This window comes from Pteropus medius, unplaced genomic scaffold (assembly GCF_902729225.1).
Source record: "Pteropus medius unplaced genomic scaffold, Ma_sr-lr_union100, whole genome shotgun sequence".
NCBI classification, from domain to species: domain Eukaryota; kingdom Metazoa; phylum Chordata; class Mammalia; order Chiroptera; family Pteropodidae; genus Pteropus; species Pteropus medius.
The window spans coordinates 19,832,614-19,975,825 of NW_024351730.1; the positions used below are offsets into that span (position 1 = coordinate 19,832,614).

Consider the following 143,212-nt stretch of genomic DNA (forward strand, 5'->3'; position numbering starts at 1 on the left):
CAAAAGAGAACACAACACATTTATCTTAAAAAAGCTGTCCTTCCAATTGTTTCCTATTTCAGTAAAAGCCATCAGTATCCAAATAAACATATAACTAATATTGCAGAGTAGAGATTGGATTAAACATGGCAGTGTGAGAGATGTTCCTAGATCTCTTCCCTTGAAACAACAATAAGCTGGTCACTTAAAACTCAACAAAAAACACCCAAACTGCATACCAGCACATCTGAGCATAGGATCTGCACATAAGAACTACCACAGGTCAGAACCCCAGCTGTTAGTGGGTGGACTGGGAGAAACACAGAAGCTGTCTCTCGCAGCCAGAGCTCCCTGTGGGAGGAGGAGGAGAGAAGAAAGAGTGGTGAGTTCCCTGAACAGCCCTGCCTAAGAGTGCTGTGAGCTCCATGTGGACGGCAGCAGGGCCCAATGATCAGGGTAGAAGGCAGAGAAACAGGATGGGGACAGCAGAGAAACAACTGTTGATTTTTACCAGCCGCAGTTACAAAACCAAGGCTGAGCCACAGCCTCCAACCCCCAACCCAGAGGACTCCTCCCGCTGTACCCTCTGAGACGGAACTCCGTGGAGCCCCATGGGAATCTGAGTAAATGCTACCAAAACTGTCACTAACACTGACAGGAACTACACTGAGGGTAGAGATCATGATTAAACATCTATAAAGGAAAAAAAAAAAAGACATTATTAAGACTTTATATAGAGCAGAGAGCCAAGAGGCTTAGATGCCATCTACTGGAAACCAAAAGAAAAACCCCTTATTTGCAACAGGCTAGGGACCATTATATAATAAATCTTTCTGGGAAAAAAAAAGCAGAGCACACTTCCATTAATGCCCAGGTGGAGAAATAGTCCATTAAACACCATGAACAACCAAGGTGACAGGCATCTCAGAAAGAAAGAGAAAAATCATTAGAAAATAAGCTTACAGACATAGAAATATGTGACTTAAATGACAGAGAATTCGGGATGGTACTTCTGAAAAAACTCAGTGAGATCCGAAACAAATCATATCAACAATTTCGGAAATGAAAAAAACAACTAGATGAGCAGAATGAGTTCTTTAGCAAGGAGATTGAAACCCTCAAAAAAGAACCAAATAGACCTTCTGGAGATAAAGAACACACTGCAAGAGTTGAAAAATGAAATAACAAGCTTGGGAAATAGAATCGACCAAATGGAGGAAAGTATCAGTGATGTCAAAGACAGTAATTCAGAAATAAATCAGAAGCAAGAAGAGAGAAACTAAAGAATGAAAAAATGAAAGAGAAATACAAGAACTGGCTGATACCATCAGGAAAGGAAACATAAGAATATTGAGAATTCTCGAAGGTGAAGAAAAGGAGCAGGGATTAGAAAGCATTTTCAGACATAGTTGAGAACTTCACAAATCTAAGGAATGAGTTGGAACTTGGAATTCAAGGAGTCAATAGAACATCAATTATTTCAGGCCTTCAGCAAGACACATCATATTAACATTATCAAAAATCAATGACAAAGACAGAATTCTCAGGGCAGCAAGGGAAAAGAAGATAAAAACTATAAAGAAAAACTCATTAGATTATTGTCAGACTTCTCAGCACAAACCCTATAAGACAGAAAGGAGTGGAATCAAATATTCAAACTATTAAATGAAAGGAACTACCAGCCAAAAATAATGTATCCAGCTAAGTTCTCCTTAGATATGAAGGAGAAATAACAACCTTTCCAGACATACAAAAATTGAGGGAATTCTCCACTACAAGGTCTTCACTACAGGAAATACTGAAAGAGGTCAGCTCACCTAAAACAAAATGAAAAAAAAAAAAAAAGCATAATTATAAGTAAGTTGACTAGCAGGCTGATAAAAGCAGAGGAGTGCAATCTTTACAATGCAAAGGGCATTATAAACTTACAATAAGAAGAGATTTGCTATAGCAAGATAGTAATGAACGTTCAGCATACATAGGGACAAATTGAGACAACAATGACTGAAAAAGAGAGGATTCAAAGATCCATATTCACAAAGGGGAATGGATATAAGGCACATGCAGAAGAAAATGGACAACTGTATATACACAACTATTCTTTTCATATTGTAATGGTAACGACAGGCCAAAGATTTAGAACCAAAGTATATAACATAAAACAAGAAGGACCAGAGGGAAAACCCACAAACGCCAACCAAAATAAAGAAAACAGAAACACGAGGACAAGGAAGCAATGGAAACATGAAACTACCAGAAAGCTAAAGATAAAATGGCTATAAGAAGATCTCATATTTCAATAATCACCCTAAATATAAAAGAACTCACCAATAAAAAAGCACAGAGTTGCAGATTGGGTCAAAAAACAAACCCCAACCATATGCTGCCTCCAGAAGACACATCTCAGTTCCAAAGACAAATATAGACTCAAAGTGAAAGAGTGGAAAATAATATTTCAAACAAATGGCATTCAGAGAAAAGTGGAGTAGCAGTACTAATATTGGACAAAATAGACTTCAAAATCAAAAAGGTAAAGAAAGATATTGAGGGACACTTCATAATGATAAAGGGAATCATGCACCAAGAAGACATAAAACTTATTAATATCTATGCTACCAATCATGGAGCCCCAAAATATGTAAAGCAATTACTAACAGAACTAAAGGGAGAAACAGACCAAAACACTATTGTAGTAGGGGACCTAATATCCCACTGTCAGATATGGACAGATCATCTAAACAGAAAATCAATAAGGAAATAACATCCTTAAATGATACATTAGGACAACTGGACATAATTGACATTTACAGAGCCTTCCATCCCCAAACAGCTGCTTATACATTCTTCTCTAGTGCACATGGAACATTCTCAAGGATTGACCACATACTGGGACACAGAGATAGCCACAACAAATATAAGAGGGTCGAAATCATACCAACCATATTCTCTGATCAAACTCTGAAACTAGAAATCAACTGCAAAAAGAAATCGGGAAGAACCACAAATACATGGAGATTAAACAACATGCTACTGAAGAATAACTGGGTCAGAGAAGAAATAAAAAGAGAGATTAAGAGATACATAGAAACGAATGATAATAATAGTACAACATATCACAACTTTTGGGACATGGCAAATTTGGTCATAAGAGGAAAATTCATATCATTACAGGCCTACATCTAAAAACAAGAATGAGCCCAAATAAACAATCCAATGCTTCATCTTAAAAAACTAGAAAAGGAAGAGCAAAGAAGCCTAAAGTCAGCAGAAGGAAAGAAATAATCAAAATTAGAGCATAAATAAATAAAATTGAAAACAAACAAAAAAAAAAACAATAGAAAAAATAAATGCAAAAAAGAGCTGGTTCGTTGAGAAGGTCAATAAAATTGACCACCTCCTGGCTAGACTCATTAAAGAAAAAAGAGGAAGGACACAAATAAACAAAATCAGGGATGAAAGAGGGGAAATTACAACAGACACTGTAGAAATACAAAGGATCATACAAGAATACTATGAAAAAGTATATAACACCAAATTTAATAACCTCGAAGAAATGGACCAATATTTAGAAAAATACAATCTTCCTAGACTGAATCAAGAACTGGAAAATCTAAATAGACCTATCAGCGGTATGGAAATTGAAACAATGATCAAAAACCTACCAAAAAGTAAAAGTCCAGGACCAGATGGCTTCACCAGTGAATTCTACCAAACATTCAAAGAAGATTTAATACCTATTCTCCTCAAACTCTTCCAAAAAATTGAAGAGGAGGCAATACTTCCCAACTCATTTTATGAGCTCAATATTACCTTGATACCAAAACCTAGTAAAGATATAACACACACACAAAAACTACAGACCACTCTTTCTCATGAACACAGATGCAAAAATTCTAAATAAGATACTAGCGAACCAAATACAGAAACATATTAAAAAGATTATACATCACGATCGAGTGGGCTTCATTCCAGAGGCACAGGGATGGTTCAACATACACAAAGTGATTAACGTGATATACCATATAAACAAATGAAAAATAAAAATCATATGATCATATCAGTTGATGTAGAAAAAGCCTTCGACAAGACACAGCATTCATTTATAATCAAAACACTCAACAAAGGAAAGTACCTCAACATAATAAAGGCCATTCATGATAAACCCTCAGCCAACTTTATACTTAATGGCGAAAAACTAAAAAACTTTCTTGTAAGGTCAGGAACGAGATAAGGCTGTCTGCTGTTGCCACTGTTATTTAATATAACATTGAAGGGCCTAGTGAGTGCAATCAAGAGAAGGATATAAAAGACATCCAAATAAGAAACGAAGAAGTCAAACTGTTACTATTTGCAGATGACATGATTCTCTATATAGAAAACCCTAAAGACTCCACAAGAACACTACTAGAAACAATAAGCAAATAAAGTACAGTCTCCGGATGCAAAATCAACATTCAAATCCATAGCGTTCCTATACTCTAATAACGAAGTGTCAGAAAAAGAAGTGGAAAAAATAATTCCTTCTGCAATTGCAACAGATTGAATAAAATACCTAGGAATAAATTTAACGAAGTATGGGAAGGACCTATACAATGAAAACTACAAGATTCTATTAAAAGAAATCAAAGAAGATACAAAGAAATGGAAAGATATATTGTGTTCTTGGACTGGCAGAATCAACGTAGTTAAAATGACCTTATTACCTAAAGCATTATACAGATTTAATGTAATCCCCATCAAAATCCCATTGGCATTTTTTAAAGAAATAGAATAAAAAATCATCAGATTCGTATGGAAGCACAAAAGACCTGAATTGCCAAAGCTATCCTGAGAAAAAAGAACGAGGCTGGAGGTAGTACTCTGCCCAACTTCAAATAAAGCTACAAAATGTCATAATCAAAATGGCATGATGTTGTCAGCAAAAAAGACACACAGACTGGTGGAACAGAATCAAGAGTCCAAATGTAAACTCATATTTATAAGGGCAAATAACTTTTGACAAAAGAGCCAAAAACATACAGTGGAGAAAGGAAAACCTCTTCAATAAATGGTGCTGAGAAAACTGGAAAGCCACCTGAAAAAGAATGAAGTTAGACTGTTGTCTATCACCATACGCCAAAATTAACTCTAAATGGAATAAGGACCTGAATATAAGATCTAAAACAATAAAATGTATAAAAGAAAACAGAGGAATAAAACTCAAGGACCTTGGATTTAAAGAGGATTTTATGAATTTGACCTCAAAGGCAAGGGAAGTAAAAGTAAAAATAAATAAATGGGACTACATCAAACTAAAAAGCTTCTGCTCAGCAAAAGAAATTGTCAACAAGGTAAAGAGACAACCATCCGAATGGGAAAATATATTTGCAAGCAACACCTCCAATAAGGGGCTAATATCCAAAGTATACAAAGAACTCATACGACTCAATAACAACAACAAAAAAATGATCTAATCAAAAAATGGGCAGAGGATCTGAACAGACATTTCTCCCCAGAGGACATACAAATAGCCAACAAATATATGAAAAGATGCTCAACCACGCTAGCTATTAGGGAAGTGCAAATCAAAACCACAATGAGATACCATCTCACACCTGTTAGAATGGCTGTAATCAACAAGACAAGTAATAACAAATGCTGGAGAGGATGTGGAGAAATAGAAACTCTCATAAACTGCTGGTGTGACTGTAAATTGGTACAGCAACTATGGAAAACAATATGGAGCTTCCTCGAAAAACCAAGAATTGATCTACTATATGATTCGATTATCCTCCTATTGAATATTTACCCCAAAGAATTGAAAACTCATATACATAAAGATATTTGCACACCATTGTTCATAGCAGCATTATTCACAGTGGTCAGGACATGGAAGCAACCAAAGTGCTGTATGATAGATAATTGGCTAAAGAAGCTGTGGTACATATATACAATGGAATATTACTCAGCCATAAGAAGAGATGAAATACTGCCGTTTGTGACAACATGGACGGACCTCAAGATAATCATACTAAGCGAAATAAGCCAGACAGAAAAAGTTGAAAATAACATGATATCACTTATATGCGGGATATAAACCTAAATGCAACAAAGGAACAGGACAAACAAACAGAGACTCATGGACATGGACTATAGACTAGTGGTTACCAGAAGGTAGAGTGTAGGGGAGGAGAGGGGAAGTAGACGGGGTAAAGAGGGTCAAATATAGGGGGGTAGAGGGTGGGTGAAGTGGGTAAAGGGGATCAAATATATGGTAGCTGAAGGAAAGTGGATTTTGAGTGGTAAGCATACAATAGAATATACACAGATGTCAAATTATAATGTATGCCTGAAGATTATATAATTGTATTAACCAATGTTACCCCAATAAACTTAATTTAAAAAAATAAATTCCTTGGAGGGAAGCCCAAAAAAGGGTTTTCAAGTAGGCTTTAAAATTTTTCAGTGTGCTAGTTTACAGCCAATAAATTATTAATAAATTAATCTAACTTTCTGTTAGGTATTTAGGATATTTTTCTCATACTTATTCTTTCTTATATTCTTAGGGCTAAAAAGGAATTTTAAAAAATGGGATAAATATAGTAATGTGTTTAAAAGGCTACAAAACAGTTAAACTATTGTTATAATCACAGTAACATTTATAAGACAGTGATTCTCTGCCTTCCCACAAGAGTGTGACACTAATGCATGTCTTTAATTTAAGCTTCGGCATAGAAGTAAAATATAAATTTCTCTGCAAAGTAAAATTCTTTTGTAGATTGCTCACAGTTGTGCAAGTGGAGCACTGTAAAATCTGGGATTGGGGTCTTTCACATCATACTTTATGTGAATGTCACCCTCTACTGATGTGTCACGCATTCCTTTGTAACTACTTGTGGTCGCCCTGCAATCACTGATTTTTCTCAGTTTAAGGCTAATAAAATTACCAGGGGAAAGACGATGCCATAAGTAAAAGTAGCCTGTTATTTTTTAGCTTCATCAATGTTAATAAAATATCTCTGAAGTCTCAGGAATTGGTGTTTTACTATTTTGATTTATTTTCCTAAGCAGATAATAATTGAATACAAAGAAATACATATATAGTATAAACACACTGATGCACACACACAAACACATATATGCACACATTAAAACTTACATACCTACCTGTTTGATTTGGATTCTTGATCTGACTGCCTTTCATTTCTTTTTTTTCTGTGTATTCAGTAACCGGCATAATTTTTTTTTCATCAGAGATATAAGCCGTGATTTGTACGCATGTTGCCAAAATGTCTATATTGATAATTGAGTTTGAAACAGAATGATCTTACCCTCTTTAAAACATGTCTGAGTTGTTTTTGTGAAATTGTATGCGTGTGTGAACGCAGGAGTGAGAAGATAAACATAAAAGCATGGCAGGATATTCATTACCTAGTGAGCCATGGAATATGCATGTCTCTTACTGTACATTTATTTAGATATTGGTCCATTATTTCATGCAATAACCCTCTAGAGCTTCTCTGCAGGTATATCTTGGCTTGTAAGAAAAGCATATTCAGAGTCCTGAAATGAAATTTTAAATTTAAATATGCATCTTACCCTACAGAGAAATCAAGAACTCTCCTGGGAACACCATTTAACCTGCAACTTTCTACAGAAAGTATTCCTGTTTACCTACAACCCAAGCAAATGAATATCTGTTTCCTCACTTCCTATTGATAAAGATAGTTAAATATTATTCTATGTTTACCCATTATTCTCTTTTACTTCTCAATATCATTTCCTTCCAATATTTCTCGCAATCCACCTTAATTTTTCGATAACTTTGGAATGTGTTATACAATTTACTTTTTACTCCCATCTCCAGAAAAAAAAACCTGCATCATGGTCACACACACACATAATTAACATTTGGGTATCTCAGTTCTGTGACTTCTAGTTTATGTTGATGACTCTCAATCTATTTCTAATGGTCACTGTTTAGACAGAAACCTTATATTATCCAGATGATTTTTAGAAATCTCCACATGAAAATTCCTTTGGCCCCTTAAAGTGAATTTGAAATTGAACTCATAATTGTCATCTCAAAAGTTTTTCCACTAATTGTTTCTTATTTCAGTAAAGGTAACTGCTATCTAAGAAGCCGTATGTGATTCTGTGTCTTCTGACAACACTTAACCTCTTCTTACCGAATCCTATGGAGTCTAACTGAGAGTTCTCATGAAAGCCCCTTTCACCTTCAGTCATAGTAAATGTCCTTATTCATAACTCCATCATGCATCTTAGGATGACTACAGCAGTCTCCTTAGTAACTTCTAAGGCTCTAGTTTCCTGTCCCTTCAATTTAGTACCCATACCACAGACACACTAAAATGTTTTAAATATACTGTTAAAGCACTTCATTCTTCATCTTAAAAATTAAAGTCCCCCAAACAGTAATATCACTTATGAGACACCTATGACTTAGAAAACTGATTTGGAGTAGCACACTGAAGATATCCAGTGGCCCATGTCTATAATGCAGGCTGTAAACTTTAAAGGAAAATCAGATTTTTTATCATAAGATACAAAAATCCTTCACTATAAGAGACTTACCTTAGATAATAGTTGGGCAGGTTTATAATGCAATCCTCCTACAAACTGAAAATTAAGTATGTATGGACGAGGAAATTCAAATCCCAATATGTACGCATTAGCCAAATTTCTGCTTTCCTCATAGTCTCACATAATGTAGTGGGTCTTCTTAAAGAACATAAAGTTGGGTAGAGGTCATTAACATATACGTTTGCATGAGAAAAGATGTACCACTAATTTCCTGATGTGCTATTAGTAAAAAATATATATGTATGGTCTTCTAGACTACTTATTATGTTTAGATATTAAAAGAAGGGAATTACAAGTAATAAGGAAGAAAGAATGGAGGAAGGAAAAGGAAAAAGGGTGGAAGGGGGAAGCAAGAAGGGAGATAAGAAAGAGAGAGGGAGAGAATATTTGGGTGATGAAAGAACAGTAATGTGTAAGATAAAACTACTTTTAATAAAATAAATTCTACAACATCAAATAGAAATGAATAAAAATAAATTCACAAAAACAATTTCAATAAAAAATTTAACCACAACTCCAAGTGCCGATGAATTTAATACTCATTGTTTCCTTTCAATAAATTGGCACATGATAAATTAGCCCTATCATATCAGCCCCAAATGACCTCTTAATAGTTTTCTAATTTCCGGTCAGGAATGTTTATCTGCCTTCCAGCTTGTTATAGTTTCTGATTCACTAATATTGTTGAAAAACCTTACCAATATCAATTTATCTTATTTTCCCAAGTCAAATCTAATCCCTTCAATTTTTTTTGCCATTATTTTATTAGTAGAAAGTCTCTGAATAATTCATATTCAGTGCAACCCACTTTAAAAAGTGAAGTATACATTCTGCATTACCAATATCACATACTTATTTTAGTGTTACCTTTAAATGATGTGTTTCTAAAGGACAGATTCTAAGTATTAATTTAGGAGATTTGTGGAGAAGAATGAATGTTGGCAAATGACCAAGTCAACCATTTTTTTACACACAGAAAACATGTTTTGTATCTAAGTAAAGAAACACTCAGACACGATTCTCCTTTATTAAGGATCTAATCAAAATTGGTGATCATATATAACCCAGATTAGAAAGCTTCTTTTTAGTCATTATTTTGTAATTTTTGAGTATATGTCTGAGGTTATCTATCCAAGTGATAATGAAGAAGCATTCCACAAAGACCCTCAGGTTCAAATTGCCAGAGATTGGATGAAAACACCTACCTCACAGTTTCCACGTCAATATGTTTATGTCCTTCAAATATCTTGTTCCATTTGTGTAACATCCTGCCTTGATTACCAACTCCCTAGGTGAAATTATTGTGCATAACCATTTAGACCACATTTTCAGAAAGACCTAGCTTAAAGTATTCACTAAATTTCTATATTTGAAGTGGTGATGCATAATTAAAAATTCAAAGCAAATCAAAAGTGGAGAGAATGACATTGAGCAAATTACTCAAAAGTAGGTAAATAATTTCATTCAATAAGACATTTTAAATGCCATACTGAGAAATTATGAAACAAAAATATGGAATTAAAATTTACCACCCACAGTAAAGTATGATGTAAATAAAATATAATTAATAAATTGGCTGAATTCTTAGAGGTAGCCTGAATTTATTAAGGCAAAATGCCTTAATGTAGGTGAGATAGGTGGAAATTTCAGTAAGAGACAATTACCAATTTCTCAAAAGTGAGACAATTAACCAATTTCTTGGTTAATACCTAGCAACAAAATTTTTAGACTCTCTATGTGATTAATTTCTTTCCAAAGGGATGAGAGAAAACTAATATGTATAATTTTTGATTCACTGTTTAAAAATTAACACTTTTCAACCAATATATATTTATTTATTTATAATTAAACAAAAATGTATATTTTTAGAGCTATTTTTGGATCACAGCAAAATTGCGGAGAAGGGTGAGATATTTTCCACATGGCCTTGTTTGGCAATTATGCATAAAGGTGCTATAAACATCCACATGCAAGTTTTTGTGCAGACATAACCTTTCAATCCCTTTATGGAAATAGATATCAAGGAGCACAAAACTAGCCTCAACAAATTTAAGAAGACGGAAATCATACCAAGCATATTCTCCAACCATTCTCAATATTTTGAAACTGGAGATAAACTGCAAAATGAAAGTTGATAAATCCACAAATATATAAAGATTAAACAGCAAAGTGCTAAAGAATGACTGGGTCAATGGAAAAATAAAAGGAGAGATCAAGAGATACATAGAGACAAATGATAATAAAAATGCAACATGTCAAACTTTGGAAATAAAACAAAAGCAGCAATGAGAATATTTCATATAATCACAGGCTTATCTCAAGAAATAAGAGAGATCCCAAAAAAGCGACCTATCATTACATCTTAAAAAAAAAAACTAGAAAAAGAAGAACAAATTAAGCCCAAAGTCAGAACAAGGAAAAAAAATAATCAAAATTAGAGCAGAATTAAATGAAATTGAGAACAAAAAGACAATAGGAAAAATTAATGCCACAAAGAGCTGGTTCTTTAAAAAGATCAATAAAATTGACACTCCCTTGCTAGACTCACTAAGGAAAAAAGAGAAAGGACATGAATAAATAAAAACAGAAATTAAAGAGAAGTTATGACAAATGCCACTGAAATACAAGGTATCATACAAGAATATTAGAAAAAATAATATGTCACCTAATTCAATAACCTGGAAGAAATGAACAAGTCTTAAAAATATACAATCTTCCTAGACTGAATCAAAAGAACTGGAAAATCTAAAGAGACTGATCAACAATAAGGATATTGAAACAATCATCAAAAGCCTCTCAAAAAATAAAAGTCCAGAAACAGATGGTTTCATTAGTGAATTCTACAAACATTTAATGATGACTTCATACCTATTCTTCTCAAAGTCTTCTGAAAAATTGAAGAAGTAGTTAGCAATACTTCCTAACTCATTTTATTGGGCCAACATTACTCTGATACCAAAATCTGGTAAAGAGAACACATAAAAGGGAAACTACAGACCATACCCCTGATGAATCCAGATGCACATATCTTAAACGAAATACTAGCAAATCAAATACGACAATACGTTAAAGGATTATACATCGTAATCATAAGGGGGTCATTCCAGGAGCACATATGCAAATCGATTAATGTGATACACCATATAAACAAAATAAAGAATAAGATAATATAATCGTATCAATAGATGCAGAAAAAGCATTTGACAAGAAACAGCATCCATTTATGATTAAAACGCTTAATAAAATGAGTATAGAAGAAAAGTACATCAATGTAATCAAGGCCATATATGACAAACCTTCAGCTAATATCATTTTTAAAGGTGAAAATTGAAAACCTTCCCTCTAAGATCAGGAAGAAGACAAAGCTCTCTGCTATCACCACTCTTATTCAACATAGTGTTGGAAGTCCTATCTAGAGCAATGATACAAGAGAAAGAAATAACAGGCATCCAAATATGGAATGAAAAAGTCAAATAGTCACTTTTTGCATATGACATAATTCTCTATATAGAAAACCCTAAAGACTCACCCCCCAAAAAAACAAACCTATGAGAAACAATAAACAAATACAGTAAAGTTTCAAGATACAAAATCAACATGCAAAAATTCATCATGTTTCGATACACTAATAATGAATCGTTAGGAAAAAATGAGAAAAAAACATAATTTCATTTCAATAGCAACAAAAAGAATAAAATACCTAGGAATAAATCTAATGAAGCATGTGAAGGACCTATACACTGAAAACTATAAGACATTATTAAAAGAAATTGAAGAAGACACAAAGAAATGAAAAACTACTCCATGTTCCTGGGTTGGAAGAATCAACATATTTAAAATGACCTTATTACTCAAAGCAGTATACAGATTGAATGCAATTTCCTTCAAAATTCCAGTACATTTTTTTAAAAGAAATAGAACAAAAACTAATCAAATATATATGGAAACACAAAAGACCCTGAAAAGCCAAAGCAATCCTGATAAAAAAGACCAAGGCTGTAAATATCACTCTGCTTGACTTCAAGTTATACTACAAAGTGACAATAATCAAAACAGCATGCACGGTATTGGCAGAAAAACAGGCATGTAGACCAATAAAACGAAAGTGAGAATCCAGAAATAAACCCCATATACATGGACAAATAATTTTTGACAGAGGAGCCGAAAACATAAAGTGGGGAAAGAAAGTCTTCTTTAATGAATGGTGCTGAGAAAATTGGAAAGCCACATGCAAAGAAATAAAACTAGACTGCTATCTGTCACCATATACCAAAATTAATTCAAAATGGATCAAAAATCTAGATATAAGAACTGAAACAATAAATTGCATAAAAGAATACATAGGTACTAAACTCATGGACCTTGGATTTAGAGATGATTTTATGAATTTGACCCCAAAGGCAAAAGAAGTAAAAGCTAAAATAAATAAATGGGACTATGTCAAATTAAAAAGCTTCTACACAGCAAAATATGCCATCTATAAGACAAAGAGGCACCCGTCTGAATGGGAGAAGATATTTTCAAACAATGCCTTCGATAAGGACCTAACATCCAAAATATAGTAAAAACTCATACAATTTAACAATAAAATAAACAAACAATCCAATTAAAAAATGATCAGAGGACCTGGCCAGACACTTCTCTTAAGAAGGCATACAAATGGCCGACATATGAAAAGATGCTCAACTTGACTAGCTATTAGGGAAATGCAAATCAAAACTACAATGAGATATCATCTCGCACCTTTTAGAATGACTATTACCAATAGCACAAGTAATAACAAGTGTTGGAGAGGCTGTGGGGAAAAATAAAAACTCTTATATACTGACAGTGGGAATGTAAATTGGTGCACTCACTATGGAAAACAGTATGGAGTTTCCTCAAACAATTAAAAATAGAGTTATATAACCCAGCAATCCTTCTTCTGGGGAATTTCAAAAAATTTGAAAACTCATTTGTAAAGATATATACATCTGGGTGTTCAGAGCAGCATTATTTATGGTGGCCAAGACGTAGAAACGACTGAGGTGCCCTTCGATAGATAATTAAGTAAATAAGATGTGGTACATACATATAATGAAATCTCGGCCATAGGGAATATGCTCAGTATCATTGCAATAACTACATATGGTGTCAGTACTAGGATAATTGGGGTGATTTCTTCATAAATTATATAAATGTCTATTTACTATATTGTACCCCTGAATCCTATAAAAAATAATATTGAATGTCAAATGTAATTTAAAAAAAAGAAATGACATGTGGAAGCTACCACATTGGAAGAAACCAACACCATATTACAGTTCTACCAGGATAGTAAAACCTTCTTTACCTTCTAATTCCTCTTCCTCCAGGGCTCCAAACAGAGCTTAGTAAATGAGAAAGAGCTGGAGACTGGAGAGAGAAAAACAGGAAGTGACAGTGTCAGCATTTCACTCCACTACACACACTAAGGCATTTGAGTTGAAGGCTGGCTTGACCCAGAGGCGTGGAGAAGGTCTCAAGTAGAATTGAAAATATGGGAACATGGCATTTTATTTGCAACTCATTTAGTAAACTCATCTCTTATTTTTGAGCACTGTAAACAATGCTGCCTCATGCACTTTTAAAATAATGAATAGGCACAAAGTAACATTTTAAATGCACTTGTGAAAAATAATAGTGGTACCATAAAGAATAATGTATCCATCATCTACTTAGCATTAATTACATTGAATTCCTTTTGTTTTCCTGGCCTCCCTGAGATAAGTACTATTTGGATTTTGGTTTATCATTAAATTGTTTTTAATCTATCATTTTATCACATATGTTTGCATCCTGAAAAACATATTGTGTAGTTTGAAAGTTTATGTACTTTACATGAGTGGAATCTTCATATATATATTAAAAAAAGAGAGAAAAAAATGAAAAAATAAAGATTTTGTAGAAAATGTTTGTGGCATTCTAGGAGTTTGTTTTAAATATGTTAAGATAGAAAATGATATTTTTAATTGACAATTTTTAAATATGGTGGAAGAACCCATTTAAGTAGGTCTAGTAAATAATATGGCAAATCTTATGGAGCAAGATGACTAATAATTTGGAGAAACATAAAAATGCAGGTCTTGTAATAAGGTTCATTGCATGCTAGCATATGAATAAGACACATACATCACATGCTAATAAGAGGAATATATCAAATACTATACAAAGGTATAGTGTTTCAGAGTCCCAGAAGATGCTGTCACTATAATGTGAAAAAAATTAGACAAAGCTTCAGGTTGGAGGGGGCATTTCAGCTGAGCCCAGAAGCAAAGAGTGACAGAAGAAGAGTTCTGATGGTAAATGGAAGAAAAGGAGAAAAAGAATGACTGTTTGGAAATCACGGTCATTAGAGTATGCAGTTATCAGTTCAGTATGTATGGAGTAGAGGCTAACACATAACTGCAGAAAAGGAAAATATCAGTTAAAATAGGACATTACAGAGAACCTTGAATGTTATACTCTGAGTTTAGTTTTAATGTCCATAAAAAGATATCTACTCAAATTTTCAAATCAGGTTGAGAATATGATCATATGTATCCTCTAAAAAACAATTCTGGCATCTAAATAGGATTTGAGTTGTAGAGAAAAAATTTCTAAGGTGTAAGAAAATTGATAGAAATAGAGCCTTTTCAAAATGGGGTTGGGGCCACCATCCCAGAGGAAAGCCTTGCAAGTCTTGCTCATTGAATCCTTGGAATATTCGAACCAAGCAAACTATTCTTTGCACTGAGCCAAACTGACATTGTCTTATAAACAACTGATTTTAAAGCTATAGGAAAGCAGACTGCCTGACCACAAGGACTGATGCTTATGGACATTCTTAATCAGTAACCAGCACATATAGCTAGAGTAATTTAGCTTGTTAGCACCAATTGAAATTCCTTTTTTCTATTCCTGTAATTATTTCTCTTCTCTTTCTCAGTAAACCTCCTTTCATTCACTCCATAATTGGGACATAGTTTGGATTTCTGCTGGAATCTGTGCCCTCAGATTTTTTTTATCTCAAATAAATGTTTGTTGCCTCTTACACCACATACACACATATATAATAAGTTATAAATATTATAATGCACACATATGTTATAAATATGATATATAATATTATGTAGAGATATGTTCAACATATATAAGCTTTTTCATGTGTTGGCCCCAGGCATGGTTTTCTCCAAGTCCCTGGAAGGACTCCTTTTGGGTAATGAGTGGATCCTTGGGCAGATGGCACTAATTCTGGACCAGCGTTGAGTGGGGTAGAACCGAGTCACAGATCTGCTTTAAGGTCCAAACAGAAATAGATTCAAGGGCTCCAGGCCTTCTTCTAGGGGCGTGATAGGCATCTCCTTGCTGAATCCCTGGGCAGGCAGGATAGACAGCTTCTGGACCATGACTAGGAGGGATTGGATCAGAATCGAAGGGCTGCTTCAGGACCTGCAGTCATACTGAGGTAATTGGACCTACCGCCAGGTATACACATAGGCATGTCTCCCGCTGAATTCTTGGGCTGGCAGGGGTGCTCCCAGACCACTGCTGAGAGGGACTGGAGCTATGTTATAGGGCTGCTTCTGGATGTACAATAGGGATCAAGGTCGGCATGCCTGGTACCCAAGACAAAGGCAGGTGTGGCCCCTCCCAGGCCCCTTGGTGAATAACACTAGTGGCAGGATGAAGCCCTGTCAGGGCTCTAGTCACATCTACAGGATGACGGGGTCTGAAGCAAAGATCATGGTTGGTCAGCCTGGGTGAGGGCCTGCCTTTTTAAAATGGGCCCCCTCAGTCTTGGGCTCCATTTGCGTTTCACAATCTCTTACATAGATCCCAAAGCTTCCACAGAAGCACTTTTGTCCATGGATGGCAGCCAAATTATTGTTGCTGCGGGTGGGTATGTGTGAGGGGCTTCCGATTCTGCTCTCTTGCCTATGTCATTGGCCTAACTTGAGCATTTGATAACTATAAAATTTGAACCAAGTCTCTAAGATAGATCATTCTTTAACATAACAAACAAAAGTCCATTCTATTCTATATTTAGCAAACTGTATCTTCAGCATCATGTTCAGATTCTAAATGCTACAGTCAAGAACTATGTTTAAAAACAGAATTCTTTATAGAACAGAATTTCTTGCAGCAATAATAGCTAGAGTGAGAATTTATCTCAGATGAAAAATATGGGTGAAGCTATAGGAGATTTTATCATGAAGTAAATAAGTGTTGGTGATTGAAGCTTGAAGTTTATCTATCATGATGTTATAGAATGCATTTAGAAAAAAGCTGCCCAACAGCATAGGTGTATTTTTTTCTCAAACAATTCTTGAGATATTTGTGGTTTGAATAAAGTAGATTAATCTTTAAGTATACGATGGCAATAGTAGTTACTGGGTAGGAAAAAATGGTTTGAAAATGGGACTCTGCTTAAGACCTAACAGGGCAGACAATGTTGTTGTTGCTTTCTTTTTCTTCTCAAGAGCAAAATTATCACCACAATATAAATCAATTCTTTTCTCTGCACTTTAATAAATGGAAAATACTTAGGATTCATAAATGACCAACAGTGTGAAACTAATTAAAAGGTGGTATTGATATAATGTAACATATATTTATGTTACTATAATTACTTCAAACATTTAAGTATAGACATTCTGGCATTATTAGTATAAAAGTACATATGTATTTTGTGTAGCCAGTGTCTGTGTGTGAATATGTGTGTGTTTCCTCTCATTTACATCTTAGCTGTAGTTACCTAATACACAGCATGTGCTAATTAGATTACATTCCAGAGGAAGCTCCTAAAGTCACTTTAATTTTTCATTTGAAAAGATCTTGTTCTAACTAAACCCGGGCTCAACCCAAGCACGGGAAGCTCATAATCGAGTTATGATAAATATATTACGTGCTTCAACCTTTCATCCAGTTAATGTTTAATGGCACCGAACTTCAGACAGCCTGCCAACAGCAATGTTTGAAATTGGATATAGCTGCTCTGATATAAAAAAATCAACAAAATTGAGCAACATAGCTCAAACTACCAGAAGCTTCCTAAAAGCAACATTTGAGGGATAAGAATTTAAGTGCTTAAAATTAAACACGAAGCGGTTATATTTAATCGTGTCTAAAAAATAGTCCATCATCATGTTTTGCCAGTTCAAATACGATGGTTTGAGTTCTTTTCTTTACATTTATTAAATGTTCATTTGAGCAGAATATTTTCTACCACTGTTGTATTTACTTAATACTGGGATGATGGTAGATGTGTATTTTGTGGAATCACATGCTAATCTACTACTGATGTATGTGCACGCGCGCGCGCGCGCGCGCGTGTGTGTGTGTGTGTGTGTGTGTGTGACTGGTTTCTTTCATTTAGTACAATGTCCTAACAGTTCTTCTAAGTCATGGCAAGTGACAGAATTTCCTTCTTTTTTAGGGCAGAATGACATCTTTCATGTGTACACATCCCATTTTCTTTATCTATTCATCTTGTTCATGAACATTTGACTTACTTTCTCCTCTTGGCTATTGTAAATAATGCTTCAGTGAATGTGGGCATGGAAATATCTCTTCAACATCCTGATTTCAGTTCCTTTGTATATATACTCATAAGTAGAATTGCCAGATCACATTGAAATCCTATTTTCAATTTTTTGGGAGAAGCTCTATTCAGTTTTTCATAGAAGCTACACCATTTTACATTCTCGTCGACAATGCACTAGGGTTCCTTTTTTTCCACATACTTGTCAACACTTGTTGTTTTATATTTTTTAGCTAGTGGCGCAATGTGCACATGGTCCAAAGGTTTGCTTATACTTTAGTAGTCTGGAATTTAGAATCTTTTCTTCTCATGGAAACAACTTGTCATGTAAATATTTGCTCAAGTGATAAGATACCAAAATTTTAATATGTAAACACTGAAAGATTGTGGAACATAGTGTAGCTGCAGATTTAGATAAATGATTAAATAAAATCATTAAATAATACACCATAAAAATATTTTTAGAAAAGATTATATTTGAAATTTATACAGAAGTAAGCTGTAAACAATGTAGAAGACATTTGATGTTCAGATATATAACCTAAGTCTTTCCTATGTAATTTTTTTCTATACTGATATGCTGATTGAAGGCCCCAATTAGCATGTTCCAAGGACATTTCAGTCTACTAATGTCATCTAAAAAGTGTAATGATAATATCAACCATGTGGAATTACTGAGAATTACAACTTAGTATACAAAAATCATGCAACATGATTGTTGGTAAATTGCAGTGTGTATGAAATGATAGATATTATTAAATCACTAACACAGTATTAGTAGCATATTTGTTTATAATAAAATAGAAAAAGACATAATAATGTTGAAACTTGATGATGTTATTTTCTTTTGCAAAAATCAGAAATGGGAACATGAAAATAAATTTTAAAGAGAAGTTGGCCACTCATGAATAAGGTTGTTCAAGGTGGATAAAATATATACAATGGAACATGAGGGGAAAGTAGGGAGCAAGACAGTCTTAATATAGGCCCCTTACTTCCACTTTATCACAGGAAGCTGTTTCTAGAAAGAGATATTAAATAAAACTCATTTCTCCGCTGGCTAAAAGAAGGCATGGTTGGGCTAGAGAAGATTAACAAAATAGGGCCTGGTGAATGTGGAAATAGAATGTGCCTAAATTCACTTGCATCAGTTAATAACATAGAAACAAGGAGTGTCGCTCTTTTGATTAGTATTAATACTTTGGAACTATACATTTATAAAAGATTTATTTATTTATTTATTTATTTACTTACTTACTTATTTACTTACTTACTTATTTACTTACTTACTTACTTAACACAAACTTAGTTAAACCTATTAGTAGGTTTTAAAGACACAGAAATTTGTTATTTAATTTAGACAATAATAGAACGGCTGATGCTTAATTGGCTAAACCATTCCCCAAATTTATCTGTAAGCTATGGTTCAAAAATAAAATAATAACTATGTTCTTTGCTCGTCTAGACCTTAATCAATGTTTTTCACACTCTTTTGCACATGGGAATCACCTAGGAGTCTCTTAAAAATATTAAATTTTGAGACACAAAAAACTCATTTTGTATAATTATCTACTATCTGTCTGTCCATCCATCCATCCATTCATCCATCCATCCATCTATCCATCCATTATCTATCTATCTCTCTCTCTCTCTATCTATCTATCTATCTATCTATCTATCTAATAATCATCTATCTCATCTGCCTATCATTTTAGACATGTAAATCCTTCTGCTTTCCCTACTGATAACATGTGAAAACAATAATCTATCATTAAAAAGCCTCTCTCTCACTCTTCCCTTTTCTCTTCACCATGATTTTTAGAACTCTGTGCTGGGAACTTGAGGCTAGGAGCTTCCTACAGGAAAGAGAACCAACATAGGCAGGCTCCTGGTGATAGAGGAGGTGGTGAGGACAGAACATACCACAAGGTCTTTTGGATTCTAATTTCAGCTGATTCCAAAATGCAATAACCAGATTAAAGGGAAAGAAGAAGCTACTGAGCAAGAGGTAGCCAGCCTCAGAGACCAAAGGGAGCTCCAGAGTGTATGCAGTCTGAGCCTCAGGGATGGCTGCCCACCTCTCACAGTACCTTAGTAAACCATTGCATTTTAATTACAGAGAACAGCCTGTGCTTAGAGCAAACATAAACAGTGGAGTTGAAATACACATCAATATGAATAACTTAAAAATTTTTTAAACAGTTAGTAAATTTATTTGGATTTTTAGGCACATACACGCACTAGAAAAAATACTTGTATTTTCTCTTTATTCAGTTATTTTTAAATTGGAGGTAATTTGTATATGTACCATATTAAAATGTATAAAAATTTCAAGATTTTCAGCAATCTAATTGATGTTAGTTACCAGCTTAATATATCAAATACTAAAATTAAAATTTCAAGTGGATATGTCACTAAGATTATGAGTAAACAAACTGAAAAGTTTAATATATTTGTTAAGCTAATGTAAAATTGATGAAAATATGAATATTTAAAGTAGAAATTTCCATTGACAAATATTTAATATGCCATATTGTTGGTCAAGGAGGTCTTCCAATATCTTAAATCCTTATAATGAAAGTAATTATTTGATGAATTTACATTTCTAGAAGATAGGGACTAGAAAACAATATAATGATCTTACTTTTAGAGTAAATATATATTTATTTTCTTTAGTAAATATATATAGTAAATTATATCTTTGATTATAACCAGTGATTAGAGATGAGTAATTTTTAAATATAATGAATTAATTATTTAAATTTATGTTTATGCAGTGTACTATTAACAAAATGTTTCATAAAATTAGCAAAATAATTTTTCTATATTTCTTATGGTTACTTCTAAAATAATCTGTTTGCCTTTAATGTACTGTTGACATTTTCTCTCCTTGAGAAAGGACTGATTCCCTTCATTGTTTGAAGACAGTAGCAGCTAGAAGCCTTACAAGAAATATTGGTAGCCTGAAAGAAGAAACATAGGCCAGGATTATCTAGAGGAGCTCTATGAAAATATACTAACCTTTCTTAGAGTATGGCCCTATCACTCATATCAATTCATGCTCTAATCCCAGTAATTCTGAGCATGTAGAAGGGCTCATTTTTATTGTAAAGGGAAATCATTGTTTCTGATGACAAACTAATCTCCTAGAATATTTGCCTGCTTCGTATGGTCTCTTGCAACCTGTGAATTTTGCTCCTCTGAGTTCCTTACAATTATTGAATTTAGCCAATATTTTGTGCAGGAATCAGCATACCACTTAAGGTTAGAAAATGAAAACAATAATATCATTAATGGAACATTTTAGTTGTGGTGCCCTGTATCAGAAGAGTGAAAAGAAGAGGGTAAAAACACATGGGACTTCTAAATTTCTGTCTTTCATGCAACGCTGGATCTACCTATATAATTTGTGGAAAGAGCTCTGCACTTTACCTATTTCCAATCTAGATTTATTAGTAACCTTACTGAACATTTCAGATGTTATTGTGAGAAGCCATGTGAACAATTGTGGAAGTAGGCTACTAGTGAGTATAGCACGGAAGACTGTACATCCTTTCTGAAAATATTTTTTCATACTATTTCAAAGTACTGGATTCTATATAAAGATTGTATTAAAAAGCATATTATTCATTGAAAGAAAGAAAATTCTTTGATCAACTGATTCTTTCTTCTTAATAGAAGAATAAAAGAATCTTTTTGGTAATCATTCTTATTTGAAACTAAGAGGAACATGTATATCTTTAAGACAGAATGAAAAGATTAGAGCTACTGTACACTGTGGACTCTCTGAAGGGTTGGATTCCAAAGAGTCCATTTTCATTTCCTTCAAGACCTCCTAGTTTTAAATTGGAGGTAATTTAGGAGATACAAGAGTTGATATGACTCCTGTACCTGAAATAAATCCATTAAATGTAATGGAAAGCATATTGAGAAAGTTGGACATTGGATTTTTTATGATCAAATTGCTCAACGGCCACAGCTGCAAAGTCACGCACTCCCTCTCACTAGTCAGAGATGGGAGAAGGGATCAGGGGTCATATCTCTGCTTCTTGTGTAACATGTGCTACTTATTCGCCAAATGAGCAACTCCAAAGCAAGCTAAAAAGACTTCCACTTTATAGTCTTTGGTGTAGTGGTAGTTGTCATTGCGTGGCTCGTGTAAGTACTTTATTTGATTTTCCAATGGCTAAGCTGTAGGAAGCAGGTAGTTACAATCTAAAGAAAAACAAACAAAATCTCAATATGGATTGCAGTTAGAAAGATGGGAAAAAAAGGTGTGATGAGTTTTAAAAATGAGTTTTTGGCTAAAGTTCTCAGGATTATCCTGAGGAGACATGGGATTGCACTGACACTTTAGTAGACCAATGGGAAAATATAGAATTATGAGAGAAGGATTGCCTTTCTGTACTTTGATATGTCACTTGATACTCATACTTGGAATTATAAAACTGTTTATTAAGGCTTTTCCTCATATACTGTGAGCAGTGATCACTACTAAAACTAGCTTCTCCCATCACCAGTGAGGATGGCTTAATGTGGAGGATGAGCAGTGTGACAATAGATGAAGAAGGAATATGGAATCGTTTACTGGATACTTTCCTAGTAAAACAAGAGGGGTGGTTTCTGCCAAGAGCAGGGAAAAAACATAGAGTTCACCAAGGACTCTGGAAATTTTTAAAGTGCTGCTGGTTGGAATTCGATAGAAGATACGATGAACAAACTGATTTCAGCTTAGGTAAAACATAGCCTGACTTTGAAAACATTTTAATCTACATAAAACTTGAATGAATAACGAAAGGGAAAAAAAACTTTATATTCTTTTTTTGCAAGGAATTGAACTATTTGCTTCCTTAAATGTTATAAACTTCCCTATAAATGTAACTATTTTCTTTCTTCTCCCCATTTACATGAATAAAGTATGCTATCCTTTACCCCTGTTAATACCAAACAACCTGAGGCCCTCAATTTTTTGTTATCCTTCTTCTCTTCTATATCTTTAACTTCTCTTCTTTATTGGCCCTTTTACAGTCAGAAGTATACATTCATAAATAAGGTATATATAATGAAATTTTTAACAATATTTACTCTGAGCTCTGTCTGTTTATGGTAAAATTCTCCAACTACTAGCCAGTCATATGACATTGAGAAAATTATTTAATCTATTTGTACTTCAGTTTCCTTATCTGTTAAACATGTATATTAAGACAAAAAGTAACAAATAGCAAATGTAACAAAACAAAACACCCCTCATAGGTATGAACAACAGAATGGTGACTACCAGAGGGAAAAAAGGTAGGGAGAGGGTGAAATGGTAAAAGGGGTAAAATATGTGGTAATAAATGGATTTTACCAATATTTGGAAACTAAACTTTTGGTGGTGAGCATGTAATAGAGGTCACATATATCAAATTATTATGTTGTACACCTGGAATTTTTATAATGTTATTAACCGATGTTACTTCAATAAAAAAATTAAAATATTAAATAAATCCTTGAAAAATCCTAATAGAAGAACCTTAGAATTTTGGAACAAAGCCACACCGTATTTCCCTGACTAGTCTTCTGCATTTGAGAGACAGTTTCTGTGTTTTTATTGAGCTCAGGTAGACATTGAATGAATGAGATGAAGATCACGAGGGCACCACTTAATACTTTGATGTCGAATAATAATAAGGCAGTGTAAAGGTATAACAAACCAATGAAAACAGATCTTCATGGTAATTCTGAATGAACAAAGTTTTAGATCATATCACCAATTAAAGAACCCTGAGCAGAGGAGGCACTGCCAAGGACAAAGGACAAATGTAATGTTATGGAAAAAATGTTAAATTATCATCTTCAGGCTGTTGAGTAGCTCTAGGAGTTGAGACTATAAAGGCTGTGCAAAAGTACTGTGGCTGATATTCTCTGCTGTGTTAGAGATGAGAGTTTCCTCATCTGAACAACTATAAGAATGACTGCTTAGGAAGTCCATTCTCGCTCTTTTCCATCCCAACATTTGCTCCAGGGACTCTGGCTAGTGCCATTTGTATCACCTAAGAGTTATACCAGCTGGGTTTAAAGGGGTTCAGGCCTATAGATAATCAGAGCAGGAGGAAAGAAATCAGGTGATATCTTTCCTGCTTCTTCTCTGTTTTGGCCTCACTTCCCTGGTAGTAACTGTTGATCTATGACCCTGTGTCAGCAATGTAACTAGTTTTTCTGGGGTTTAATAATAATATTTCTCCTTGTTCTTTCCACACTGAGATTGATAATTTCTTCTGGGCACTAATCATTTCTTATTTATTCCCTTGGCTTTGCCAAAATTTCTGGGAGTAGTCGCATTCTAATGTCTCTACAATTGAATTATCTTGAGTAAACACAGTTTCCTATTGGGACAATAATCAATGCGCAGATCTTAATTTCTCTTAACATAGGATTCCATCCAGACCCATGGCAGAATATATCAAAGCTATATATTATGGAAATCCAATTTCATATTTCTAGAATAGAATGCCTCTCTAAATTCCAGACTTGATCTATCTGCTTGGACTTCTAATAAGCATAAAAGTTAGTGCATAGCAAAAAGCTCTTTTTATATCTTCTGTGGCAGACTATTAATTTGTTGGCAAGAAAAGAAGATAGTAGAAGGCCAAATCAAGTCTAATTTTAACTGAATTCAAAAGGGGAGGAATATGAACAGCAGCTACTGAGGGACAGCAAATGTTCTATGCCAGAATGGCCAGTCTCAGAGTCCACGGAGGATGCCTGAGTGTACGCAGGGCATAGCCTCAGGGATGGCAGGCCACCTCTTACTGGATCTTAGTCATTTGTTGCATTCTATTTGCAGAGAACAGACTTACCTTAAAGCAAATATAAATAGCTTTCTAGGATACAATAAAACTGTAAAAGTCAAGACATGTAAGTATTAAGTACTTAAAAAATTTTTTTAACATTATATAAATAATTCTCAGTATTTGAAAATTTTTGCAGCAATCTATTGGCACTTTTAGTCACCTGGCATTCAAGAGGTAATACTTATATTTTTTCATTACAGTTATTTTAAATTGGAAAGTAGTTTATAAATATATCATAGTAAGATGTATATGAATTTCAAAATATTTAGTAAGTCCATGGAGTTCATTTTTCTTTCCTTAATATATCAAAAATGGAAAATAAAACATTAAGTAGATATGTTATTAACATGATGAGAGGGCAAACTTAGTGAAATGTTTAATATGTGTTAAAGCAATGTGTAACTGATTAAAATATGAATATTGATCTTACATTAGAGTACTTTGTTGATAAATATTTAATATACCACATCTTGGTGAAGCAGGTCTTCTACTAGCTTGTATTCTTTAATAATTAACTGATGAATTTACATTTGTAGAACATGGAGACTGGAAAAAATTGCAAAGATTTTACATTCCAAGTATATGTCTTTTCTGTAGGAAATTTCTTCATTATATAAATTTATTATTTAAATTATGAATACTAGTGATGTTTAAATATAATGAATTGACATTTAACTTTAAGGTTATCGATTGTGCTGGTCTTTAAAAATCTAATTAAAATTAGTTAAATAGTTTTGCAGTTATTCTTTAATTTATTTCTTATGAAATAACATGTTTACCTTTAAAACATTACTGACATCCTCATTTGTTGAAAAACAAAGTTATTTCATTGTTTTAGGGAAATGCTCAGAACTGTCCCTTGTACATTAAAGTCACACAAGAAATATTTGATTAAAGACAGAAACAAGCCATCATTGTTTGGTAAAATTTGTTATGGACTGAATTGTGTCCTTAACCTCTCAAATTTATATGTTGAAGCCTTAACTCCCCAATGTGACTATATTTGGAGACAAGCCCTTTAACAAGGTATTTAAGATTAAATCAGATTATGAAAGTAGGAATCTAATCCCACAGGATTTGTGTCCTTGTAAGAAAAAGAAGAGACATAAGTATCCTTTCATACCATGGGAGCACAGAGGAAAGGCCACGAGAAGACAAAGGGCAAAGGTGGCCATCTGCAAAACAGAAAGGGAGGTCTCATAAGAAACCAATCCTGCTGACATCTTGATCTTGAACTACTAGGCTCCATAATTGCAAAAAAGTAAATTTTTGTTGTTTATGCCATCGAGTTTGTGGTATCTTACTGCGATGCCTGAGTAGACTAAAGCAGCTCAATGGAAATTTTGTAAGCCTTCCAAAGCAGAATATCTCATCATCATTATTTTCAATTTTGGTCTAATCCCAGTAACTTTGGGCAAGTAGAGAGACTTAATACTTTTATTAAAAGAGAAAATCATATTTTTCATAACAAAACTAATTTTCGAAGTTATTTTCCTGTTTCATATAATCTGTTGCAATTTATGAACTGTACTATTCTGAGCTCTCTATATCCATGGAATTCAGCTCATAATTTGTTCTCTCCAGCAATTGCCACGTCACTTAAGGATACACAACGAAAATAGTGATATCATGAATAGAACTTTCAGAGTTCTAAACGTTCTTGTGTCAGAAAGTGGGTAAAGAGGAACATCTGAGACTAGAAAAAGGAAGAATGGGACATGCTTATTAGTTAATGGCCTTGTGAATTCTTGGCTTTCTCTTTAGACTGAAGTTGAGAGATGGTAAATTTGAAACAGGAAAGAGGTACTGTGTTCTCATTTAACTCTTTGTGGCTAGAATGGATAGGATTATCCACTCAGGCATCAGCCAAACTTGGACGAATCTATTTCCTCTTTTCCTTCTTTCCTGTTTTACCAAATTTTTGATAAGAAAATAAACAACATTTGGTGACCAAGAATACAGCAGATGCCACACAGGCCATCAGAAATCCAATCACATCCAAAGAGTGGTACTGAATCCAGGTGAGGTCATGAATGGCTGGCCTCAGGTGCTTGGCTCCTTTGTGGCGCATGACAAACTCAATCCAGAAGACAGCTCGATCCAGAGGCTTTATAGGTTGATCATGGTGAATCTTTGATAACTTCATCACATTCTCTTTATAACTAGAAGGCAAATACAAAGAAAGAAAATAAAATTTTGTTTTTGTAAGTTATGTGATAATGTTATAAAATCAATCAAAGGACCATAGAAATTGTTATATGGACTCTGCTCTTGTATAGAATTTTAACGGATATAGTGGGAAGATTGAAAAAAAAATGTATTCTCAACATAATGTGGTTAATTGTGGACATAGGAAAACAGAATAAACCAGTTGTTAATTGGAGCCTAATTTTTCCAAGAAGTAAGTGTGGCATTGTATGAACTATAATTTCCCAGAGATTTCCAAGAATAAGTTGGTGAATGACTCAATATTGTGGGAAAAAAACACATTAAAAGGTTCATAGGCATGATCTCTAACATTTTCTTTTATGGTACACAATACAATCAATGATAATTCTTCAGAAAGCAGTAGTACTTACGAAGGATCGTTTATGACTGTTCTCAAAGCTCTGAGCAAATCTGCACTGGTCATTGTGTTCATATTCACCTCCATAGCTGCTCCTTTGGTCTTCATGTGAGCAATGTTATCATGCTGATCACCAAATATGGAAACTCCCACCACAGGAACCCCATGATAAATAGCTTCATATATCCCATTCATTCCACCATGAGTGAGAAAAGCTTTGGTTTTGGGATGACCTAGTTTGGGGATAGAATGAGAAGCAGATAACAATTTCATTATAACACGTTAGCGGAATTTCAGAGACAGAAGGGGAAGATCTATGGGATAAGTCATGAAAGAAGGCAATATGTTCTACAGAAGCTGAGTACATGGGACATTGCTACCACAGAAAATTGCTATCCCAGGAAAAGGAGGCGTTAATTCCCTCTGGGTTGACTAAAACTCCTCTGAATCATAGCAAGTGTGAATCTATAAAATTAATGGTCAAATCTTTATAACTTTTAAAATTGGAGATAAAATGAGAAATATTTATAATTGTTAAATATTTGTTGATATTGTTATGTTAATGTTAGCTGTTAAAGGATGAAATAACTTGTACATCAACAACTATATAGCTTTTCTTCTTCACAATCTTACCAAGAAGATCATTCTGGGGTATCCAATCATAGAGCCGAGTATTGGCTCCTAATGTGGCTGGTTTCTTTCCTTTGTATCTCCATAAAACCTGTGGAAGACAGTGTGTATATTTCACAAGTACAACCACAGGATAATGACATTTTCAGGTTGTAGAGTTATTTATAAATTATTCATCTACTCTACTCTAGGTGATAGTTGAAAAGGGAGTATATGGGTATATTTTGTAAACACTGAAAGAAATAGTGGAACTGTTTACAATCACCTCTTTTAAAGACCTTGTTGTAGTTACCTATTAAGTATATTATTTTTTTTTTCTATTATCATTTAAAAGCTTCTGGGAGTGAGATTGTAAGTGAAGAATTAAGAAATAAAGTGGTACTAGTCTATTCAATCAGAATGCAGAAGTTAAAAATTTTATGGCCACAATTACTTCTGTATAAATTTATGTCCCTGGCCATCATAGTTTTATCTTCAAATTAGTGTTTCCAAAAACATACTGCTTTAGATTTTACCTACTTTTTTTTTTTTGTATGATTAGTTATCTTTTCATCTTCCTTTTATTCCTACCTACTTTTTTCCTCTCCAAACTTTTTTCTTTTTTTTTTAAAGTAGAATGAGATTATATGTTTACTTTTATTCCATTGTATAGAATTTTATTCCATTATATAGAATTTCTATATAATTTTATGGAATTTAACCAAATATAAAAATAAAAAGAGCTCTTAGATATTTCACAAATAGCAATATATAAAGAATGGAAATCTAGAATCATAGTGATAACATTAAAATTAATTGAATATTATAAATTAGAACATGCAGATTGATATAATATTAATATTTCCATGGCCTTTTAATTCTAGAAAACTCTAATTAAAAAGACTAAGTGAATCTAGGCTTCTACTTCCATGCTCAACTGTAATGAATCAAGTCCCAGTAAAATCAAAGATTTGAAGGATGTCCTTGAGCATGTTTCATCTTTGTCATTTTCGTTCTCCCTTTTCCTGGTCCTTAGAGTGATTATACTTTAGAACTATTTTGAGAGTAGTCAGAATAGGGCATAAGATTTCAAATACTAAAAAGTGAGCCACAGACTTAATGTTTTCATCTCTATCTCATTAAAAACAAATGATTCCTAAAAGCTGTGTTTCCACAGTAACAGCAAATCTCAGTAGGCAAGGCTCAAATGTGCCTAAACTCACTATTGTAATGTTTTAAAATTTTTGACTTACTGATAGTACCTTATATGTTACCTGTAAAATGAGATTTAACTTTTACCTGGAAAGATACCATCAGCCACACTCTGTCTCCAATTGGTAAACAGCTGCCCAGAAGGGTCAAAGGTTATACTAACCTTCTGTGGAATCTGGGCAAAGGCTGAGGCAAATAAATTGGCTTTATCTTCCGTGAGATTTTGGATCATTGAACCCAGAGAAAACACCACAACACCGTCTTCACCTGAGCTCTGGACAAATTCTTCTATTTTCTGTAGAGAAAAAATTCTTTGTATTACAGAGGTTCAGCATCATAGAGAATAAAATAAAGTTCATTTACACTTCTGACAAGAAGATTCAAGGGAATTGTCAGAGGCATGGTTAGACTATTTTTATCTTTGGCACCTAGAACCACCCAGTCTCCTTAGGAGGAAGTATGTGTTTCAAAACTGTGCCTTAAAAACTTAATCATTGATCAATGAATAGCCATGGAATGAGTTTTAATTTTATTAAAAATTGGGTGGTTTGCAAATTCATAAAAATATTCTTCAAAAGAAAGCCCCCAAATGGGTCTAAATTAGACATCTGATAATTGGCCATCTATAAGTCTTCTTTAGAAAAATGTCTGTTTAGGTCCTCTGCTCATTTCTTAATTGGATTTTTAAAAAATTATTGATTTGTGTGAGTTATTTATGTATTTTGGATATTAGCCCCTTATCAGAGGTTTTGTTTAAACATCTCTTATTCGGTTGGTTGCCTTTTTGTTCTGTTGATTGTTTCTTCTGCTGTGCAAAAGCTTTTTAGTTTGATGTGGTTTCATTCATTTATTTTTACTTTTGCTTCCCTTGCTTTTTAGGTCAAGTTCACTAAAACCCAGCTGAGACCAAGGTCTATAAGTTTAGTGCCTCTGTTTTCTTCTATGTATTTTATTGTTTCAGGTATTACATTCAAATTTTAAAACTGTTTTGAATTAGTATTTATATATGGTACAAGTTACTAGTCTAGTTTTATTCATTTTTATGCGGCTGTCCAATTTATTTCAACACCATTTAAGAGACTTTCCTTTTCTCTATTGTATAATCTTGACTCTGTGTTAAATTAGTTGCCCATATATGTGTAGGTTTAATTATGGACTCTTACTTCTGTTCTGTGTGTCTGTTTTTCTGCCAGTACAAAGCTGTTTGATGACTGTAGTTTTGTAGTATAGTTTCAAGGTAGGGGGTATGTACCTCAAGCTATGTTCTTTTCTGCTCAGGATTACTTTGGTTATTTGGGGGTATTTTCTGGTTTCATACAAATTTTGGAATTTTTTGTTCTATTTCTGTGAAAAATGCCATTGAAATTGTGATAGAAATTGTATTGAATCTATATATTTCTTTAGGTAATATGGACATTTTAACAGTGTTACTCCTTCCAATCAATGAACATGATATATCTTTTCATTTCCTTTTGTCTTGTTCAATTTCTCTCAACAATGTTTTGTAGTTTCCAGTGTAAAGTTTCTTCACCACCTATGTTAATTATTCCTAAATATTTTATTTCTTTTGTTGAGATTGTACATGGGATTGTTTTCTTCATTTCCCTTTAAGATATTTTGCTGTTAGTATATACAAATGCAACAGATTTTGGTATGTTGATTTTATATCCTGCAATTTTACCTCATTTGTTTATTGTTTCTAATAGTTTTTGGATGGAGTCTTTAGGGTGTTCTATATACAGAATCATGTCATCTGCAAGTGGAGATAATTTTACTTATTCATTTCCAATTTGGATGCCTTTTATTTTTTTTTTTCTTGTCTGATTGCTCTGGCTAGGATTTCCAGTACTACATTGAATAACTGGCGAGAGTAACCATCCTTGTTCCTGATCCTGATCTTCGAGAAAAAGCTTGAGTTTTTCACTGTTGAGTATGATACTAGCTGAGGCTTTTCATATATGGCCTTTATTATAATGAGGTATTCTATACTATTTTATTGTTTTTATCACAAAAGAATGTTATATCTTGTCACAAGCTTTTTCTGCATCTATTGAGATAATCGTATGATTTTTATCTTTTATTTTGTTAATGTGGTATATTATATGATTGATTTGTGTATGCTCAGTTATCTTTGCATCCCTCCTGGAATGAGCTCTTCTTGATTGTGATGTATGGTCCTTTTAATGTTTTGTTGTATTACATTTTCTACTATATTGTTTAAGATTTTTGTATCTATGTTCATTAAAGAGATTGGCCTATAATTTTCTTCTTTTTCTTCTTCTACTTTTTTTCTTTGCTTTTTTCTTTTTCTTTTTTTTTTTTTTTTTTTTTTGTGATGTCTTGGCCTGGTGTTGGTGTCAGGGTAATTTGGGTCTCAAAATGAGTTCAGAAGCATTCCCCTCTCTTTGATTTTTTGTTAGAGGTTCAGAAGAATTTAGAATTTACCAGTGAATCCATCTGGTCCTGGGCCTTGCTCTATCGAGAGGTTTTTGATTACTGTTTTAATTTCTTTACTAGTGATGAATCTTTTTAGGTTTTACAATTCATTATAATTCAGTCTAGTAAGGTTGTATGCTTTAAAAAATTGTCCTGGACATGGTTTCTTAGTGTAGCAGTTGGTATGTCTGCTTTACACGCAAAGGGTCCTGGGTTCACACCCCAGTGGAGCCACAGTCCATGGTCTACAGCCATGCCACCCTTAACAAGCCTGATGTCTGATCTTGGAAGCTAATCAGGGTCAGGCCTGGTTAGTACTTGGATGGGAGACTGCCTAGGAAGACCAGGTGCTGTATGCATAAATAATCATAAAATAAAAATAAAAATTAAAAAAAGGTCCATTTTCTAGGTTATCCAATTTTGCAGCATAGAGTCTTTTATCTTATTGCATAATCCTTTGTGTTTCTGTGGTGTCCTAGTAACTTCTTTTTCATTTCTGATTTTATTTATTTGCGTTTCTTTCTTTTTCCTTAGTGAGTCTATTTAGAGGTTTGTCAATTTTGTTTATCTTTTCAAAGACCAAGCTCTTCTTTTCTTTAACTTTTTAAAATTACTTTTTTATTCTCTATTTCATTTATTTCCACTCTTTTATTATTTTCACTCTTCTACTGACTTTGAATTTCATTTGTTCTTTTTCTCATTTTTAAGGTAGAATTTTAGGTTATTTGGTCCTTTTCTTGTTTCTTGAGGTAGGCCTATATTGATGTAAACTTCTCCCTTAGTACCATTTGCTACATCTCCCAAATTTTGGTATAGAAATTTCATTTCTATTGATTTCTATGTATCTTTTGATCCCTTTTTAAATTTCTTTTTTTTGACCCAGTAGTTGTTTAGTAGTGTGTTGTTCAATCTTCACATATTTGTGGCTTTTCCAGATTTTTTTTTTGTAGTTTCATACGACTGTAGTCAAAATTATGCTTGCTATGATTTCAATCCTCTTTAATTCATTGAGACTAATTTCGTATTTCAACATGTGGTTTATCACTGAGAATGTTTCTAGAATACTTGAAAAAAATGCATATCTGTTGTTTGGAATGGGAGTTTTATAAACACCAATTAAGTGCATTTGATCTAATGTTTCATTTAAGGCTATTTTCATTTAAGGATATTTTCTTATTGAGTTTCTGTCTGGATGATCTATCCATTTCTGTAACTGGCATATTCAAGTCCTCTACTGTAATTGTATTTTTGTCAATTTCTGGCTCTAGGTCTTATAATAATTGCCTATTTTGATGCTCCCAAGTTTGGTACATATAAATGGATAAGTATTATGTCTTCTTGATAAATAGTTTCCTTAATCATTATAAAATATCCATTTTTGTCTCTTGTTACCTTTTTTGTCTTGAAATCTGTTTTGTGTGATATAAGTATGGCTACACCTGCTTTTCTCTGGATACAATTAAGTATCCTCTTCCACCACTTAATTTTGAGCCTATGTTTGTCTTTGGAGCTGAGATGTGTCTCCTGAAGGCAATATATAGTTGGGTTTCAATTTTAAATCTATCCTGCTACTGCGTGCATTTTGATTAGTGAGTTCAGTCCATTTACATTTAGAATGATTATTGATAGATTAGGATTTACTAAAACCCTTTTATTTTTATTTGTTTATTTATTTTCTTCATGAGCCATAGCTAATGGGAATGATTTGCTTCCAGAGAGCTGTGGAGAAGACTTTGTGCCACCTAAATAAAAAATTTCTGAGAGGCTGGGTGATCCAGAAGTTGGAGCATTCACATATTTGAAAGAAATGAAATACGAGTTTGGCTCACATTTGTGGTAGAGAATATTTTATTTCTACATCAGTTCTTTTAGAAAATACATGTTTGAAGTTTCTGTTTAAATTAATCTACTTTAATCTACTAATGTGTGTGTGTGTGTGTGTGTGTGTGTGTGTGTGTGTGTGTGTGTTGTTACCTTTTAGAAATATATTCTGCTGGAGATAGGTAAAAATTAATATTTTAATTCTTTGTATCATAAAATTAGTATATCGTCATAGCAATTAGCATTTTATTCAACTTTGTCAACCCAAAAATTACAGACATAAATATACAGCTGTAGTGTCATGTTTAAATGAAGTACAAAATATATACACATTATTGTTGTAAACCATGTAAATTTTTTGTTTTATTTTTTAATTAATTTTTTATTCCCATCTCCCTACCCTCTTCAGCTTTGGCAACATTAGATTCTTGTAGGAGCACTGGTCCCTGGTGCCAATAAGGTTGAGGACTGCTGTCATATAGTGTTTGTCGTTCTCTGTCTGACTTATTTCACTTTGCATAATACTATCCACGTTGTCATCAATGGCAAGATTTCAATTTTTTATTCCTGAATAATATTCCATTATATATATATAATCATCTTCTTTATCCATTCATCTATTGATGGACATCTAGGTTGCTTCCATTTTTCTATTACTGGTAATGCTGCAATGATTACAAAGGTTCAGATACCTTTTCAAATTAGTGCTTTTGTTTCCTTCAGATAGATACCCAAAAGTAGATTGCAGGTTTGTATGGAAGCTCTATTTTAATTTTTTGAAGAATCTCCACACTGTTTTCCATAGTGGCTTCGCTAATTTATAGTTCCACCAACAGTATATGAAGAGTCTTGTTTCTCCACATCCTCACCAGCACTTGTTGTTTGTTGAATTTTTGATGATAGCCATTCTGACAGGTGTTCAGCGACATCTCATTGTGGTTTAATTTTCATTTTCCTGATGATTAGTGATGTTGAGCATATTTTCATATGTCTATTGGGCATCCGTATGTCCTCTTTGGAGAAATGTCTATTCAGTTCTTCTGCCCATTTTTTGATTGGATTGTTTGTTTGGTATTGAGTTATATGAGTTCTTTATATAAATTATGGATATTAGTATTTTATCAGATGTATCATTGGCAAATATCTTTCTCATTCAATAGGTTGTCTTTTTGTCTTGTTGATGGTTTCCTTTGTTGTGTAAAAATATTTTTTGTTTTCTGGTTGCTCTGTATGTTCATTGCTCTTTTTTTTCTCCTTTGCATTTCTGTTATTTTAGTCTGCTAGTTTTCTATTTTTATCTTCTGTTTCTTATTTTTATTAAGATTTGTATTGCAGCTCTGGATTTTTGTTTTGTGGATACCATTAGGTTTGTGTAAAATGTCTCATAGATTCAATAGTCCTTTTTCTTCTGCTTGCATCTTATCTTCATTCACCGGTACATATTCAGTCCTATTCCTCTTCCCTTTCAATATTTTTATTGTTACAAATTATCGCCTTTTACTTAGTGTGTTTATTACTGCATGAAAGGAGTTGTAATTATTATTATTAATGCTTTCCACCCCTTTAACCTTTGTTATAATTGTTCACTATTTAATTCTTAAGTAAATTTGTGTTACTGCTTCTGTCTGTCATTTTATTCAGTTTGTATACTTTTGTCTTTTTGTTTTCAGTAGAATACTTACTTTCAACATGCCTTTCAATGCAGATCTTGTGGTAGTAAATTCTTTAACTTTCGTTTATCTGAGAAAACCTTTATTTCTCTATCATATCTGAAGGATAACTTTGCTGGATATGTTATTTTTGGCTAGTGGGTCATCTCTTTCAATATTTTCTTTTATATATTCCAGGCTTAGAAAATTTCTATTAAAGAATGATGATAATTGAATAGTGTTTCCTTTGTAGATTACAGTCTTTTTCCCCTGGATGCCTTGAGAATTCTTTTTTGTCATTACTTTTTGACAGTTTTAATATAATATGTCTTGGAAAAGGCTTTTTTGGTTGAGATAGTTAGGTGTTTAGTTAGCTTATTGTTTACAAATGTCTATCTCTTCTCATAGGTTTGGGAAGTTCTCATCAGTTTTTTCTCTGAATAGACTCTTTACTGCCTTCTCCCTCTCTCCTCCTTCTGGTATGTGTATTATTCTTATGTTGCTCTTTTTAATGGAGTCAGATAGTTCTCATAGAGTTCTTTCACTTTTTTTTTTAAATTATTGATTCTCTATTTCTTCCTGTGTCATTTCTAGGTTTCTATTTTTGAGCTCTCTAATTCTCTCTTTCATCTGGTTTGCTGTTTTTCCAATACCCTCTAAAGCATTCTTCCTCTCATTTATTGAGTTCTTCAGCTCCAAAATTTCTGTTTGGTTCTTTTTTATAGTTTCAATTGTTTTGGTAAGGTATTCCTTTTGTTTATTAACTTTATTCCTGAGTTCACTGAACTGCCTTTTTGAGTTTCTTATATCTCATTGAACTTTTTCATAACCTCAATTTGAATTCTCTGTCTTTTAAGTCACAGTCTTCCATGTCTTTGAGTTTGGTTTTTGGAGACTTTTAAATCTCTTTCTGTGCTACCATGTTACCTTGGTTATTCATCTTACTGACGGATTGTTTCTTTGCCTGTGCATGTGAAGAAGTGAACTCTTTTCCTTTTTAGGTACTGTTTTGCTCTTAACAGTTCAACAGACTGACAAGCAGAGGTCTTTCTTTTGTTTTCTAATAGATGGTGCTATAGTTCATGTTTTGTTTTCTCTTAAATGCACTTAGCACCTCCAGAATCTCAGTGAGTTGATGTCGCCTTGTCGTGGGAAATGCCACACATTTCCTGAGGTGGTGGGCATCTCTTTTTTGTCTAGGTTATCTTGGTCTTGGGGCACTACTCCTGTGGTGGAATATTGCACACATGAGACTCTGGGCATGTGAGCTCTGGGTGTTGCCATTTTGTAACCGGTGGCTACCAGGGGTGCTGTGTTATCGGAGGTGTCTCTGTTTCCTCAACCGGTTTCCACCTCTACCAGATTCTGCTGCAAAGGTATGAGCATGGGGAGGTGGGATCATGATTTTTTTAGCTTCATCTCTGTATTAGCAATGGCTGTCATAAGACGAAGGGTTTGCCTCTATGCTTGTAATAGCTGTGAGTGGCTGTACTTGTCTGCCAGAAAGATCACTGTAAGTTTGTCACGTACCCACCCCGCTCTCATCACCAACAGATTTTGCAGTAATAGAAGCCATCTTTTCAGGAAGATATGTTGTTTTGCCTGATCCTCAGGGTTTCAGTGTGAGAGCCACAACTGACTGGTTCACCACTATAAATTTCTCCCAACTGCTTCAGCAGGCACCATGCTTGTTCTTCCCCTTTTCTCACCTAGCCTGCTCATTCCACTCCTCCCACCTTCAGATGTACTGATCTCTCAGGTATGTTTGTACATTGAGCAGAAAATCCTTTGCTAAATTATAGTTGTCCAACTTGTAAGTATAAGGAGCAATATGAAGAGGTTTCACACTCTGCCATGATGCTTACATCAGTCTCCCTCATTGCTTTTTGATCTGTGATCCAGTGACTAGAATAATTTTTATATAACAACCATAAGCTGAGATTGGTCATACAATGCAAACTTCTTATCAATAGGTATGTTGAATTTAGAATGGGACAAATTTTCCCCTCTTACATCATTTTATCTAAGATGATTTCGTGAGATCTCTTTTTTTTTTTCCTGTGTGCTGAGATTTAGACCTTGTATTACCCAAACGACTTCTAGAAAATTTTACCTGAAAATCTTACTGGCTCCTTTAAGTGAATAGTCATGAAACAGACTGTATTAATTTTTAACAGATTTTATCTCTACATGTATTCTATTTCAGTAGAAGCCATCTCTATCAAATAAGCCTACAAATGGAAATACAAGAGTCTTTCTTATTTCCTTCTTTTCCCTCAATGCTTACTTCCTCTTACCCACTAAATAGTGTGGGACTTAACCCAAAGTGTATCATGTTTATCTCTCTACCACCATAATAAATGCCCTTGTTCATAACTCCATTATGCTGTGAGGATAACTACAGCAATCTTCATGGAGATTTTCATGGCTCTAGTTTCCTGTCACTCCTATCAATGATTTTTCAAGATGCACTTTAATTGTGTCATTTTCACCCTAATTTCTCAATATAATACCTAAAAGACTCACAACAGCTCCTCTGACATGGAAAATGGAAATGGAGTGGCCAAAGATGTTTAGCATCATGTCTCTATTATTAAGACCATCATCTTTAAAGAAAATTCAGGTACCATATCATAAGGTACATAAAGTCTTTCAATATTAATAGTCTTACCTTAGGTAAAGGTTTGGCAGGTTTGCAGTGCAATCCTCCAACAAATTTGAAATTAGGTAGGTATGGACGAGGAAATTCAAAATCCCAATATGTTCGAATTAGCCAAATTTCAGCCTTCCCTAGAGTCTCACATAATGTAGTGGGTCTTCCTGGAGAAAACAAAAAATAGTTGGGTGAAAGCAATTAGCCCATAAATTCAATGGGACAATTTCACCACCAGTTTGATAATAAGCTGTCAAAGGGAACATAAATTTAAGACTTTTAGAATAATGTGGCTTCTTGATGTGAAATAAAAAGGGATGTTAATAAAATAATATGGAATAAAAGTAAGAAATCCCTGAGTAATTCATACTCATGAAGACCCTGTTTGGAGGATGTGAGATACACAGGTCCATACTACGATGATCATGCACTTACTTTACTGTTGTCATAAATGATATGTTTTAAAGGGAACACATTGAAGGATTTTTATGCAGAAGAATGACTAATTGCAAAAACCAATTGCTTATATTTACAAAAAAAAATAAATGTTTTGTAACAGAGAAAGTGAAAAAACTGAGATGGGAATTCTTTTCACTTTAGGATTCTAATCAAAGTCATTTTAGAGTCATCACTTTTTAATGTTTGAAATTATATCCAAGGTTATGCAGTCCAAAGTCTACAATTTGATAATAAAAAAGCTTTGCCCAAGGACCTTTTGAAATTGGTCTTTGTTTGAAATTGACAGAGATTAGATTAGAATTCTATTGATTAGCTTCTGTGTTAATGTGTTTTTGCCCTCCAAATGTCTACTTTCCTATAACTCAAATTCTGCTTTGATTACAAACCCCTACTTGATATTTTCATTAGTTATTCTTATAGCTCTCATAATTATTTTTCTCCCTAGGTGATTTAGTTTACATGACCTTAGATTTCATTTTAGAAAGACAGTGTTTAAAGCAATTAGGAAAATTCCATATTTAAAGCAGTAATTCACAATAATGAGTATAGAGGAGATAAAAGAAAGAAGAATGAGAGCAAATTGAAGTATAGAATAGTTGTAAATAATTTTATAAGTTATATTTGAAAAGTTCCACATCAAGAATTATGGACATAAAACAGTGAAATAAAATTGACCAATATACTTTTTTCTTTTGTTATATTATTCATATAAAGTTGGATAATTCTAAAAAGGTATATAATTAATTGGTTATTGAATTTTAGCTACCAAGTAGATATCATCATCAAATGAATCAAGTGGGATTGTTTTTAATTTTAAAGACTACTTAAAGGTTGCCTGAATGCATGGCCAGTACAACTTTTGCATAACAGAAGATGCTATTTTTTCTCCTTCTCCTTTGATATGCTTCTGTCCTCTTGTTCTCAACTTGAGTCTTTTCAGAGGTCATTACTCATAATTCTATTACATCAAAATGTGGCAGTGACCTATTATAGTTCTCAGTTACCTCTGAGGGTAGTTTTGAGCCAGGATCCTTGTACTTTTTACCTAGATCTATAGAGCCTAGCATGTAGTCTTCACTCAAGCAATGCATACTGATTATTAAGTTAATAAATAATTATAGCAAATCAATGTATTTAAGTTCAAATATGTCTAAATCAAAGAAATTTTGAAGTGGGTCCCTCTGAATATTAGTTCTGTAAAACAATTAGATATTCAGTGAATCCTTTGTTAGTTCATGTTTGTATTTCTCAAAGATAGTTGAAGTGGAAGTGTGTCTGAATTGGCCAATTCAGATCACGGCTGAGTGTATAAAATTGCAAAGTAAAGCATTTTTACACTGAAAAGACAAGGGATTAAAAATAAGTAGAACAAGAATATATCAGTGAAGTGAAAAAAAAAATCTACTCTCGTTTACTGCTTGGGACATAAAGTCTTTTAGAGTTTCCTAATTACTTTTTCAGGTTTTTGTATAGCACTCTCCCAAGAAATGTAAAGAATCATAGGAATCTTTTCCATTACCAGCCTTGATGAACTTGTCCAAATGAGACTTTCTAAAGTTTCACTTGAAGTTAATGAGAGAGATAAGAATGATGGGTATGCTGTTCCAGTAAAAATGGCGTAAGCTTGAGGGTAACCATCATTAATTATCAAAATTGTTGGAACAGATTCAAGTGAATTAAATACAATCTCTTTGTTAATAATGATCATATTTCAGTATTACAGGTGTCAGACAAATAGGTTATCTTACTCTTAGAAGAAACATTATTCTCTCTTTACTAAGAATAGTTATAAATCTTCTAATATGAAAACTCAATGCACCAGAGTTACATATACTATATAAATAGAGCAAACTATCGTTAATATTAACAACTATTTTTGCGTTTTATATTGTTTTGGCATGAACCTAACAAGTATCAAACTATCTTATGAGAAATGGTTTCAGAACTGTAAAGAAAAGGTAACCATGGCAAGTGATTTCTTGCTCTCATTTTCACTTAGTTTTGTTTGCTGTCACTTATAGAATTTAAATGGAAGACAGATATTTTAAATTTTATTCCTTTCACTTACTTAGATTTCACTTAAATCTTTCTTGGTTTCTTTTGATAACATGTTTTAAATGAAAAGCAGAGTATCTTACCTAATGCCTCACTATAAAACTGGTCCCAAAAATGAGTATCGTAATCCTGGATCCAGAAGTCAAAGAAAACTGAAAACATTGTATTTTTAACTCTTTCCAGAAAGGTCATTCGGTCCGTTAGGCCCGTCATCGGAACAGGTACATAGGAAGGTGGACTTGGAATTTTCCCACAATGTTTCTCCTTTATGCCTCCTAAAGAGGTTCTTAATGTGAGCACAAAAGGGACTTCTAGCAGCTCAGCAACCAGCTCTCCACAAGGCATCACAGGGTCTATAATCATTACATTATAGTTGGTTTCTTGAAGCTTCTTCATGAGTGTCTGATTGTAGACTACACTCTCACATAGGATTTTTAAATATTCAGTTATTTCAATAAAAAATTCTTTCAGTTTTATCATTGATTGCCAGAGCGTTACCTTTGGCAAGACATTAACAACTAGGTCTAGAAATTTATCATTTGTTTTCTTCATTAATTCTTTGTCATATCCTGGAAGCAATACCTCGAAGTTCAGTTGGGAAGGTTTCTTGTAGTCAATGAGCCAAGTATTTGAAGGCGTCAACACTGTTACTTCATGTCCTCTCTCTGTGAGTTCCTCCAGAATGATCTTTATATTAAGCCAATGGCTCATGTCACAAGGCCACACCAGAACCTTCCCACAGAATCCACAACCAACACCACAGAGCTGCAGCAGAAGAACCACCAAAGTACACTTCTCAGACACCATGGCAGCAGCTCCCTTTCACCCTGCTCTGCAGTGGTTTCAGTGTGTTTCTGCTGAGCACAGAAAAGAATGGCAATTAAGTTATGTAATAAGTTAAAAATTAATGTTTAAAGGGAAAAGTTTTTTCTTTGCAAGTTACTGAGGGAATAAAATGGAAATGTAAATATATGTGGGAGACACTCTTCCAATTTTAGCACTTAAAAATTATTCTCTAGATTGGCAACAAGGGAGATAATAAATAGGAACCTCTTAAAGTTAACATTTCACACACAGAAACACACACAGACACACTTGGCAACACCCATTCCACTCTGCTCAAAGGTGCCAGAAGGTTTAGGTGAACACACAGTCCACATCTTTTTACCTATGTAGAACAGCCAAATAATTTGCTTAAATAAGCTTGGATATCAATGGGGGAATATTCTGTTAAGAGTCACAGGGACAATACGGGGTGTTCAGAATTCTAGAGGAAAAAAAAAAACCAGAATTACTCCTTTATGGATTTATTGGGAGTAGCTTTAGTAAAGTAGATACCATATGAGGTGAGATAAACATCTTGGTAGGTAGAGTGACAAATGACAGACAGATTTCACATGAACAGAAGAATGAGAAAAGTTTAGGATATTGAGAAAGCATTCCAGTGAGTATGGATCACAGAGAAAGTTGTGGGCAGTAGTAGTTTATAGAAGACAGGTAGATTGAAATAAGAGATGTTAGATAGTCTTGATAGATATACTACAGGTTTGGATTTAAACTTACAGGCAAATATATTTAATCAAATTTTAAAGAAGGGCAGTCATAAGGTCAAACATTTCCTTAGCAAATGATTCTGGCAGGTAAAACAAAGATAAGCTTACAAAAGCAAGAGTTTAAATACAAGAGTTAAAAAAGTCCAGGTAAAAAGAAGGGGAAATGAATAAATACGTGTGTTATTAATTTAAACATAGGATCATTATAGCCTGAAATATGGACTGAAAATTGTAAATGTGAGCAATATAGTTGAAATTTATGATTAGTATTTAAATCTGAGACAAAACAATGTATAAGAGTAAAGAAGTGTGGTTTTGTACAAATGTAAAGAAATAATTTATGCCTGAGAGACCAAAAGGCTGATAATATCATTAGTTAAAATATTATATATGAAATTAACAGCAATTTAGAAATCAATATGATCAGATTTTTTTTTTTCCTGAAGTGACAGATTTAATAAGACTACTCTATGGAAATAATTTATGCTGCTTGTATATTTAGGCATATGAAAATGTTTTAAGCTATGAAATAGGTAATCAGTCATCCATCTACTCATCTATCTATCTCTCTACATTAATAACTAAAGTACATTAATGTAATTAACTTACAAACACATACTCGATAAACGGTTTATACCTCCTACTATATCCAAGGTTTTTCAAGAGAGCTGTACCTCCTCATATGGGTACTCACATTGCACAAACTTTTATATTAATATATGAATTTTATGAAAAGAGAACAATTGTTTTTTTTTCATTTTGCATTACTTATGTAAGATGACTTTGTGAAGAACTGTGGTTCACTGTGAGGCATGTGCCTGTGCACATGCACATGTGTGTGTTTATGTGTGAAAAATAGGAGTAGAAGAATAAATACGATATAACAGAATGGGAGATTATCTAGAGAGCCAAGAAAAATATCATATCTTATTCTGTATGTCTAATACATATTGATTTATTATCACCTATAGCAGCATTTCTCAATGGAGATTGGATTGTAACTATAACTTGCCTGGGAAAAGAAAGGATATTCAGAATCTTGAATGAAATTTCAAACATCAGTACACATTTACCATGAACAGAAATCAAGAACTCTCCTGGGAACTCTACTTACTTTGCAAACTTCCTAAAGAGATTTTGCTCATATTCCTACAACTCAAGTAATATTCCATTGTATATATGTACCACAGCTTCTTTAGCCCATCATCTATCATAGGACACTTCAGTTGCTTCCATGTCCTGGCCACTGTAAATAATGCTGCTATGAACATCAGTGTGCAAATATCTTTTTGGATATGGGTTTTCAAGTTTTGGGGATAAATACTCAGTAGAGAAATTGCTGGATCATATGGTAGATTGATTCTTAGTTTTTTGAGGAACCTCCATACTGTTTTCCATAGTGGCTGTACCAATTTGCAGTCCCACCAGCAGTGTATGAGGGTTCCTGTTTCTCCACATTCTCTCCAACATTTGTTTATATCCCACATGTAAGTGATATTGTGCGATTTTCAACTATTTTTTTTTTCGTGGAGGCTACAGCTTCACTTTGAATTGAATGAGAACTGTCAACATTAACAGCCTGTTAATGGAAAGGAGCTGAGATTCATCTGACTTAATAGTTTAAATATTTGATTCCATTCCTTTCTGGCTTGTAAGGTTTGCGCTGAGAAGTCCGAGGATAATCTAATAGGTTTTCCTTTATAAGTTACCGTTCTTTTCCCTAGCTGCCCTGAGAATTCTCTTTGTCACTGATTTTTGATAACTTTAATACAATGTGTCTTGGTGAAGGCCTTTTTGGGTTGAGATAGTTGGGTGTTCTGTTGACTTCTTGAATTCCGAGCTCCAGCTCATTCCTTAGATTTGGGAAATTCTTGTCCACTATTTGTCTGAAAATACTTTCTAGTCCCTGCTTCTTTTCCTCGCCTTCGGTAATGCCCATTATTACTATGTTTCCTCTCCTGATGATTTTTACTGGCCTTAGTTCTTGTTTTTCTCTTTCATTATTTTTCATTCTTTGGTTACTCTCTTCTTCTGATTTATTTCTAGATTTCTGTCTTCGATATCACTGATCCTTTCCTCCATTTGGTCGACTCTATTTCCCAAGCTTGCTATTTCACTTTTTAACTCTTTCAGTGTGTTCTTCATCTCCAGAAGTTCTATGTGGTTCTTTTTGAAGGTTTTAATATTCTTGCTCTGCTCATCTAGTTGTTTTTAATTTCTGAAATCGTTGATTTGTGTTGTTTTGGATCTCATTGAGTTTTTTTCAAACGTACCATCCTGAACTCTCTGTCATTTAAGTTGCATATATCTATGCCTGTAAGCTTATTTTCTGGAGATTTTTCTCTTTCTTTCTGCAGCTCAGCCTTGGTTTTAAAACCAGGGCCAGTAAAAATCAACTGTTGTTTCTCTGGTGTTCCATCTCACTTCTCTGCTTTCTGTCCTGATGACTGGGCCCTGCTGCTGGCTGCTAGAAGTTCTGGCACTTCCAAGAAGGCTGATCAGGGAAGTCGCTGCACTTTTACCCGCCTCCCTCCTCCTGCAAGGAGCTCTGGAGGCTGTGAGAGGCAGCTCTTTTAATTCTCCGAGTCCACCGCCCAACACCTGGGGTTCTGACCTGTGGTAGTTCTGATGTGCGGATACCATGCTGAGATGTGCTGATGTGCAGTTTGGGTGTTTTTTGTTGAGTTTTAGATGTTCGGCTTATTGTTGTTTCAGGGGGAGAGATTTAAAGATGTCTCTCACTCCTCCATATTTCTTCGCCGTATCCTCATTGACTATATTTCAAATGACTTCTAAAAATCTCCACCTAAGTATTGCTTTAGCTCCTTGAAGTGATTAAATCCAAAAGAAAACACAACACATTCATCTTAAAAAAAAAAAACAAAAAACAAAAAAACCCTGTCCTTCCAATTATTTTCTATTTCAGTAAAAGCCACCAGCATCCAAATAAACACACCACATAGAAATGCCAGAGTCTGGTTAATTCTTTTTTACCCTCAACACTTAACTCCTTTCACTTACCAAACCTTTGTATTTACCCAAAGATGTGTCATGAAAGTGTCTTTTTCTCTACCACAATGAAAATATCTTTTTTTCTGATCTCAGTTATGCTTGTCAGGATTACTAAAGCAGTCTCCCTAGAGATCTGTAGAGTTCCACTTTTCTATGCATACAATCCATTATCTACACTTTAATCCCAATGGCATTTTATGATGCCACTTCATTCATGTCATACTTCACCTAAAATTCTCAATGCTATGTCTATATTAGCTAACATCACTTGGAAGATCCCCTGTGATCTAGAAAATGGTTTTGGAGTTGCAAACAAAAATGCCAGTAGCGTGTCAGTGTTATTGAGTCTGTATTTTTTAAAGGAACATCAGGTGTTAAAAATAGAAGGGCTCTAAAAAGTCCACTGTAATAGATTACCTTAAGAAAAATTTTGTTGGATTTGTAGTACAATTTTCCAACAAACTAAAAAGTAGGTTAGGATGGATGAAGAATTCAACTTCTCAACAGGTTTAGATTAGCCAAATTTCCACTTTCTCCAAGTCTCACATACTGTAGCAGGTCTTCCTAAAGAAAATGAAGAAGAGTTAAGTGAATCGATTATCATATAAGTTAAATGGGGAAATTGTATGACTAACTTACTGATAAAACTATTAAGAGAAAAATAAATTTAGATCCCCTAGAATAATTATAGCTTATAGACATAAATAGAAAGTGGGCATTAAATAATAATGAAAGGCTGAGGTCACACAGTTAAACACTTTTAACTTGACAATGAAGAAGTTTTTCTGAAAACACTCAGCATAAAATTCCCAGTGATTGATGAAAAACCCATCTCACAACTTCAGTACCAATTTGTTTATACCCTTTAGATACATTGTTTTATGGGCCTCCCATTCTTCCTTGGTCACATATTTAAACAAGAAAATGTTTGCTCTTAACTTTCTTAATATCTCGAGTTAGATTATAGGTGTTCTTATTTAAGTAAATGGGCAAGAACAACATCCTAAGTGTTGAAGGGACACAAAAACAATAAGATATTTAGTGCCTTTACCACAGGATAAATTTTTCTGAAGAATTTTTTTCTTTCTTAAGACATTTATATTAGAAATAAATATCTATACAACATGAAGTATGATATTTTACCTCTCATTTTACTAAAGCTTATACTGCTGAGTCTATTATTTTAATCAAGTTGGAGATAAAGTTACTTTCACCAATGAAAGCCAATGGAGGTACAAATTCTAAACATGCTGTGAAGTAAAGCTGACAGATATTATTAGATAATGTGAGAGAAAAAAATATAAATAGTGAGGCCAATAATTTTCACCTGAGTACCAGGAAGGACTGACTTGATTTTTAATCGAAATAGAGATGATTTCAGAAAAACTTGTTTGGAGTAAGGTAAGTGCTGAGTTTTAAATAGCGAATGTTTAAAATACATGTGTATGAAGAGATGGCAGTTGGATTTATTAGTCTGCAGTACAGAATAGATAAATCATAAGAAATGTCAATTTCATAGTCACTGGTATACAAATAATTTACATGGATGATATCATCAAAGGAGTAAGATTAAAAATATAAAGGGTCAAAAACGAAAAAGATAACTGGCCCAATTCAACCTAGTGGTACATAAACTTAAATGTGGCATGGTCCTAATACATTTGAACATTCTATGTTATTAAGTAATATGGTAAAGAAATGAACAATCATTTTGATTTTTAAAAATTGCCACAAAATAATGTATACAACTGCTTGAATGTCTTACAATTAGAAGGAAAATAAATGAAATGAAAGAACTTCACAAAAAATAATAAAAACTTCAACTGATTCTTAAGAACATATTAAAGAACAACAAAAAGGATCGAAGAAGTCATAGAGATAGAAACACATAAAGTGATAATAAAAATAAAATATGTAAGTTATCCTAGCAAACATAACTGTATAAAAATTCCCAGGTAAAAGATATAAAACATGTTAGATTATAAAAATTCAGTTATGTGCTGGTTAAAAGGGTGCACATAAACATTTGTACAGTGTATAACTTCCAAATAAGTTGATCAAAATATTGGAAAAGCCAGCAAAACAAGCAAACAAACAAACAAAAAACCCACTCCATCAGTTACAAGGATCAAAATAAAGATGGTAAAATATAATCAGAAAAACAGAACTTCTGAAAACATTGAAAATAAAATATAGTAGTTTCCAAATAAAGAAAAGTAGACACAAAATTTGTATTTAGAAAATACACATAAACGGTTAATTTATAAAAGTCTAGTCATATTCTGACTAAAAAGACAACATGTACAACATTAGAACATATAAACATTTAAAGGAAACATGAAAACTATGTCACGTATATACTGAACACTAGAATGCAGATGTTATATTGATATTAGACAATAATTGATTTTAACTTTAAAATCATTACCAAAAATGGAAGTCAATGAAAAATAATAAAATTTTTCATTCATTGGGAGTTATATAATTTTATGTAAATAAAGCTATCACCACTTGAAAATCTATATAGCAAACATTGACAAAATTGTAAAGAGAATGGCCTGCTTTGCACATCTACAGACTCACAGCAGTGACTAATGGATTGCTCGGTTGATCAGAGACTTGGGAAGATCAGAGGGAAGATTAAAGGCAAGAAGATGTGGAGTAGAATTATGCGGATAAACCTTTTTTGAATTTGCACAGATTATGAAGATCTTCATATTCCATGGGGGTTTCCTTCAGATCAATCAAGTGCTTCAGTCAAGTGTTAAAATAATAAAGTGTTCTGGATGAGCAATCCTGTGTATACCACTGTCATTTTCTAGACCTTCTAGAATTTGGTTATAAAGCTCATGTACAGAGGAGCACTGGAGAATGGGATGAAAACGATGCATGAACACACAGCATGGAATTCAACTCATCAAGGCTCATCTGGCTACTTCAGCTGTTTATGTATCCAACCTGTTAATAGAAGATACTGCCCCATCTCCTTCTCAATATGACACCACTCCTTAGGCTTCTAGCCAGCCAGAAGGTAGAAGATTGCATTGGTCACCTTCTATACTAGAGGATGCATTCATTTTCTCCATAGCAGTAGTTATAATTTCTAAATAACAAATATCCTCCTACCCTCCACTCTCAGTAGTATTTTTGCTGGCATCAAAAACCATGGGCATGAGTCTTAGTAAAAATCATTGTTGCTATCAACATTGTATATGACTAGGCAACATATTTATAGCTAAGGGAACATAGCAAAGTCTAATATTCATGTAATTTGCTGATTTTACCAATTTCTCCATGAGCTAGTGAAAGCTTTTCAGGGTTTTAGCTGAGACATACCCTACATATTTCAGGTAGTCTTAAAAAATGTGTTGTATGCTTGAAATAGTGACCTGATGTATGATGCCCTTATATATTTTAGTTTGAACACATGGGTTCAGAACTCAAGTGATTAAAAGTGGAAATGTATCCCCAAGCAAGTATACTTCACCATCTCCTTTAGACAAGTTTGTTTTTCATTATTACAACTTAGAGTCAGGCAGTTTGGAGGTTTCATTTTTCAAGAGAGGAAGGATTCCACCTGGGGATATGGCCATGATTTACTAAGATTGGAAACTGTGAGCTCTACTTGATTTTTTTTAAGATCCTCTGCTTTAGAATTGGGTTGAAGAATGTTATTCTCCTGGCTGTGGTGATTGATCCAAAATACAAAAGATTGTGCTTGCTTTGGCAGCACACATACAAAATACCGAAGATTAACTAGGTCACTGACTCATGATAAGTTTAGGCAAAATTATGTCTAATATCCAGCAGATTATTAGAATCCATCTTAATATTCTAATGTCCATAGAAAAGATCAAATGAAAATCTGTGACAAATTATTCATATAGAATATATTATCATATTGATTTGGAGAGGATGAAGATTTAGATCATCTTGCCAAGTAAAGAACCCTCCATGACCAGAGGAGATGTTGCCATAAGATAAGGGGCACATGGAATGTATATGAAAAAAATAAGTAAAAGTATTGAGTTCAGCCTCCTGAACATGTCTAAGTTCTGAGAATGTAAGACTTGTGCAAAGTACTCTGATTGATGGGTCTTGGTTTCCACTTTTTAAGGGTGAGAGTTTCCTCATCTGAGTCATTTCATGAAACTCTTAAGGAAAGTCCATTATCAGACTTTTTTTGCAATCCAAGTATACGCTGCAGTTACACTAATGCAGTTGGTATCACCTCGAATTTTTGCCAGGTGGCCTCTGATGATATTCAAGAAAAAGGAAGAAATCTGCACATAATCAGAGAGCAGGAGCAAGTCTTCTCTGCAATGGTGGTCAGTATCAGAAACTAAATGGATGACTGGATTAGGGTAGTACTCAGAGCTGACCCATGTCTCACTAGATCATTGCCGTTCACTGCATTCTAACTGCAGAGAATACACTGGGCATAGAGCAAACATAGAGTTCTCAAAACATAAGAAACTTGTAAAAGTCAAAATACATCAATATGAATCACGCTTTAAAAATATTAACATATAATAAATAAATTTTCAGCCTTCAGAAAAAAATATTTTAGAATTTATTTGCATTTTTAGTAATGGACATATTCAAGAAAAAATACTCATATGTTTCATGATACAATTATTTTTTAATTGAAAATAATTTTTAATATACCATGTTAAAATGAATAAGAATTTCAAAATTATCAGGAAGCCAGTGGACATCATTTATCTCCTCAATTGTGTAACAAATACTCATATTGATTCCTAGTTAGACATGTCATTAAATTTATAAAAGTAAAGAAAGTTCAATCTTTAATCTATTTGTTAAATTAATGCAAAGCTGATTTGAATTATGAACATTTGCATTTAATTAATTTTTTGCACTGATAAATATTTCTTCTAACATGTTTTTGTTCAAGGAAGCCTGCTACTATCTTATGTTCTTGGCATAACAACTAATTGATGAGTTTAAATTTCTAAAAGATAAAGACTGAAAAATAATATAACAATCTTACATTACAGGTAAATATTTGTTTTTCTGACTGAAAACTAAACATTTGATTATAAATAGTGATTACAGATTATCAGTATTAGTAATTTTTATTTCTTATTTATTTAAAAAATTTTAAATTATGTTTTATTATATTTTTAGTGATTTTTTAAATATAACAAAAAGGCATTTCAAGTTACTATATTATTATCTATATTTCTTGTTATTTTCTCTCAAAATGATCTGTTTGCCTTTAACATAATGCCACATTCTTTGTCCTTGAGAAAAAAATATGACTCAATTGATCTCTTCTGTTTGAAGGCAGTATCCAGACACTTTCACTAAAGGGCACCCAAGAGCACTTCTTGACTAAAGGTGGAAAATATCCTAGTTTGATGTACTATCATAGTAATTAACCATGCGTGCTCTGAGCCTAGCAACACTGGGCTTATTTTTATTTAAAATGTAATCAATTCTATTCTTATAACATACTAATCTTCTATGATGTTTCCCTGATCTGTATGTTCTAGGGGAACATGTAAATTTTATTCTTCCATGGTCCCTACATCAATCAAATTCAGCTCACATTTTGTGTGCTCCCTGGATTTAGCATATTATCAGTCTGCATATCACTTAAAGTTGAAAATTAAGAATTTAATATTATGTATAGAATATACGTAAAATGATTAATGTCCCTGTGTCAGGAAAGTAAGAGGAAGAAGATAAAGCCACCTGAGAAAAGACAAAGGAAGAATGGGACATGCTCACTAGTTAATGGTATTGTCAAATTCTAGGCTATATCTGTAGGCTACGGTAGAGACATAGGAATTTTGAAAACAGGATGAAGATGATATGTTTTTATTAAGGTCATTGTGGCTAAACTAAACAGGACTGACCATTCAGGCCTTTACCACACTTAGAAAGATCTACTCCCTTTTTTTTTTCTTTCCTGTTTTACCAAATTTTCGACAAGAAAATAAACAACATTTTGTGACCAAAAATATAGCAGTTGCCACACAGGCCAGCAGAAACCCAATCACATCCAAAGAGTGGTACTGGAACCAGGTGAGGTTGTGTGCAGCTGGCCGAAGGTGTTTGGCTCCTTTGTGGCGCATGACAAACTCAATCCAGAAGACTGCTCGATCCAGGGGCTTGACAGGTTGATCGTGGTGAATCCTTGATAACCTCATAGCATTCTCTTTATAACTGGTAGACAAAGACATAGGCAGAAATGAGACGGTCTTTTTCATTAAAGGTAAGTATGTGATACCTTTGCATAATCTATTATATGTTATGCCACCCAAAGGTCAGAGATGTGGAGAAACATTTAATCTTTGTTGTGACATGACCTTTGCTGGTTGCAAAGCATTTTAGGAGTTGTAAATGGTGTGTACGGAAGAAATATGTTTTTAACAGAATGTGGCCAAATATAAACACATAAAAAAGGAATAAGCTTAAATTTTTCAAGAAAGAATATTAATATTGTATGAAGTATGATTTCAAGGATTGTTCTAAGACCAAGACTGTAGCTAACCCATATTGTTGGAAAATATCTACTAAAAGGTCCATAAGCATGAACTCTGCTGTCTGACAGACACTGGCAACTGATAGTCAACATTGATGAGTCATATTTTTGTAGTGTCTGAGATTCCCCCATTGCATACTCTTGTGTGTTTGTGATACAAAAGACATTGTCTATATCGGTAATGTCAAAACTGGGTGAAGGTTCTAGGGTAATTTTAGAAATGACAAAGTGATGAAATTTGAGTTTTGAAGGTAAATAGAAATATCTCGCTAGAATTTGAGCACATAGATATTGTGGAAATATGGTAGTCGTAAAGTTAATATCGCTAATGGTCTCTCAAACAACGATGGTTATAGGTATGTATTTGAAAGGCTAGTTATGTTTTCACTTGACATTTCTTGGTGGTTGAAACAGAATTAGCACGCTTCTCTGGATTTTTGGTAGAAATAAAATTTCCAACCTGGAGACATGAAGTTGACAGAAAGTAAGTGAGTTTTGATGAGATGTCCTAGTAGAGCAGGACATTTTTGGGATTGGGGAAAGAGAAATGTGGTCATCATTCACTAGTGAATGTGGTACAGTAGATCCAGCAGCAAGAGATAATGTGTTCTCTATATGCACAATGAGAAAGAAGAATCTTTTAATTAAATAAAAATAGTGATAGGGTCAAAACAGTAATTTCACAGGATTCTTCCTAATACATTTTAGGCAAACTTCAGTGCTAATAGCAGTCTATTTATCCAAATAGTTCTTTTGTTCAAGTTTTCATCATTCATAAAGATTTAAAATTTGAAATACACACATATTTGATAAACTTGTATTTGTGAATCTAAATAAAAATATAGTATTCTTTCTTATAAATGAGATAGAAAAAGAAAGAACTATGCTCATATTTAAAATTATAATTCCATATTTTATTCTATACTAATGTTTTATTTCTGTTATCTTAAAATGTTATAAATGATGAAATTACTATGATTTATGTATTTAAATGTATTTTTTGTGTTTTTAATTCTTTTAAGAAATATAAAACTGGAATACAAATACATGCATATATTCAATCTACACTAGATTCTTTTGTTCCCAGATAATTTCAGAATTGACGTTAGGTTTAGAGTCAATGTTAAGGTATTTTAAAATAATGTTAAGTATTTTCTTAGAAAATTCTAAGAGTATTTATGATTCTGTGGTATGTTTTATATCAACAGTTTTCAAGTCATCAATAAAATTTAATGATCATTTTATAGAATGAAGTATAGTTTTAAAAAATTACCAAATTTGCCTACTTTGATGTTTAGTAAAATGAACCAAATTATCAGCAATTAATAACCTGATAATAGTCTAATAGATTAGATATCAAGGTCATCATTTATGAGAGAAAAAAAAATCACAGTAAGTCTTACTGAATCTCCTAACTTCATGCTCAGCTCTTGAGTTAATATTTATAATATTTTGAAAATTATTGCTTAAATATGTATATTAATAAAAGTCATTTGTTTGGAATGTGAGAGGGAATAGTAGAAAAGAGAGGTGACTTTTTAGCATGGACTCAAGGCAAATATTTAGTATCCTTTTCTGGAAATGAATACACTGATCCTTTTATCTAGAAAACCTTGATAGTAAGGCTTTGAACAGATAGTTTTACTCAAAATAGTTCCACTAAAAGCTGCTCAAAATTCTACCTGAGTTTACCTTTTCTCCTACCTCCTAAACTTTGGTTTTCAGTCATGTGAATGGAATGTTACAAGTAGCCTTCAGTTTGTGCCTCTGAATAAAAATAATTGTGTCAGAGCTAACTTAGAATCAATTTAAATATAATGCACCTATGAAAATTCAGAACAAGTACTGAGAGGGCAAGATGAAAAAGAAATCATGATAAAAACTTACACAATATTGAGGTAAAAACCTCAAAAATGACAGACTTAGAATATCATGAAACATAATATATAATTCAAAACAGAGTTTTGAAGTGTGATAAGAATGTGAGAGTTATAAATAAGAGTTCAACAATCGAAATATAAAACAAGCACTGTTAAAAGATATTGGTGAGCTGTTGAAATACGTTGTAAAATAGCATTGTAAAGGATTAAAGAAATCAGAAACAGCAAGCAATGCTCATGTTGAAAAAGCAAATTTACTAACTTATGTACTATTTGGGGCAATTTCTGTGAATTAAGAAAATAAAAATTAATTAGAACATTTAGAAAATAATAGAGAAGGAAAACAAAATATTTTAACATAGAGAACATTGAAATCTGATGTCCCTAAAATAGAGATAAAAATGGAACTAAAAGAAATTCTTATAAATAACATACGAAAATTTTATTTTTGAAAGGAAAAGTTAAATACATTTATTTTATATCAACAATGTTGAAAGGACTCATTACAACCCAGGGAAATGTTGACAATAATTCATAGAGATACATTATATTTTACTTTCTGAATAAAAAATAATGGTTTTTTTCCATGCTGGAAAAAATAGAACATTTAAAAAAGAAATGATAAGATGGTGCTCATAATCTATGCAGCATTTAAAGTTAGATGACCGGGGTTTGGAGAAACATGGCAGAGTGAGAGACGTCCCCAGATCTCTCCCCTTGAAACAACAATAAGTTGAACACCTAAAACTCAACAATAAAAAAAACCACCCAAACTATACACCAGCACATCTGAGCATGGGATCTGCACATAAGAACTACCATATGTCAGAACCCCAGGAGTCAGGTAGTAGACTGGGAGAAATAAAGAAGCTGCCTATCACAGCCACCAGAGCTCCTGTAGAAGGTGGGGGGGAGAAAAGTGCAAGTGAGTTCCATAAACAGCTCTTCCTGGGAGAGCTGTGAGCTCCATGTGGCTGGCACCAGTGCCCAGGCATGAGGTCAGAAAGCAGAGAAGTGGGGACGGCAGAGGAGCGTGGATGGCAGAGAAATAACAGTTGATTTTTACCAGCCGCGGAAGCAAAACACAAGGCCAAGCCTCAACCCCCATCCTCCACTTCAGAGGGTACTTCCCCCCATATCCTCTGAGACCGAACACTGCGAAGTCCCAGGGGAATCTGAGCAAACATGACAAAACTGTTGCTAACATTGCCAGGGACTGAGACTGAGGGTAGCAAGTGTGATTAAACATCTATAAGAAAAAAAAAGGCATTATTAATGCTTTATATAAAGCTAGTATCCAAGAGACTTAGATGCCACCTACTGGAAACTAAAAGAAAAGTGTCTTTTTTGCAACAGGCTAGCGAGGTCTTTATATAATTAGACCTAACGAGAATTTCCCAAATCTCAGGAATGAGCTGGAGCTCGGAATTCAAGAAGTCAACAGAACACCCAACTATCTCAACCCAAAAAGGCCTTCACCAAGACACATTGTATTAAAGTTATCAAAAATCAATGACAAAGAGAATTCTCAGGGCAGCCAGGGAAAAGAACGGTAACTTATAAAGGAAAAGCCATTGGATTATCCTCAGACTTCTCAGCGCAAACCTTACAAGCCAGAAAGGAATAGAATCAAATATTTAAACTATTAAGTCAGATGAATCTCAGCTCCTTTCCATTAACAGGCTGTTAATGTTGACAGTTCTCATTCAATTCAAAGTGAAGCTGTAGCCTCCACAAAAAAAAAAAATAGTTGAAAATCACATGATATCACTTACATGTGAGACATAAACCTAAAAGCAACAAATGAACAGGACAAACAGAGACTCATGGACATGGACTATAGACTAGTGGTTACCATAGGGTAAGGGGTGCAGGAGGAGGGGTGAAGTAGATGGGGTAAAGGGGGTCAAATATGTGGTGACAAAAGAAATTTAACTATGGGAGGTGAACGCACAGTGTAAATACATATATACCTTACTATTAAAGTGTACAGCTGAAACTTATTGAATTTCATTAACCAATGTCACCATAAAAAAAAAAATGAATGAATTTAAAATAAATAAATAAATAAATAAATAAATAAATAAATAAAGTTAGAAGACCATGAGTATGTTTACATAGTTCTGAAAAATAGAAAGTGAGAGCTAAGTATGTTATATTCAGATAGGTGTTATTCTCATATTGGGGCAGTAAACAACTATTGTTAAACATAATCTTAAGGAATTCAATATCCACAAATTTTTATTGAATTAAAATTCCATATGATATATCTAATTAGAATGAATCGAATATGTTTTGGAATAAAGAATCTCTGAATAAATGGTGAAATTTAATTCTCTTAAAATATAACAAAGAGACTAAATAAATGTGAGATAAGTAAGTGCCATAAATATTGACAAATCAAAATTTTAAGTAATACACAGGAAATGAAATAACTTCCAGAGTTGAGTTCAACTGATAGTGGCTGAAATTAAAACACATAGTTAAAAATTAACACTCAGAAAAACAAACAACAAAAACCAGACCAAAAAATAAAGCCACTCAAAAGTATATATATATATATTAATTTTGAACCTTGGTGAGATATTTCAGAGAAAAAAATTAAGATATAATTAGATATATCTAAAGTTCAATATAGTTTAAAATTTATTTCAATTTATCTTTAGCTAAATTAGATAAAATTTAAGATTTTTCTTAAAAATTCACACAACTGATATTTATAAAGTTATTAATTATTCTATCTCTCCTCACTGTACATATGCAAACGTAATGAATTAGTATGCTCTCAGTGTTAAGGATGGTTATTTTTGAATGATTAATATTGGGTAAATTATCACTTCCATTTTTGTACTTACTGAATGTGTATAATATTTAAAGAAGCATATGTATATTATAAAATAAAACAGATAAACCAGAATAAATATCTGAGTGTAATCATTAACATTATTTTAATAAGACATTGGTAGGTATTTGAAATCTGAGTGTTTTTGCAATTTTCACAAATAAATTTGTGAAATGAAATAATAAAGTGGTTTTTATGTAGTTATTTTATGGTTTTATTTAAAAGTATACCAATTAGGGAGGGAAAAAATGGTAGTTGATAGAGGCTCTGTTCATCCCTCTGGCGACCAAATCAAAGTTGTAACAGAAACAAGGAGCAAGCAGCAAGGAAAAATCACCTGGGATCTTGATGAACAAGCCATACAGAGAGGAAGAAATCCAAGAAATCACACTGTATGAGCAGAAAGAAAGATGGAGAGAGGGCTGCTGGATCTCAAGCGGCTGAGAGAGATGGTGGCTGTGGCAGCAGCAAATGCCTCGTAAAGGGGCCGTGTTCATGAGTGGATTTTCGCGGTGACAGATCTGCTCGCTCGGAGCACCACTGCCCATTTGGCTATGCGCAGGGGGGACTAAGGACTTATAGGGCAACATTGTCAGAGCGAGGGATACAGACATGCCGGTGGTATCCATTGTTTCTTGTTGAGCCCTACCCCTCCCAGTGCACTTGCTGAGCAGCACCTAGACTCACACTGGAAGCAACTGGCCTCAGTTTCTGGTGTGGCCTTTTGAGGCAACTGTAAGCACGGCATCTGTGGATTGCTTGCTGAATCAACAGGTGGCCCCGATGGGGCAGAGGCTTGGGCTAAGTTTGGTCTGCAGCTGACCCCCTCTCTGGACTGTGCCACTGGACACCTACTTCACAAATTCACACTAATAAGTCTGGGAGACTTAGGAGCTTTGCTTAGTGCATAGAAACAGACACAAAAAGGCAGACAAAGAAGCAGAAACCATATGAGAGAATGGAACAGAGATCCAGAAATAATGGAGTCAAGTAACCTAACAGATGCAGAGTTCAAAACACTAGTAATAAAGATACTCAATGAACTTTTGGGAAGTGTAGATAAATCCAGTAAGAACTCCAACAAAGAGATAAAAAACATAAAAACAGAAATGGAAATTATAAAAGGGAAGCAGTCTGAAATGAAGAACACATTATCTGAGATGAGAAGTATATTAAATGGAATATACAAAGGAATAAGCAAAGTGAATAAAGAAGAGGATCAAATGCCCTCTCTAGAGGACAGGAAAGCCACTCAGAACACTCAATCAGAATGGCAAGAAAAAAGATGCCAAGACTATAAAAATTATTTAAGGAGGATATGGAACACTATTAAAGCTTCAAATATTCATCTGATAGGCGTAATTGAAAAAAATCAAGATGTTGAACAGCTGTTTGAAGAAATAATGATGGAAAACTTCCCTAACCCAGTGAAAGAAATGGACATAAACCTCCAGGAAGCTCAGAGAATCCCCAAATCCAGGAATCCAAAGAGACCCACATCAAGACACATCATAATCAAAATGCCAAAGTTTAAATACAAAGAAAGAATATTAAAAGCAGCAAGAGAAAAACAGTTACCTATAAGGGAATATCCATAAGACCGGCAGCTGATTTCTCAAAAGAAACTATGCAGGACTCAAGAGCTTGACACAAAATATTCAACAGAATGAAGACCCAGGATCTACAACCAAGAATACTTTATCCAGCAAAGCTCTCCTTTAGAATTGAAGGACAGATAAAGAGCTTCCCAGACAAAAATAAGCTAAAGGAATTTATCACGCCAAGCCAGTATTACAGAAAATGTTGGAGGGACTTCTTTAAGAAGAAAAAACATGTATCATAAACAAGAATAAAGAATGGCAACAACTACATTCCTATCAATAAGTACCTCAATGGAAAAGAATTAAGTGCTCCCCCTCCCAAAATGGAATGGCTGAATGGATTAGAAAACAAGACCCCTACATATGCTGCCTACAAGAGATTAAAAGATTAAAAGACACTTCAGATTAAAAGACACACACAGACTAAAAGGAAGGGGATGGAAAGAGATATTGCTTTGATGGACCTAGCAGGTAATTAAGTCAGACAGAAAAAGATAAACACTATATGATTTCACTTATATGCGGAATCTAAGGAACAAAAAGAACAAACTAATCAAAAACAGACTCACAAATATTGTGGACAATTTGGTGATGGACAGAGGGGGTTGGGGGCTGGGAATGGGGTGAAGGGTTAAAGAAATACAAATTAGTAGCTGATGGATCGTCATGGGGATGGGGAGCATGACAGAGGGAATGTAGTTGGTATTAATATGTTGGCTAGGTGGAAGGTCAGGGGAAGGAGGAAGCAATTGGGGGGATCATTTTATGAACTGTATAGATGTCTAACCAATGTACTGTGTACTTGAAACTAATTGAAATAAATAAAATTTTTCATAAAGTACACCAATTACAAATGCAGGAAACATTGAACAGTCTCAGATATGATGGGTAACATAATCAAAGATAAGCCTTTCAAAAGCAGTAGTACTTACGAAGGTTCATCAATGACTGTTCTCAAGGCATTGAGCAAATCTGCACTTGTCATTGTGTTTATGTTCACCTCCACAGCCGCTCCTTTGGCCTTCATGTGAGCAATGTTATCAGGCTGATCAGCAAACATGGGGATGCCCACCATAGGGATCCCATGATAAATAGCTTCATAGATCCCATTGGTTCCACCATGAGTGATAAAAGCTTTTGCTTTGGGATGACCTAGTTTGAGGGTTGGGTGAGAAGTTGGTTAGAATTTTATTACAATAGTTTAACAGAATTTCAGAGGATAATTGAGAAAAACTGCAAGATAACTCAATGAAAAAGGCAATATTTCCTACAAAAGCTGAGCACAGGAGTTATTGCTATTTCAGAAAATCGTGATCCCAGGAAAAAGTGGAATTGACTCCCTCTGCATTGTCTGGAAAGACTTTACTGAGAAGGTGATATTGGAACTGAGACTGAAATTTGAAAAGTGATGAGAGTCTTAACTGAACATGCTCTTTTGTGAACCAGAGGAAGCAGAAATCTATAAACAATGGCCAATTTTTAAATTATACCTGCCTTAAATATGCAATAAAATGTAAAAAATTTATATTATTAAACATGTATTAAAAATATTTGCTGTTAAACAGTTACTCAATTTGCCCATGATCAAACTATACAGCTTTTTCCCCTCGGTCTTACCAAGAAGATCATTCTGGGGTATCCAGTCATAGAGCCGAGTATTGGCTCCTAATGTGGCTGGTTTCTTTCCTTTGTATCTCCATAAAATCTGTGGAAGACAATGCTTTCATTTTGCAAGTAAAAACTTACAGTTAAGAATTTTTACCTTTTTTTTGTGGTAAAGAAGGAAACTATTCAGTATGAACAGCTCGATTATGGGACAGCATGGCTGCTGGCTGCAAAGGAACCCCGAGGTCAAGCAGCCTGGGGTGTGACCCCTCTCTGGCTAGACAGCTAAGCTCCAGCTGGCTCTGCAAAGCTATCTAGGTGTTCTAGCTCCAGCCGGGAAAATGCAGTCCTCAATCTTCAGTAGAAAAGGAAGTTCACCCTCTGAACCAGAGAGGGCCTGTCTTATTTAGAGAGATGTTCCTACCCCTGGTCCCTGATTGACCCATCCTCATGCAAATAAGGACTCCACATCCTAACAGTTCAATTGGTCCACAAAACACTTTCCTGATTGGTCGGGGTAGAGCTGCTCTGAGTGGTCAGTGAAGATGTTAATGAGGATATAGCTGCATAGCTCCAATTGGACAGGGAAAGTCTCTGTCTTGTTGGTTGAAATATGATTCCAGGAACTCCTACAAAAGGGTTAGCTCAGATGGTAGGAAAAATGTAGGCTGGCAGTTCAGTGTGTCAACTGATGGTCGATGGCGCCAATTCAGCCTCAACAGGAATCTCCGATCTGGGGTGCACTGAAGAAGGAAACTTTATTCAGTGCAAACAGCTCAGCTGTGATATAGCCCACTGTGAGTACAACACAGCTGTGGAACCGCTCAAAGTGTTACACTCAATTATGAAGCAGCATGGCTATGAAACAACACCGATATGAGGAAGCCCTAGGATATGGTCCTTCTGTCTTGACAGCTCAACTCTGCTCTGCTCTGCCCTGCTCTGCTCTTCCTGCTCTTCTCAGCTCTGTTTTGGCAAGACATTTTGGAATTTTTTCTCTGGTGTTTTAGCTCCAGCTTGGGATATACAGTCTTCAGTCAAAAGGGAAAGTGAACTAAAGAATTTTAAGGCTCTAGAGTAATTTAAAAATCATGTAGCCCCACCCTGCTTTATGTGATAGTTGAGAGGAATGTACAAAAGGGATAGTTTGCAAACATTGAGAGAGTAGGACATTGACATCAACCTTTTTTGAAAAGGCTTGTGCTAATAGTCAATTAAGTACAGTATTATGACTTACAAGTGATATTTATCAATTAAAATCCAGAGATTAGGTGGAAGAAGAAACAATGACTGAGCGGAGAACTAGGCGGATCTGAAATAAACAATATGAATATTTAGAATCTTGATGAGGTCAGGATACATCCGAACTTAAAAACCAAATAAAGGGACAGTTTAAAATATAAGAGCCGGATGATAGGATGCTTATATCAGATATCTTTTTTCCTCCAGGCATATTTTCGATGCCCGCCAGCCGCCCGCCTGCCTTCCCGCCTTCCCTGTCCCTGTCCCTGTTCCTTCCTTGTTTTTCTTCCTTCTTCCTTCTTCCTTCCTTCCTTCTTCCTTCCTTTCTTCCTTCCATTCCTTTTCCTTCCTTTCTTCTTTTTTCTTTTTTCTTTTCTTTTTCTTCTCCCTTTTCTTTGTTCCTTCTTCTTCTTCTTCCTTCTTCCTTCCTTTTCTTCTTTTCCTTTCCTCTTTTCCTTCTCTCTCTTCTCTCTTTTTTCTTTTCTTTTCCTCTTTTCTCTGTCTCTCTTCTTTTCCTTCCTTTTTCCTCTTTTCCTTTCCTTTCCTTCCTTTTCCTTCCTTCCTTCCTTTCCTTTCCTTCCTTTCCTTCCTTCCTTCCTTCCTTTCCTTCCTTCCTTCCTTCCATCCTTCTTTCCTTTTTTTCCCCTTCCTCCTATCTATCTTTCTTTGGTTTTGGAGGGAAGTTAAATAGGAATTGTCCTTTTATTCATTATTTAATGAACTATCTTGTTAGGATTTTAACCTTTTTTCCATACTTTTTTTCTTTTGGAGGACAAATTCCAGATTATATACTAATAGCTTGCTACAAATAAGAATAAAGTTTTTAGAAATAGAAATTGAAAGTTTTAATAGGCCTACTTAGTAGACGTACCATTATAGAGTTTTATATACTATAGTTAATATACAAATGTAGAAAGTCCTTAGGTAAGAATTGTGAAAAATAATGTAAATTGAGCCACTTCAAAATGGAGTCAAAACTGCCATTACATAGGAATTGCCTTGTATGTCTTACTCTTCACACACTTTGAAGGTTTAAACTGGGCCAAATAACCTTTAGACTAAGCAACCTTGTATTCCAAACAACTCTTTGCAGAGTTAACAGGAAAACAGACACTATGACTGCTGGACTGAAAACTAAAGACCTTCTTTAGAATTAGCACCATCATGTGGAGCTATAGAATCACTCAGCTTATTTGCACCTATGGAAATGTCTTCCTTGGCTTATTAACATCAACAGAATTTTTTTTCTTTTATTTATGTTAATGATTCCCCTTTTCTTTCTCATAAATACTCCTTGCCTTCACCACCTAGTCGGAATACTATTTGGGTTTCTGCCTGAATCAGTGCTTCCTAGGATTGCAATTCTTTTTTGATCTCAAACACTTGTGCCTCCCACTTTGGCTTTTTATTTTTTTATATTAACAGAGTATGTAAAGAGTAGAAATCTGGAATTGTAAAGACAAGAAAATTAAAGTTAATTGAATATCATAAATTAGAAAATGTATATTGCTTGACAATAATTGAGGATTTTAAATTGTTTTTAACTGTAAAACATTTAATTAAGATTAGGCTTCTCTTTCTAAATCAGCTACACTTTGAAAGAGTCCTAATAAAACCTGGATATATAAAGTATGTACCTGGGCATGATTCCTCTCTATGTATACTTTCTCACTTTTCCTGGATCTTGGACCTCATGCACTTGAGAACTTTTGAGAGTAGTCTGTGCAGGTCATAAGATCTCACATAGTAAGAAGTTATTAGAGTCTTAACATTTTTATCTCCATTCACTTGAAAATAAATGACTTCATCAAAATATGTAGTTCCATAGCAATGCAAAGGCTCAGTAGGCAAATGACCAAATGTGTCCAAATATAACATTTTAATGTTTTGAGAAATTATTACTTAAAGGTAGTTCCAGTTATGCTCAGGGTATAACCAGTTTCAATTTTCACTTGGAAAGAGTACCAATACCCCACTCTCTAATTGGCAAAGTGGCTGCTCACTAGGATTGGAGGTTGTACTGACCTTCTGTGGAATCTGGGCAAGGGCTGAGGCAATGAGATTGGCTTTTTCTTCTGTAAGATTTTTAACCATTGACCCCAGAGAAAACACCACAATACCATATTCACCTGAACTTTGGACAAATTCTTCCATTTCCTGCAGAGATAAAATTTTCTTTTATAAAAATATAGGATTACAGAGAAAAAAAAGACACTCTACTCTTCTAAATATGCAGAGTCAAGAAAAGTAACAGAGACATTGTTAGACTGGTCTTCTTCTGTCTCGTAGAACTCTATGAGAAAATATGTTTCTGAAAAGTATGGCTTAAATATATAATGAGTGATTATAAATAGAGTCATGGAGTCAAACCATTGTACCAAATGAATAGATGATAAGAAACAGATCTTCTCATGGTATAAGGAGCGATTACTCCCAAGGTTTAATTTATAAACCAACAGAGTTGTTTGCAAACTCATAAAAATATTCCTTGGAGGGGAACCCATAAAAAGATTTTGAACTAGGCTTAAAATTTTTTAGCATGCTAGTTTACAGCCAATAAATTATTAATAAATTGATCTAACTTTCTGTTAGGTATTTAGGATATTTTTGTCATACTTATTTTTTTATGTATTTATAAGGCTAAAAAATGAATTTTTAAAAATAGGATATATATATATATATATACACATATATATATAGTAATATGTTTAACAGGTGACAACACAGTCAACCTCTTGTTATAATCATAACATTTATAACATAGTGATTTTCTGCCTTCCACAAGAGTGTGAGTCTAACTGCATTAATTTGAGCCTTGGCACAGAAGTAAAATATAAATTTCTCTGCAAAGTAAAATTCTTTTGTAGATTGCTCACAGTTGTGCAAGTGGAGCACTGTAAAGTCTGGGATTAGGGTCTTTCACATCATACTCTATGTGAATATCACCCTCTACAGATGTGTCATGCATTCCCCTTGTAACTATTTTTGGTTGCCCTGTCATCACTGATGTTCTCAGTTTAAGGCTAATACAATCACTAGAGGAAAGATGATGCCATAGAGCACCTGCAATCTTCTACAGAGATTATTTTTGTTTATCTACAACCCAAGCAAATGGGTATCAGTCTCCTCACTCTTTATTGATAAAGATAGTTATATATTATTTTTATATTTACCTATTATTTTTATATTTGCCTCTCAATTTTTATATTTACCTATTATTTTTATATTTGCTTCTCAATATTGTTTTCTTCCAACATTTTTGGCAGTCTATCTTAATTCTTCAAAAACTTTGGAATGTGTTATACAATTTTCTTTTTATCTTCCCCCGCAACTCCCCCCAAAAACTTGGCATAGTAGTCTTAAAAAAAAATTTAGCATTTGTATCTCTCAATTCTATGACTTCTACTTTATGTTGATGACTCCCAATCTATTTCTAATGGTCACTGCTTAGACAGAAACCTTATATTATCCAGATGATTTTTAGAACTCTCCACACGAAAATTCCTTTGGCTCTTTAAAGTGAATTTGAAATTGAACTCATAATTGTCATCTCAAAAGTTTTTCCACTAATTGTTTCTTATTTCAGTAAAGGTAACTGCTATCTAAGAAGCCGTATGTGATTCTGTGTCTTCTGACAACACTTAACCTCTTCTTACCGAATCCTATGGAGTCTAACTGAGAGTTCTCATGAAAGCCCCTTTCACCTTCAGTCATAGTAAATGTCCTTATTCATAACTCCATCATGCATCTTAGGATGACTACAGCAGTCTCCTTAGTAACTTCTAAGGCTCTAGTTTCCTGTCCCTTCAATTTAGTACCCATACCACAGACACACTAAAATGTTTTAAATATACTGTTAAAGCACTTCATTCTTCATCTTAAAAATTAAAGTCCCCCAAACAGTAATATCACTTATGAGACACCTATGACTTAGAAAACTGATTTGGAGTAGCACACTGAAGATATCCGGCAGCATATGTCTATTATGTAGGCTGTAATCTTTAAAGGAAAATCAGATTTTTTATCATAAGATACAAAAATCCTTCACTATAAGAGACTTACCTTAGGTAATGGTTGGGCAGGTTTACAATGCAATCCTCCTACAAACTCAAAATTGGGTAAGTATGGACGAGGAAATTCAAAATCCCAATATGTACGCATTAGCCAAATTTCTGCTTTCCCCATAGTCTCACATAATGTAGTGGGTCTTCCTAAAGAACATAAAGTTGGGTGGAGGTTATTAGCATATACGTTTGCTCGGGAAAAAAATGTACCACTAATTTTCTGATGTGCTATTAATAAAAAATATATCTAGGTCTTCTAGACTACTTAGTATGTCTAGATGTTAAAAGAAAGGGGAATTACAAGTAATAAGGAAGAAAGAATGGAGGAAGAAAAAGAAAAAAAGGGTAGAGGGGAGAAGCAAGAAGAGAGATAAGAAGGAGAGAGGGAGAGAATATTTGGGTGATGAAAGAACAGTAATGTGTAAGATAAAACTACTTTTAATAAAATAAATTCTACAACATCAAATAGAAATGAATAAAAGTAAATTCACAAAAATATTTCAATAAAAAATTTAACCACAACTCCAAGTGCTGATGAATTTAATACTCATTGTTTCCTTTCAATGAATTGGCACATGATAAATTAGCCCCATCATATCAGCCCCAAATGACCTCTTAATAGTTTTCTAATTTCCAGTCAGGAATGTTTATCTGCCTTCCAGCTTGTTATAGTTTCTGGCTCACTAATATTGTTGAAGTACCTTACAGTTTACTTTATCTTCCTGAGTCGAATCCAATCCCTTCCAATTTTTTTGCCATTATTTCCTCAGTAGAAAGTCCCTGAGTAATTCATAGTCACTATAACCCACTTTGGAAAGTAAAGTGCACATCCTGCATTACCAATAGCACACACTTATTTTAGTGTTACCTTTAAATGATGTGTTTGGAAAGGGACAGATTTTAGGAAATTTATGGAGAAGAATGAATGTTTGCAAATGACCAAATCAACCATTTTTTTACACACAGAAAACATGTTTTGTATCTAAGTAAAAAAACACTCAGACACAATCCTTCTTTATTAAGGATTCTAATCAAATTGGTGATCATATACAACCCAGGTTAGAAAGCCTCTTTTTAGTCATTATTTTGTAATATTTAAGTATATGTCTGAGGTTAAATAACGAATGCTTTAATTTGATAATGAAGAAGCATTCCACAAAGACACTCAGGTGTAAATTGCCAGAGATTGAATAAGAACTTCCACCTCACAGCTTCCATGCCAGTATGCTTATGCCCTTCAGATATATTGTTCCCTTTGTGTGACATCCTGCCTTGATTATCAACTCCTTAGGTAAAATTATTGTGCACAACCTTTTAGATCACATTTTCAGAAAGACCTAGCTTAAAGTATTCACGAAAATTCTATATTTGAAGGGTCGATGCACAGTAAAAAATATAAAGCAAAACAAAAATGAAGAGAATGACATTGAGCAAATTATGCAAAAGTTGGCACATAATTTCATAAGACATTTTCAATGCCATACTGCGAAATTACAAATCAAAAATATTACTCAGCCGTAAGAGATGAAATACTGCCATTTGCAACTAAATGGATGGACCTTGAGATAATCATGCTAAGCAAAACAAGCCAGACAGAAAAGTTGAAAATCGCATGATATTACTTATATGTGGGATATAGACCTAAAAACAACAAACGAACAGGACAAACAAACAGAGACTCATGGTCATAGAGAATACACTAGTGGTTACCAGAAGGCAGCGGGGAGAAGGGAGGGAAATGGGGTAAAGGAGGTCAAATATGTGGTGACAGAAAGAAATTTAACTATGGGAGGTGAACACACAGTGTAAACATATATATTTGCCTTATTGTTAAAATGTACAGCTGAAACTTATTGGATGTCGTTAACCAATGTCACCATAAAATATTAATTAATTAATTGATTTAAATAAAACAATAATAAAATTTACCACCAATCTCTTCTCCATATTTATGTTATTATTCAAAATGAATTACAAAGTGGAGAATGATGTAAATAATATATCATTAATAAATTGGCTATTAAATTTGAGTTACCATGTCATTATTGTTATTGTTTGAATCTATTATTTTAATTGTACATCCTAAGTCTACTGAGGTGGCTTTTAATGTTAAGGAATTTTTAGAGGTAGCCTGAATTTATGGCAAAATGCTTTAATGTAGATGAGATAGGTGGGAATTTCAGTGAGAGACAATTACCAATTTCTCAAAGATAAATCATGTTAGCTGGGTTAATAACTAACAGCAGCTTTTCCAGTCTCTCTAAGTGATTAATTTCTTTCCAAAGGCATAAAAGAAAATTAATCTGTATAATTTCTGAATTACTATTTAAAAATTAATACTTTTCAATATATTTGTTTTTAGTTATTTGTAATAAAATATAAATAAATAAGTGTACATTTTTAGAGCTATCTTTGGATCACAGAAAAATTGAGGAGAAGGTTGAGATATTTCTTATATACTCTTGTTTTGGCAATTGTACATAAAGTTGCTATAACCATCCACATGCAAGTTTTTGTGTGGACATAACTTTTCAAGGGCTTTTGGCAAATACCAAGGAGCACGATATTGGTAAGAGTATGTTTACTTTTGTGAGACCTACAAAATGTTTTCTACAGTGGTTATACCATTTTACATTTCCAAGTGCAATAAATGAGAGTTTTCTGTATCGAAATTCGCCAGCATTTGGTGTTGTCAAGTGTTCTGTATTTTGATCATTCTAATATGTATAGTGATATCTCATTGTTTAAATTTGCATTTCCCTCATGACATATAATATGAAGCATTGTTTTATATGCTTTTCTATTTGCTAACTGTATATATTCTCTAGCAAGTTGTCTGTTAATGTCTTTGGCCCATTTTTAAATCAGATTTTATGTTTTCTTATTGTTGAGTTTTAAGAATATTTAAAAAATATATTTTGGATAACAGTCTTTTATCAGACATGTCTTTTGCAAGTATTGTTTCCCAGTCTGTGTATTTTCATTCTCTTGACATTATCTTTAACAAAACAGAATTTTTACACCTGAAATTACTGGATTTCATTAACCAATGTCACTATAATAAAAATAAACAAATTTTAAAAAAACAGAATTTTTAATTTTGACAAAGTTCAGCTTATCTATTATGTCTTTAATGGATTATGCCTTTATGTTGTACCTAAAAAGTACTTGCCATACTCAAAGACATCTAGGTTTTCTCCTCTGTTATCTTCCAGGAGTTTATAGTTATATCAATAACCCATTTTGAATTAAATTTTGTAAAACTTAAAAGGTCTGTATCTAGATTTATTTTTTTTCATGTGGATGTCCAGTTGTTCCAACACAACTTTGAAAAGACTGCATCTTTTGTACTGCCTTTGTTCCATTGACAAAAACCAATTGACTATATTGTGTGGGTCTCTTGATGGGCGTTCTATTCCAACAGATCTCTTCTGTTCCATTGATCTATTTGTCTTTCTTTTGCTAATACCACACTGTCTTGATTTCTGTAGCTGTATAGTATGTCTTAAATAGTATTCATCCTCCAATTTTATTTTTCTCCTTAAATATTGTGTCAACTACTTGAAATATTTTTGCCTCTTCATGTAAACTTCAGAATCAATTTGTCATTATTTGTGATAGATCTTACTGGGATTTTAAATGGGATTTCATTTAATCTTGCATCAAATTGAGAAGAACTAACATTTTGACAATATTGACAATAGTCCATTTATTTAGATCTTTGATTTTGTTCTTCAGAGTTTTGTATATACAGATTTTGTATATATTTTGTTAGATTTATATCTAAGTATTTTATTTTTGAGGGTGCTAATATAAATGACGTGTTTTTAATTTCAAATTCACTTGTTCATTACTAATATATAGAAAAATGATCAACTTTTATATATTAATCTTGTATACTGTAACCTTGCTGTCATTGCTTACTAGTTCTGGGAAGGTTTTTTTTTTTTGTCCCTTCTTTTAGATTTTCTACATATAGTCATTTATTGCTTAATGATGAGAATACATTCTGAGAACTTTGTTTTTAGGCAATTTTATTGTTGTGTGAACATCATAGAATGTACTTACACAAACTTAGATGGTATAGCCTACTACATACCAAGGCTATATGGTATAGCCTAGTGCTCCTAGGCTACAAACCTCTAGAGCATGTTACTGTAATGAATACTGTAGGCAGTTATAACACAATGGTATTTGTGTATCTAAATAAATCTAAACATAGAAAAGCCACTGTAATAATATGGTATAAAAGGTAAAAAATGATACACATGTATAAGGCTCTTATTATGAATGTAGCTTGCAGTACTGGAAGTTGCTCTGATGAGTCACTGAGTGAGTGGTGTTATTGTGAAGACCTAGGACATAACTGTTCACTACTTTAGACTTTATAAACAACATACACTTAGGCTACACTAAATATATAAAAATATATATTTTTATTATTTATGCCTACAGCACCTGGTCTTCCTAGGTGGTTTCCCATCCAAATACTAACCAGGCCCAACCCTACTTAGCTTCCGAAACCAGACATTAGGCTTGTTCAGGGTGGTATGGCCATAGACCATGGACTGTGGCTCCATTGGGGAGTGAACTCAGGACCTTCTGCGTGTAAAGCAGATGTGCTAAATGCTACACTATGGAACCACATCCTAAAAATATTTTTTATTCAATAATAAATCGACCTTAGCTTACTTTAACTTTTTTTTTACTTTATAAGCTCTTTAATGTTTTTATATTTTTGATTCTTGTGTAATAACGCTTAGCTTAAAATAAACACATTGTACAGCTGTACAAAAAATGTTTTCCTTCCTTATATTCTTATTTTATAAACATTTTTATATTTAAAAAAATTTTAAACTTTTTAACCATTTTCCTGTTTAGAAAAAAAAAGTGCAGCTGATTGCCAGCATTAATTTAACATCATGTGTAGGAATATTATGTTTTCTAGGATTTGAAATTTTCAGCAATGAGCATTACTATATTTTGTAAATGAGAATACCACCACTAAAAACAGAATGCTATAAATTGAATGATGTCATTTCTTTCCAAAGACTATCAATGTGCTAGAGTAATGCGAAAATGATAATAAAAGAGAGATATTTCATGGAAAACTTTCAGAGTAAGGTTAGGATTATAATTTGTGAGTTATCTTGGTGTTAAGCGCTGCAGCTGCAAGTGCCGCTGGAGAGTATTCTTGGGGCAAATGGGAAATGGGTTAAACATGTTTTTACAGTCTGTAACTCAGCCACCTGGTTGCAAGCTTGCCTTCACAAGGTTTTTCATTGGTCTTAAACTGCCGTAGGGTTTCACATTCTCTTATATGGATCTTAAAGCTCTCACAAAGGCATATTTGTCGGTGGATAGATGCCAAATTATTGTTGTTCTATAGGGGGAATACATGAGGGACAACTTATTTGGTATCTTGCTAATGATTGATTCTTGATATCTGAAGGGATAATACCCTCTCCCTTGTAACTCCTCTTCTAGAGTAACTTGGTTATTCTTAGCCCTTTGCTCTTCTGTATAGATTTTAAAATCTCTTGTAAAATTCTACGAAAAGTGTCAAGTTTCATGACGCACTGCCTATACACAGATGGTTCATACTGGTTATTAAACTATTTATTTGTTTAATCAATGCAGTATAAATTCAAATTATGCATGAAGCTAAGGATTTTTAAAGTGAGTTTCTTTGATCATTAGTTCCATGAAATAATGTATCTATTGGAAAATCAGTGTTATGGCCTGAACTGTATTCCTTTATCATTCATACATTAAATTCTGACTGTATCTGCAGATAGGTCTTTTAAAGAAGTAATTAATGTGAAATGAGGTCATAAAAGTGAGCCTTTATTCAAGGTGACTGGTCCCCTATAGGAAGAGAAAGAGATACTAGGTATGTGAATCCACAAAGGAAAGACCATGAGAGCACATAGCGAGAAGGTCGTCATCTACAAGTCATGGAGATAGGCCTTGGAAGAAACCAGCCCAGAAAACGCCATAGTCTTGAAATTCTAGTTTCCATAACTGTGGGAAAATAAATTTCTGTTTTTTACGCCCCCTAATTTATAGTATTTAGTCGTAGTAGCCCTAGCAAACTAATACAAGCAAGGAGTTAAATTAGTTAATATTTCTAATACTCAATATGATCTTTTGTTTATTAATTCATGTTCCTTCATGATTCTCAAAAATAGTTGGAGTGGCAGGCAGCTCAGTTGATGGAATCAGATCAGAGCAATATATATGAAAATTGCAAATGAATTTTTTTTTTTAATTAGGGCAAGCAATTAAAAATAGAATAATATAAGTAGTGAAGTAAAAATATATGTTATCTTTCTACAGCTCAAGCTATAAATTCTTTTAGTGTTTTCTATTTAATCATTCAGGTTTTTATACAATACTCACCTAAGAAGTATAAAGCATCTTAGGAAACTTCAGTATAATCAGCCATTATGAAACAGTACACATAAGACTTTCTGCAGTTTCATCATAAATTTATGAGAGATAAAAATGGCAAGTTCTCCTGAATGGTATTAATTTTGACTATAATAATACATAATTCTCAAATTTTTGGAGAAAAATTCAGGCAAAGTAAATTACATTCCAAATTCAATCCTATTGTTAATATAGCTCAGGTTTTAGTATATTATTGGAATCAGGCAAGGAGAACATCTTAATCTTATAATGAATATTACATTTTACCAGTAAAAAGTCAAACCTCCACTTGGAAAACTTATTTGTGATATCCTACATCTGACAAAAGGTACATCTTCCATTGGACTGACATTTATTAGTGTTTTATATTTTATTGTGTTTGAATAATAGCCTATTAAGTATCAAGGTATCTTACAAAATGATTAGATAACTGTAAAGAAGAATAACCATGGAAAGATATTTTTTGCTTTCCCTTCCCAAAAGATAACAGTTTATTGCTAGCATTTGTAGAATTTTATGTGGAAACAAAAGTTTTAAAATACACTTCTTTCATTTTCTTAGACTTTTCTCAAACCTTTTAAGTTTCTTTTAATAACTAATTTAGAATGAAAAGCAGAGTTTCTTACTTAATGCTTCACTGTAAAACTGGTCTCAAAACTGAAAGTCATGTTGCTGGAGCCAGAAGTCAAATAAAATAGAAAGCATTAACTGTTACCCTATTCAGGAAGGTTATTCTGTCTGGTAGTCCCCCCATGACAACAGGCATGTAGGAAGATGGAGCTAGAAGTTTTCCACAGAATTTCTCTATAGTGTTACCCATAAAGAACCTTAGTGTGTACACAAAAGGGACTTCCAATAACTCAGCAATCAGGTCTCCACAGGGCAGCACAGGGTCTATAACTATTATATCATAGTTGGTTGCCTGGAGTTTCATCATGATTGACTGGTTATAGACTATGCTCTCACTTAGAAGTTTTAAATTTCCACTTATCTGAAAAAAAATCTTGCAGTTTCATTGCTGCCTGCCAGCATGACAATGTGGGCATGATGTTAGTCACTATGTCTAAAAAGTCATTTAGTATATTTGCAGCAATCTCTCTGTCATGAGGCATAGGGACCACCTCAAAGTTCAGTGTGGAAGGCTTGCTGTAGTCAATTATAAAAGAGTTTGGAGAAATCAGCACAGTCACATCATGGTCCCTTTCTATGAGTTTCTCCAGAATAATCTTTAGATTGAGCCAATGGCTCATGTCACAGGGCCATACCAGAATCTTCCCACAGAATCCACAGCCAGTGTAGCAGAGCTGCAGCATAAGAATTGCTGAAATTCATTTTTCAAACACCATGACAGAGTTTTTTCACACATTGCTACAGAGGTTGAATATTTGCTGGGCACAGAGTGAACTGGCAGTTCAGATTAGTTAAAAATTAATTTCTAGAGCTAGTAAGTGAAACTTATATGCAGAGAACTTTTTAGTGTTGTTGCCTGGACACAGTACTTTATGATACTTGTTCAGGAAGAGATATGAAATACTTAAAGATTTTGTAGGAGGTGATGTGGGAGTTTCTGGGCAAGATGGTGGAGTAGATAAACATTGTGCTTGTCTCCTTCCATAACCACATTGAAATTACAACTAAATCGTAGAGTGATTGCCCTGGAGAAGGATACAAAGAAGAGGTCACATCAAGACTGGTAGGAGGGGCAGAGATGTGAAACAGGTTGGCCCCACACCCATATGTGGTGGAGGATTGGGAGGGATATTTTGGCTGTGTAGGTTTCCCTGGAAAAGCAAGGGGTCCCAACCTCACACTGAGCACCCCAACGCAGGGTTCCAGTGCTGGGAAGAGGAGTCCCTACAACATCGGCTGTGAAAATCAGCAGGAATTGCATCAGTCAGGGAGAGATAGAAGGCTGCTGAAAATCCAGACATCCTGTTAAAGGCACTCAGATTCACTCACTCATAGGCACTCATCTTGGGTTCCAGCAGAGGGACGGTGACTTGGGAGGTGCCAAGACATACAGTAAAAGACTGAGTTCTGTTGATTTAAAGCAAGGGCTGTAGGAACAGTTGCCATTATTTCTGAGTTGAGCCCTCTTTCCACGCAGCCTGAGGGCAGGCATCATTCTTCTTGTGTTGAGACCTTCCCCCACAGGGCAAAATCTGAATCTGCATTGGTCTGATGGATTCTGCTTGCTGCACCCTGGTGACTTCCTGAAACACTGCCCCACCCAACTCTCAAACAGCAGGAGGCAATTTCTGCACCAGGTAACAGACCTACTGCAAGCACCACAGAAGGCTCTTTAAGCAGCAAACAGCCAGCCTTGGATTGTGTATCACAAGAGGCAGTTTTGGTGGTGGGCAACCAGCTCCAACTCACATTGCAGTCTTTCTCAGAAAGCTCTTGGGAGTAGGTCTGTGGGCTGAGAAGGGTAGTGGCTGGCCTCGGTGTGCTTTGAGACTTTTGTAAGTAGCCCCAAGCTATGCACTGACATTAAACTTGAATCTGCATTTACCTGGGGAACACCACTTATCCCACTCTGGTGATCACTGGGATCTCACCTTGCCCAACTCTAGTATGGCTGAGACTATTTTAGTGGCTAAGTTCTACAAGCAGTGGCAGGTGGCCTCAGGCTTCTGGATGCCCTAGGCCTTTTGTTGAACTGTCCCAGGATCCATAGTTTCCTATGCAGCTCCAGGTCCAGCATAGGCAACGAATGACTGAGGATAGCTTTGCAGCTCCTACCAGGCATCCCCAGGCAGGTTACAGGCAGTGGCTGACCTTGGCTGTGAGAGAGACCCTACCAAGAGTCTCCAGAATCAACTCATCTGAAGGCCAGTTTTAGACCACAACAGAACACTACCTGATTAGCCCCAAAAGTGGCACACCCAAAGAGTGATATCAACAATCACACAGCTTGCTGAGGTAAACCTCACTCCATGGGGTTACCCTCACACAGCAGCTCATACTCTGTGGGCATGCTCAGTACTCACAGCCAGTCAACCTGAGAGTCAATCTAACCTACTCATGTGCCAACAGCAATCAACAGGAGGGCACATACAACTCACACAAGGATCATTCCTGGAGCAGCCAGCACAGGTGATCAAGGAAACTGTGCCACTGGGCCATACAGGGCACCTACTACATAAGGTCACTGGTCAAGACTGGGAGATATAGAAACTTAATACATAGAAACAAACAGAGAGGCAACCAAAATGAAGAAACAAGGAAACATGTCCTAAATGAGAGAACAAGAGAAATCTCCGGAAACAGAACTAAATAAAATAGAGGTGAGAAGTGACATCAGAAGCATGGTGGCACCTTGATCTCGCTCCTTGAAAAATTATAGCTTATTACCTAAGTAAAATAACAGACAGAAACACAAAGCCAAAGAAACAATGGAGACAGCAAGATTCCAGAAAATAAAAGTTAAAATGGCTTTAGAAAAATTTCATATTTCAATAATTGCCCTAAGTGTAAATGGACTAAACTCACCAATAAAAAGGCATAGTGTAGCAGATTGGAACAAAAATCAAAATGCAACCATAGGCTGCCTTTAACAGACACATCTCAGCTGCAAGAGTAAATATCGACTCAAAGTGAAAGGATGAAAGACAGGCAAATGACATCCAGAGAAAAGAGGGCATAGCTATATTTATATGTGACAAAATAGACTTCAAGATAAAAAAGGTCATGAGAGACAAAGATGGACACTTCATAATGCTAAAAGAGACAATACATCAAGAAGACATAACACATCAATATACATGCTCCTAATCAGGGAGTACCAAAATATATAAAGCAACTAATAACAGAACTAAAGGGAGAAACTGACAAAAACACAAGTATAATAGGGAACCTAAATACCCCACTGTCAGCTATGGAAAGATCATCCAAACAGAAAAATCAATGAGGAAATATCACCCTTAAAAGATATATGAGACCAATTAGACATAATTGACATTTACAGAACCTTTCAAAACACCAGATTATACCTTCTGTAGTGTACTGTCTTCTCTAGAAACATTCTCAAGAATAGACTATATGTTGGGAAACACAACTGGCCTCAACAAATTTAAGAAGCTTGAAATTACACCAAGCATATTCTTTGACCAGAATGCTTTAAAACTAAAGATCAACCTCAAAAAGGAAGTAGGAAAAAACACGAATATGCAGAGATTAAATGACATGCTACTAAAGAATGACTGGGTCAAAGAAGAAACAAAAGAAGAGATCAAGAGATACATGGAAAAAAATAAGAATGAAAATACAACATATTGAAATTTTTGTGATATAATAAAAGCAGTAATAAGCAGAAAGGTCATATCATTACAGACCTATCTCAAGAAACAAAAAAGATTCCAAATAACCTAATATTACATCTTAAAAAACTAAAAAAAGAAGAACAAATGAAGCACAAAGTCAGCACAAGGGAGGACATAATCAAAATTAGAGCAGAATTAAATGAAATTGAGAACAAAAAGAAAATAGAAAAAAATAATGCCAAGAAGAGCTGTTTCTTTGAAAAGATAAATAAAATTGACAAACCCTTGGCTAGATTCACTAAGGAAAAAAGAAAAATGATACACATATATAAAAACACAAATGAAAAAGAAGTTACTATAGATAGCGAAATATAAATATCATATGAGAATACTATGAAAGTCTATATGTCACTGAATTCAATAACCTAGAAGAAATGGACAAGTTCTAAGAAATATACAACCTTCCTAGGCTAAATCACGAAGAACTGGAAAATTGCAATAGACCTATCAACAGTAAGAAAATTGAAATAATCATCAAAAACCTCCCTAAAAGTAAAAGTCCAGGATCAGATGGTTTCACTAGTGAATTCTACCAAACTGTCAAAGATGATTTCATACCACTGCTTCTCAAACTCTTCCAAAAAATTAAAGAGGCAATACTTCCTATCTTATTTTATTAGGCCAACATTATTAAAGATAACACACGAAAAAGAAAACTACAGACCAATGTCTCTGATGAATACAGAAATGGAAGATATTCCATGTTCATGGATTGGAAGAATCAACATAATTAAAATGACCTTATTACTCAAAGCAATATACAGATCGAATGCAATCCCCATCGAAATTCCAGTGGCATTTATTTTTAAAGAAACAGAACAAAAAATTATCAGATATGTATAGAAATACAAAAGACCCCGAATAGCCAAAGCCATTGTGAGAAAAAAGAACAAGGCTGGAGGTATCACTCTGCCTGACTTCAAATTATACTACAAAGTGACAATAATCAAAACAGCATGGTATCAGCAGAAAAAACAGGCACATAAACCAACAAAACTAAATTGAGAGTCCAGAAATAAACCTCGTATATAGGAGCAAATAATTTTTGATAGAGAAGCCTAAAACATAAAATAGATAAAGAAAATCCTTTTTAATAAATTGTGCTGGGAAAGTTGGAAAGCCGGATGCAAAGAAATGAAATTAGACTGCTATCTCTCATCATGAATCAAAATTAATTAAAAATGGATTAAAGACCTGAAACAATAAATTTGATTGAAAAAACATAGATACTAAACTCATGGACCTTGGACTTAGAGAGGATTTTAAGAATTTGACCTCAAAGGCAAGGGAAGTAAACGCAAAAGTAAATGAATAAGTTTATGTCAAACTTCCGCATATCGAGAGATACTATCAACAAGACAAAGAAGTACCCATCTGAATGGGAGAACATATCTGCAAAAAACATCTCTGAGGCTATTATCAAAAATATAAAAAGAACTCATACAATTTAACAATAAAATTAACAAATAACCCAATTAAAAAAATGGCAGAGGACTTGAACAAATAATTCTCCCAAGAAGACATATGAGAGGCGACAGACATAGGAAAAGATGTCCAACTTTATGAGCTATTAGGGAAATATAAATCAAAACCATAATGATATATCACTTCATACCTTTTAGAATGACTATCCTCAACAGAACAAGTAATAATAAGTTTTGGAGAGGTTGTGGGGAAAAATAAACACTTATATACTGCTGGTGGAAATGTAAATTGGCACAGCCACTATGGAAAACAGTATGGAGGTTCATCAAAAAATTAAAAATAGAGTTACCATATGACCCAGCAATCCCTCTTCTGTGTATTTACCCCCCAAATCGAAAACATTTATCTGTAAAGATATATACAACCGGATGTGCACAGCAGCATTATTCATGGTGGCCAAGACATGGAAATAAACAAAGTACACTTTAATAGATGATTAAATAAAAAAGATATAGTACATATATAAAGTGAAACATTACTCAGCTATAAGAAAAGATGAAATTCTGTAATTTGCAACAACATGAATGGATCTTGAGATTATCATGCTGAGAAAAATAAGTCAGACAGAAAAGGTTGAGAACCATATGATTTTACTTATGTGGGATATAAAACTGAAAGCAACTAATGAATGAGACAAACAAACAGAGATTCATAAATATGGACAACAGTTTCGTGGTTACCAGAAGGAAGATCAGGAGGAGAAGGTAGATAAAAGTAAAGGGGTCCAAATATATGGTGATGGAAGGAAATTTAATTTTGGGTGGTGAACGCATAATGCAATATTCATGTAATGTATATTGGACTTGTACACTTGAAACCCATTTGATTTTATTGACCATTGTCACCCCAATAAATTTAATAAAAAAAAATGGAGGCAAGAAATGTATCATATACAGTGTTCAAAACACTGGTTATAAAGATGCTCAAGGAACTTTGTAAGAACTTCAACAAAGAGACAGTAAGCATAAAAAAAAAGACATAGAAACTATTAAAAAAAAACAGTGAAAAATGAAGAATACGATAACTGGAATGAAGAATACAATAAAAAAAATCAACAGCAGATTACATGAAACAGAGAGTCAATTGACAATTTGGAAGACAACCTAGCAGAGAATACCTAAATAGATCAACAAGAAAAAATGATCCAAAAAAGAGTGAAGATATTTTAAGGTAGCTCTGGGACAACATCAAGCATACCAACATTCACATTATAGGGGTACCAGAAGGTAGAGAGAGAGCAAGAGATTGAGAACCTATCTGAAAAATAATGACTAAAAACACTCCTAACCTGGTAAAAAAAAAAAATACACATAGAAGTCCAGGAAGCCCAGAGAGTCCCAAAGAAGAACTCAGACCCATACCAAGACACACCATATTTAAAATGGCAAAGCTTGAAGACAGAGAGAGAATCCTAAAAGCAGAAAGAGAAAGATAGTTAGTTACTTACAAGGGAACTCCCATAAGACTGACAGATGGTTTCTCGACAGAGAGTTTGTAGGCCAGAAATGATTCGGATGAAATATTCAGTGTGATGAAAAGAAAGGACCTAAAATTAAGACTACTCTACCCAGCAAAGCTATGATTTAAAATTGATCAGTAAAAAGCATCCTAGATAAGAAAAATCTAAAGGAGTTCATCACCACCAAGCCAGTATTACAAAAAATGTTAGAGACTTCTTTAAAAAGAAGAACTGAAGGAAAGTAGAATGTAAATATGAGTAATAAAATGGTAATAACTATGTACTTATCAGTAGTTGCTTTAAATGTAAAAGGATTAAATGCTCCAATAAAAAGATATAGGGTAGCTGAATAGATAAGAAAATAAGCCCATACGTATGCTGTCTATAAGAGACTCACTTCAGATCAAAAGACACACAGAGACTGAAAGTAAAGGGTTGTAAAAAGATATTTAATGCAAATGGAAATGAGAAAAAATCTGAGGTAACAATATTTATATCAGACTATGTAAACTTTAAAATGAAGGCTATAATAAGAGATAAAGAAGGACATTACGTAATTGTAAACAAATTAATCCGTCAAAGAATATAACACTGGAAAGCATCTATGCACTCAACATAAGAGCACCCTAAATATATAAAGCAAATATTGACTGACATAAAAGAATAGAGAATAATATAGATGAGTAGGAAAATTTAACACCACATTAACACAATGGACAGATCTTCCAAACAGAAAATCAACAAGAAACAATGCCCTTAAATGACACACTAGACCAGATGGATTTAATTGATATTTTTAGAGCATTTCACCCCAAAGCAGCAGAATATACATTCTTCTCAAGTGCACATGGAACATTTTTTTAAGATAGCCCACATGTTAAGCCACAAAACAAGTCTCCACAAATTTAAGAACACTGAAATCATACCAAGCCTCTTCTCTGATCACAGAGGTATGAAACTAGAAATCAATTAAAAGAAAAAATCGAAAAACACACAAACACATAGAAGCTAAATAACATGCTACTAAACAATGAGTGGGTCAACAATGAGATCAAGGAAGAAATGAAAATATACCTGAGACAAATGAAAATGAAAGCACAACAACGCAAAATCTGTGGGACACAGTGAAAGCAGTCCTGAGAGTGAAATTCATAGCACTACATGCCTACCTCAAGAAAAAAGAAAAATCTCAAACTATCTAATCTTACACTTAAAGAAACTAGAAAAAGAACAGGAAAGAAAGCCCAAGTAGGAAATAGAAGGAAAGAAATAATTGAGATTGGAGCAGAAATAAACCAGTCTAAAAAATTTAAAAATTAATGAAATTGAGATCTGGTAATTTGAAAAGATAAACAAAATTGATAAATCTTTAACCAGACTCATCAATAAAAAAGAGAGAAGACTCAAATAAATAAAATCAGAAATGAAAGAGGAGAATTGACAACTGACACCACAGAAATACAAAGCATTATAAGAAAATACTATGAGCCAATATACGCCAACACATTGGACAATTTGGAAGAAATGGATACATTCTTGGAAACACATAATCTTCCAAGATGGAGTCAAGAAGAAACAGAAAATTTGAACCTACTGATTACTACTAATGAAAATGAATCAGAATTCAAAAATTCCCCAAAAAGAAAAAGTCTTGGACCAGATGGCTTCACAGGTGAATTTTGCCAAACATTTAAAAAGGAACTAATCTCTATTTTTCTCGAACTATTAAAAGAAATCTCCAGAGAAGAGAAAACTCTCAAGGCTCATTTTACAAGCCACCATTACCCTGATTTCAAAACTAGACAAAGACATTACTAAAAAAAAAAAAAAAAAAAGCGCACGTGCGAGAGAAGAAAATTATAGGCTGATATCCTTCATAAAAATAGATGCAAAAACTTTCAACAAAATATTAACAAACTGCATTCAGCAAGATATTAAGAAGTACATATATCATAATCAAGTGGGATTTATTCCTGGGATACAAGGTTGATTCAATATCTGGAAATCAACAATGTGATATACCACATTAACAAATTGAAAGAAAAAAAATCATAACAAATCCAAAACTACCATCATACTCAATGGGAAAAATCTAAAAGTTTTTCTTAAGATCATGAATGAGACAAGGATTTTCATTTTCATCATTTTTATTCAACATAATATTGAAGTCCTAGCCACAGTAATAAGACAAGAAAATGAAATAAAAAGGATCCAAATTGGAAATGAAGAAGTAAAACTGTCATTTTCTACAGATGTTATAATACTATATATATAGAACTCCAAAGATTCAAGTCAAAAACTATTAGAACAGATCAATGAATTCAGTAATGTAGTAGGATACAAAATCAATATTCAGAAATCAGTCACATTTTTATACATCAATAACAAACTATCAGAAAGAGAAACTAAGAAAAGAATCTTATTTACAATTGCATTAAAGAATACCTAGACATAAATTTAACCAAGGCAGTAAGTAAAAGTCCTGTACTCAAAAAATTTTGACATTACAAAAAGAAATTAAAAAAGATACAAATAAATGGAAGCATAAATCATGCTCACGGATAGGAAGAATTAACACAGTTAACACGTCCATACTACCCAAGGCAATCAATAGAGTCAGTGCAATCCTTATTAAATATCAATGGCATTTTTCACAAAACTGGAATAAATAATTCTGAAATTTATATGGAACCACAAAAGACCCCAAAATAGCCAAACAATCATGAAAAAGAAGAACAAAGTTGAAAGTAATATGCTACCTGATATTAAACTGTACTACAAAGCTATAGTAATTATAACGGTAGGGTACTGGTATAAAAACAGACACATAGATCAATGGAATAGAATAGAGAGCCCAGAAAAAAGCCTACACCTATATAGTCATATAATCTATGATAATGGAGTCAAGAATATACAATGGGGTAGACAGTCTATTCAATAAATAGCATTGGGAAAACTGGACAGATACATGCAAAAAAAAAATGAAACTGGACTACTTTTTATACCATATACAAGAATAAACTCAAATGGATTAAAGACTTAATTGTAAAACGTGAAACCATAAAACTTCTAGAAGAAAACATAGTCAGTAAACCCTCTGACATACTTTTAGTAATATTTCTTGTTTTTGTAATATATGTCCTTGGGCAAGTGAAACAAAAGAAAAAATGAACAAATGGGACTACATTAAACTAATAAATGTTTGCACAGCAAAGGAAATGATCAACAAAATAAAAAGACAACCTACTGAAAGGGAGAAGATATTCATCACTGTTACCTCTGATAAGGTGTTAATGTCCAAAATTTATAAAGAACTCATACAACTGAACGCTAAAAAACAAACAATTCAATTAAAAAATGAGCAGTGGATCTGAATAGACGTTTCTCCAAAGAGGATATACACATGACAAATTGACATATGAAAAGATGCTCAACATCACTAATTATCAGAGAAATGCAAACTAAAACGACATTGAGGTATCATCTCAAACCTGTCAGTATAGCTATCATCGATAAAACAAAAAACAACAGGTGTTGCCAAGGATGTGGAGAAAAGAGAACCCTAGTACACCACTGGTAGAAATTAGTAGTCATTATGGAAAATAGTTTGGAGAGTCCTCAAATATTTAAAAATAGAACTACCTTATGACCCAGTAATTTTACTTCTGAGTGTATATCTGAAGAAATCCAAGACACTAACTTGAAAAGATATAAATGTATCCCTATGTTCACTACAGTACTATTTACAATAGCCAAGATATGAAGCAATCTAGGTGCTCATCAATAAATGATTAAATAAAGAAGAGGTGGTCCATACGCAATGGAATATTAGTCATAAAAGAAAGAAATCTTACCACTTGCAACAACATAGATGTACCAGTTGCATATATGCTAAGTGAAATAAGCCAGACAGAGATATCAATATGATCTCACTAAAGAACAAAATAAACAACAACAAAAAACAAGAAACAGACTCATAGATCTCATGGATACGGAGAACTAACCAATGGATGCCAAATGGGAGGGAGGTTAGCGGGGCTGGTTAAAAAGGTGAAGAGATTAAGAAATACAAATTGGTAGTTACAAAATAGTCTCAGGGATGTAAAGTATAGCACAGGAAATATACTCAGTAATATTGTATTAATATGGTGCCAGGTGGGTACTAGACTATGTGGGGTGATTTCTTCATAAATCATGTAAATGTCTAACCACTATTCTGTATACCTGAAACTTATATAAAATAATATTAAACATCAACTGTAATTAAAAATAAAAAATAATTGTCATGTGGAAGCTACACACTGGATAGAACCAACACTGTATTAGAACTCTAACAGGAAAGTAAACCTTCCTCACCTTTGCTTCTAATTCCTCTTCCTCTAGGGCTCCAAACAGCAGTAAGTAAGTGAGGAAAGGTTTGGAGACTGGTGAGTAGGAAACAGGCAGGGACAGGATCAGCAATTCCCTCTAGACCCACTACAAGCATCTGAGTTGAAGGCTGGCCTGATACAGAGAAGGGGAGAAGGTCTCAAGTAGAACTGAAAAATACGGCAGCATGCCATTGTATTTCTATCTATCTATCTATCTATCTATCTATCTATCTATCTATCTATCTATCAAAAGAGAAAAAAATGAAAAAAGATTTTGTAGAAAATGTTTGCAGTATTTTAGGAGTTTGTTTTAAATATGTTAAGATAGATAAGTGATGTTTTTAATTGACAATTTTTAAATATAATGGAAGAATCCATTTAAGTAGGTCTAGTAAATAATATAGTAAATCTTATGGAGCAAGATGATTGATAATTTGAGAAACATAAAAATGCAGGTGTTGTGATAAGTTTTGTTACACGTTAGTATATGGATAAGACACTACATCGCATGATAATAGGAGAAATATACTAAATATTATACAAAGGTATAATGTTCAGGGCCCCAGAAGATGCTGTCACTATAATGTGACAGAAATTAGACAAAGCTTCAGGTTGGAAGCATTTCAGCTAAGCCCAGAAGCAAGAGTGACAAAAGGAGGCTTCTGATGGTGAATGGAAAAAAAGGAGAAAAAAAAACAACTGTATGTAAATCACAGTCATTAGAGTATACAGTTATCAGTTCAGTATGTGTAGAGCAGAGGCTAACACTTAACAGTGCAGAAAAGGAAAATATTAGTTAAAATAGGACATTATCCTTGAATGCTATACTCTGGGTTCAGTTTTAACGTCCATAAAAAGACATCTACTCAAATTTTCAAATCAGGTTGAGAATATGATATTATGTATCCTTTAATAAAACAATTCTGGCATCTAAATAGGATTTGAGTTGTAGAGAAAAAAATTTCTAAGGTGTAAGAAAATTGATAGAAATAGAGCCATTTCAAATGGAGTTGGGACCACTATCTCAGAGGAAGGCCTTGCAAGTCTTGCTCCTTGAATCCTTGGAATGTTTGAACCAAGCAAACTATTCTTTGCACTGAGCCAAACCAACATTGTCTTACAAACAACTGTTTTTAAAACTATAGGAAAGCAGACCGCCTGACCACAAGGACTGATGCTTATGGACATTCTTAATCAATAACTAGCACATATAACTAAAGAGTAATTTAGCTTGTTAGCACCAATTGAAATTTCTTTCTTCTATTCCTGTAATTATTTCCCTTCCCTTTCTCATCACCCCATAATTGGAACACAATTTGAGTTTCTGTCAGAATCTGTGCTCCTGGATTTCATTTCTTTTATCTCAAATAAGGGCTTGTTGCCTCCTACATTGGCTTTTTACTTTTAGATTAACCGGAGTAAAAGATAAATATTACAAAAGAAAGATTTGATGAGGGTGTCAGGGAGAATATAATATTGGTTTGTGAATGAAAAACATAGAATGAAATTCTTATGACTGAGGAGAATTGAGAGATATTCAGTAGTTAAAAAACAAAGGAAGTACTCAGATTATAGTTTGAGCAACCAAAGTATGATAATGACTCTGGCAAAATCATAAAGAAGGAGTAGCTATGGGAAAATTTTTTGACCTAGAGTGTATAAGATAATGATTGGAGAAGTCTGTGGAGATATCAGTTTAACCCATGAACACTTAAATCTCAAAGAAAGGGTAAAATTTAGAAAATGATTTTGTGTCCAATCATTCATCTATTCAATCCAATTCTTCTCCAAATTCTTTAATATTTCATTCCTTCAAGAAGCAATTTTTAGCATTTAGTATGTGCTAGATTCTACACTACTCATAGGGCATAAAAAGATAAGTAAGATATGATTTTAATTCAAAATGAGTTCACAGATTATTGCGAAAAATGTCAGTTAAACCAATACTTATTGTACACATATAAAGGAGATGGATCTTAGATGGTAGGGATGAATTGAGGAGAGGAAAAGCCCATGAAGGAGGTTGCTTGGTGGAGGAAGGAAATGAATAAATAATACTTTAACTAAGTCTTTAACAGTGATGTTTAGCAGGTTGAAAAGTATCATTTGGAAATAAAAGAGAATATTAATGTATCTGTGTTCTAAGTGTGACATAGTTATACCCGGGGTTATATTCAGTTATAAAATTATATTCAATTCAGTAATTTGAAAGAGACATGTTATTGAAATTTTAAATTTCTTGAGAGTGTTTCTGTTTTGCTAAAAAGAAAACCCAGAATAAATTTGTTTAGAAGATGCAAATCCAGGATCAAGGATTGGAGAGTTGTATTGCATTGTATAATTAGGTTTTGCATACTGGTAGAAAGCAGAGGCCAAACAAGAGTCAGATACAGGAAGATAGGACAGGGCCATAAATCCACTAGAAGAAATAAGAGATAACATTACAAACTTAGAGGATGAAAGTCCTTTTATAAGGACAAATAACCCAGACTGATAAATTTATCTACTCACTATGACAAGATTTATGATATACTATAAACAGTTTAAATAAAGCTAAAAATACCCAATGATATACAGTCCATCTGAGATATTGATGTCAAAATATATGTGTTGTTAGAGAAATATATCTGTTATTTTATTACATGAGAAAACTAAGGTAGAATTCAAGTTATGTAGAAGAATTCTTTTGCATGAATTTAGAAGTATAAGCATATTTTCATTTATGTCAAGTTGAAATATTTAAAATTCTGGATGAAATATAAAATTGACCCTTTTTTTGATTTGGCAAGAAAGTACACAAACCAGCAGACTCCTTACACAAAGTAAAAACAAAAATTCTGATGTACAAACTATCACCCCAACTTGAGCTGCTTCTATGACTATACAGTATGTGGCAGGAGTGGCAGAAAAGGAAAGTCTGAAGGCTTGCCCAGGACACCCAACCTCATACATACTTTCATGTAACATTAGATTCCCAAGACCTATCCTCACTTGTACAAATGAATTCCTTTACACAGAAGTTAACAGCAAGAAAAATTGCTGGTTTTCACTTGACAATTTTTCCTTAGAATTTTTAATGCAGTCAGCCTTCATATGAATTTTCAGTTCAAATTTAAACTATAAAAATCTCTGAAGAAACTTTTACCTTAGCCTCAAAGGCTTCCCACAGATAAAATTCCAAGGCAAATTAGCAGTTCCCTTTTACAAAGAAACAAGGCTTCATGACAGAACCAGTAAAAGCAACAGAGACCAAAAAATTAATATGATTTGTAGTATTATTTGATGTAAAATATAAAGTTATTTTATATATTATGATTGAGGGTATAAAAGTGAAACCTGAAAATATGAGAAACAACAGATTAAAAACAATAATTGTTAAAATTTGCTAAAGATCCAAAGAGAATTTCTAGAAATCAAAAATTCAACAAATGAATTTAAAACTTAATGGATAGGTTAAAGAGTAAATTAGATACAGTTGTAGAAATAAACAGTAACTCAAAAGGAAAATCTGAAGATAGTAATTGGATTTTTTTTGAATTAAAAAAACATGCAAGAGGAAATATAGAATGGTTAGCAGACATGGAGAATAGACTAAGTTGCTGAACCTAGTTGTTGGTTTTGCCTGCTTGGTGCCTCCAGTCTAAACACTTTCTATCCTTTAAAGCTTGCACCTTTTTCGTGTAACCAGAATGCACAGCTAAACCACATATTTATGTTCTTTTAACCCAATCTTTCAATTACTTTTAATTTTTTAATGAATTATTTTAGACATGAAGAAGTTGCAAATGATATATAAAGATTTCTGTACCTTGCAGTAAATATTACTATGGTGTTTGCCTAATGGTGATTTTCTATTTCCCTTATTTCTTCTGTAGTTATTAATTGGAATTTTCTACAAAGGATTGCAAAAATATGTGCAAACATATGATTAGTGTGATTTGCATAGTCTCATGATATTTCTTTAAGATACTTATTGGTTACAAAGGTAAAAACAGAGAGATTCCTGGCATATATAATCTTAAGTGATCAAAATTATTGTCACTAGTAATAACCTATCTATATTATGTACCTCCTGTTAAGCCACAGTGTGAAGGAAACAAGATCGCTTCTGTACTATTCTTAACAAAAATGCATAATATCACTCTAGTCATGAGAAAATATCAGAAAAACCCAAATCAATGAATATTCTAAAAAATAACTAGCCAGTATTCTTTGTAAGTATAAGAGAAATACTGGGAAATGTCACAAATTGGAGGAAAGTAAGGAGACTAGGCAAGTAAATGCACAGGGAGAACCTGGATTGCATATTGGAACGAAAAAAGGACCTTAGCAGGATAATTGACAATGTTTTAATAAAAAAAAAATTAGTTTCAATAATTTTATTATGATTAAGTAAAATGTTAATATTAAAAAATTGTGTCGATTTTTATATTCCTTCTATATTTAATAATTGGAATTAAGGAATTACCTGCTTCCTCAATTATTTATTTATTTATGTCAGTATAACTCACAAATTTGTTTTATTTTATAGATTTTACTAAATTATCATTATTTTATTGCTCTAATTGTACCAGATTTGGGGAACTTTTTTATGTTTTGGTTTCTATGTCCTCTAAATATTATCTCTTCATTTTAAAGCACTTTTTACTTTTTGATACTATAAGATGTTTCAGGCTCATCTAATATTTTCAGTGCCCCAAACTTAAGATTAACTATCTCTCCAAGGAATGCTTGTTAATTTTATTAGAGAATGGCATTTAAAAATCAAGATGAGCATGCTAAATGTGTTTGTTGCTAGGGATGTTTAGTGTTACTCAGCAGACAAAGTTAGTAAATATACTTGCATGTACTAGTACTCATATAAATGCATATTTACAGTTACTTCTATTTAGCTTTCTCTGTTTATTCTAAAGTCCTTTCTTCAACAATGAGAAACTTATCTCCAAATACCATCATATCTTTACTTATTTGATCAACCTTATTAAAAACGCTTGAAATAATTTTAGAATTGTTAGCCTATAGACCTGTAAAAAACAAATTTGTGAACTAAATTACAGTATTTGTCTTATAAATACGTCTCATAGAATTGAGACAACAGTTAAATACCTTTTAAGGTATTTAAGGTATATAGGTATATATAAGGTCTATAAAGAAAATGCTATGATTTTTCAGGTATACTCTAGCAAAATTCCAAGTAATAATTTTTTCTTCCTTCCATAAGCTATGGAAGGAAGGAAGGAAAGATGATAGGAAGGAAGGAAGACTCACTTCACTCATTCCAAAAAGTCAGTACAACCTTATTAGAAAAGAACTGAAGGGGAAACATATTTAAGGTTTATAATCACTCATGAATACAAAAGCAAGTACCTCTATCAAAAAATGAGCAAAATGGATTCAATTATGAATAAGAAAACATAAAATGCCAGTATTGCATTGAGATTAGTTCAAGGGTAGAAGGAGGATTTAATAGAAAAAAAAATGTAATGTTATATACGGTGTTAATATTAAAAGAAAAGGAGAAAATTATTAATATCATTAATGAATTAAAAAGCTTTTAGTAAAATCTTCAATTTTCCATGAAAGAAATTTCTTAGAAATTAGAGAAGAAATTTCTTTGAACTAATATGAATGGTCACATATTTAACATCATTTTAAATGAAAAAAATAATTAAAAGCATTTCCTTTAAACTCAAATATGAGAAAGTCCTAGAATGCCCACTTCTATTTAATATTAAATGAAAAGTCTCAGTACAAGAAAAATATATTGAACGCCTAGGAATAAAAAGAAGAATATAATGACTGACATAATTTTCAAATAATTAATTGCCTATATTGAAATTCAAAGAAACCTATAACCACTGTCAAATTATAGCTCTGCACCAAAGGAGACAACTTTCAATTTATACTATATGTAATATAATATAATCTCTGTATAATATTAAAAGATACATAGTACATATAATACTATATAGAGATATGTTCAACATACATAAAGTTTTTCAAATTTGAAATATCTCTACATATAATATTGCACATACATATATTATAGATATATAATAGTCACATATTATACATATATATTATACATATGTAATGTTTTATAGATTGCCTATATCTAAATATAACATATGTAGTATTATGTAATACCACTTTATATATATAGATATGTTCTACTTTAGAAAACAATATCTGGAAATTGAACTTTAAGTGGTGGAAACACAATGCAATATATATACGATGTATTACTGAATTGTACACTTGAAACCTATATAATTTTATTAGCCAATAACATCCCAATAAATTTAATAAAAAAATAAAATTAAAATTAAAAAACAACATTAACAACATCAACATCACACACACACACACACACACACACACACACACATAATGATGATTTTGGAATAAGAAAGGCTTAAGAATAATAAGTGAAGCATGGATAATTCAATAAAACAAAGTTTAATTCATAACTGCAAGTAAATTTCCATGTAAAATGTTTTCCCTATACTCCTTAATCTTGAATATCCAAGTATAGCAAATATTCCAAATACAGCATGGAAACTATTTTATATTAATTTATTTCCCAGATTTAAATGTGATTTTGCTTAGGTATCAAGGGTTATATAAAACAAAATTACGAAGCTCAAATCTAGACATTTGTCTTTTTTTTTGTTTTAAAGAAGATTTACTAATAGTAATATCTCCATTTACATCTGGCTATTTTTCCAATTTTTTTTTCTATATTTCTGAGACAACTGAAGTGGGAACACATGAATCAGAATCTTTACGCAGTTTCCTTTTCCCCAGATGTGCTTTGAGTCATTTTTACTCTCCATAATTCTCCTTTCCATACCCTCTGTGTTAGAGTCTTATCATGACTACACCAAAACTAATTTTGCCATTTTCCAAGCACCACAAGCCATGATTTTCTTGTGTCATTACTATTTCATCTTCTATTTTTTACAACCTTCATTAGAGTTCTTTTAGAATTCTAGAGCAGATTTTACGATGTCTATAGTTTTTATTCTAGGTTTCAACAAATCAGTATGAATATTGATCCCCTTCACCCCAATTAGAAAAGGGAATTACGAAATGAGTATCTGAAAGAAAACAAAGAGATATGCAAATAAATGAGACAGATTTTAAATAAACTAGTAAACAACGAAAAAACATTGATTATAGACATATTATCAAGGACATGAAAATTATACATATCGAATATTTTATTATGTTAGTAGCATAGTATTACTGAGATGCCGAGGACAAAACTGTAAATACAATACTAAAGCTGGAGAAATCACTAGTAAATAGATTCTGCAACACACACATTAATAATTATATATCAATTTTACATATATTATATGTATGTGTGTTCATGAAAAAATTATTACATTGTGATATTTATAAAAAATGCATGACTAAGTGACAGAGTTAACAATATTACCTACATGGCATTTGCTCCCTGTGTAGTATTCCTTCACTTTCCAGATATAGATAAATGTTGTAATAACTTAAATGATGACATAACCTCTTTTGAAAGAACATAATGGTATTTTTCTCTTCTGATAAGGAAAATCAGTGTTGCCAGACTCAATATCAAATTATTTCTTTTGCCTTCCCATTGATTTCTTTTTCTAAAAACAGGGAGCTGAAGCTTAAGCTAATCCTAGAACCACAGGGATCTCTATAAGGTATTAAGTGAAATTAACTGGGTGGTCTTTGAAGTTTAATTGATCTATGTTCATATATTGTACAATATGATGTTTGTGAATGGGAGAGTTACTTAATTTTTCTCGGCTTTTATTTCATTGCCCATAAAAATGAAGTTAATTATAATATTTTGTGGTATATTGTGCAAAATCTTAATAATAATCCAAAAGTTTAGAAAAATGCTTTAGCAGAGGGTTAAATCATCATCGATTTTAATACAAAACTGAAGATTGTACTACAAGAAAGTAGGCCATCCACGGATTAACTGCTTAGACATCAATACTGAGAAATCATGAGACATCAATATTAAGGATATTTCCACATTCCAAATATAACAGAATTTATAGCATTATTTTGAACATTATTAATATTACCATAAGATAAACAAAAACTGACAGACAAGAAAAATATAATGCTTAGTATGGAAAATAGAAATTAAGAATGAAAGTTAATATTGATTTTTATTTAGTTGGCTGACTTTGAAAAGATGTAAATATCTAGAAGAATATAGAAAGAAGTACAGTTTAATAGACACGATAAGTATGATTTTTTTAAAAATGAAAATTCTGTGTCACAACAGTCTGAATTTATACCGAGTCAAGCGAAATTGGAGAGGCTGTGTGGCATTCTAGAAAGAGAACTGTTTTTTGGATCAGAAAGATATATTTACAAAGAATATACAAAAAACTGAAAAACTTAGTTTTCTGTGAATAAGAACCATGTTTCTTACTGGGTAGTTTAAAAGAATTAAGTTGGTAATAATAACATATGTTGATTATAGATGATGGCATCAGGCAGTAGAAGGTACTCAATATGGTGCGAGGAGACTGATTGAGAGGGATTTAGAAAACAAGATATCCATTATAAAACCATGAAATTGTTAGAAGACATGAGTAAAACTTCCCAAGAAATACAGAAGATTTTATGAAGCGAATAGCCTTTACCCCAAATTAGTCACATTGGTGTGTGTTCCAACCCATCAAGCAAGGGCAGGAAAAGAGTGAGAATATAGGCATTGATGGATGCCTATTAATTTTCCCAGCTGACCGTATTGGAGGTATTACACATTGAGGATTTGTACATGAGAATAAGAGTTGCCATTGACCTAGGAAGTTTTGAGGGGTTTGAAGAATGTTCACATACCAGTAGGCTCATACTGATGCTGGGATAAAAGTATTGGATCAAATAATAATTAAATCCAAAACAAAGAATGGTTGAATTCAAGTTCTAATTCAAAATAAGGATACCATTTTCCTTTTTTTGTTTAAAGACATTTTTTAAAGCAATTTTAAGTTCATAGCCAAATTGAGAGGAAGGTAAAGAGATTTCTCATACAACCCCTGCCTCCACACATACATAGCCTTCCCTATTATCAACATCTCCCACAAGAGTAGTATATATGTTACAATTGATAAACTTATATTGACACATTATAATCACCTAAATTCCATGGTATATCTTAGGGTTTATTCTTGGTGTTGTACATTCTATGAGTTTGGACAAATGTATACGGGCATGTATTCATGTATCCATTATTATAGTATCAGACAGAGTATTTTTTCTGCACAAATAATCTTCTATGCTTCATCTATTCATCCATCCCCACACTTCTAACCCTTGGCAACCACTGATCTTTTTATCGTTTCCATAATTTTGCCTATTCTGGGATGTCATATAGTTTGATAATACTGACTGCAATATTTTCAGATAGAATTATTTCATTTAGTAATATGCATATTGGATTCTTTCATTTAGTAATATACATTTAAGATTTCTCCACATGTTTTTATGGTTTGATAGCTTATCTTTCTATAGTACTGAATAATATTTTGTTGTCTGAATCTATCATAGTATATCTATTCATTCACCTACTGAAGGACATCTTAGTTGCTTCTAAGTTTTGGCAATTATGCATAAAGCTGATATAAGCACCCATGTGCAGGTTTTTGTGTAGAAATAATTTTAAATTCCTTTGGGTAAATAGTAAGGTGCATAATTGTTGGATCATATGGTAAGAATATGTTTAGTTGTGTAAGGAACCACCTAGTATCTTGCAAAGTGGTTGTACTGTTTTGCATTCCCATTAGCAATGTATGAGAGTTGCTGTTTCTCCACATCCTCATCAGGATTTGGTGTTGTCAGAGTTCCAGACTTTGACCATTCTAATAGGTATGTAATAGTATCTCATTGTTTTTTTAATTTGCATTTCCCTCATGACAAATGATGTGGAGAATCTTTTTATATGCTTATTTGCCATCTATAGATCTTCTTTAATAATATGCCCACTGTTTTGGCCCATATTTTAATCAGGTTTGCATATAGTTGAGATTTGATACTTTTAAAAAATTTATTTTGGATAAATGTCATTTATTAAAAAAATCTCTACTTTCAGTTTTGCTATGAACCTAAAATTGATTTAAAAATAGTCTTTAAAAAAAAAAAGTAAAAGATATTCTTATCTTGGATTGGAAATTGAATTCAACCGATCTTTGTTTTTCATTCAATTATTATTTGAACCAATATTTTTATCCCAGCATCAGTATTAGCCTACTGGTAAGTCAACATTCTTAATGTTGACATTCTTTTGCAAGTATTAACTCCATTCTGTGGCTTGTCTTCTTATTTTTTTGACATGTATTTCACAGAGCAGGAGTTTTTAGTTTTAATAAAGTCCAGCTTTAAAATTATTTCTTCCATGGATTGTATCCAAAAGGGAAAGACATAACATAATTTTACAAAGTTAAGAACTAAGTTTGTCAGATTAATGTGGCATCTGCATTTAAAAGTGTAGTAATTTTTTTCCAGAACTGGGGAGAATTTCTTTCTACTCTATAACAACATCATGCTAATGTTGTGCCATTAACTTAACAATGTGGATAAAAATATTTTTAAATTTCTGTTTCAAATATTGCCTTCATGAAATATAGAGCATGGTCAGGTTTCTAATTTCTATTATCTTTACTAAGGGCTAGAAAAATGTGGCACATCAGAGATCCAACATTTTCGTGATTCCCTATTGTCAAGTGTTAATAAAAAAACATGCTGGCCTTCATGGTTTTTATTTTTGATGGTGTTCATATGGTCTGCACTTTCAGGTATAGAGCACATTTATCACGTCAATGAAATAATAAGCAGTAAAAAGCCCATGACTTTGAGAACAGCTGGCTTGATTCAAAAATCCCAAATTCAAAAAGGAATTACAAATCTTTAAATAAAAGAAATGAAGAATATTATATGAGATAAACAATAAGTTGTCATTTCACACTTTTTCTCTTCTCTTTCTGTAGATATCTAGTACATTGAAAATATTTTATTGAAATTTCAAGACTATGTAATGTTTAAGATTAGTCAATTGTTACAGTAGTTCTTTGCTGGCATAGTGTTAGATGACATTTTTTTCCCCTAGAAAAATGTTTTTCTTAGAAGGTAATCTTTAAAAGGTATTTTTAAAGATATTGGAGAAATAGAGATATTCTATACATTTGACTTTTCAGAGATATTAAAAAAAAATAACAGTGTTCCTGAAAAGTGAAACATGGTATGTGTTAAAAATGCATATACCGATAATATACATAGTGGAGATGGGGCACACTGTAGCTATAAAAATGAATTACAGAGGAGGGTATTTATTCCCCAAGATATCTCTTGGAGAGTAGATTTCTTTATGAAAAAGAAGCTTCTACTTTGCTAAGCAAAGAATTTTTATATGCTTGTATTTGTTATATGAAGAAAAATCTGGACCTCATATGTATAGGCCCAAATATTTTGCAAAATTTGTTGAAAAGAACAACATTTTTCTGTATAATAAAACTAGTATCCATGAACTTTGACATATGAATGAGTCAAGGCTGATGTCGTAAATAGATCTGCTAGAGGTTATCTAGATCTGGCTAGCAGAGGCTCATAATAGTTAATTATTAATATTTAGGAGTTTTTCAAGCTAGCTGTTACATCACCGGCAGCTTGAAATTAGTCAAGGTAGGAGAATTTATACCACAGATATCGATAAATGCTACAGAAGCTTTATATTATTATTATTATCATCATCGTCATAATCATCATCATTATTTTCTTTCACTACAGAAAGCCAGTTGTTAAACATTTATAGCATGTCACTGGATACTGAAGTGCAGAAAAGAGAGTACTTATGTAGAGGTTAAGGGCAAGGTAGAATTCTAAGAATTAACAAATGGTGTAACTCAAAGCTAGAAGTCTTTTTATTAGTTTTCCATTTTTGAATGACATACTATCCAAAGCCTAGTGTCTTAATTATTTTCTATTTAGCTCATGACTCTGCTCACGATTCTGATCTAGATTAAGCAGAGCTATCTGGGCGGGTCTAGTTCACACTCATGTGAACATGGGTCAGCAGGGGATTAATTGATCAGAGAGGCCATTACTTGCATGTTTTGCAGTTGTTTGGCTTAAGTTAAACCACAAACAAAAGGTTCACAGAGCAGTGAGAATAAGTTTCCATTTTTAAGAGGTCACTTGTATTACATTCACTTAGGTCACATTGGCCAAAGCAAGATAAATAACCAAGACTAGAGTCAATGTGGGAGATGACTGCATGTGGGAGCGAATATAAGAAAAGTAGAAAAATTCATAATAAAAAACTTAAAAATATAAAGAAAATAGATATAAAGATACTTAAAAAGCTAGTTCTCAGAATTCTAAGAAAATACATTTGACAACTTAGATAAAGGATAACATTATAATGTTTTATCTGTCTATCTATCTATCTATCATCTATCAATCATCTATCATCTATCTAGCTAGCTATCATCTATCATCATCATCATCATCATCATCATCTATTCTATCTAACATTAAGCAAATTGACACAAGTAGAAAGAGAAACTTCTAAATTTTAGGAAGTATAGAAATTTCCAAAGACTCCTGCAATGAATTCCCCAGCCCAAGGTGTTTTAGAAGAAAATATACCAAAAAATCCAAATGTACTTAATGGTGAAAGGCTGAAAATTTTCTTCTAAATTCAAAACAATACTAAAGTGCTCACTCTCACCTTTCTTATTCAGCATAATACCAGAATTCCTAGCCAGGGAAATCAGGCATAAAAAGAAATAAAAGGTAATCTGAATCAGAAAGAAACAAGTAAAATTGTCTTTGTTCACAGGTGACATGATCTTATCTGCAGAAAATTGTAAAGACTCTAGCAAAATACTGTTAGAAATAAATGAATTTAATAAAATTGCAAGATACAAAGATCAGTTGTATTCTTATACACTAAAAATGAAACACCTGAAAAATAAATTTTTTTAAAAAATTAATTTTCTCTCATTTATAATTTCACCAAAAACAATAAAATACTTAGGAATAAATTTAACCAAGGGAGTGAAAGATCTGTACATGGAAAACTAAATCATTGATGAATGAAATTAAAGAAGACACAAATAAATGGAAAGATATCTTGTATTCATGGATCGTAAGAATTAATATTGTTAAAATGTTCATAGTACCTAAAACAATTTATAGGTACAATGAAATCTCTATTAAGTTTAATTGTCATTTTTCACAGAAACTGAAAAAACAATTCTAAAATTTGTATGAAACCATAAAGGACCCTGAATAGCCAAAGCAATCCTGAGAAAGAAAATCAAAGCTGAAGGCATCACACTTCCTAATTTCAAACTATATTACAAAACTATAGTGGTTAAAACAGTATAATACTGGTATAAAAACAAATATATAGACTAATAGAACAAAATTGAAAGCCCAGAAATAAACTAATGCATATATGGTCAACTAATACTTGACAAGGAAGCCAAAAAAAAAAAAAAATGAAGAAAAGACAGTCACTTCAATAACTGGTGCTGGGAAAACTAAAATTTCACATTGAAAAGAAAGAAATCATATTCCTATCTTAAACCACTACAAAAATTAACTTCAAAATCGATTAAAGACAAATATAAGACCTGAGACCATAAAATTTCTAGAAGAAAACATAAGGAAAAAAGCTCCTTGCTATTGGCCTTGGCAATAATTTTATGGATATGCACCCAAAACATAAACAACAAAAGCGAAAATAAATAAATGAAACTATGTCAAACTAAAATGCTATATAACAAAGGAAATAATTAACAAAATGAAAAAGCAACCTACATAATGGGAGAAAATATTTGAAAATCACTTATCTGTTAAGGGGTTACTATTTAAAAAATATAAGGAATTCATACAACTTAATTGCAAAAACAACAACAACGACAGTACATAATCCAGTGAAGAGATATTTTTCCAAAAAAGTCGTATAAATGGTCAATGAGTACCTAAAAAGGTGCTCAGCTTTACTGATCATCAAATTAAATGCAAATCGAAACCATGAGATATCAGTTCACACCTGTTAGAATGGCTATTATCAAAAAGACAAGAGATAACAAGAGTTGGTTAGAATATGGAGAGAAGGAAACCCTTGTGCCCTCTCTGTGGGAATATAATTGGTATAGTCACAATGAAAAAAAGTAAGGAGGTTTCTCAAAAATTTAAAAATAGCACTATCATCTGATCCAGCAATCCTACTTCTGGATATATAGACAAAGGAATTGAAATCCCTATGCCTAAGATATCTGCACTCCCATGTCCATTGCAGCGTTATTCATAATAGCCAAAATAGGGAAACAATCTAAGCATCTATCGATAAATAAATGAATAAAGGAGTTGTGGTGTGTATATACAATGGAATATATATAAGCCAGAAAAAAGAAGGAAATCCTGCCATTTGCAACAACATGAACAAAATTTGAGGGCATCGTGTTAAGTACAACAAGTGAAACAGAGAAAGGCAATTACTGTATGATCTCACTTATGTGGAATCTGAAAAAAAGTCAAACTCATAGAAACAGAGTAGAATGGTGGTTACCAGGTTGGGGGTTTGGGGGTGATGGAAGTGGGTGAAAGTGGTCAAAGGGTACAAACTTCCAGTTGTAAGATAAATAAGTTCTGGGGGTGTAATGTGCAACATGGTGACTATATTTAACAATACTGTGTTGTATATTCAAAAGTTGCTGAGAAAGTAGTTTTTAAAAATTCTCACCACACCACACACACACACACACACACACACATGCATCCAAATTTTAAATATATGAGATGATGGATGTGTTAACTAAGCTTATTTTGATCATCATTTCACATTATATTCATACAACAAATCATTACTTTGTACACATTAAACTTGCACAATATTATATGTCAATTATATCTTGTGTAAAAAAATATTATACTAAACTTTACAATATCAGAAAATATCAAAGCTTTGAAAGTGTACAAGCATGGGAAAAGAAGGAAAACTTAAAGATTACTTTTATAAAATATCTATAATATGGCTTGGAAACTCTAAAGAAATTTCATGACAGTATTTCGTAAAATCATTCCAGAAATAACTCAATAATAAGAAATCCATTCATCTCTATTAACTTAACTAGAAAACTATATAATTTTTGACTTAGGTGGAAAAAAACCAGTTGACAAAATTTGATTATTTTGATTTACAAAAGAAAACACTGTATATAATAGGAATTAATTGATACTTTTTTCACATGACTAAAAAACGAGCAAGTTAACTTATGAGCAAAATTTAGTCATTTCAACTAAATTTAAAACATATACAAATTAAAACTAAGTGATAATTAGGATTTATGTATACAAATGACCAGTAAAATAAAAATGAAGAGAAACCTATTTATGATCCAACAACAACAAAGTTAAATCAATTGGCTGAAGTGTAACAACAAATATGCAAAACCCATATAAGAAACTGGTCAACACTCAAGAAGGTGCAAAAGATGATTTTAAAAAGTGAAAAATAATATATTTTTGAAACAGACTCAATAAAAATGTTATTTTAAACTAAATAGTCACACTTAACTGTCATAAAAATAGCAATAGTTCTTTTCCTCCTCAGGAGCTAGTTAAGAGTACAGTAAGTCCTCACTTAACGTGATCGATATATTCTTGGAAGCTGCTACCTCAATAAAGAAACTAATTTTACTGTAGCCTAATTGATAGAAATAAGACAAGTTTTTACGACATCTTTTTGGTCACACACACAAAAAAATCATCAAACTTCTAAATAAAGACTCAAAACACTTCTGATATTAAACATTAAAATAAATGTAAGCTATACATGCATTTAAAAAATTAATAAAAACAACTAAAATCATTTTTTCCAAAGCACTTATTCCAGTTCAGAGTCATGAGCTACTGGAGCCTATCCCCATAGCTCAGAGTGCAAGACAGGAATCTACTTTGAGTAGGACATCCTTCCATTGACGGGCTACTTACACATTCACACTCATTCACACTGGGACAATTTAAACATATTAAGTCGCCTCACATGCACGTCTTGGGATATAGGAGGAAACCAGAGTACCCAGAGAAAACCCACACAGATGTGGGTAGAATGTGCAAACTCTACCCCGTGATCCCTACTTGGAATTCTTGTTTTTATTTGTTTTGTTTTTTTTTTCATTAAAGTTCTACAAAACAACGTTAAACAAAATGATATTATTCAAGGACCTGCTATATATTTAAATTCATATGGCAATGAACACAAGCAGGAGAGGCCAAGAGCACCTGGGCCTTACATGCTCTTTTCTGAGATGCAGCCTTGTATAAGGCAGAGCAGAGTTCTGCAAACTCAGGACCATACACTCCTCTATAACAATAAAGACAGTTTGCACCAAAATACTCAAAAGATTTTTAACTTGCAAAACAAATTGTGTCAAGTTAAAAAGATATCATAGCAGTGTCCTTAGGTAAGTTAGATAAGAGAATGCTCATAGGAAACACCAGATCACCAAGCAAAGGGCGAGAGGGAGTTGGGCAGTCTCGTTTTATTCTTTTCCTATCCATGATTTCTAAAATTAAAAACCTGGATTAAAAAAAAATTAAAAACGTGAAAACTATGGAATGGCTTATTCTTGGGAACCACACACTTTATGTAGTGAATTAAATATATTTAGGTTTTTATCTTGTTCAAATACATATTTTGTGAGCTTAGCAATTACTTAATCTTTTCGAGTTTCTAATGCCTCATGTATAAAAAAAGTAGATAATGATCATTTTTGGCTGTTTGGGGTGTGGATTAGTAATAATATCTTCAATGTACTTATCAAAGTGCTTAGTACCAAGTAGGTGTTTACTAAGAATGTTTACTTATTAAGTTAACAATAAACATGGTACCATTGGCAAAGGCATTAATTAACTGTAGAATCATTAAATAGAGGACTAGATCAGAGATTCTTGATGGATCACAAACTGAACACATGTGACAATGTAATTACGTTACTCTTACAATTAAAATAATTAGAGGATGCATTAAAAAGGCCACAAAAGAAAAAATACAAGTTAGTAAGAACAAAGAATGAAAACTAAAGCGATAAGAAATATTGTCTCAGAAATGTCTAAGAAAGTCTGAAGAGTTGCTTTCTTAGAAAGAGATCCAAGAGATTGATGTGCTGGTTACAGAGGTACATACATTTGGCAAATCACACTGTATACTTTATGTACTTTTTAAACCACGTGTAAATTAGCCCTTAATAAAAAAATAATAGGATAACTCTACACATCAACATTATGGTTACAATAAAAACAAACAAAAACAGCCAAGGAAAGCTCCAAGTGTTGGTAGAAATAGAGAACAACTGAAAGTCTAGTAACTGGATGATGGGGTTATTAATTGGTACAATCATTTGATTTTAAACTAGATTTTAGTAATACCTACTAGAGCTAAACATAGGCATATCCTATGACCTAGCAATTTCACTCTCATGTATATACCTAACATATGGCACATGTATATTTACCAGAAGATATGTACAAGAATGTTTACAGCAGTGTACATCATAAATAACCCAAACCAAGATAGTCTACATGTCTATCAAGAGTAGAATGCATAAGTAAAATGTGGTATATTAATTCAATAGAATATGTATATAACTATGAGAACGAACAAATGAACTATACCTACATGAAACAACTTGAACAAATATTTTAAAAAATGATGTTAAATAAAAGAAGCAAAATTAAAAAAGAGCACATAATATGTGGTTCATTTTTACAAAGTTTAAAATCAGGCAAAATTAATATATAGTATTAGAAGGCAAGAAAATGTTCGCCCTTAGTTGAAAGTTGTAGGGACTGGTATGAGGAATGATAAACAGTTATGAGATGTAATAATATTTTGTTACTGGTGGGTTTACATTGTGAAATTTCAGTGAGCTATAAATCTCTCTCTTTTTTTTTTTTTTTTGGTAAATCTTTAATTATGTTTTACTTCAAGTGAAAGGTTACACAAAACAAAACAAGAAAAACTTCACAGCACTGACCACAGGAAAGCTCCATATGAGAAGGGATTAGAAAACTCATATGATGGCAGATTAACAGAGATAGCCAAGTATGCTGTACCCCTGAAACTAATATAATATTGAATGTCAACTGTAGTTAAAACATTTTTTTTAAGTTAAAAAATACAGAAATAAAAGGGGTGGAAGGTCAGGAGTGGGGATTAGAATGGGAGTGGGACACAGAAAAACAAACAAAATACTGGACTCAGAAAGGGAGCCAGAGATCTGTTATAAATAATATGAGTGATCTAGCCCAGTTTTAGGCAAGTGGCATAGAGAGAAAATGTTTAGAGGCTCATCTTTTTTTATGAGCTGGAAAAAGATAGCATTAGTTGTAGGAACTACATCTAAAATTTAGCAGCAGAGAAAAAGAGGTCAACAAGGAACCAACATGGTACTGATATGGTGAAAGTTGGCTACGCTACTCACTCTGCTCATCTGCAGTGCACTGAGAAAGATGAGCACAGACAAGGAAACCAAAAGACACAGGCAAAATGGGGCCATCCAAGTTGCCTTACCTATTAAACTATTTTTACTACAGTGTTCAAGCCCTTGCCTTTTCACAGCTGCAGCTAAAGCTAGTTCCAAATCCTACCCACGTGAGAATGATCTACATGTTGGACAGTAGTTCTGTCAAGGGGGAGAGATCTGGCTCAGTGCAAGTTGGACAGTAGTTCTGTCAAGGGGGAGAGATCTGGCTCAGTGCAAGTTGAAGATGTCCTGCAGAACACTTGGCTTGGGCAAGATTTGTTAATAGAGTCACTGCTAGATATGCATAGCAATGATGGTCATATTCCCAAATATTCCTGTTTCAATAGGTGTCAAAAGCATTTTAAAATTGAATTGATAAATTTTTGTTTGTGTCATCCATAGATTTAGATGATCTCCCTGATAAATAAAAAAGGATTTTTAACCAACGCAGCTAGATATTTCTTTTTGACTTCTATGTCCTTCAATATATATTTTTGGGGTTTTTCTTACTGTTGTTAAACATGCTATTTTTCTGGTCTATTTTTTTCCCCCATAAAACTGAAGAACAGCCACTGAAATGAAAACTCCACAGAAATTTGATATGTTATTAAATCTCTTTTGTTCAAACATAATAATATCAAATGTAAGGTACCTGCCCTATTTTAGTATCAGTTTACAGTTTCCAGGTGTTCCTAATACCTGAAAAAATGTAATTGCAAACAAAAGGAAAATTGGATTATACTATTTCTTCCTGATAGTATATTTGAAGTTGAAATAAAATATTCAAGGTAGCTATTTGTTGTTCAAATATATTTGGTAACATGAGGAGCATAAAGGATTTAAGTAAATAATACACTTAATTTCTCAACATATGGGATTTCTGCAATAGATTATTATCCTGTGAGAATGAGAAGTTGGGTTTTTCACACATTATATAATTTGACATGGCTTCTATTGAGAAGGACGATTTAATACATTCCAGAGGCCATTTATTATCTGCTAATATTCATTGACTACTTTCTATGTACAGAACTTCATGGTAGTACAAGAACTTTGTCATTGCAAAGTTCTTGTGTAGTTTATGTGAAAAACATTCAACATTAGTGTAATTCTTTATAATTGACATAGCATATCTATACATATGCTATGGAGGTGTCGTATGATCTTCCGAAGGAGTACAAAAGAAATAATTACCCATTTTAAAACAGCAGGACACATTGTGGCTCAGAATTTAGGCTACTTGTCTGAGACCACACAGTTGGAAGGTGGAACTTGAACCTACAATCTTATGTGCTTTTCAAGACCCTTTACCATCTTACTTTTTGTAACCCACTTATTTAAGGCATCTGGACTGTTATTTCATTCAGTACCTGTAATAGTCAGTCTGTGATACATATATGGACAGTGATAATTATTATTAAACACATTTCAGATGTCCTAGAAAATAATTATATGATTAACATCTAAATTATAGCAAAATGTCTTTTAAGGCATATGAAATTTGGAATTCAGAGATAAAGAAAATATAGTTAAGTTGCATTTAAAGATTATAAAATCAAAATTTTATTTTCAAAATTCTAATTATCATATCTTCAAAAATGCATGCAAATTTAAATTACCTTGCACTTGTTTAGTTATATGTGTGATATGTTCAGTCCTCCCTATAGACCAATTCCATGATGAAGTTTACAAGTTTAAGTAATAAAAATTGGATGAAGAATATTCCAAAATGAAGGAAATAAAAAATATATATGCAAATTCTACTTGTGAAAGGTAAGATTAATATCAAGATATAGTAAGAATATTTCTGAAACTGTGACTTGCCACAGGCCTTTGCACTTACTCTTATCTATGCTTGAAATGCTCTACTTCTAGAGAGTCTATTGGCTTTCACCTGCATTGCCCTCAGGTCTTTGTTCCAATGTCACCGTTTCATCTGAGACCTTCCCTGGCCATCTTATTTAAAAATGTAACCCTATTCCCAGAACTATCCAGTCTTCTTACTTTACTATATAGTCTAACATGCTATATATTTTACATATTTATTTATTTACTGTCTGTCTCCTCTTACTAGAATGTAACCTTTATGGGGGTAGAGTAGAAATTTTGATCTGTTTTGCTAACTATTGTATTCCCAGTATGTAGAAAAGTTGTAGGTACTGGGTTAGTGTTTAATAAATACTTTTTTGTACAAAGCAAGCAAGCAGGCAGAAAGGAAAGAAGGAAGGAAGGAAGGAAGGAAGGAAGGAAGGAAGGAAGGAAGGAAGGAAATGAGGGAGAGAGGAAGGGAGAGAGGAAAGGAAGGAAAAGAGGGAGGAGAAAGGGAGAGAGACAGGGAAGGAAGGAAAGGAGGGAACTAATGAGAAAAAAAATGGAGGGAGGAAGAGAGAAGGAGGAAGGAGGGGAGGAGTGTGTAAAATAATAGTATTTTGAATATTGCCATTGTAAGAAAGAACCAATGATATTTGCATCAACTATTAATTCCTTCTGTTAATGAATGCCCCTGGTACTATTGATAGATGTACAGAAAAAGAAAATATTCAAGGGAGAAGAGAATAAAAAAATAAAGGAAAGAAGGCTCACGAAGGTCAGAAAGATAAGTAATATAAATAGCCAACCAGAACTGGCCTTGACAGTTTGTATTATTTTGTTTGATTCTCATAAAAAGTCTGCAAGGCAGGGAACCTTGAGGCTTGCCAAAGGATACTGAGAAATTAACTTGAAGACAATGCAAGCTCAAAAATCCAGAGGAGCCTAAGGATAGAGAGATAGTGAGAGGCAGTGGAAGGTATAAACTCAGTTTCCCCATGCCCAACCTTAGGCTTTTAGAAATTTTCTTCAAAGAAAAGAAAGAAGAATCAAAGAGGGAAAGTAAATCATGTATCACTTCAAAATGTTTGCCAAGGTATTTTTGGTAGTGTCATAATTTATCTGAGTGAAGGTACTTTCATTTATATTTGAAGATTCATTCACACATTGAAAAGCTATTACTTAAAGAGGCACAAGATTATTTGCCTTAATAGCATACATATTAATACCACCATTCCATTTTTAAGGAATTTATCCAAATATAATGGTCAGGAACTTGTCTGAAGATATAATAAGCATATTTGCTTTAGCTTGACATATGTAGTGAGATAGAAACCTTTTGCTATATTAACAATAGGAATAAATAATGTTTCTGGAATCATTAATAAGAGAATGCTTTAGACTTACCTAGAACTTTGCTGTAGTATAAATTCCATTCTCCCCAGTAGGACTGAAATATATAGTCTTGCAGAGAATAAGATATGATATTTTTAACCCTTTCACCAAAGGTCATCTGGTCAGTGAGCTCTGACAAGGCTGCAGGTACATAAGAGGTAGGTGCTGGGATTTTCCCACAGTGTCTCTCCACTGTAGAGGCTGGAGAGAACCTCAAAGTATACACAAATGGAATTCCTAATTTCAGAGCAACCAAGTCCCCACAAATTGTTACTGGATCAGCTACCAACACATCAAAACCACCTTTCTGAAGTCTTGACATTAACTTGGGATTGTTTAATACTCCATCACAGAGCTGTATATTAATTTGAAAAAAAGTATCTAGGAGTTTTCCTAGTTCTTTGTAGAAAGTCCAGAGTGTGAGAGGAGTTGGTCTATGGTCTAGCCACAGCATTATCATATGTTCAACAACGGAATCTACATTGCTCTTCTTGAAGGAAACAGGTATCTCCTCAAAATTCACAGGAGAATCAGGTTTGGAGTTGATGAATAGAGTTGCCGATGAAGCCAGTACAGTCACGTTGTGATTTCTTTGAATCAGTTCTTCTAGAATGATCTTAATATTTAACCAATGGCTACCATCCGTTGGCCAAATTAGCACATTCCCACTGAGAACAATTTCAGTCAGAGTCAAATTAAAAACCAGCAGACAAACAAACTTCTTAGACATGATGATATTCATTATGGAAATCATCCTACTGTGGCTCTTTTTAGATGAAAAGAAACTTTCAAAGTATATTCAAGAAAGGCTTTTACAAATAAAATAATATTTAATGTAATGGCTACACTCATTCATAGGTCAATTGATCTATAGATTAAAAGGAAAACAATATAATTAAAATTCTTATATGCATTAACATGATTATTTCAACAACAGAAATGAAATATGGTTCTATTTTAACAAACAAACAAACAAAAAACAGGCAGGTCCTAAGCCTGGTATCTGTGTGCTCTGTGATACTATGATTTATAGAATATGTCTTCACTTTAATATATTTTTCCAAAATTAGGTTAAATGAAAAATAACAGTTCTCACTGCTAAAGCCACTTTGTCAAAACGTATAGTACTTTAAGTTGTATGTCTTTATGATAAAGACATACATGCATTTATACATGCATTATCTGATTCAATTCTTTTCACAATCTTGTGTGGCATGTTATTTACTCAGTTGCATGGATAATGAAACTAATGTTGAGTTGCATATTTAAAACATATTACAAAGTAGTACAATCGGGACTATAATCATAACATCATTTGACTCATTGTTGGATTTGTACAATGTTATGCTTCAGTTTTATAAGTTTTAGAAACTTTGGCAATACATGATGACTAGCATTATTATCATTTCCCCATGGCTCATATTTAGAAAGAAGTTTAAAACAAGCATCACTTAGAGGACATTTGGTCAAACATCTCAAAATGTTTTATGTTAATTAGGTTATAGAGTAAATTACTACACATTTGATGGAGGACAGTTTTCTTCTCTGATGAAGCAAATTGATCATTGTGAATTTGTCACTTTCTTCCATATGATATCTATTATAGTGAATTTGTCACTTTCTTCCATATGATATCTTCACACACAAATCAAAGACATAGAGCATCACACACTAAGGAACAACATACTTTTTCACTCAGAGCTGTGTAGTAAGTAGATAAAATTAGGTGGATACTAGAGTTCAAGAGCCCAAATTCATTACCTAGACCCTCTCATTCTTGGTTTTATCATGTATTGATGAGATACTAATATTAATTTGTTATACTAACTTGTAGATTAGCAATGATGTCTGCAAACCTGCTTTGTAAACTCTTCGATTCAGAGCAAGAGGTTAGTAATATTAGCAGTTTAATAAATTTGCTTAAAGATTGATTAGTAAATCAGTGGGCTGGTTACAGAATGGCTGCCTACACACGGATATAATGATATCTCTCAGTTGAGATTCTTAGTGGATGACAAACTGAACAAGGGCAACTATATAATAATGCTATTTTAAAAGTTAAAATTATTAGAGGCTGCCATTTAAAAAGAGAAAATAAGAACAAATAAAGTGATTAAAAGGATGGAAACCAAGAACCGAAAATAGAAATCAAGTGGTGGTTTTTTCTTCACAGTCATCAACCTTGAATTGTATAATTTCAGACTCTCAAGTAATAAAAGGACCAGGAAGGCAGAGAAAGATAAAGAGGGGAGAGAGAAGTGATGCATTTAAAATTATTATATTTGTGTCCTTTTATGAGTCAGCATTAGTTTGTATATAATGGCAGTCCCTTAGAAACAAAAGAGCAAGAAAAGAGTATGAATAATCTTGATGGTCATTAGAATAGGCCTAGTGAAGAGAATTTGAAATATCTTTGTAAAGAAATCTGTTGCTTCAAATGAAAAGGAGACAAAACACAACATACAGAGTATAACTAAAAACTTATCTATAAAATACTTAGATTTGTTTAATTATTGAGGTTCATATAAGTGGAATATTATAATTAATCTGAGATTACTCACTAGCAATAGCTATGATAGCCCTGAAAAACTTATTGAAATATGTCCCAGAATCAAATACATATAGTCAGTCCTAAATTCCCCCTGAATAAAAAAAAAAAAAAAAAAAAAAAGAAAAAGCATTCAAGGAGTCAATTTGTCACTAAGTGGTCTCTTCAGGTCAATAACATAATTATCTAATTTAGTGAAGAACAATGATGATAACAGAATCAATTAATAGCTGATATATACGTTCTTAGTTTTCAAATTATTATTGGATATTAAAGTGTTTAATCTCATTGATGTCATTGTAGGTGTTTGTTACATTTATTCCCTGGTTTCCTGTATGCCTGAAATGTTCATAATTGCAAATTTAAAAGTGATAGAATGGTAGAAAATAAATTATGTTTGGGGACATATGTAGATTTAACTTTAAATTTGAATTTCCATCAATGAAAAAAATAATAACTTCTACCGAATATGTCTGATTGCATGGCAAAATAAAATTCAGTAATTTAAAATAACATATTTGTTTGATTTTGAATTCATTAATAGCTATTCTGAATAAGGATTGAATAAACAGTACAGTGGGATTGTCATTCTGGAGACACCACGGATCCAGTTTGTATAACTCCATTTGCAAGAAAATGGATCAAGAGAAGTTTGAATAATCTCAAAGTTACAATGCTAGTACCAGGACCCAAGATAGGTTCCCCCAAAATATTCCACAACTACATATTGATTACTTTGAATTAAAGTTACTTGACAATCAGCTAGCTTCAGAAGGGCACCTTGACCCTCCCCTGTCTTTTCAAATTCAGGAAATAAATCCTTTACAGGAAGGGTGTCCTCCCTACACCTGAAAGACATCCCTTACTGCTAGAGTTAAACAACTCAAAGCCAAACGGTCTGTATAAACAAGCCTTGTTGTTTTTTTTTTTTATCATTGACTACCTTGTTTAAATTTCTCATTAATGAATACTCAAACCTTGCTTACATTCCTTTCAAATGAACTCTAACTTCTTTTTTCCCCTTAGTCCTGTCAGCTTCTCACAAATTTATTGTTTCCTTGTCTAAAAAGTATAAAAAGGGTTCCTGGCTCCATCATTTCTTTGGGCTTCATTCTATGATCTGAATATCATATAATGACTTCCTACGTGCACATATTAAATTGATTTTTCTCCTATTAATCTAGTCTCATGTCAATTTTATTATTTTATTATCGATCCAGCTGTAATAAGTAAAGAACAGTAGAGGGAGGAATTCTTCTCATCCCGGACACAAGTAAATGGCAGATCAGATGAATATGTAAGTATTATGGTTCCCAGTCCAATGTTCTTCTGTATTCTACTTTTTAAATCCAATAGTTGAGATATATTTTATAACAGTAAAAATGAGAAAATATTACATTTCATAATTGCAAATAATTTTGCTCGAATATATGAATATTTGATAATATATCTTAAACATACTAAAGAGCCCAGAAAATAATATTAAAAACACATGCCTATGAAATATCACTACATAAGTACCATGAGTTAAAAATAGATCAGCCATAGAAAATTTGTACTAAATAGAATTTTATCTTTGTACTTTGAATTAAGTTCTCATTTTCATCCCAATCTGTTTACTTCTAATGAAGGACTCCAGAGGGTAATAAAACAGATAAAAATTTCTCAGAATCTTATTCGATAAGATTTTGTATGTAACATTTGCTGAAGAATATTTAGTTCATCTGTATAAAATTAAAAGAATAAAGTTTCTTAAAATATATATAATCCTATTAGTTTAAATTAATAATTCTTCAGACAACATTTTTGTATGGTAGTTCTTTCTTATATTTTCTTTGTTCTCTCCTAAGACATACCCTGGCTTAAGGGTCACTCCCTCCTGTGTGCTCCTGAGCATTGCACAGGATGGCTAGGATTTAATTGTGCTGATTCACTTACCTTTGTCTCTCAGATTGGAGGAGGCCCCAAATGCCACAAAAGCCTGGAAACCAGCCTTTATAGTATTTTAGGAAATGAGTAATCAACTCTTTAGTACCTTAAAGTTTTAGCCACACTGCAGTGCTTCAATTTTGAGTTTTTTAATTGTCATTTAGTTAGTTCTTTGAAGGCTTAAATTTAGATGAATTTTCTCCCTTTGTTTCGTTGTATGTAAACTGAGTATCTTCCTAGAGCTTTCTTTTAAACTCCAGGTCTGGCATCAATGCTTCATCACTTTCTTGATTATACCTCAGGCAAATTACTAGCCTCCTCATTACAAAATGGGGAAGAATGATGGGGTCTATTTCCTATAGTTATAAGGACTCAATGAAACAATGTATATAAATTATTTAGAACAGCATCTGTGCTGAATAAATGTTAGCTATATACAATATCATTGGGAAAGAATCTTACTTTAAAAATGACCAATTTAACCAGACCTCATCATCACCTCTCTTTCGCTCCTTAGACAATGGCCCACTCGGGCACCTGAGCTTTGGTGCCAAGGGAGGCAGAATTTGCAACTACTAACTATGTCTTTTGGGAAAATAACTATTTTAAGCTGGCTACTTTCAAGAAATGAAAACAAAGAAAAAAACCTTTAATCTTCCCCCTAACTGCCTAAAAGAATTTAGATAGAAAATCTGTTCTAGGAAAGGAGTTATCATCGTAGATAACTATAGTGAATGTGAACAAGTATGTGTTAGACAGGGAGGAACTTAGCAAGGCCCCTTTGATCCAAGTCATTTCTGTGCCTCATTGTTAAAGATGTCCCAGCCAACATTTATTTACCAAACACTTACTATTCTATCTTCATGTGAATTGTCCTCTTGCTCTTTGAAGTCCCAAACTACGCTTTCCCCTTCTCTTTAGCTCAAAGTGGCATAAGAGCCTAACCGCCAGATCTGTCCTCAAGAACCCCTGTATGTATATATATAATAAATTTGGTTATTTTCTCCTCTTGATCTGTCTCATGTTAATCTGATTATTAGCTCAGCCAGAGGAACTTGGAAAGATAGGAGGAAAATTTGTTTTTCTGCCCCTATAGTGCAAATGTTTTGAAACACTGCAAGTTCCTCCACAGGGCCAATTATGCTGTCTCCAGGCAAGTCACAAACGATCTACTATTAACAAAGCTCACAAATGACTTATTTTAAGAAATACACAGATATTGTAAAATATGTATTAAATATATATGTAAATGTATATTTAATATATATAATCTAATATATAAACATAGTTACATTACTAGACTCAGAGCTGCCTACTTCCATGCTTCAAACAGGGATGTTCAAACAGGGCAAAATAACCTTTGGACTGGGCCTAAAAAACATTGTGTTCCAAAGTACTGTTTGCAAGGATAACAAGAAAGCAGATATTGTGACTATCGAACTAAAAATTAAAAACATTGTTTAGAATTAGCATCACTATGTTAGCTTATCTGCACCAAAAGAAATGCCTTCTTTCTACTGATATAATTATTCCCCTTCTTCTCATAAATATCCCTTCCCTTTGTCTCCTAATTGAAACAATGAGTTTCTGCCTTAATTAGTGCTTGCAGAATAGTTATTTGTTTTACCTTCAAATAAATGCTTGTTGCCTCTCACTTTGGCCTTCAATTTTTAGATTAACAATATAAAATTCAAGATTATACCTATAAAAATTATGACCCTCCATTTCTTTCATTAAGTGGGAGCAAAAAAAGTGTGATAGATTTCTCTGGGAATTTCGCATGACCCAGAAATAATTTTATCTTAAATGTCTTGTCTAAGGCTCATGAGTCATCATGGAAAGGGAATTCTACCAGCAGTGATTTGAAAAGTTCTAACAAATCAATATTAAGTTCAATTTAAAAATACAGAAGGAAGAGAGAAAATAGGGAAGCAAAAGAAAGACTGGGAAAAAAAGGAAAAACTGAAAGAAAAAGAAAGATTCAAGTCAAAGTATATTATTCTTCAGGAAAAAGACTTTAATACATTTTTTCTCCTTCAAATGTTTACTGTAAATAAAGCACTATAGAGATATACACAGTCAAATTAGTTACACTTTTATAATTTTATTTTACATTAATTATCTGTGCTCTTCAAGTACCTAGTTCATGCAAAGATCTGAATATTATGGTCATAATCTTTTTTGAAGATCTGCTATTTTTTTCTATTTAATGTATTTGCAAAATAGTCTATTGTTTTTGTAGATGACTTTAGTTTTTAGAGATTATTCATCTAATTTTTTATATGTAATAATATGTTATGTATTTATATAAATCTAATATACAAAGATTACTAGCAAATAAAAAGCTGTTTGTTTTTATAGTGGCCAAGGGATAAAATTGTTGGTAGCAATAGGTATGTTTATGGATTATAAATATTTTTACTGAGATTAAAATGCTACATTATTCTTTCTTTAAATGTTTCCCCAATTTTAATGGCTGTTTGTTTTTAATATGAATATAAAAATAAAATTTATCTGGTTCAACTTTAAAGAAATGTATTTGAAATCTGCAGATGACTTTTCTTTCTTTTAGTTAAAGAGAATCTCTCTTAGGACCAGAAAGCTATCCTTAGGCCAATCTCCTCAGGCAATAGAGTCATAGAGATCTGTGCCTAAAGGCATAGCAAGTTCCCTAGTTATAATATGGCCCAATTAAACACCATTTGGCAAACTAAAATGGGTGAGAAATAGAACAGCAGATTTCAAAAGCTAAACACATTGAAAAGAAGAAGAAAGTACCCAAGAAAGTTTAAACCGAAAATATTCTAAATAATTCTTAGATCTGCACATGAAATTTTAAAAGGAGAAACATTTTTTTCTAGGTTTGGTGTCAGAAAGACTTTAATTTGAAAACTATTTTCTCAGACTAGTAGCTATATGATTTGATTTTAAATGCTTAATATTTTGAAGCCTCAATACTCTCATCTATGATAGTAGTTTTTTCTTCACAAATTTATTGCAGGGATTAAGATATATAACACATGTGAAGCACTTATCACAGCATCTAGTGCATAGGAAGAGATTAACAAATGTTAACTGCAATTACTATAATGATATCCATTAGTTTGAACCAAATACCCATGACCTGAAACTAAAAAAGTAATTTTGACATTATAATATCCCATTTCTAGCAATTAGCAAAGATTAAATACTCACTGTGAGGTTCCTATTGCATTGCACTGCAGAAAAGTAATCTTACAGACAGTTGTCCTATTTATTTACTCAGGTGTCTCAAAATGTCACACCTGAGTATATATGGATTTATTGCAATGACTTTGAGTAGAGAATTCAAGCTCTAAGTATAGGATAAATTCAAATTATGAATTGGAAATAAGTTTTTTTACAAGTCAGTTCCATTTATCGTTCTCTTTTCTTACATGTACAAAGACCTGCACAAAAATAAATTACCCTTTCATGTCAGTACTTTTACTTCTTACCTGGTGTTTTGAATATGAGTGTTCATGTCTCTGGACATCAATAAAAATACCATGTTTTAGTAAAGCAAACTTAAATAGTCATTTTAAGTCAAAAGAGTATAATTTGAATAGAAATGTGATATTATCAAGATCAGAGAGTAAGAACATTTTTAGAAATTCATTACATTCCCACAAATAAATTGTTAAGAAAAATTAGTCTCATATGTCAAGACTGGAAGATTAGTGTGGTTTTATTGCCAGCATTAACTTACAAGCAAAATACAATGGAACATGTGGTTCCAGGACTGCCAGTACAGGAAAGGTTTATCTGGGGGAAATTTGACCCATATAAATAAGGAGCATTGTAATCATGACAATTATTATCCCAAGGTTGAGAAGAAGTAGTTGATAAAAACGTAAATGGAGACATATATTGTGATTGAGGAACCTACCATGTGCATTTCTCTATTTCATGAACTAACTTGCTACACCCATTCAGATGTCACTGTTAGTTTACTGTACACATGAGATTAAAAAGTTTTTGCAGATCTTAAGTTTCATTGCCTCATAAAATGGCTATATGTTCATCTCCTATTTTTAATTTCTAAGATCCACTTTTAGTACCATAATGTTGACTCCTTCTATCATCATAGGATGGTTTATAATCATCATAGTAGCTATGCTTATTCTCTCTGAATGACAGAATAAATAGGTTTTTGTTTATATCCCAGGAAGTAAACATTCATTTTTAAAATTTAGTTTAGGGATAACTTCATAACATATCCAAATGAGATGATGTGGCAATTGTAACAAACACTCTTAACACTCCTCACCAACAAATCCATGCATATATGGTCAATTAATCTATGGAAAAGGAGTCTAGAATATACAATGGGGAAAAGAAGCTTCTTTAATAAATGATGTTAGAAAAACAGGACAGCCATATGCATAAGAATAAAACTGAAATGATATCTTACACCATACATAAAAATTAACTCAAAATGGATTAATGACTTAATCATAAGATCTGAAACCATAAAATTCCTCAAAGAAAAGATAAGCAGTAAGCTCCTTGACATCAGTCTTAGTGATTTTTTTTTTTTGGATTCGAAATCATAAGTAAAGGCAACCAAAGCAAATATAAACAGTGGGGCTACATAAAATTTAAAAAGTGTCTGCTCAGCAAAAGAAACCATTGACAAATGGAAAGACAACCTACAAAGGGAGAAAATATTTGCCGATCATATGTGTGATAAGGTGTTAACATGTAAAATATATAAAAACTCATACAACTCAATAGCAAAAAAATTGATTAAAAAGTAGGCAGAGAATTTGAATAGATTCTTTCTCAGAGAAGACATACAAATGGCTGATAGATGCATGAAAAGGTATTCAACATCACTAATCATCAGAGAAATGCAAATCAAAACCACAATGAGATATCACCTTGAATCTGTTAGAATGGCTATCATCAAAAAGATAATAGATAACAAGTGCTGACAAGGATGTGGAAGAAAGAGAATCCTTGTGTACTGCTGATGGGAATGCAAATTGGTGCAGTTACTTTGGAAAACATTACAGTCAGGTATCACTTAATTATGGAGATGCATTTTGAGAAATGTATTGTTAGATGATTTTGTCATTCTGTGGACATCATAGATTATACTTCCACAAACCTAGGTTAAAGCCTACTACATACCTAGGCTATATGTTATAGCCTGTTGCTCTCAGGCTACAAGCCTGTACAGTGTTGCTATACTGAATACTGTAGGTAATTGTAACAAAATAGTATTTGTATATCAAAACATAGAAAATGTACAGTTAAACAGTATAAAAGATAAAAAATGGCACACATATATAGGGCACTTCCTATGAATGGAGCATGCATAGCTGGAAGTTGCTCTGGGTGAGTAGTGGTGAGTGAATGTGAAAGCCCAGGACATTACTGTATACTATTATAAAATTTTAAACACTATACTTCACCTACAATAAGTTTATAAAACAATGTGAGATTAGGCACAAGAGAAGATGATGCAATCCAGAGATTCAGTAAACATGAGATGTATGAGGCTGTTGCTGGTGTAACAGCATACTGTTTTACAGCTAACTTTCTATTTTTAATAAATAGAAAGAGTACACTCTAAAAATGATTAAAAGCATAGTATAGTAAATACATAAACCAGTAACATAGTTGATTATTATTATCATTATCAAGTATCATAACTATACATAATTGTATGCACTATATTTTTATGCAACTAGCAACACAGTAGGTTTGTTTACACCAGCATCACCACAAACAGGTGAGTAATGCATTGCACTACAATGTCATAACATCTACCACTGTTGTCACTAGAAGATAGAAATTTTTCAACTCCATTATAATCTATGGGACCATCCTCATGTATGTTGTTCATTGTTGACTGAGACATCATTATGCAGTGCATGACTTTATAGAGATTACTCAAAAAATTAAAAATAGAACTACCATACAGTCCTTCAATTCTACTTTTAGGTATCATCCAAAGGAAAGAAAATCACTATTTCAAAGAAAAGTTTGGCCCATCATGTTTATAGCAGTATTATTTATAATAGCTAAGACATGGAAACAACTTAACTGTCCATTAATGGATGAATAAATAAAAAATAAAAAATATGTGAGATAAATAAAGAATATGTGAGATGTTGTTATTCTTTATTTCTTTATCCATTGATGAATACATATTCAGATGCATATATACACACATATATATATTCAGATGTAATATATATATTCAAATATGTGTGTATATATATATACATCTGAATATATATATTCTGAAGGCTGAAGTATTGCCTAGCTTGTCTGTGTATCTAAACTACTCTCAAGATTACCATTTATATTCCAAAACCATAACAATAATAGCTGACGATCTCTAAGTGCTAATATGTGCTAAGTCCTTTACATGTTCATGTGTATATTTGGATCCCCTGCCCACTTTTTAATCAAGTACATGAACATAAAACATATACACACACACATATGTTCATGTATTTTATATGATACAGTCTAGTCATAATACATTTCTGTGAACTGTTCTTAGTTGTTATATATATAATGAAATATTATTCAGCCTTAAAAAAAAAAAATCTTGCCAATGTGACAATATGGATGGACCTTGAGGGCTTTGTCCTAAGTGAAATAGATCAGATAGGGAAAGACAAATACTACATGATATCACTTATATGTGGAATCTTAAAAGTAAAAAGGAAAGAAACATAAAAATAAAAAACCCAAACTCATAGATACAGAGAACAGATTGGTATTTGATGTAGGTGGGAGTAGAGTTGAGTACAATGGGTGAAGGGAGTGAAAAGGTACAAACTTCTAGTTATAAAATAAATAGTCATGGGGATATAATGTGCCGCACTACAGCATGGTGACTATAGTTAATAATACTGTATTGTATATTTGAAACTTGCTAAGAATGTAGATCTTAAAACTTCTCATCACAAGGAAAAAATTTTGTAATTAGGTATGATGATGGGTACATATATTGAAACATTATGTCATACACCTGAAATTGAATCAATGTACATATATTGAATCATTATGTTGTACACCTGAAACTAATGTTTTATTTCAATTATATCTCAGTTTAAAAAGAAATAATTTAATCTCTCATTCCTTATAACACTCTTGCCAATTTGTCATAAGATTTTATTAATTTTACCTAATAAGCAACTAACAATAATTGAAGAGTTTCTACCTTCTAGACACTATTCTAAAATCTTTTCATATTGTTAACTAATTTAATTATTTAGATAGCCCTGTTAGAGATGGGATAAACAAGAGTCAGTGCAAAGAAACTTAATTACTTCGTCAAGGTCACATATGGAAACAGAAATTGTTTATGAAAAGTCTGCTTTTCTATGTCTCATTTGCATTATTTTTCTAGTTCATAAACTCCTTCACTAGTACATGCTTTTATCATATCCTTCCTGGAGTACTGCAGTAGCCTACAATCTAACATTTCTCCACTCTAGGTCCACAACTATTCATGTGTTTTATATAAGATACAATCTAGTCACAATACATTCCTTTAAATTGTTCCCAATTGCTTATTAGATACAAACCAAGATGCTTAGTATGACATACAAGATGCTTTGAAAATATTTATTGAATTAATTCATTCTTGCAATCCTTATATCTCCAGCATTCTTTCCCACATTTCCCTGCCTTACACAATAAGTTGGTGCCTGCCGTTTCATTCTCATGTCGGCCCCTCATGCATTCTTTCAACTGGACGTCTCACCACTGAAACCTTCCCTTCTCAATCAGCTCAGCACTAACAATTATCTACATCATTCATATTGTAAATAGTCCCTTTCATGTCTAACTTTGCTGTTTGATTGTGAAACCCTTGAAGCCGGGAACTCCATCATAGTCTTTGTTGTATCCTGCCTATTCAAGAGAGTTCCTAGTAAACAGTAGGAAGTCTGTGAACAACAATCAGAGATTACCCATATACATGTATATAAACACACACACACACACACACACAAATGTCTGTATTAATCATGGGCTTGTAGAAAGCTTTTCTTTTAGCTTTCCCCTCACACCACTGAAGTTTTTAGGCAATTTCTATTTTCAATACAATACATATATGAGAACCTAGTCTTAATTTTAAACTAAGGTATTGGTCACTATATCTTATGCATAGAAAACTTAGTATTTTAAGTTTATAAAATTAGAAAACAACACACAGTAGTTCTAAAGCATATTGTGTTTTATGTTCCTTCCTGCTATCAAATGATAGCAATAGTAATCAATATGTAGAATTGAAGAAGAATAGGCATAGGGAAATAAAGAAGAGGTGATATAAGGCTCTGTTCAAATTCAAAGAATACAAAAAAAAAAAATGTTACATACCCAAAGCTTTACTATAGTAGGAATCCCATGATTTCCAAAGCGTATCAAAGATGTAGTCCTGTAGGTGGTACGATATGAAATTTCTTATTCGGTCAGTAAAAGACATCTGGTCGGTGAGTTCTGATAAAATAGCAGGAACATAGGAAGGAGGGTATGGTATCTTCCCACAGTGTTTTTCCACTGTTGATGCTGGAGAAAACCTCAAGGAGTATATAAATGGAATTCCCAGTTTTAAAGCTACTATATCACCACAAGGAAATACTGGGTCTGATAACAGAACTTCAAATTTGCTTTTCTTCAGGTTTTCCATCAGCTTTTGGTTTTTGAGAACACCATCACAGATTTCTCGAGACACCATGTGGAAGTCCTCAATGACTTTGGCTATTTCCTGATAGAATTTCCAGATGGTTGAAGGAGATGGTCTATTTTCCATCCATGTCAAAATAAAGTCTTTGATCACCTCTTCTATTTTTTCTTTGCCAAAGGCCACCTTATATATTTCATATGTCAGAGATGAGTTATAGGTGGGCGTGATGAAAAGTGCACCAGAAGCAACTAGGACAGTCACATTATGCTCTTTTTTAATCAACTCATCTATAATTATCTTAACATTTAGCCAATGACTGCCTTCCATTGGCCATATCAGAACATTCCCACCAAGAGTGTTTCCTAGGATACTTATCTGGAGAGCCAGCAGCAGAATGTTGTTTATCAACATGATGTGGTTTGACGTAGAAGATTTGATGAGATGTGACAAACAAATTTCTCTGCTTTTCAAGCAAAAAAGGAAATACGAATCATTTTTCAGTTTTGATTCAAACCAGTGATAGTCTTAAGAGCCTTCTCTCTACCACATGGTATTTGTCTTGGTAGCTCCGTATTTTATAACTATAGGTTTAGGGATAACATGCATCGTACCTCTCAACCTGTTGTTTTAGCTTTGGTTATGAATCTTTTTCTTTAATCTTTCAACCCTTTCTCTGTGTCTCATAATTGTTAAATTCCTACTATTAGATTGCTTGAAGCCACCGTATATCCAAACTCTACACTCAGGCCTGGGTGCTGAAACCTCAGATAAGATCAGAAATGTAGAGATGTTAATTCTATAGGTTTTTCAATATTAAATATATTTTATATAATGTCATTAGCAACAATTAAACATTAGTATTTTAGTTGCTAGTTATTAATAGATAAGATTATTACAAAGAGAATACTTAAAATGCGAAGTACAAACAAGTAAGTATGTTTGCTACCACTTTAATAATGTGTTTAGGAAAATATTTTATCTTCTGAATCACTGAGAAAAAAATTACAATAAATAAACTATGTACAGGTATATATGCAAGAAATGATGAGTAATATTACTAGTGAATAGGGGCTCTTAGGAGATGGTTACTAAGTCAAGCATGCTTCCATGGAAAGTCAAAAAGTTAGGTAGCCTACCCTCTATCTCCTGCTGGCTCATGACCTGGGACAGAGAACTGCCTTTTCCCTGGCTCAATTGCATGCCCCTCTCTACTTCTGGGATCTGTAAGTAATAAGTGTTGTGACTATTTTTTGTTGTGTGGGTATATTGAAACTGTGCTTTCAATCAAAACAATTCCTAAGTTTCACTTTCCCAAAGTGAGAGCTCTTATGCTGAGCAAGCCATCACTCCCACCCCCACCTTTATTACCCCTATTTGTGTCTCCTTGTTCAGCAGTATATTGACTCAAAAGTCCTGTGTTGAGTCAAAGTGAGCTAACTGGGACAATAGAAATCCGCCTCTCTTCCCTAGGCAGGGTTCAGGGACATAGTCTATCAGGTCCTGGGAGCTAAGGAGAGTTCCTCTAGATTAGTGCCAGAAGGGAAGGCTGGCTGCTGGGCCCAGAGAGGAATGGTTAGCTATGAGCCCCTGGTCATACATATTGTTGGCCCTTTAGAAGAACACAGACCCACTATACTGTTGCTGAACCACACTTACCAATGTATAGTGGCTTTAGTGGATAGCTCATTTTCCCTAATCATACCTCACCATGGGAAGTGGAAATAATTGCACCTGGCCCACTGAGGGGATGATGTGGACCTCTAAGAATAGGGAAGAGGCAATCAGTTTGGTTGGCACCAATAACATTAGAAGATGACAGTATGGTGATACAATTACAACAGTTGGCCCTACCCGATTTTGGAGGAGGCCACCAATGAGTTGTTTTCCCATACAAGCCCCATAATACATCTTGACATGGAGCAGTCAATGGGCAGGCACAAAACTATAAAATTCAGATGATCGCTACTGCCGGCCTTACTCTGTGTTTTGTCTGACACATGGGTTATGGGGCTTCTCCTCAACCCCAGACAGTCAACACTAGAAAGTGGTTAAAACCACAGAGCAGTTGCACCCCACGTTGTGAGGATGATGAGTATTGGAAATCAGCCCTAGAATGACTTTATCCAAAATACTACCAGGTGTGGGTACTAACCAGGCGATTCAAGCCTGATGTCTTAAATGGGACCAATGGCACACATGCTTAAAAGTTACCAGCCCAGCTCAGTCAGCAATATTCCAACTTCTAGGCATTGGCCATTACATTATCCTAATTTCAACCCTATTTGGTTGATAAGCTTATGCAGTTCAGACCCATCTCTGATAATATAGGGCCAAATATTAAATTGTCAGGAGCACAGAACTAAATTTTCCTTAAACCAAGACTACACGTGTGCATCCAACCTTCACAATTTATGGATGGAGACCTTCTTTGTCTTGGAGGAAAGCACCACCCAGTTATTTGCAAGGTGCATCCCCAAGAACCCCAAAAATTTGTGATACCAATAAACTCTCTCAACTGTGCAATCAAACCTTAACAAAGGCATCCTAACTCTTCATGCGACTTCATTAGACTGCTCAGTTCCCCTCCTGGGTGGCTACCTGGTAGAGCCACTCCACTCTGGGATGGCTCCCTTTACTTGCAACAATGCTGGAGGTGATAATGCCTCACTTCATGACCTCATCCCAAATGCTGCCTTCTACAACTTTTCCTAGGGCAGAGATGACACCAAGATGGCTCTCCCTGGGACCTGAGTGCTGAACTGAATTTTTTTTTTTGTTTAAATTCTCTGCTGGTGACCCTGTGAGTGGCATTTTGCAGAATTAGCTATATGTTTATCCCCTGAGCCCCTTTGCTTACTACAATGCTTGCTACTCCAATGTGAGGTGGTACTCTGCCAGGCTTCTCTCTGTTGCACCTTAGAGTTCTGGAAGGCCAAGGTATGTGTTAAATCTCACAACCTTACAGGGTTGCTTGCTTTCACCACACCCATTGGATTGGCCCACATTGTGCATCCTACTGGGGTTTAGTTAATTTAATTTCTCTTGGGAGGACCCCTCCCTGGATGTAGATGCTGCCACCACTACAGCATCTCCCCAGTACAACACTCCAAGATCATAGCTGAAGGGTCGCCTCCTGATACCACTCCGTGGGGACTCTTCCTCAGTGATGACCACTCAGGGCTGCACAATACAGCCATCAAGCCCTCCAATAGTTTTAATATTTTTATACAATGGACAGAACACAGAGCTCATTTTGAGGGCCTCTGTAATTGCTGGTCATGTTACCTGACCCATCATAGGTTGTTTCCCACCTTAGATGCTTACCTCGCTTATTTATTGACCCTGTCCCTGTTTGCCCAACAGAAGGCACCCCATGTGACCCTGTGGCTTGCCCAGCCGCTCCCCACGGTGCTCAACTGCTTCCATGCAGGACACTTGCCATAGAGCATGTGGCACCTGGTAGGATCCCCCATGTGCCCTTTATGATCCTCCGTATCTACTCAGACACCAATGCTACATAAATGAATATGACCTACATCTCATTCCAAGGAGCACAGTCTTCATGGTCTTGGGCCTTGTGGCCCAGCCATCTGGAGAGAATCCAAACTTATTTCAGCTTCCCTGATCACACAATTGGTATCTACTGTGGCTCAGTGCCCTGGGGCCATAACACATATCTGGCTCTCCAAATATGCAGTTCTCCTTCCCTCAGCCTCTGAAGCATTTGCCTCCAAGCTGGCTCTTGGGGAGTCACATCTGTCCAAACTTAAGTATTTTAGTCTCTTTGGGATTGCCCTTACTAATCTCTTAGTAGGACATCCTATCCGTCTCTCTTTCTGCCCTCTCACATCAAAAGCGTACAATATCCATCCCCATTATACTGGGAGCTGGTGTGCTGCTATCCCTTGCAGAGATTGATCTAGCTGCCAATACACTGGGAATGCAGCAACAAATTATTAAGCCAAATATCAACCTGTCAGCTACTCTGGCTGAATGCATTGAGCTGTTACACCAGAGCCTTAATGCAGCAACAACAGGATTATTCAGTACAGAAAATTTTGGATAATCGTTTAGCTTTAGACTATTTACTGGCCAAGGAAGGAGGTATATGCATTTGTAAAGCGACCTGCTACATGTATATTAATAATTCTGGACAAATTCAGACACATATACAAAAGATGGCCCCATAAATAAAAATATTCCATAACCTCACTCATGTTTTAAATCAAATACCTACCTTAATCTTATCCAAGGGCTTTGATTTGTTTTCTTGCCCTGACTCCAGCAAAAGAAGGATGGTGATGACTAAGGACAAGATTTAAAACTATCATTTGTGTGTAGATATTGGTGATTGTCAGTTTTGCTTTGCTTAAATGTTTCACGTGTTGGATGACCAAAATCCTGCCTCTGGCTTTTAAGATCTCCACTGCCCAGACAATGCCTATGAATTTTTCTAAAGATTAATACCTAGGCATCATGGTGTCAATTGTGATGAGAAAAATAACTTTTGAGGAAGAAAAAAAGACTCTGTTTTTCTGCCTAGGTATTTTATAATATGGCAACTCTACTCTGCCTAGGTATTTTATAATATGGCAATCCTACTCACACCCAGAGTCTGGACATTTAGATAAGAACTTGAATTTAAGATGCCTGCTGTAAGTTCCACTTTACTTTTCCCGGGCAACTTTTAAAATAACCACTTAACGTTAAGCCTGAGAAAAGTTTGTGACTTCCACCCCAATTACCTTATAAGTAACAGGTGCTTGCTACTCTGCTCTCTATCTCTTGCTGGTTTGTAATCTGTGATAGAGGGCCGCCCTTCACCTGGCTCAGTTGCACTCTCTCATTTCTGGGATTTGTAAGTAATAAATTTTGTTACTCTGTTTCCATTGTGTGAGCGTATTGAAACTGCATTTTCAATAAAAATACCATAGACATTTCACTTTCCCAAAGTGGGAGCTCAGATGTTTAGGGAGCTACCTGTCAATGTGGCACGGGTGAGTTGTGTCCCCTCATTCAGCAGGTCAGAAACTGCATATTTTTAATTCAGTGCACCAGCTCCCTCTGCCTTCACAACACAGTAATGTGACCAGTATTAAGAGATTTCTCAAACTATTAAGGTTAACTTTTAGATTTGTTTGTGTTCCTAAATGTAACATAAAACTAAATGAAGAATTTATATTGACCACAAAGATTTAAAGAGGTTGTAAAAAAGATTTCTCCAAAAAGAGGGTCTAAATTTGTGATTTTAATTATTCTAGCTAGTCTACTCTTTTTAGAAATTTTTTGAGAAACTATAGCTAAAAATATGATAAAGATATTAGTAAAATCAGGTGTGTTCAAAGAAAAACTAACATGTTTAAAAAAAAGCTAGTATATGCAAATGTTTTTTATCATAGATAATAATAAAGATGTGCTTTAATTAATTGCACAAAAATGGAGCAAGAATAATATTTATACTACCACAACTGGTTATTGCTTTTACAATAGAATTTTCTTGAGAAGCTTTAAATTTCCTCTTTTTAATAAATAAGTTTGATTTTGCATAACTTATTTGATATATAAAGTATATAAATTTAAAATATATAAATATAAATAATCCATTACACAATATTAAGAAAATAAAATACCCACCAAAGGATGACATATTGACCCATGTACATGTGCTGTTTTGAAGACCACTATGGTTACTTTAAGAATCGTTTTTGCCTCACCATACATTAGTATAAATTTTATTTGTTACTTTATATGTGCCTAATGAAGGAACAAATGAATTCTCCACTCATAAGAACTAGAGGCAATAGAAGAACTTTTAAAGAGGCCAGTGAATTCACACTTAGATAAAACTCACACTTAGATAAAACTCTATAATACAAATACCTCGATATCATACAATTATTCTAAAATGTAACACCGGGGTGGAGGAGAGCAGGCAGGGAGTGGGGGTGTGTGGACAGAAACCTTCAGATTACTTCAAAATAGAACTGAAAACTTTTTCAAAAGGAAGTAATAAAAGAAACCAAAAGTTAGCTCACAACCTTGTAATGGTTGATATTGCTTTTAGAAGAAAATATAAAATAAGTCCAAATGTACACTATACATTGCTTTTATATAGCTTATATATTGCTTTAAATTTCTTACCTGAAATTTCCAGCTGGAACTTTAACAGCAATAATTTGCCATTAGGAAGCTTAATTTAAGTAACCCCTAGTTGGGGAGGTGTTATTTGATGAGAAATATGATCTTAAATGGAGAAAAGATTATACAGATTTGTTTACTCTTAGCATTCTTCATACTTTACATTATTAATGGGATTAATCTTTGTTAAGGGCATATCCTTCTATTGATTTGTTTGCACTGAATGTTGTCTGTTATCATGGTTTCCACTGCTCCCAAAAACTAAATATGTCCAGATGTATCTGAAATAATAACTGGTAATGATTAATAATCTTGGGTTATTATTAAGAAGTATATAAAATTAATATCTAAGATCGGTGCAGCATAGAATTATTATTAATTATAAAATAAAATAAAAAATTAAAGTGCCTTTTTTTTCTGAGTCCTATAATAGTGAGAATTGACTATGATAATTCGAATTTAGGAACTACAACAGAGTCAAACTGCTCTGTATAATGAAGAAATATCTGGAAAATCTTGGTGATTATATTGATCTTTGCATTTATTAAAAAAAAAGTGCTAATTTAGATTATTAAATAAGTGTTTTAAAGCTTCACACTTTCATTATGCAACATCCTTGAGAATGCTAATTACTATTATGTTTCTTTGGGCAACCTTTTAGGAGAAAAACAAATTAACTTAATATGTCTTTTTTTCATAGAGTTCCAAATATCATATTACTAATAACTAAATACTGGAATAGAACATAACCACTTATTGTTTTGTTTGGTAAACAATGTGGCAATAACTTCATACAAATTTTAAGTAGGGATTAGTGCCTCAAAGATGTACTTTGTGTGATGGTGGAGGAAACAAAGGAAACCATTGGAAGCATTACACAACTCTTCAAGTTTGCTTACACCGCATACACTTGACTACAAATATTCTTGATCAGTCATGGGTTTCAGGTTCAATCTAAATAAAAGAAAATGTTTTACATGTTCTACATGTTTTATAGAATAATTTCTCTATCTTTGTATTGCCTATATAATTTACCTATCGGCTAAACAGAATGAGTCTTCAAGTAAATATTTCAAGACAAGCCCCCAGATAAACTCTTTTCAGTGTTTGTACATCTAGTCATAAATTTTTATCTGCACGCCTGGATGAAAGAATGAAAACATCGGTGATAACTAGTGTCTTTGATATCCACATTTTCTCTAGATATTTATCAGCTCCTACTCTATTGCCTTTCTCTAATTCAAAAGACAACATTGAAGTCAACAACTTTTCATGCCAAAAAGCCAATGCGTATATGGTTGTTAATGTGTATTGTGTATCTGTGTTTGATTTACAGTATTCACATGTAAATTTGAATTTGTTTGAATATATATCAAGTTTATTCAGATACAAATTATTTGAGTAACAAACTCATTCAATATATGAAACATATATTTGGAGAAATAGACAATAAAATTAGACAAGGGAAGGTAACCAGTTACATAAATATTGGAAAGGAAGAGGTAATCTATCTTTAGTTGCAGTTCATATGAATGTATATTTAGAAAACTATTACAGTGTACAAGAGAATATAGAAAAATAGTAAATTGTAAAATATAAATTAAAATGTGAGTAGAGCCTTAGATATACAAACCATAGCCAGTAGAACAATCAAATGTTTAATAAACATTTGTAGTGAACGAAACAACGAAATGAATAAATTGTTTATGATACTAACAAAATAGATAAAATTACTAGGCATAGTTTAACAAGAAATATGCAAAACCTATATATATGAGGAGCAATAGTAAATACCCCAGAAAGACACAAAAATAGCCACATTTCTAAATTAAATTAGTGCTTTTCCTTCTCATTATCTTCAAATTATTTATTCCCAATTCTCAGTTATTTTTTTTAACATCTTTATTCAGGTAAAATTGACATATAATGAACTGAAACATTTAAAATGTACAATCTAATGAGTTTAGAAATATGCAAATATACATGATACCATCACTGCAATCAAGGTAATAAACATATCTAAAATCTCCCAAAGTTTTCTTGTGTCCCTTTGTTTGTTTCGTTTTATGTATACATACCACATTTTCTTTATCAATTCATTGTCAATGGACACTTGGGTTGTTTCCATATCTTGGCTATTGTGAATAATACTGCAACGAATATGAAAGTGCACATATCTATTTGAGATCCTAATTTTAATTCTTTTGAATATATACCTAGAAGTGAAATTGCTAAATTATATGTAGTTCTATTATTAACTTTTTGAAGAACCTCCATACTATTTTCCTTAGCTGCTGCACCATTTTGCATTCCTACCAACAGTGAACAAAGTTTCTCTTATCTGTACATCCTCCTCAAAGTTTATCTTGTGTTGTTGATTTTGTTGTTGATAATGGTTCTCCTAATAAGTGTGAAGTGACATGTCATTGTAGTTTTCCCATCCTCTTCAAATTCTGATTCTCCCTACCTTTCCATTTGCAAGCTCTGATTCTGAGTACTCACATACTCAATATTGAGTAAGAAGAGATTATTGCTCATTTAATCGAATCTATTAATATTGTTTGAGATTTGGAGAGTTAGATAATGAAATGTGGTGGAGGAAAAATAAAAGTTAAGGATAACATTTATAACATTTAAGGATAATATTTATGTTTGTATTTATTAAAGCATACTGGGGGGAAATGCTTATGTTCACCAAGGTGCTATTTCTGTATTCTCCTTATTCAGTTATCAAGGTTTTGTTCTTATAACTTTGGCAATTCCACTATAATTTCAAATAAGGGAAAAGCTAAAACATTAAAACACTCTTACTTCAATTTGGCTTAAAATGTAAAAAAATTAAAAAATACATTTTCTTCCTTTTGTTCTTAGGAAATTTTTATTGAATTTATAACTAGTAAATTAATCTTTTCTATTTATATGTCTTTTAGAAACAACCATGCAGCAACCAAACCATGGAATAACAAGGGAAAACAGTATTAAACTCTCTATTTTTCTAAGACATATAATCACAAATTCTTTCAGGTATATTTTAAGAACTCATTTGGTCTATCATATTCTATTGCTTTGAAACCATTCTTTGACATTATATATTTATTAATGCCAAGTGGGTGCAAAAATACCACAGAGAAACTCGATTTTTTCTGACTCGTCAAAGATACCTCTTAAAATTCTATATAGCTTCTTTATGTCTATTGCTCAAATTAAAATTCAGTATACATAACCAAAGATGATGTTAAAATTACTTTTTAGTCACAATCATAAAGTCTATAGATCTTCAAAATCTTAACACCTCATTAAAGTAGCCTGGGTCTTTGATCTCCATGTACAATGTGCAAAAATAGCCAACATTCTGTTTATAGAAACGAACATTGATCTATGAAAATGTATTTAATTTAAAAATTCAACCACAAGTAGAATCATTAAAATCATTTTTACTGGGTTTGAGATATTGAGTAGAAAGAACTGATGTTTAGGAGACAAAACTCTTTTTTCTTTAATTCACTATTTTAGTTTAGTTTAATGAGCAGCCTTTCTTAGCCTTTTATTATCTTTAGACACCACCCTTAAATCTAAGCCTATATATTTTTTAGTCTAATAACATTTAATTTCTTCTCTTTTGTGCCATGGAAATATACCTGTTTCCTCAGCTACATCTCCTGCAAAAAAAAGAAAAAAAATATATATATATATATTTGTTTTATTGTGTCTAATTTATATAACTCAAAAATAACAGACTTGGAAAGGGGGTGAAGCAGTGTGTTAGAATGCATGATAATAAACAAGAATGGATGCTTCCCCAGGTTGAGATTCACAGAGCACTCAAAGGCGTTGAAAATATTAGTAAGATAACATTTAAGATCCCAGTAACTCATACCTGAATTAGCTTAAGTTTAAAACAGAAATACCTTGCTAGAATAATTTAACAATTGCTAAAAACATAATAAAGTCCATATTTTACACTAGTATGTAAGTAGACAACTACTCTATTCTCTATGACACCAGTTTAAAGATAATTACACAAATAGAAACAAACTCATTCAAGAAAAACATTGCTAAGAGGTAAAGATAAATGAATGGTGGTAAAAAAAATATGTAGAATAAACAGATAAAAGTTGTGTCACTAAGTTCTTGAAATGAAATGTTAACAGATATTAATATTTGATGTAATATACTTAAAGATACATTTTATAATTAATAATATCATATTTATTGTGCAATAAATATATGCCTGAATCTTCTCTTACTACAGATGTGACAATCTATTGATCTTAGGGGGAAAATAGAAAACTAGACAGTTATTTCTCTAAGCTTAATGGTCTCTTTCAGTGTGAAGGGGAGATCATCTGGTATCCATTTTCCTGTGTACTTGACAGGGCATAGAGAGTGCTTCTTGTCATAGAGGGAAAAGAATTGCAAGATAATCTTGTACTTTCATATTAGTTTAAAGTTAAAGACTTAGCTGAGAGAGAGAGAGAGAGAGAGATTTAGTTTGCAAAACTTTTTAAGAAAAGCATTAAAGCTTTGACAATTATAGCTTATGTAAGAACATTAAATGTTATTTCACAATTGTTTATCTGCTTTCTATGGAAATACTTGACCAAATGAAAAATAAACTTTAAATAATAACGAACCTGTATTAAAAGTTTCAGCAAGAAAAATAATATAACTTGATTAGGCAATGTAATTTGATTGGCAATGTAATCTGATAAGACTCATAATCTTCTAAAGTAGAGTTGAAATTAGTTATTAATGTGGATGGAAAGGGGTTCTATGGAAAGTGCTCTCACAGGGTGATCTGATCATAAATTCTTAAATAGGGAGTTCATGGAGAGTAATCTCATCCCAGGCATACGACTTTTTTAGTTCAAGGTTTATTTTTGCCGTAAGCAAGCCATGCCCATTGTTTTTGTGCATCTAGGTTAACACACCTTTGAAATAAGCTTAATCACCTTAAAGACAGCACATAATCTTGTTAATTATCTGTAACCCAATCCAGGACTTGCTTTTCCTATTTCTTTGTAACCTTCCTTACTTCTCTCCTTAATTTCAATGTATAAAAGAAACTACAAAACTGCTATTCTCTGGAGCATTGAGATCTCAGCAATTTTCATTGGTTTTGGCTCAAATAAACTCTTAGAAATATTCTCTACAGGTTTGCTTGGACATTTCTTATGCTCAATTTCTGTTTAGAATTAACATTTTTCTATGAAAAGAATAAATATTTGAATTGTAAAAATATAAGCAAAAGACACTTGAGAGTGATGATAAACATACCAAATGCTTAATTGGCAGGAGTGTTGCATGAAATAAAGACAAAATACAAGGGAGATTAACATTGAATTAAATTCAATTATTTTTTTACATGAGTATTCTTTTTAAATTTTTCTCAATTACTGTTGACATTCAATATTATTTTATATTAGTTTCAGATGTACCGCCTAGTGGTTAAACATTTATACAGAATTATTAGGAACTGAATAAACATTTAATTAAATTCAATTATTTTTTTCTGAGAAATTTGAATCTCCTTTGGCTGAATACTGATCTGCACATGCATGTGAGGAAACTACTGAGACTGGTGAAAGAACCACCAGAAACAGTGATTTAGAAATTGTTCATATTTTCTTGTATCAGAGTAGTGAGATCTTCAAACCCTAAGTAGAGTCTCTAAATGTGTATTGCCTCAGAAATGAGGTGAGATATACCCTAAAATAAAATACATTCTGAATATGATTTAATTACCTTAATAGCAAGCTTCTAATGGATCGAATTACAAATACCTCTCTACTGGAACAAAGCCCTGATATATCGAAAAGAATACAACAACAACAACAACAACAACAACAACAACAACAACAACAAAATCCAGCACCCAACAAGGTAAAGTCATAATAAAAAATTATGAGGTATTCTACAAAATATAAATATAAGACATAACATATGACATCTCATTCAATAATAGACAAACTCACAGTAATGACACAGTTGACAGAATTAATTGACAAGGCTTTAAAACAGTTATTATAAATAGCTAATGGTCAAAAATAGAGAAGTAAGCATGAGCATGTGAGAAAGAGAAATAAAAGATGTAAAAAAAGAGCCATATTAAACTTCCAGAGATGAAAACTACAATATCTAAAATTAAAAATACATTGGATAGGATTAACAGAATATTAGACACAGTATAGAAAAAAAAATATTCAACTTGAGGACATAGTAATAAAAAAAGTACAAAATGAAACACAGAGAAAATAAATGTCTCCTCAAAAAGAAAGAAAGCAAGAGAGTGTTGGGTGAGGAGACTGACAAACAAAATGGATGCAGTCAGGCTCCCTACCAGCAAGCCATGAGGTACAGTGTCCCAGATGGCCTTAGCTACAGCATCCCAGATGACCTTAGATACAGCATCCAATGTAACCTTAGATACAGAGTCCTATACAACCTGTAGATTGTGATTGATTCTAGTACCTGGCATTAAGCCACTATTAATTAGCACCTTGTTAGAAGAACAGCCCTGCCTGTGCAGACTGGGGGGGGAGCTGGAGCTGTACCTGTGCCTTGCTGTGTCCTGCTATGCCTGATTAAAGCTATGTCGCATCTGCCCATGGCTCCTCACATATTCTTTCAGCTACCAGAACCACACACCTCAAACTTTGGTATCTCAAACCTGTAGAACAGAGAGAAAATTAACAGAGTAGCCTACCATGTAATTAGAGTCCATGAAAGAAGGAGCATAGAGGAAACAAATATTAAAAGATATAATAGCCGAATTTTGCTCAAATGTGATGAATCCCATTGTCAGATAGATCCAAGAAGCTGAATTAACCAAATAAAAAAATAATAATAATCATACCTAGCATATTATAATCAATATGCTGAACATCAGTGATAGAGAGAAAATCTTTAAAAATAGGAAAAATTAGAAACAGATTACTTAACAAGGGAACAAAGAAAAAAGTGAAAACAGAATTCACATCATAAACAATACAAGCTAGAAAACAATAGAGTGACATCTATGAAGCACTAACAGAAAACTCTTCTAATTAATATATATACCCAGCAAATTATCTACTCAACAAATATAATTTTAAAAATAAAGGTTAACTAAAGACTTTTTTCATAGCTATAAGAACCAAGAGAATTAATCTTTTATAGATCAGCACTTTAAGAAATGTTTTAAAAAGACACAGGGAAAATTATTTACAATGAAAATTTGGTTCTGTACAAATCACTGAAGAGTATTCAAAATGGTAAATATGTGGGTGAAGATAAAAGAAATTTATTATTGTCTTTAATATCTCTAAATGCTAAATGTTTAAAACCAAAACAATAATAATAATAATAAGGCATCGTGACACTTATAACATTTAAAAAATAAAATGTTTGACAAAATAGCACAAACTCTGGGAGAGGGGCAAAAGGTACACTGTTTAGGTTATTATGCTGAAGATGATACATAAACCATAATCTTTACAATAACCACTGAAAAACAGAGAAATATATAAAAAGCTAAAATAAATGAAGCAAAATCACAAAAAAAATTCTATTAATTGAAAGGTGAAAAGGAAAAAAGAACAAAGAAGAGAAGAAATAAATAGGAAACAAATTGCAAGATGGTAAATTTGAACTCAAACATATGGCTAATCACATTAAATGTAAATGGTTTAATGACCCTACTTAAAAGTTAGATATTTTCAGATAGGATTTTTTAAAAAGCAAGACTAAACTGTGTGGTCTACAAGACATCCTTTTTATAAAGAAAAAGGTTAAAAGAAATGAGAATATACCTAATTTGTTATTATTAATGTATTAATATAATAAATCTGGAGTGACTATCTTAATATCAGTTAAAGTGGATTTTAAGAGTAAAGAATATTTATTACTACAGATAAAAATGGTCATTTTTTAGTTAAAGGTATTTATTCACCGAGAAGACATAACAATCTTGGATGTGTATGTACCTAACATCAGAGCTTCAAAATATATGAAACAAATTGATGGAAATAAAAGGAGAAAATAGATCCACAATTATACTTGATGATTATGATAATTCTCTATCAGTAATTAATAGAACGAGCAGATAGAAAATCAATTTGGAAATAAATGTATATTATCCATGGCAAAAATATTGGTGAAAATTAGGCATTCTTATTATACCTACATAAAACAAACTTTTCTGAAGAACAGCTCCTTAAAGATGTAACAACAAGCAAAATTAAACCATTTTGACTAGTGATGAATATGTATCTTGTAAAACTATGACAAGAAAACAAAAAGATTCATTATCAAAAAGTGAAGATAGTGGTTAAATCTGAAAAAAAAAAGGAGAAAGTGATTGGTAATAATGGGGTCTTCTAAATGTTTGGAAGTGTTCTAGCTCTAAAACAGAGGATGGTTCTATAGATGAACACTTTAAAATTATTATGTAAAATGTTAGAGAATTTATCTTTTTTAGTATGTTCTGTGAAAATGTACTTTGCCTCTCCTTACCATGGAATCTCCTACTAGACTGATTAATATGATTTTGTGGAGTTTCTGGCTCTATTTACCTTTATACCCTCAACATATTTTCAAGAGAGCTATAACAATTCCCATCAAATTCCTATCACACACACACACACACACACACACACACACACACACACACACACACACACGAGTTTTGTTTTCTTTATATGTAAAAGAAAATGAGAGTTTTGTTTTCCTTACATGTAAAATAATATTTTCTCATAGAATTGTGAAGATTATGTAAGATACATATTAAATTACAGATAAAAACATCCAATCCAGTTTTTCTGCAATTTGAAACTATTTAGACTCCTAATTGAACAGTTTTTAAATAACAAATTTCAAAGCCTGGAAAATTTCTCTCATTAAATCGCAAATATGAATAAAACACAATAATTTTTTTAAAAAATGACACCCAGTTTATCATTGTTATTTTGTTATTGTTGTTGGTTTTGTTAATTTCTCATGGAATTAGAGAGTGAAATTCTGTTTGTGAAACAAAACCATTTTTTAGCTGTGTTTTGAAACTCAGTTATATTTTATTTCAATAGTCATGAAAATTATATCAAGATATCCTAAATATTAAATTGTAATGATAGTATTTTCAGAAATGTTACTAGCTAAAATAAATAATAATTTATATAATTTTACTATTTTAGATTATTTTTAAAAACTTGTCCTATATATTGCTAATGCCTTTGGCTTTAACTTTTAATATACTTATGTTATTACTTTAATTAATAATTAGCAGTGGTTATAACTAGTAAAAGCATTTCTTGCTAGATACCAAGGAAACTAGTAATTGGAAAATAGCCATGAAATTCCCTATTAAGTATGTGTGTGTATTCATATTGTTTTTATATCTCTGTGTATACATGTATATATACATAATTCATTTTGTATCATATTTGTTTTATATTAGATGTGTCCACATATTTGTTACATTTATATAAATACTACAAAGTATCTAATGTATACAAGTATATCTAGATAAAATTTATTTTTTTCATCAACAAAATTATGAAAATCCTCATAATTTGGATTTATGATCCCTAGTCAGCATTATCTGCTACCATCCACGTGGGGGCAGAACATCCTAAAGCCAGATAAACTACTTGAAGAAAAAGAATCATCAGTGAGATCTAGGTTTAACTTAAGCTCTAACAGTTACAGCTGTTAAATGATACACATTTGTATATTATAGTTTTGAAAGTGCTTTTACAAACAATTTCTTATTGAATTCTCACAAGTTTCTTATATCTTTATTCTATAGATGAAGAAATCAAGGTCAGAGAAGTTGAGAATTTTCTGACAAATCGAAAGCTTGACAAATTTCAATTACCATGAATTATGTATTTCTCATTCTACTACATTTGGCTACAAAACAATAGTGATAAAATCATGGGCAGAAAATTTTGTAGATTTTTCTCTACTTCATTGTCATTGATTAGAGATGTCATCTATACAGAAAGCAGTTTCTAGGGTAAAATAAAATTTAGACAGCACTATTTAAAAAAAAAATCCTTGGCAGAGAAATTCCAAAGTGTCATTAGACTTTGATTTGTTTTAATTGGCACTTACCATCTCAGCTAAACGAAGGAATTTGTAGCTTGCATTTTTCATTCCTTATCCCTCATAACAAATTGTTTCATGTTCGTTAGAAGATAAAAAGTTTTCTAGCTTCATTTCTGTCCTAGAGCCATTCACATGGACACATCAGTGGTCTTCCAAGAAGTGTTAAACTGAAGTATAGAACTCTCGAGTCCTTTCTGCTCCTGAGAGTGTTTACCATCTTTTGGCTAAAAATATCACAAGTAAATACTTCTACTCAGGCCTTCAATTGTAGAAGCATGATGGATGTTGAGCATAAGTCAGAATTAAGATAATGATTACCTATTGCCATCACTTCTAATTAAAGGAAGCCTTAAAAATTCTAATCAATTGTTCTATATAGGAATCGTCTCTATAGGAATAGTTTTCTTATAGAACTCCAGGTTTGGAAGGCAATCTACAAGTCATTTTAGAGAAAATAAGAAATTTCTTTCTATTACTAATATGCTTACTAAGTTTTATTTCTTATGTAATAGTAAAAGAAATTTTATTTTATATTTTCTATGCATCTATTATAACTATAGTACTTACCAACCTATTTCTTTATATAATCTAGAAAAAAAAATCCATCTGGGCAAGACATCTGGTGAAAAAGAATAACATTTTAAAGTTAGTATTTTGAAATTTCCATATCCTAAAAATAGATTTTTGAGAAAGTAATTTCTTTGTTAAATTTCAAGGCGATAGTCTTTTTGTTTTCACTTTTAATAATAAATTTTAGTATTGCACTATATCAGAAAAAATATAGTCTGTACTATTTTTTAGTTTGCAATATATTTATATTTTATTGTATTTTGGAGTTATTGAATAATCAACTTAGTTAATGCTTTATGAACAAATGAAAAGACTATGCATTCTCTGTAAGAAAATTTTATATCAATAGTGTAAAGTATATTATTGATACTATTAAGATCTTCAATATCTTTGTTTTAAATCTATTTATTTCACACTATAATTTTAGACTCAAAGTTTCCTGTTTATTATTTCTTCTATATGACATGTTATTTAGACATGTCATTCTGTCTTGTCATTAAGAATGCTCATTTTATCTGTTTTTCCTAGTCTTTTCCTTCCTTTTTTAGTTCCTTCCTCTCTTCTCCTCTCCTCTCATTTCCTTTCTCCTTCACTCCCCACCTCTCCCCTCCTTTCTCCTCCCCTCCCCTCTTCCCTCTTCTCCTCTTCCCTTTCTTTTCATTCTTTCTGCCTGATCTACTTTTTTTATTTTTTAGATTGCTCAATATTTTTAACATTTTATTTAGGTTTTAAAAATTACTAGTTATTGTTTTAATTCATTTTGTTTCCCCTTGTCATTTGTAAATTCTAATCTCTTTGCTATTTCTACTTATATATTTCTATAAAGCGATAACTTTCCAAATTTATCAGAGATATAAAATTCCACACATCAAATAAAGTGTTATCCTCTGCAAGATGAAATCTTTAGTAGAATTTACTTCTTCATTATAGCTTTCTCTTTCACATAGCATGTGAAAGCTTTAGTATAGTTTTTTCTTCCCTCTCCTCTTCTTCCAAATCCACGGTTCTATTGGAAAACTTGGGGATTTCTGGTACTAGGTTATATTATAATTAAATTGTTCCTTAGACCTTCAAATTGTTCTTTTTCTTTTGTCTTCAAATTTTATTAGCTTTCCCTTTCAGATTTATATACATGATAATGGCAAACAGTAAAGGACTTCAAAGTTATTTAATAAAAAAAATTTATATTTTTTCTTTCTTCTCTCAAGCTTTTCTTACTTCCCCTGCCCCCCCTGGCTAATGTTAATCATTTGTTGCATATTTTTTCTGACCATTTCCACACTCCTACAGATATATATCCATATACACTCTAATATGTGTGGGCTTTTGATGAACTTGGCAAGAGCAGTCTGATGAGGTGACGGAGATAAAAACCTCACTGGAGTCGATTCAAGCAGGAGAGAATCTGAAGATCACGAATATAGCCAACATTTTCTAAGAATTTATTGTAAAGAAGCAGAGAAATGAAGCAATTGCTGGAGGCTTATGAAGGGTAAAAAGATTTTTGTATTGTTTTCAACATGAAGAAAATAGCAATAACATTCATGACATGAAGAAATGATTTTGCAAGAAAAAAGCAAATATTGGTAGAATTATATTATCAAAGAATCAAGAGAGTAAGTGAGCATGGGAAACAGTACATACACTGAAAAAAAAAAGTGAAGAACATAAGGCATCAGATGTGCATAGGCTGGTGGAGAAGAATCTGTAGTAATTCTCTTCTTATTGCCTTTGTCATGCAAGAGAGATGGTTTTAGAAGACTGAGAACAGCAGAGAAAGTATGAAATAGTTTTCTAGAAGACTGGAACAGTGAATGAAATCAGAATGCTGTGGGTATCAACTATATAATTATGATTATGAATATAAATGGTACTATTCGGCATAATTGTGTGGATTTCTCCAGCCACCGTTAGCTGCCAAGTTTGGGGTTTTGCCAGACCAATATGGAGATAAGGTAGAGGAGCTAATGTACCATAAAATCTCTGCTTCATAAAGAAGTAACTAAGGATGTGAGAAAAAATGAGGGACAGTGACAAGTGACAAAATCAATGGATTGTTTGTCCCAGTGTGTTATAAGAATGCTGGAACTGTAATACTAGAAAGGGTGGGTTTAGTGAAGATTTAGATATCTCCTAAAAATTTTTGTACTCGTCATCTTCACACGTTTTTAGAAAGATTATTGTTTTGTCAATTTTTATATTTTGAGTAATAGTATCTTAGCACTCATATTTGTTACAAATATTTTCATTAATATATTATATTTACCTTTCTTTTCGAAAAATTCTTTTCAAGCACATTAACAGTGTGTATATTTCACTACTCATTTTATTAGTTTCTGCTCAGGTTCATTTCATCTTATTTTGCAATCTCTATACTGGTTATTTTTGATATATATACTAATAATTTTCTCAAAATGTAAATGAATGGAATACTGTTTGAACCATTAAATGTTTCCATTAAATATTTTACTTTGGTCTTACTACATGAGTAATATTTTGATGGGATTCTTAGGGCACATATTTATTTTTCTAAAGAGCTATAAACATTACAGTTTTAGTAATACAAATGAGAAATCCAATAGTGGTCTGATTTTCCTCCCTTTGAAATAAAATAAACCAATTTATCCTGACAAAACATAAACATTTTTCTCTTTAAATTATGAAATCTTTTCAACGTGAACCTTTTTTTCTTAAATCCTGCCTTGAATTTATTGGGCACATATCATCTGAAAATTTAATTTATTCTTTATCACAGTAAAACTTTTTAAAATCAGTTTTTGATTATTGATTTTATTTTTTATGTCTTTCTGAATCCCTTATTGATCTTTGCAGAATGCTCTTGATCTCTCCTCCATTTCTCTAGTACTTAATCTTGTCACTTACATTTTTCTTTTTTTTTATATTTTTATTTATAAGATAGTTTTTTTTTAAATTAAACTTTTTAAGGTAATTCAGTTTTCATGAGTATCTATTTCTGTTCCACCACTGAATGTTTTAATTTGGAAACTATAATTTTTGAAATGTTCTTTGTCACATTTCTAATTTTTTAATTACATTTAAAAATCTCCTGATTTTTTTTTTCATTAAGTTTGTTTAAATAGGATCTTTCTGTTTTGCGGGTTCTTTCAGTATTATTTAAATAAGACATTCCTGTTGGTGTATTTTTATGCAGCCTGCCTGTGTGAAGAGACTAAAATCTCCAAAAGTGTTCTTTCATGCCAACCTACTTATGCTGATCAGGCTGCCCATTTTCTTCTACCCTTCTCATTAATTATTTGTTAACTTGTTCCAAAAATATTTTGTTGTATTTTAGTTTTGTACCCTAACTACAGCTGTATTTCCTATATTCTACAAACAGGTCTGTCTTTCTAACCTCAAAATATTGTATTTATTTAAAATTTTATACAGTTTTGAATTCATCCTAGTTTTATTTCCTGTAGGTTTTTATGACTAGGCTATACTTAATAGCTAAGTAAATGAGCTATCTGATTTAGAGAATTTAATTGCTTCATCCCTCCATTGATAAAATGGAGCTAATAATTATACCTATCTAAAAAGGAATTTTTAAGATTAAATGAAGTGATACAAGATCAACTTGACACATAGAAAGTAATCCATGCTAATTATTATTGCTACATTTATAATTTTTAATAACCATATCCTAGAGACTTTATTCAATAAACACTCCATGATAACTCATTCTAATCACCCCTTTATACTCTCTCAGCTCTGTTGTCTCTGTCACACCTCATCATATTTTTTTTGCAAAATTCCCAGCTTGATTAAATTAAACATTCCACCTACTCTGTGCTCAAACAAAGCTAGAGAAAAACACTGCTGTGGTAACTGGTCTCACTTTAAATTCAGGTCCATGACCATGCCCCCAGGTGTCTTTTTACGTTTCCCTAACACTGTAATACTCTTCTAGAAAACACTCTCAAATCTCCTTTGCTGTTTTCCTTTGCTCTACTTTCCATTTTATTTTTTTGAGCCCCTACTTTTAATCTTCCTTTTTGTTAAAATGTTTTAACCCATGCTATTCACTTTGCTGGGAGAGGTGTACTGAACAATATATTTAATCAACTCAGACACGTGGCAAATATATTTACATGGCTTTTATGATGATGTCTAACCAGATTCAACTTTTGAAGGCTTTATAGTGATGTAAAATGACTACACATTGAAGCCATTTGTCAGCACTTTGAGTAAGACTTCTTATCCAACAAGAGACGAAAAAGGTATTTTACGCACCAGACATATACATTATGACTAAGGTACTCACTCATCATGGTAGCAAGTAAGATTCCAATTTTATTTAGCATTCTCGGGGGACTGTGAAAAGTTATAACATATGCCCCTTAGCAACAGGGGAAGTGTGTATTTCTCCTCAGGGCTTTCAGAGTAGACAAGGAGAAAGTCTTTCTTTATCAAGTTAACATTGTTCTAAAATGTAACTAGCCCAACAGATCAGCAAACTTCCCAAATATAAATATACCATCCTTCTTTCTTCTTTTTAGTGAGGGGGCATTGTATTTTATTGCTAAACTTCTATTTCTCAAACTTAGCTCTAGCATTTTGCAAGAAGTATACGATTTAGGATGACACAAAAATAAGACTTTCAATAATTTCATAAAAATGGAAAGTAAGCAGTGACAATAAAAGTTGTGAAAGCCTCAAGTATTCAGCCCTTAGGATTCTGACTCCCATAGAGGATCCCCATGGAGCTCAGAGACATCTGGAAGTAGACCAACACTGGCTGGCTTAACTTGAATATAACTATTTCTTTCTCCATTTTTGTATTCCAGTCTTCTGAAAAGTATCTATAGACAGATGAGTTCAAGTTAAATGATACTATTTTAATGAGGAGAATTTTAAGTGATAGACCTGTTTTGCTGTCTATTTCAGTGTGACTGTTTATAAATCAGTCGTAGTCTAGAAATTCATTTGTAATTCATTTTCCAGTTTTGCCTAGCCAGCTCAAATAAAACACCATTCTTAAAATGATTAAATTCTTGAAGTATTATTGTACATAATAAACTATTCTATATGTCTTAGACTATTCTTATATGTCTACCAATAACACTCTAGATGTATGCTCAGAGTCCCAATGTGGAGTGCCAAGAGTGCTGAGTGCCCCCATTGATGACTGTACAGCCTGACATTTTATTCAAATAATAACACACATAGTTTAAAAAATCTTAACATTTTCATCTTTACTGACTCATATGTCAGGAAAATAATATGTCAGTATGGAAAGAGACTAGGAAAAAAGAGCCATTTTATGTTACTTTTTAAAATTTTACTAAAGTTTTTACTAAATTTTTACTGGAACTTGTATGCTCCCAACATTTTTGAGGTCAGGACAAGAATACAAATAAAAGCTCTGACCCACAGCCCCACATAACTCCATTTACCACTTAAAAGGGCCTCATATAAATGTAGCCACAAGTTGAAGCTCTGTCTCCACGACTCTTTCCAAGCAAAGAGCCACCATTTACTCATCTGTCAAGACGGGGGATGGGGGGCGGGGTGGGGGTGCGCGTGACTGAAACAGAGGTCTGCCCTGGGGAGGACTGATGTGGGGAAAAGCCTTCATAGATTTGAGAGTGAGCTGACTATATGCGCAGGGAATTCCAGTGTTGGGTTGGACTCCTAAAACATCATCTAGAAGGAAGAACAGACTTTCTGGCTCCCCAGATTCCTTGCCCCACAGAGAGAGATGCAGCTAGAGAAAAGTCAGTGTATGGCCCTCTAAAGCTTAGGAGCCGGTGATATATTTCTTCCAACTAAAATAATAGTAACCAACAGGATAAGGATTTTGGGGGACTAAACATATGAGCAGATGAAAAGTAAAAAAACTGTGGCAACATGAAAACCCATTCTGGTAGGGAATGGAGAAGGTGGGGTAAGCAGTGAAGGATAGTTTTCACATTGTGGCATCCTGTAGCTACTTAATTTTTTTTTTTTTCTTGTTTGGATCACAAGAAGTTGGCCCTCTTGCTCCCACTTCTACACTGGGCATCTAATGCTTTTAACCAGGACTTTGCTCTTCCTTTACTTATAGCAAAAATCAGCTGTCATACAGCTTACTTGCAAATTTTTATTTCTTAGGAGAGCTGACAGCATAGTTTTGTGTGATGTCAGTGCTGGATAGAAAACATAGGGGGAGTAATTGATACCCTTTTCTATAGATTCCATTGTTTTTCTTCTACTTAAAATCAGTAGGAAAAAAGACAGCCATAATTATAATCTAATGATTTTTTTATACCAATGAATAAAATAAAGAGCAATCAAGATTTCAGCTATAATGGGAAATTTTGTTTCAGTATTTACCATTGACACTTCTGGTGGTTTAAAAAATAAGGCTGTAAAATTTTTCATACTCCTCTCAATGAGAAGGGTCTTTGTTTCTTCCCTTTGTGTATGGGTGAAATTGTGACTACTTTAATTAAAATAATATATCAGAAATGAAACTATCTAACTTCTGATGCTGGGTCATAAGATGTTATTAACTATCATCTTGTTTGCCAGAATGCTTGCTTTTGAGCTCTAAGCTGCTGTGTACTAAGTCAAATTACACTGAGGCCACCATGCTGTGAGGAAACCCAAGCCACAAGGAAAGAACATGTAACCCTTGATTTCCCTCACCAGTTGAGTGCCATTTTCAAGTCAGCACAGCCCAGGCTCCCCATCTGAAATTGAAAACATCTCCAGGAAATTTCAACATTCAGACATTTGAGATTTGAGTCTTCTCAGTTGAGTCCCCCAACATCAAAGGGTAGAAACAAGCTATATTTTTTTCATCTTGTCTGGATCCCTGATCCTCAGCATCTTTGAAGATAATATAGTTTTGTTTTACATCGCTACATTTTAAGATAGTTTGTTACATAAAAATAGATAACCTGAAATATACTAATAATTTTCTCTGCATGTGTGGTGTGTTTATTCTGCATATGTATGAATATATATTAAAAGAGAAATACTAAATATTACATTGAGCAATAAAGCTATTTATAATTTGATTATATAGTCAATTGTGAGTTTATCCTTAATTAAACCACTGAATATTTTGCTGCAATGAATCAGGTGTCATAGACCTTTTCTGACTTTTCCAGTCCTAAAGATCTAGAGCGATTGATTCACTTGTATAAGTGTGTTAAAATTCTTGCTGTGTGTGTTTTGTTGCTCTTTGAAAAAATAATTTGAAAATTTTTGTGGTAACTTTAGTAAAATTTACTACGTAATATATACATTTGGGAAGAGAAGAAACTGAGATTCTTCAAATGCAAGTAGTTCAAAATGAAGTGGCATAGACAATCATCACAGCAAAACTTCCTGTTAAAGTTCTAATAAAATATTATTATTCTGCACAAAAATTACTCAAGTAACCCTAATTCTTAGTGGGCTTTAGAAGACTAAATTTTCTACCTAGTCATTCTGATTTAGACCTTTACATCTTGGAGTGTTCCTTTTCCTTAGCTTCTTTTTATCTCCATTTTCTGTTTTTTCCTCACTTCTCATTTGCACTGACAACTGACAAATGTTCTTGAAGAAAAAGAACTTAAATAAAGCACCCATATTCCAAAAATTTTATTCTTTTTTCTTGTTTTCGTAGTTAAAATTTTCTTCAACACCTGATTCTTCATGTGATTTAGTCATGCCAAGCCTCACAAGCTCTGCTTTCATCTCCATGCAAACCATCTGTTTAAACATTTGCAATATCTTTTTTAGAGACATTCCTTTTTTTCCCCAGCAGGCACCTTTACTTACAGGAGAATCATATTTAGTAGTTTTTAAGACTCATGTCAATGAGAGGGGTAATTTGGTGATTGTGGAGAATCACACTCGCACAAAATGTGATCATTTCCATTGGAAGGAAGAAGAAACTAGGCATAGGAAAATGCTATGAGTTTTTATGATCATATAGCTATATAGGCAGAATTAGAAATCAAGTTCCAATTCTGAATGCCTCTGATCAATTCATGATGTTCATTTTTTTTTTGTCATTAGACTTTATAATTTGACAATGTACCCAAAATGTTTTATTTAATTCCACAGAAGTCCCTAGTAGTATTTTATCTTAAGCTATAACATACCAGCTAAATTCTAAAAGTTAGCTCAATGAAATACATTTTAAAAACTGAATAAGCATTTTTTTAAGGAAGGAAACAGATTGTACAACTTATTGCCTATAAGATTTTCTTGCACTTATTCTAAATTCAAAATTATCTGGAAATATGGTCAAGTTATTGGAATAATTTTAACATATGTATAGTGAGATGGAAGGGACAAGCATACATTAATATTTGGGAGAAAAGAAATTTGAGAGCAAAAGAAGAAAGAATAAACTTTTTATCTTCATTTTAGAATTTTCACAAAAACCCCTTATTGAGCTGTATGAGAGCCTTTGTAAATCATTTTTCATGGTCTTTGAATATCAGAACAAAATGCAAAAAGATGCATGATTTCATTGAATCATTCATACCTCTTTAGTGACACTGTATTTAGCAAGATTATTTTCACTTCAGCAAAGGAAAAACCAACTTTTCTTATTGACCTTCAGGATCAAGAGTCTTTTGTCTCTAATGAATAAAGCATGAAACAAAATTAGTTTTGTTTATTTCTTTGAGTTTTACTTATGCTTTAAAGGATCCATATAGGAGTGTTAAGCTGGCTTAACATGGTTTTTTGGCAGTCACATCATGTAGTATCTCATTATCACTCATGACAGAATGTTT

At 33.0% G+C, this 143,212-nt stretch overlaps 2 protein-coding genes across 5 annotated transcripts; both read right to left on the reverse strand.

Annotated features, from left to right (window-relative positions):
• Window positions 1–25,668: 25,668 nt before the first annotated feature.
• LOC120588159 (UDP-glucuronosyltransferase 2A3-like) lies at window positions 25,669–41,256 on the reverse strand. Of its 2 annotated transcripts, none has more exons than XM_039845362.1 (6): window positions 40,483–41,256; window positions 37,904–38,052; window positions 29,490–29,621; window positions 28,139–28,226; window positions 27,519–27,738; window positions 25,669–27,101 (listed from the first exon to the last, which is right to left on the reverse strand). In XM_039845362.1, the coding sequence occupies exons 1-6, from the start codon at window positions 41,204–41,206 to the stop codon at window positions 26,822–26,824; spliced, it is 1,593 nt and encodes a 530-aa protein (XP_039701296.1). In that variant the 5' UTR covers window positions 41,207–41,256; the 3' UTR covers window positions 25,669–26,821. The 2 variants fall into 2 exon arrangements, with proteins under 2 accessions (XP_039701296.1, XP_039701297.1); XM_039845363.1 differs by having other exon boundaries at window positions 26,964–27,101; window positions 27,587–27,738.
• Window positions 41,257–49,522: 8,266 nt separating this feature from the next.
• On the reverse strand, window positions 49,523–118,099 carry LOC120588157 (UDP-glucuronosyltransferase 2A2). Of its 3 annotated transcripts, none has more exons than XM_039845360.1 (7): window positions 117,376–118,099; window positions 104,542–105,173; window positions 64,708–64,856; window positions 62,671–62,802; window positions 59,416–59,503; window positions 58,731–58,950; window positions 49,523–51,156 (listed from the first exon to the last, which is right to left on the reverse strand). In XM_039845360.1, exons 1-7 carry the CDS (start codon window positions 118,089–118,091, stop codon window positions 50,877–50,879), a joined length of 2,217 nt encoding a protein of 738 aa, XP_039701294.1. In that variant the 5' UTR covers window positions 118,092–118,099; the 3' UTR covers window positions 49,523–50,876. The 3 variants fall into 3 exon arrangements, with proteins under 3 accessions (XP_039701294.1, XP_039701292.1, XP_039701293.1); XM_039845358.1 differs by lacking the exon at window positions 117,376–118,099 and adding an exon at window positions 109,016–109,126 and having other exon boundaries at window positions 50,077–51,156; window positions 104,542–105,397; XM_039845359.1 differs by lacking the exons at window positions 104,542–105,173; window positions 117,376–118,099 and adding an exon at window positions 82,767–82,911 and having other exon boundaries at window positions 50,078–51,156.
• Between the last annotated feature and the right edge of the window lie 25,113 nt (window positions 118,100–143,212).

What these genes read in the sequence shown, in the direction of transcription:
- LOC120588159 (XM_039845362.1), bottom strand. Translation starts at nt 41,206, where the DNA reads ATGGTGTCTGAGAAGTGTACTTTGGTGGTTCTTCTGCTGCAGCTCTGT. An exon ending in TTGCCCAGATTCCACAGAAG is followed by an intron (nt 28,227 to 29,489) that starts GTTAGTATAACC and finishes TGTCTTCCACAG; the next exon opens with GTTTTATGGAGATACAAAGG. An exon ending in ACCCCAGAATGATCTTCTTG is followed by an intron (nt 27,739 to 28,138) that starts GTAAGATTGTGA and finishes TCCCCAAACTAG; the next exon opens with GTCATCCCAAAACCAAAGCT.
- LOC120588157 (XM_039845360.1), bottom strand. Translation starts at nt 118,091, where the DNA reads ATGTTGATAAACAACATTCTGCTGCTGGCTCTCCAGATAAGTATCCTA. An exon ending in TTGCCCAGATTCCACAGAAG is followed by an intron (nt 59,504 to 62,670) that starts GTCAGTACAACC and finishes TGTCTTCCACAG; the next exon opens with ATTTTATGGAGATACAAAGG. An exon ending in ACAGTCATTGATGAACCTTC is followed by an intron (nt 51,157 to 58,730) that starts GTAAGTACTACT and finishes TTTGTCTACCAG; the next exon opens with TTATAAAGAGAATGCTATGA.